Genomic DNA, 121,085 nt, shown 5'->3' with positions numbered 1-121,085 from the left:
TAAGTTAGTCAATTTAGTTGTTTTTTTGTATCCTTTCTGATGTCTGTATTATTCATACAGGCAAAATCTCTGTCAGCAGCTTGTCATGCATGGCGTACATCAAGTCTAACAGCAGGTTGATCTGTTTGTTGTGTTATTTCTGCTTTGGTTAATTCAATATAATGTTTAGCTCTACTATTTCTTTCCAGGAGGTTAACTCACTAATTTTACTGCAGATGTACCATTCTTTCTAGTTACTTTATCTTCAAATTCACATGCCACAGTTAGGCCATTAAAAGATTGGGACGCCTGCAAGGGTGATGGCCAAAAGGTTTGTCCATGAAACCATCAGAGTTCTCTGGAATTTGTATGTAAACTATTCATGACATTGAGTAATATTTAAATAGCCCCTCTTGCAAAGTTATATGCAACCATAAATTTGTGTTTATAAGGTTTGTCTAAGATTACTGTGAAATGTAAATTTGTGCCCCTCTCTTCTTGAGTCATTACAATTGGTACTTGGCTGCCTGCGGATTCTTTCTGGTTTCTATGATCCATGCCATCTCCCTAATAATCCTGGTTGGCCTCTTCGTAACTTTCTTGCACTTATATATTCAAGTGAAATCTAGAGAAGGTTCGCTTTCTCTGCTATCGAGAGCAACATGGCTATGCAGATTTGGGTTTGTCCCTTATCGGTGAAGTTTTACTTTCAGTTTCACAAGGTAGATCAGCAGAAAATGGGTAATGGCTCTCTTCTAAAGAATTTTCTCTTTCTGTGTAGTTTGAATTGGCTTATATCACCTACACTCTTCGATTCGTGGATTATTTGTTTAGGCTGGAGAGACCATCAGTCTATACCTAATGCCGTGGGATGGGAACTAAACAGAGGCAAGAAGATTTCCAGGTGTATAAGGCTTGCTGAATCCATGGATCCAATGAGGTAAACAGTTTGTGTATTCACTAGTTAAAGGCTTCGTTTTTCAGTAATTGAATTAAGCAATTACAGAAAATGTTCACAGGTTGGCCATTTCTGCAGCAGATCAGAATTTAAAACTCATGAGATGGCGTGTTATTGTTATGTGACATTTTATATTTTGTTTATACATTCTTTTTTCTTTGTTTTTTGCAGCAAAAGGATTTTTGGAAAGCTGAGTTGAAGGATTTTTGTAGCAAGAATGGATATGATTTTAACAGGAATGGAGAGAGTGGCCCTTTACTTCTCGATGTTCTCGAGGGGTACTTGAAGTATGAGGTTTGGTACTAGATGTCATCCTTAATACTTGGTCTTCTACCATGGATTTAGACATTGTACATGAGAAGAAAAATAATAGTTACAATATGGTCCTGTTAAGAGTGCAAATCATTCACTTCTGATTACCTTAGCATTTTGGCTTTCTAAAACTCAAGTCAATTCAATTCTAACTATTTGAAGTTTGTCTCGTGACATTTGTCCCTCCCATTTGCTTTATAAAGAGCCATGTTTTCTGTTAAACTTTTTCTCATTGCATGAAGTGTCTCACATGATTCACTTTCAAAGTTTAACAAAAGACAGAAAAAAAAAAAAGAATTCTGGGCTTGTGGTCAGGCATCAAATGAAAAGTACTTTCAGAGTTTAATTTTTCTAATTCTGTTCCTCCCCAGAGCTTCATGCCCCTTAATTTTTCTATTTCTGCTTTCAGTCTCTCCCTCTCCATCCTCCCTGCCTGAAATAGATCATCTTCCTCCTCCAATCTATCCAGCCTAGCCATTCTGTCTAGGACCTCCTTTTTTTTCTTTTCACAACATTCCCGAAAACTTGAGAGCTCCATTTCTTTAAATCCTCCTTTAAAAATTTTAACTACTTCAGTAGTTTGAAACCTGACCGTTTCTGATAAAAAATATATATATATATATATATAGTTTGAAACCTGTCGAACCTTCCACCTGATAAAGATTCCATTTCTGCTCTATGAATTCCAGAAAATTTGGATGGCCCATCCACATGCTCTCAAATCTGAAAGGTTTAGGACCCTTCAGCCTCACAAACTCCCTCATTAGTCACAGGAGGACTGTCCACACAATTTTGAGAAAAGACAAGGAAATAAAAGAATTACAACAAGTTTATGTAGTTCAACAAGTGGGTCCGTAGTATAAGCAGAAAATCAATGTAAAAGGATTTAAAAAATGAGCTAACATTCATTTGCAGGTTGTTTTTCCCTCGAGAACTAACATTCATTTCTGATTCTGATAAACAACGGTTGTTTTTTCCTGAGCTAGCATTCATACTAGAGGGCGGAGAGAAATGAACTAACATTCATCAGTTTTGTCTGATAAAAAAATGAGCGGTAATGTGTAAGGTTTCAGAAAAAACTCCAACTAAAAGGGGAGCAAAGCGTTGTTCTTTTTCCCGACACTCAAACTGTTCTTTTGTGTTTGAAACGAATCAATAGAAACATCACATGGAGGGAGATGCCTCTTCTTCATCATATTTTGCAGTTTTTTTTCTTGATGGCTCAAATCCTAGGAGGGGGCAGATAATTTATCTGTTATATTTTTTGTGGTTTCGTTTTTTAACAAAAAAAAAGAAATATAGTTGCTTTATTTTAGAGTGATGGGAGTGCGAATGCCTAAGTAATAAGTAATCTTTAAACCTAAGTTGTTTTGAAGGGGAAAAGGTAAGTTGTCTAAAACTAAATTATATAGAGAAAATAAACTAGATTTATGCAAAATAAGATGCAATATGCTATGTATGAGAAACTAGATGCCTAAGCTCTTGAACCTAAGTTGTTTAGAATGGAAAAAATAAAGAAAAAAATGCACTAAAATTAGTTTTTTTTTACATTTTTTTGTGTTTTATATTTCATTTCTTTTTAATTTCAAATTTAAAGAAAAATAAATGTGATCAACAATAATTATTTTTATTGATGATGGGAATGTTATTCCAAATTTATAATGGACTAAAAATGAAATTGTATTCCTATTTCGTGGCAAGTCAATAGTTTAACCCATGTCAACCCTTGATGTAATAAGTAATAACTAAATAACAAAAGAATTATGTAGATATTTTGCACTAATATCAAAGGAAATAAGTACACAAAAGTGAATTTGTTTTTCTATTTGGTGGTATGTCAATAGTTCAACTTTTACAGGTCAAATGTGTCATTCCTTTATGTTGTAATTAAATAATAAACATTTAAAATGATAAAAACACGATAAATTATAAAAAATACATAATTTTTGTAAAAAATATTTGGGCACATCTCTAATATCTTGTATTAATCATGTTAAATAAAAAATGTGTGGTAAAGAAAAAATATTTCTTTATTAATGTTATAAATAAAATACAAAATTCAAATTTGACCCAAAAAATGAATGTGTTTTCTTGTTTGGTGGTGGATAAATTGTTCAACCTTTTGGATCAAATGTGATGATCCACAATGTCATAATAAAATAATGAAAATTAAAAAAGAACAAAAACACATAAAATATTAAAAATACAAAAAAAACATTTGGATACATCTCTAATACTATATATTAGTCATTTTAATAAAAAACTAAGTTGATAAATAAAAATATTTTTTATATAAGAAAAATTTTCAAAAAAATACGAAACATAATATTATTATCATTGTCATCTAAAATTACCACAAACCATGTGCACGTTTAATAGTTAACAAAAAAACCTATAGAGACTTGATTATTTGTCTTTAGTCAAAGACATCATTTAGAATCTTTTTTATCTCAATGCATGAGAGACATGATATTACTTATAATAACATTATCAATTATCAATCCCCATGTCTTGCCAATATGACATAAGCAACCATCGACCATCATTAAGCACTCAATTAGGCTTGTGAATGATACTCAAAAATCCATTCTTGACGATCTAATTATCTCAAATTTGGATAGTATATTTATGTAATTGGATTGAATTTGGATTTTACAAACTACAGAGAGAAATGAGCTAACACTCATCAGTTTTGTTTGATAAAAAAAATGAGCTAACATTATTTGTCTGTACAAATGAATTAACATTCATCAGGTTGTATGAATCTATGTGAAACAAAGAGAGAGAGAGAGAGAGAGAGAGATTAACAGAGAAACAGTGAACGGAGAGAAACTTACCGGTGGAGAGTTGCAGCGGTGGAGGCAGGGTGGGCGAGCGATGGAGAAGCTTCAGCGGGCAAGGTGCAGGGGCGGGGGAGAAGCTTTCAATGGTAATGTGTAAGGTTTCAGAAAAAGCTCCTTCTAAGAGGGGAGCAAAGCGTTGTTCCTTTTCTTGACGCTAAAACTGTTCTTTTGTGTTTGAAACAAACTAATAGAAACATCACATGGAGGGAGATGCCTCTTCTTGATCATATTTTGCAATTTTTTTTCTTGATGGCTCAAATCGTAAGAGGGGGTAGATAATTATATGTGATTTTTTGTAGTATCGTTTTTTAACAAAAAAAAAAAAAAGAAATATAGTTGGTTTATTTTATATTGATGGGAGTGCAAATGCCTAAGCAGTAATCTATAAACCTAAGTTGTTTTGAAGGGGAAAAGGTAAGTTGACTAAAATTAAAGTATATAGAGAACATAAACTAGATTTATGCAAAATAAGATGCAATATGCTATGTATGAGAAACTAGATGCCTAAACTCTTGAACTTAAGTTGTTTAGAATGGAAAAATAAAGAAAAAATGCACTAAAATTAGTTTTTTTTTACATTTTTGTGTTTTATATTTCATTATTTGTAATTTCAAATTTAAAGAAAAATAAATGTGATCGACAATAATTATTTTTATTGATAATGGGAATGTTATTCCAAATTTATAATGGACTAAAGATGAAATTGTATTCCTATTTGGTGGTAAGTTAACCCATGTCAACCCTTGATGTAATAAGTAATAACTAAATAACAAAAGTGTTACTAAAAATACAAAATATGTACATATTTTTCACTAATATCAAAGAAAATAAGTACACAAAAGTGACGATCCACGATATCATAATCAAATAAAGAAAATTGAAAAAGAACAAAAACACATAAAATATTAAAACTACAAAAAAAAAAAACTTTTGGATACATCTCTAATACCATATATTAGTCAATTTAATCAAAAACTATGTTGATAAATAAAAATATTTTTTATATAAGAAAAAAGTTTAAAAAAATACCAAACATAATATTATTATCTTCATTATCTAAAATTAACACAAACCATGTGCATGTTTAATAGTTAACAAAAAAACTTATAGAGACTTAATTATTTGTCTTTAGTCAAATATATCATTTAGAATCTTTTTTATCTCCATGCTTGAGGGACATGATATTAGTTATAACAACAATATCAATTATCAATCCTTATGGCTTGCCAATATGACATAAGTAACCATCGACCATCATTAAGCACTCAATTAGGCTTGTGAGTGATACTCAAAAATCAATTCTTGATGATCTATTTATCTCAAATTTGGATGGTATAACTACGTAATTGGATTGGATTTGGATTTTACAAATTAGCGGGTGGAGAGAAATGAGCTAACATTCACCAGTTTTGTCTGATAAAAAATTGAGCTAACATTATTTGTCTATAAAAAATGAGCTAACATTCATGAGGTTGTATGAATCTATGTGTAACAGAGACAGAGAGAAACAAAGAAACGGTGAGCGGAGATAAACTTACCGATGGAGAGTTGCAGCGGCGGAGGTAGGGTGGGCGGGCGACGGAGAAGCTTCAGCGTGCAGGGTGCAGGGGCAGGGGAGAAGCTTTCAATGGTAATGTGTAGGGTTTCAGAAAAAGCTCCTTTTAAGAGGGGAGCAAAGTGTCGTTCTTTTTCCCGATGCTAAAATTGTCTTTTGTGTTTGAAACGAACAAATAGAAACATCACATGGAGGGAGATGTCTCTTCTTGATCATATTTTGCAGTTTTTTTTTTTTTTTTGATGGCTCAAATCGTATGAGGGGCAGATAATTTATCTATGGTATTTTTTGTGGTTTCGTTTTTGAACAAAAAAATAAATAAATAAAGTTGGTTTATTTTATAGTGATGGGAGTGCGAATGCCTAAACAGTAAGCTATAAACCTAAGTTGTTTTGAAGGGGAAAAGGTAAGTTGTCTAAAACTAAATTATATAGAGAAAATAAACTAGATTTATGCAAAATAAGATGCAATATGCTATGTATGAGAAACTAGATGCCTAAGCTCTTGAACCTAAGTTGTTTAGAATGGAAAAAATAAAGAAAAAATGCACTAAAATTAGTTTTTTTTACATTTTTTGTGTTTTATATTTCATATATTTTTAATTTCAAATTTAAAGAAAAATAAATGTGATCAACAATAATTATTTTTATTGATGATGGGAATGTTATTCCAAATTTATAATGGACTAAAGATGAAATTGTATTCCTATTTGGTGGCAAGTCAATAGTTTAGCCCATGTCAACCCTTAATGTACTAAGTAATAACTAAATAACAAAAGAATTACTAAAAAATACAAAATATTTAGATATTTTGCATTAATATCAAAGAAAATAAGTATACAAAAGTGAAATTGTTTTTATATTTGGTGGTATGTCAATAGTTCAACTTTTACAGGTCAAATGTGTTATTCCTTGATGTTGTAATTAAATAATAAACATTTAAAAGGATAAAAACACGATAAATTATAAAAAATACATAATTTTTGTAGAAAACATTTGGGCACATCTCTATAATCTTGTATTAATCATGTTAAATAAAAACATGTGTGGTAAAGAAAAATTATTTCTTTATTAATGTTATAAATAAAATACAAAATTCAAATTTGACCCAAAAAATGAATATGTTTTATTGTTTGGTGGTGGATGAATTGTTCAACCTTTTGGATCAAATGTGGCGATCCACAATGTCACAATCAAATAATGAAAAGTGAAAAAGAACAAAAACACATAAAATATTAAAATTACAAAAAAAAATAAAAAACATATGGATACATCTCTAATACCATATATTAGTCATTTTAATCAAAAACTAAGTTGATAAATAAAAATATTTTTATATAAGAAAAAATTTTAAAAATATACCAAACATAATATTGTTATCATCATCATCTAAAATTACCACAAACCATGTGCACGTTTAATAGTTAACAAAAAAACTTATAGAGACTTAATTATTTGTCTTTAGTCAAGATATCATTTAAAATCTTTTTTATCTCAATGCATGAGGGATTTGATATTAGTTATAACAAAAATATCAATTATCAATCCCCATGGCTTGCCAATTTGACATAAGGAACCATCGACCATCATTAAGCACTCAATTAGGCTTGTGAATGATACTCAAAAATCCATTATTGATGATCTAATTATCTCAAATTTGGATAGTATATTTATGTAGTTGGATTGGATTTGGATTTTACAAATTACATTGGGTTAATGATTGTGTCATGTTCGAATTTGACTCCATCCCATCTAATTAAAATCCAAATTCAATTATTGTATATCTTATATTATATATGAATATATAATAGACTTAGTGTGTTATATTTATATTAATTTATTATATAAACATTAAAAAAATAATTAACCTTTTATTTGTTTATATTTTAAAATTTTGAAACATAATCAAATTAAATCTAAATCCTATCCAAGTCCATTCGGATTCAAATTCAAATGCAACATCTTCAAATCTTATTGGATTTTGGACATAAGGTTTCAATAATCAAATCAAATTCGAATCCTACAAATTTCGACTCGACTATAACCTTACACTCGAGTTTGGTGTTGTGTCACACAAGATACCACTACTCTTCATAGCTAAACAGACCATAATCAAAAGGGCAAATTGCATATTAGTATCATGTACTCTTGACCTAGTCTAATGTTGATACCCCAAATTTCAAACACATGCCAATCCAATACTTGAACTACCAAAAACGTCCCAGTTTAGTCCAAAATCGCCAACTGCCATTAAGGGGCATGTGAAAAGATGTAAATGCCATTTGGGTGTCATGCAATTTTATTTAATTTTATTTAGGGCAAATTTCTTAAACTACCCCTATTGTTTAGCTAATTGATAAACTCTACACTTACTATTTACATAGTGTCTTAAAGTACCCATATTGTTTATGACAATTGATATTGACGTTAAGCACTAATGGAAGACAACCAAATGTCAAATTTACCCTCTACTATTTCTCAAATTTTCAAAATAAAATCCATCTGATGAACAATTTGAGGAAGCTGAGGAAACGACACAAGCTCACGTGGCGACCTCTGTCTGCACCTCTACAATTGAGGTTGCAACTCAACAACTTTGCAACTTTTCGTGATATACCCATTGCAACTCTTCAAGTGAGGTCGTTATTTGAGTGTGGTTTTCATTTTTTTTAGAAGAAAATAAAACAACATTTTGATTTTTAGAATTTTAACTAGAGAAAAAAAAGGAAACATTAAACACGATTCCTTCTCCATTCTCCCGTGTTTCTGTTTGATATTAAAAACAATAAAAAAAAAATTAACCGTTTTAAGAAGAAATTTGAAAAAGAGGTTAACAACTTCCTTATTACAAAGCATTCCTTCCATCTACCACCTTCATCTCCTCCACCCATTGTCACCTAGAATGTAGGGGAGAGAATAAGTTAAAGCTGAAATTTTTTTCTCCGACCTTTTTTTTGTAAACTGGTTCAAAAGAGTTTGACACTACATCTGGTTTGAGGGGGGCATGAATATGGAGTTTTCTTCCACTAAATTTGACAACGAATGGATTGTTCAAGGAGAAAAAAGGAGCAACAATATGAGGAATTCACCTGGTTCAAATTTCTCCAATATGTCTTTAGTACTGCTTCTATGACCTTTTTTCTATTCACTGGTTTATCAGGAGAGAGAGTAGAATCTCAAACCGGATATTCCACAAAGAAGCAACGACACCAGTGAGAGATAGAGCAAATGGAAAAATGGAGAAGAGAGACGTTAGAGTGAGAGGAGTTTTACTTCGATGGTAGAAACGGGTAAGTTTTACATCAATAATTATGATGTATTTTTTACATTGATTATCGATGTAAAAGGATTTCAAAATGAAGTTTTACACCAATTTAAGGTGTAAATATACACTTTATCCAAACACTTGCAAAATCAAACCGGGATGTAAAGTTTACCCCAATTCGATTTTACACCTGAAACAAATGCAACCTAAATAAAATAACTAATCAACTAACAATTATAAATATTTTACATTTCCTGTAAAAAACAATTTAGAAGATCTTCTTCTTCTTCTTCTTCTTCTTTTTCTTCTTCTTCTTCTTCTTCTTCTTCTTCTTATTATTATTATTATTATTAAAAAAAAGATTCATTAGTAGAAGAAATGAGAAAAGTACCAAACTTGGGATATAGAATAATAAGAAAAATCTCACTTAATCTATCCAAAAGAAACTAAGAACTTGATTAGTCCTTTTTGCATTAAATGCTCTTAAAAAACTAAAAAAACTAATAGAATTTTATTTGCTTTATTGTTTTTTTTTTCTGTTTTTCTTTTTTGCCTTTTTTATTTGGCCTATAATTATTAAAGTGTTTTTATATGTTTTAAATTATAAAAATGTATATTTTGTTGCATTAAATCACTAAGTAGTCATTGATATTTGAGGCTTACGCCTTTTTACACCTCAAGCTATGCCTCAGGCCTTAAGGTGCTTGAGGCTTATGCCTCATTTTTACAAAGGCTTAAAGCCTTACATCAATGTTGTGAGGCTTAAGCCTTGAGGCAACATTTGTGCACCTCGCTTTAAGGCGTATGCCTCAAGGCTTAAGCCTTTTAAAACAATGTTTTCAATGTATTTCTTCAATACAATCTTGTGAAGTTGTCTAATCTCATTAGCCCCACCAATGTATCTACCGTCGATGAAAACCTTAGGTAAAGTTGACGACTTCTTGTGACTTAGGATCCTCTACAACTCCTCCAAGAAGCCAACATCCATGGATAGATCTTTCTCGTTGATGGAAACACAAAAGCCTCTCAGTATGGATCTTACGGCTTGGCAGTCCTCAAAGGTCTTTTAGATGACACAAAGGCATGTGAAGTAGACAATAATGCATTTATCCGCATTAATGAGATGAATGGGCAGCTCCAATGAAGGGAGTAGTAGTAGGGGGAGGAGGTTGGACAGGGAGGGAAGGGAGGCCCAAGTTCAGATGATGGAAGTATAGATATAGACATAGTGGAAAAATGGAGGCTTTTTTTTTTTTAATTTTTAGAGTGAGGATGGTCAGCTTCTTTTTTGCAAAGTTGTCAAATGTCCTTGAATGAAGAACAAGAAAAATTGGATGAGGTATGTGTATCAATCCGAGTTGTTGAATGTTCTTGTAGAGTTAGAGAAAAGGGTACTATTATCATTTTCTTAAAATATAAGTCATGTGGTGCGACATGTGAGTAGATTGTGACAAAACCCTAACGATTAAGGAATAAGTTAATTATGAGAAACAATAGGGGTACTTTAAGATAATATATAAACAATAAGGGTAGAATTTATCAATTAATTAAACTATAGGGATAGTTTAAGAAATTTGACCTTTTATTTATCAACCATCTACAATTTTGATATTTTCAAAAGTTGTAAATCGTACATATGATACAAAATAGTTGATGTGTTATTAATGAGAAGGAATAATCTAAAACGTTTTGGGAGTTTTAGGCATTAGCTTGACATGTTTTAAAATTCGGGTAAGAAAGTGAGACTAGGCCCAAAATAAAGGGTATTATTATGTAATTTACCCTGTTCAAAACCCTAGATATAAATTGTTCTGACCGATGCTCTCTACTCCCTTTGCATCCTCTAAAAACCCTAAAAGCAGTCTCGCAAGCCCCCATTTGCATTGTCGAGCTGCTATATTTCTGCAGATCTTAAGCTTCCAAGTAATCTCTCTCTCTCTCTGTTTCTCTCTCTGTATTGGCACTAACTATCCACTTTCAGTTCTATTGAGCAGAAATGAAGATTATCGCCGCGTATCTGTTGGCCGTGTTGGGAGGAAAAATCGCCCCTTCTGCCGATGACTTGAAGGACATCCTTGGATCAGGTATTCCTCTGTTTCCTATCTCTTTCCCTCGTCGCAATTAAGGATTTCTTGTGATGGAACTTAGTGCTCCTTTCTTATAGCACAGATTACACTGTTATTCGACTAATAATGTACAGGGCCTTCTAGTTTGTAGTTTGCAGTGTTCTGGATTATTATACAGTGTTTTAAGCATGGTTGTTGTTGTAAATGCTTAAACAAGATTTATGCCGTTGTAATTATTCTGTTATCTTTATGCTGATTCTTGCCACATTTCAACCCGTATTTGTTATTTGCGATGATGATTTTGGGGCTCTGGAACCTAATTGGGTATTATTTTGATTTTGTGGTTTTAGCGTTTCGGCTATTATGGTTGGTTTCAATTTGGTATTTGCTCATTTTATGATTCTTTCAATGTAAATTAAACATGTTTTGGTGGTGCCAATGTAGTGTTCACTGCTGCCTAATTTTATTTTTAGAATGTTGCTACAGTAACATTGTTATGGGACTTGAGGGTTATTTTTATTCTGCTCAATGCTAAAACTAGATTCAGAGCTCCAATCAACATGCTCTATAAGATAATCATTTACTTGGTTGTAAACTTTAAGGCCCTGTTTGGTTTGTGTGAATAGGGGTCTGGAATCGGAATTGGAATGGGCTATTCTGATTCTAAATGTTTGGTTGTGCATTTGAGGGAATGGCTATTCCCTGCCCCTCTCTTGGGAATGAAATCTCATTCCTGCTGATTTCAATTCCCATTCTCATTCCTGTCTGAACCAAACAGACTATGGGAATGGACATTCCGATTCTGAAGGATTTCAATTCCAATTCAAATTCTGATTCTGGCTGCAAACCAAGCGGACCCTAAATCTACATTCTGCATAATGCTAAAAACCTTTAGTCGTCGGATGAAGTGGCTGGAGTGAATGGCTTATTTCTTTGAGGGTATTGTCATGAACCCAACTTCAGCTTCGGCCATTAAGGAGCATACAACTTCCTCGATAACTTGTTCACTAAAGGACAAACCAATGAGTCATTCAGTTCATCTGCTTAAGCTTCTATCAAATGGCTTATTAGGTCCCCTTCCCCAGGGCCTATATGAATATCTATGCTCAGTTGATTTATGCTGATAATTGTTTGTCCAGTGGTTCTTTGATCCTCTCAACTCTCACTGTCTTTGCTGAATTGTGGCTTGGAAGCAATGAGCGAGTCATTCAGTTTAGCTGCTTAAGCTGTTATCAAATGGCATCTTAGGCCCCCTTCCCCAAGGCGTAATACGAATATCTAGGCTCAGAGTTGATTTATGTTGATATGTGTTTGTCTAGAGGTTCTTTGATCCTCTCAACATCTCATCGTCTTGGCTGAGTTGTGTCTTGGAAACAATAAAACATGAATTCTGACTTGTGAGTACTGATATGAACTTGTCATTTTGCATGTTTACGTAGAGGCCCCTTGCAGTCTTGGCTGTGGCATCTTTGGGACTAGTTTCCACTTTCCTGGACCTTTTTTTTCTCTAGTTTATTGAGTATTTCCTTCCTTTGTGAAACTTATGTGTGGAAACTGTTGTTTGATTTGCAGTTGGAGCTGAAGCCGATGATGATAGGATTGAGCTACTCCTTTCTGAAGTTAAGGGCAAGGATATTACAGAGCTTATTGCATCTGGAAGAGAAAAATTGGCTTCAGCGCCTTCTGGTGGTGGTGCTGCCATTGCTGTAGCTGCAGGTGGTGGTGTAGCTGCAGCAGCCGCATCAGCTGCAGCTGAACCAAAGAAAGAGGAGAAAGTGGAAGAGAAGGAGGAGTCTGATGATGTAAGTTTTATTATATGAAATGAATAATGGCCTTATTATTCCTAGAGATTTTGCTTTTCTTCCCAACTCACTGGCTCTTCCTCCCTCTCCAATTTATTATATTTTCCTTTTAGATTTTTTTTTTGTTTTTTCATGATCTAACAACTCTTATATTTTATTAAACTCCTTGCAGGACATGGGCTTTAGTCTTTTCGACTAAGAGACTTGGCTGCTTCTTTATTGTACCAAACTTTTTCTTCTTATTTAGAGTTTTGGTTAAATGCTAAAGTTTTTGGTCTGCAGAGTCGATGTAGTTCTTGATCTTGTCAAGACTTTGGGGGGGTGTTCTTTTGGTCTAGTTAGAAAATAGATGAGAGTGAGTGCAAAATATGGTCTGATTGATAATATTCAGTAATTTTTGAGTTAATTTACTAGAATCCAATTATGGATCCTATGACTTATAATGGTAGTTTTAATGAATGAACGCTGTGATAGTCGTGATCTGCCCAACTTTTTTGTGCTGAACTTGTCCACTTGCATACATTCGTTTTGTGACAGCTACCCCATTACAGACACGTCTCATATGAGACGGGACATCCTAAATGCAGGTGCACAAGCACAACACGTTCAGCGCAAACAGGTGCAGCAGATATGTGAGTTCAGACTAAAAGATACACATGCAATCCATGAAATGTTGAGGCTGCACATTTGCTTTTGAATCATTTGGCCAATCAATAAATTAACAGCCTTCATTTCAACTGACAAGATGCCACCAGTGCCATGTTTCTTATAGGTACTCTGTTGCTAGATCTCTACTTAACCAACTCATTTTATATATCATCGGCTCTTCTAGTCCGTTAATCAGTCGCTTCTTACAAATTGTTGTATCTGATTTTATCACTTGTCATCGTGCAAAGTTCAAAGGACTAAAGTTTTCCTGGAGCATGTATGGCTAATGCGGCACAATTAGGTTTAGGTATGATTGTTTAGTTATAATGAATACATTGAATGGTAATGGTTATAATGTAGGGGCGATCATTTTCAGTCCAGCATGGAAACTCTTTAAGGCATAGGCCTATGTTTCGTTTTCAGGCCCGGCCAGCCAGTACATATTTATATTTTGTATTATTCATCATATTTGTATTATATATAAATATTATATAATAACGCATAAAATAAAAATAATGCACATATTATATGACACAACATAAAAAATATTATATAAATTTAACAAACTATACACAATCTGTAGGCATAGAATCAGTCCTTGCCTGGCCCAGGCTATAGCCCTAAAGGCTGGTGCAGTCCTGGCGTATGACCACTCCTATCATATATAATGTTATTTCCCATGTTCAAGGCTTCAAGGCTTCAAGGAAACTTTGTATTTGCATTTAAAAGTTAGTTCTCTGCTAAAGTATTGGAAAAAAGATATTCGCAAAAGCTGATTATCAATTTAATGATTCAACCATAATCATTTTTATTTGCCCCACTCCAAACGAACACTTCGATTATTAAATTTGACAGAAGAAAAATATCAATGGACAGCTAAACAGTAAACCACTCGCTAAAGATGTTGCATAGGTACACAAAGAAAATCCTACAAGCTCAAACAACATCTTGGTGTCACCCAACATCCGTAGACCTCTTCAGCTCTTTCAAACTCCCTGCATCTTTCCAGTATGTTTCGAAATTCCCTTTGGTTAATAGCTCTGAAATTGTAAATGAAACTATAAAAGCAAAATAGAGCTCATAGAGGGAAACGAAGACCATCCATTTCTTCTTTCTTTCCTCTCCAGCTAGATCATGTTCAGCTCAATTAGGCTTGCGAGCCCCATGAGTCGAGCTTTATTGGACTCAAACTTGACTTGACTAGCAAATGAGCCCATATATTGGGCTTGAGCTCGGCTCAAAGCTCGATTTAAATTGAGTTGAGCCGAGGTCAAGTAACTCGTGAGAAGTTTGACTCGTGGCCACCTCTATTGGCAAGCCAACCTTGGTGGTCCCAACTGCCTATTCAACGAAAAACCCCTCTTTGAAGAAGATACGGGGAAAATGTTAAAAAGGGTAATTTGGGTATGTTAAAAATTAAAGCCACATACTGTATACATGATCAATTTCCATCCATTTTTTATGATGCAAGGCTGATGGAGGTATTTGTAACTTACATATTTATAAATTATTAATACAAGTTATATTGATTTTCTAAGAATTAAGATATACTCGTATACATGCATATTTTAGTATTCTATCATTTTTCAATGTTTATTGTAAAATGATAGTTCACAATTCACATAAACCATTAAGCTGTGTTTCGTTTGAAAGAAAGGTAGTCATCTCAAACTTATATTTAGTGTCATTGACACATTTTTGGAAACTTGTTTGGATTTTCCTAGGATATTCGTACATATCATAATTTTCCACCGTATCTATGCGTATACAAAATATATCAAGACATATCTGTTAAAATTGCTTTTCTGAACTCTTTGCGTTTCCAAAAGAAAAACTGAGGAACATTACAAAATTAGTTGCTGACATTTCAAACATAATGTATTTATGTAATGAAAAAAAACTTTACGCAGAACACAAAATTGACAACAAGAACATCAAATGTTTTACACTACCGCTGAAAGAAGATAGAGGGAAAAGTCAATGGGTTTCTACAATCAATTCACAATAAACTAGAAATATCAAGTCTAGATTATGAAGCATTGCGTATGCACACAGCACACTAGAACTCTCAAGCCTTGCATGCTTTAGATGGGAGAATTCTCAGATCTTACATGCAAATGAAAGACCTTCCTGTGCCAGTTGATCCAGACTTTCAATGAAGGGCTGGAGCCTTGCAATTTTGGCAATAGCCTTATTCTCATCTGGTGTCCCACTTTCTAGGAATATCCCTACTACCTTCTTGTCCTTGATCCAATATGATCCAAACTTTGGCTTGGGGGATTCTGGATCACAGTCTCCAAATAACACTCTCTCACCAACATTGTCTCCATAGAACTGCCATGACAGATCAAAGGCACGGGAATAGAAATATGGAAGGTAGTCATACTCATCAATAGTCTTTCCTTCCTCACTAGCCTTGATAGCCTGCATGGATGAGAAATCAAAGGACATTATTTCAGGTCAATCACTATGCATGAAGAAGGGTGATGGACACAAGATAGATTATATCAAGAAATTAAAGCATTGGATTGCAGAAACTTACCTTCACAGTCTGCTCTGCTGATTTCCTAGCATGATCAACATGCTCTACCCTCCTCATCTCATTGTACAACTTCATAGGGAAGGTAGCAACATCGCCTACAGCGTAAACATCAGGAACACTTGTTCTGAAGAGCCCATCAGTCTGTAAATAGGCCACATCATGAACTACATTTTTCAGAAGACCTGATAAAAACTATGCTACTCGGGCAAACGGAAGATGATCAGTTCACCCTGGCACATCAATCTCTCAATGTGGATAAGGCATATATATTTACTGTTATTATTTTCCAGGCAAGCTCGAACTTGTGCAAAGAAAATATTTCCTTTTGATTAAGTATAGAAGTTTCGAGAGCTAGAATTGAGAGGATTTAGTTCATCTATCTAGCTATCTGAGGGTGGGCCTTGGCACAATGGTTGGATTGCTCCATTGTGACCTGGGTGACCAGGGTTCAGATCTTGAAAAAAGCCATTCTGGGTATCTGCAGGGGTAAGGCTGTAACTCGTGCACTGGGCTGACTTTTATCATTATCTATCTCTTTATAGTTAGATCATAAATTGTTTACCAAAGAAGACTGAACAGAGGAAGGAAATCTTCCACATGCCAAATTGGTTTGGGGCTCAAAATGGCCCCACAAGGTTCTTACACTATCCTTTATTGATGAACCAAATTCAACCTAAGAACCAGTAAGTAGTTGACAGTTTTCCAAACTATGAGTTGGAGAACACAAAGATAAAGAGGACGAATTATATTACACAAAGGAAAATGGTAGAGAGGACTTTATGGAATACTATTTTTTCTTTGGTAGGAATTATGGCATACTGTAAATTAAAGAGGTATCTAAGAACTAGCTAACCTTAATTCCACCTTTTTCTTCTTCAACCTGGCCTTTGAATAGTGTTATAAGTGGTTTTACACCAACACCAACAACAACAATGTCAGCTTCCAACACTCTCCCATCCTTCAATTTTACTGCCTTGACCTAAACAACAAGTAAAAGTATTCATCATATAAAGCATTATATAGATTATTCAAATTTGAATAAAAATAGACAGCTGGTGCCCTTGCAAACTTACCTCTCCATTTGCATCAGAATCAAAACTAGCTGCAACCGTTCCCTTCACAATTTTGATTCCTTTTTTGGCATAATAGCCCTCATAAAAAGCAGCAAGACCAGCAGTAAAAAGTCGGGGCACTGCAATAACATGGCATTAAATAAGAAGATACAAGATCCTTGTGTGAATACAGAACATAATGGTGCAACATAAGGAGTTCAATTCATTTATATCACGTTTTAACTTTAAGAACTAAAATGCCAATTATTTATTTTATAGCATTGCTTGAAACCCAGAGAAGTGTGAAATATCTTTAATTCCTTGGCAAAGTCTAAAAGACAACTATCACTTACTACACCATGGTTCCGGATACACCATTGTCACATCAATGTTATTGTTTTTCATCACAGCACTAAGTTCAAGACCAATGTATCCTCCTCCAACAATCACAGCCTTCCCGTTTTTCTTTACTTTAATTGCTTCTACAAGCTTGTCAGCATCCTCAATTTCTCTTAAATAGAAGATGTTCTTGGAATCAGCTCCTTGAACACCAAAATCAGTCAACCTTATGACCTGCGAAGGAACAATAAGAAATTGATATGCATGAAGAAAAGAACAAAATTATGGGCACTCCTAAATAAGTCTTAATACCTAGAAAATGACAAATGATGGATAAAGCATGCCAATCAAACACTTGATACATACTGCTGAACCAGTTGCAATAATCAAATTATCATATTTAAAGGTTGCTCCAGATGCACTTGTGAGAGTCTTGGAAGCAAGATCTGCTTTCACTATTTCAGTGCTAAGAATCAACTCAATGCCTGCAACAACATGATTAGGCATTCCATATTAATAGAACCTATGTGATTTTCTAAATTACAGGTTCTTGTTTAGAAATAAAAGCGATAGGTTTGTAATATCAAAGCGCCATTGGCATCGATAAGATATACACATTTAATCTAATAAAAAAGATATAAGCATTTAATCAAAGTTCAGACAATCTATTAGACCTAACAAGTAAAATCTTGACATAAATACTAATAAATTACCTTTTTCAGTGTACCATTCAGGAGAAAGCCTCTCGCCACCACTTCCAACACAGACATGAAACCCTGGGAGTCTTGCAGCTCCTGCAATATCTGACTATTAAAAGTTGCTAAACTGAAGAGATTGGTAAACAATAAAGAAAAGGAGATGTTGCAAAATTCGGTTAAGTCTAACCTAAGATGGAAGGCATGTTTTTCTTTTCTTTTTTTTTTTATCATTCAAGATGGAAGACATATATATACATAATGAAAAATTAATTAAATATCATGTTTTATAGACCACAACTTCAAAAACCCGTAATTGGCGGTGCACAAAGAATACCACTTTAATCTGAAAACAAGAATTATGTTCAAATAACTTTACAAAATGGAATAAAAGACAACTGTAAGGCACAAAACATCCATTTTTTGATATACGAAACTTGATATCCACTTTATAAAGAGCTAATATGGCGTGTCTAATAGTTGACACATACAACTTGATCAGTTGATCCTGCATTAGACTACAAGAATGCAATCAGTTTTAAGTTTTTGAATAGCCTTGAGAACTTTGGTACTGCGCTCCGCTTATTTTATCTGTATTGAATGCATAACCTACCCTCAGGAAAAAGGTAACCCTTACTAAGTGCTGGGCGTTCATAAGGAGCCACCTGGAGTGAAAGAAAAACAAGCATATTAGCTAGAGTATGAAGAAACTGACAGCCTTGTGATGTACTACTCACAGAGTACAATCTAGGTGATAGTTATTCTGTATAACAAACTAAAATTAACAATATATCCTTCAATTAGCAGACCATGTCTCTTTGGGGAGTGCTAATGTCATTTTAACTCTGTAATCACTGTATCTAGCACAGTAGAATAAATCTTGTAAGGAGATACTCCTAGTGCAACAAGGGGACCAGACCCAATGAGCAAAGGCACAAGCATCCTCTGCTACCTTTGTTTTGAAAAGTGAATGATAAACCATTTAACATACATGAACCATAAGGATAATCATGATGAACAAGAAAACACAGTATCTTGTAAGGACATACTCCTGTAGGTGCAATTTTTTTTTTTTTTTTGTTATTGTTTTTCAAACATTTTTTGTATTCCCAGAAGTAGTATACTGAGCAGGCAAGGGGCTTCACACATTTTATTTGATACAAAATTCTCCTACTTGACAAGATCTCTTTCCCATATCCCACGTAATAACCAACATATGACCGAACTTTGATAATCCAATATTCTCACCTAAAATTGCACAAAATAAAAGATTCTCTTCTAAGAATGTCAGAAATGAAATTCCGAGAAAAATGAGAATAAACATACAACGTACCGCCTCTTTGGAGATAATTGCCAGCTCTCCAGGCTTAACACCCTGTTTACCAAACTCCCTCGCAGCATATCCCTGTAAAGGCATAATTAAGTGTTTTTAGACAAACACCGGGGAAAGAATATACCAATAACGGAACCTATTTCTTCTTTCTACACAAACACTGTAACTTAAGAGCTACCTGCAACAGATTCCTGTGATCATTAGATAGGAGAATTACAATTCTGATAGCTATGCAAGCTTCAGAAACAAGATGCATTTTACTTTTGCTCCATAAAAGCCATCTTAATTAACAGTGTCTTCTTAAATTCTGAAAAGATGCTCCTACGCGGCAACTCCAACATATTAAAGAATTCTAGAAACTTAAATTATAACGTAGGTGTTCTAGTATGGTATTCCGTATTCTATCTTCAGCAAACTATGCGAGACCAGACAGAATAACGGGATTGAATAAAGACAAAAAAAAAAGATCTACTAATACCAAAATTACAATAAAACATTCAATCTAATACCGACTTTTAGTCGAAAATCTGATTTCCATAGAAAATCGCAATCAGAAATGACAAACAAATATCAACAAACAATCACAATTCAAAAAAAAAAAAAAAACGCTCAATCAAAATGAGAAATGAAGGAGAGAAGCTGCGATCGGGACTCACAGCTGCGACACCACCACCTAAGATCAAGTACTTGGAATACTTTTCCGCCATGGATCAACTGAGAATAATCTGTAAATTGCAAAAGGCAAAAATAAACGAACGTCTTCTCTATAGTCAGTGCGCGCGTTAAGTGTCGCCCGATGAGCTCCTACTGTAATTTTTGTGGAAAGGGTCTTGTATTTATAGGGCGGGCTTTCCGTAGCTGGTTGACCGTCGATTTTTTCTAGATCAAATTGGAATTCAACGGCTATTCTACACGTAGCAGATTTCAACTGGTCAACTGTCACGACCGCTCATGATTCAGATCTCGAGATACGAAAAGTGGATTCTGTCAAGGTGCCACATGATGGAGCGATTCATACGTCGATTTAGATTAACACTCTACCCATACCCCACCTTAGTTTGTTAAGAATGAGCATTTGATACCAATCGAAGGGTTAGGCGGGTCCTTTCATGAGGGAACCTTGGTGAAGGTGACACCAGTGGATAATATTGAAAAAGGAACAAATAGTGGTGATGAAGGAAGATTTGGCCCGACCTTGTAACCACTCAAGTGGCACAACAGCACGTTTAAGGCGTGAGCTCCGAAAAGAGGAACTAGCGGTCCGAACTCCCTACAAGGAGCCCGAACTCCCCGCAAGGAGCCCGAGCTCTCCCTTAGACCCTGAGCCTTATGAAACAACTCTAACTGGCCCGCCCCATGACAATTCAGGCCACACCTTCATCCGATCTCAAGACTTCACCTCGCACACCACTCCAACACTTCGCCTCTAGGACGTCGAACTGAACAACCGTACCATACCTGACACCGAAGGAGTCCGTATCCTGAGGCGGCGCACCTGACTGACTTGGGATCTAACACTTGACAGCTGCACTTCAATAGCCACCTGCCACCACCATCTCCAGTTACAGAGACAGCTCCGACAAAGAAAGCAATGGCGGCTCTGCCCCAGCAGAGGTGATGACACCCGAACTAGTAGAAGCGCAGGGGTAATCATACCCAACCTGACAGAAGCTTAGGAGTGAGTGCGCGAAGTGGGTATAAAAGGCCCCCTTCCCCCCAAGAAGAGAGGTATGTGAACTTTGCGCCATCTGGTTTATTATCTTGCCTTTGAGGATACTAGCTTGAGATTTAGAGCACTTTCACCGGGTCCCTCCCCGGAGATACTCGCTTTCTTCCCCGTTTCATGCACCTTCTACTCTAGCCAGAGGCAAGATCGTTGATAGCTAAGACCGGCCGGATTGCGCTCCACCAATTGGCGTCATCTGTGGGAAACACTTCTAAAAGCCTCCCTCTAAAACTCTTATAACCCCCTTTTTTCCAAGAAACCCCAACACTCATGGCTTCTTCCAGCAATGCCGGACATAGCACGGAGATGAACCCCCCTGGGGAACAACTTCAAGTCCCCGGGGTGTGCATCGGACAGTTCACCATTCCCCTTCCAGTGGATGGGACCCCCAGCCTGAATGCACCACGAACAGTGGCACCAGTGAACCTTCCCACCGTGAACACCCCCCTTCCTCTCCCTGTCGAGACAACCTTACTGAACCAATTGCTGTCCCCCTAGCGACTAGCCAGAGCCAGTTTGACGACCTGATGCAGTGCATGCAGGCAATGCAAGCCCAAATGCAGCAGTTCCAACAGCATCAGCTCCAGCAGCACCAAGTACTGCACCACCTCTCTCAGTATCACTATCAGCAGTAGTTCCCCCAACTGCCTCCTCTGAACCAACCACAGCTTCCACCTCGGCACCCTACTCCAAAGCCGATTAAGCCCTCCCTTCAGGGAGGACGCCATCACCGAGGAGAAGTCTCCCAACTTTAGAACCCCCTAACAGCAAGGCCTCATCCCTAGGCTGGAGGGAAAGAAAAATCATCCCCACCTCGCAGCTCACCGGGCGGGTCGGGAACCTCGCCCACTAAGTCAGCACCTCAGCGCTCCAAGCCTGAGCTCCTGCTCACAGAGAACCGATTCAGCGTCCTAGCAGCGGACTACCAAAGTCTGGGCCCATCGAGCTCTGCAACACAGAGACCAGCAACGCCAGTACCAGGCCCACTCAACAAGGAAGACGCTGATGAAGTTACCGAACTGCCACCCATGTCCTGCCCGAGCTTAGAGGTAAAGAAGAGACAAGCTCGGATGAGGTAAAAGCTGCCCCTATTCTCTTAGTTCCTTACCTCCTCTCACCGAAACTCCTTGTAGTCCCCATGCCTAGAGACTTCAAGCTCCCCCCTTTAGACAAATATGATGGGTCCTTCGACCCCAACGACCACGTCGATGCCTTCCAGTCCCAAATGCACCTAGCTAGGGCCAGTGAATCATGCATGTGCATGACCTTCACCACCACCTTCAGGGGGTGGCCCGCACTTGGTACAGGAACCTGGCTCCTGGGTCGATAAGAAGCTGGACCCAGTTCGTGCAGGTCTTCACAGCACACTTCGTTACCAGCAAGCGGTGCCCCAGAACCGATGAAAGCATCTTCGGAGTAGTCTAGAGAAAAGGAGAGTCCATCCGGGGCTACATCAAGTGGTTCAATGACGCGTGCTTGCAGATACCGCGACTGGACCCAGCGGTGCAGCTCGCAGCGGCCAATAGAGGAGTAACACACAAGGAGTTCAAATGGCACATGGTAACTAGCCAGCCTGCGACCATAGCCGAATTCCTCAAGTTCGCGGATAAGTTCATGAGAACAGAGGAAGAGATCAACCAAAGGACAGAAAAGCGGGATCAAGAAAAGGAAGAGGGAAGACGAGCCCTCCAACCCAGTCGACAGAAAAAACCCAACCTGGGAGACGAAGTCGAGCCAGCCGTTCCGAGCTCCCTTAGCAGCTCGCACGGACTACACACCCTTAAACATGAGGCGGACCGATATCTTGATGACGATCAAAGACGCCCCATACGTAAAATGGCCACTTCGCTTAAAGGGGAACCCAAACAAGAGAAATAATCTCTGAGACGAGATAGAGGGACTCATCCGTCGCGGGTACATGAAAAATTTTGTACAACATAATAATAATAATAACAATAAGACAGGTCAGCAAGGGGAGCACGAAAGGGATGCCCCCAAATCCAGCAGCAGGCCAGCTGAACCGTCACAAAGACAGCCTCCGGAAGAGAGGCCAGTTCAGGGAACCATCCACGTGATAGTGGGAGGTTCGGTGGTAGCAGGTTGTACCTCGGCAGCGGCCCAGACGTCAGTTTGTGAAGCGGCCCGAGAAAAACAGAACCCTCCAAAGAGGCCAAAGACGGAAGAACCGATTTTCTTCACGAAAGACGATGCGTGAGGGGTCGACTACCCCCATGATGACGCGCTTGTCATAAAACTAAGGATCAGCGACTTCAAAGTCAGGCGCGTACTTGTGGATTCAGGCAGCTCGGCGGACATCCTCTTCAAGTCGGCGTTTGACCAGCTTTAGCTGCATAGAAGCGAGCTGAAGCCCATGAACACTCCTCTGGTGGGCTTCAGCGGAGAGGAAGTCAGGCCCCTCGGGAAAATAACAGTACATGTGGAAGTCAGCACATGGCCTTGTGCGGTCAGACTCAACCACGATTTCCTGGTGGTCGCGACCCCCTCCCCATACAATGCCATAATAAGGCAACCAATCACGCATGTCCTACAGGCAGTGGTCTCCACCTACTATCTGGCAATGAAGTTCCCTATAGACTTCAGGGTGAGGGTAGCGTGGGGCGACCAACTTAAGTCCCGCAAGTGTTATGTTGCCGCCCTGAAGGGAAAAAAGAAGGCGGCCGACGACCTCAAACTGGAGCGGCCTACGGAGCAAGGAGAGGAACGAGCTTCACCCACAGAGGAAACAGTCGCGATCCCAACTTCAGCCATGCACCCAACACGAACGTTACAGATCGGTGCTTCCGTCTAGGAACATCTACGAACCGAACTGGTGAGTTTCTTACTTCAAAATTTAGATATTTTTGCATGGTCCGCGGTCGATATGCTCGGTATTGACCCCAGCCTTATAACTCACAAACTTAATACTGACCCTGTAGTCAGACCCATTAGACAGAAGAAACACAACTTAGCCCCGAAACGCTGGGGGGCGGTCGACGAGGAGGTCAAAAAGCTCCTCGCAGCAGACTTCATAAGGGAAGTTCATTACCCGAGTTGGGTAGCCAACCCAGTGCTGGTGAAAAAGGCAAACGACAAGTGGCGCATGTACGTCGACTACACTGACCTGAACCGAGCTTGCCCGAAAGACTGCTTCCCCCTCCCCAGAATTGACCGCCTAGTGGACGCGACCTCGGGTCATGAGTTGCTAAGCTTCTTGGATACCTACTCAGGCTACAACCAAATCAGGATTGACCAGTCTGATGAGGAAAAAACACCTTCACAACCGAGTTCAGCCTATACTGCTACAAGGTCATGCTCTTCGGACTAAAGAATGCTGTGGCGACCTTTCAAAGACTTGTGAATAAGGTTTTTTGGCCCTTAATTGGCACAAAAATAGAATGTTATGTAGACGACATGGTCGTCAATACACAATTTTCACAAGAATTAATACAAGACTTAGATTCTGTCTTCCAAATTCTGCGTCAATTTAGCATGAAACTGAACCCAAACAAGTGTGTCTTCGGTGTCACCTCGGGTAAGTTCCTAGGGTACATTTTCAACCAGTGCGGCATTGAGGCCAACCCGAACAAAATAAAGCCCATCCTAGATATGAGACCATCCCGGAAAGTAAAAGAGGTTTAGAGGCTAAATGGTTGCATAGCCGCTCTGAGCCGCTTCATGTCCAAATCGGCAAACCGTTGTCTGCCCTTCTTTAAAGCAATCAAAGGCAAAGGGTTCGAATGGACCCGAGACTACCAGCTTGCGTTCAACGAGCTAAAAAACTACATCGCTAGTGTACCGACCTTAACCAGGCCCGAGGAGGGCGAGGTCTTAGAACTGTACCTCTCGGCAAGCGACGAGGTGGTCAGTTCGGTACTAATAAAAGAAGTAGATCGGGTCCAACGACCCATCTATTATGTTAGTAAAATTTTGCAGGGAGTAGAGACGGGATACCCACAGATAGAAAAGCTAGCATACACACTGCTAATTGCAGCTCGGAAACTCCGCACATATTTCCAAGCTCACACTACCACCGTCTTGACTAACAAACCTCTAAGGCAAGTCTTACTCAAGCCCGAGGTTTCCGGTCGGCTGATGAAGTGGGCCATCGAGCTCAGCGAGTACGACCTCCAGTATAAGCCACGAACTGCTGTTAAGGCCCAAGCCTTAGCAGATTTTATCGCTGAGTGCACGTTCAACCTCGAAGTCCCTAGGCCGATTGAGCCCGAGATCCCTAGTTCGGGTGAGCTCGGAGCTCCCAAGCCAATAGAGTCTAAACCTCGTGAAGTAGCAGCTAGTGTGGCATCTTTCCTGGTTAGGCCAAACGCGAACTGAGATGAGGAGCCCTGGATCCTTCACGTAGATGGCTCCTCGAACTAGCAGGGCAGTGGGGTTGGAATAGTGCTATGCGGCCCGGGTGGCACAAAATTGGAATGAGCACTACGCTTTGAGTTCGCGACATCCAACAACGAGGCAGAGTATAAGGCATTGATAGCCGGATTGAACCTAGTGCAAAAGGTAAGAGCAAAACACATAGTTATTTAAAGCGATTCCCAACTTGTGGTCAACCAGGTTACGGGCGAATACGAAGCACGCGAGCTAAATATGATCGCCTACCTGGCAAAAGTAAATGAGGCTCTGCTCAACTTCCAGTCACACTTCATCAGACAAATTCCAAGATCAGAGAACACTGAGACCGACGCCCTATCCCGGTTAGCCAGCATGAGTCACAATGCCATGAGAACCGTGTACATAGAGGACTTACCTCGGCCTAGCATTCTCGGTGGGGCAGAAGAGGTCGCTCCCATCCTTGAAGCAGAGCCGAGCTGGATCGATCCATTCGCGAGCTTCTTGCTAGATGGAACTCTCCCTGCGGACCGCAATGCAGCCAAGAGGCTGCAGCGCCAGGCAGCCAAATACGTCATAATAGACGAACGGCTGTACAGACAGTCCTACACGCTCCCATACCTGCGTTGCTTGCGACCTGTCGAAGCCGAGCTCGTACTCCGTGACACTCATGAAGGTCTGTGCGGCGGACACTTGGGAGGAAGGACCCTCGCCCAAAAGGCACTTTAACAAGGGTACTACTGGCCAACAATGAAGGCAGAGGCTGTCGAGCTCGTCAGAAAATGCGACATGTGTCAGAAGCATGCCAATATCCACCATCAGTCTTTCGCCGACCTCAAGTACCTCACCAGTCCATGGCCCTTTGCGCAATGGGGCATCGACCTCCTGGGGTCATTCCCGCCAGCAACAGGTGGAAGGAAGTTCCTAGTGGTGGCGGTAGATTACTTCACAAAGTGGATAGAAGTTGAACCTCTAGCAACAGTTACAGCCCGAAACGTACAAAACTTCTTTTAGAAAAACATAGTATGTCGCTTCGGGTTACCTCAGGTACTGATCTTTGATAATGGTACGCAGTTCAAGGATATCAAGTTTTGGGAATTGTGCCAAGATATGGGAATTCGGCAGAACTTCACATCGGTCGCACACCCGCAGGCAAACAGTCAGATAGAAGTAATGAACAGAGATATCCTCCGCGGACTGAAAATGCGACTAGACCGAGCTAAAGGGTTGTGGGCGGATGAGCTACCAAGTGTTCTATGGGCTCACCGAACCACGGAAAAAACCGCCACTAGAGAAACCCCCTTTAACCTCACCCACGACAATGAAGCGATAATTCCGGTGGAGATCAAAATACCTACACTATGAATTGAAGCATATGCCAATCAGACAAACGGAGACGAGTTACGTACCAACCTTGACCTACTGGACGAGGTAAGAGACCTCGCGTACATTTGGACCGCGGCTTACCAGCAAAGAGTAGCTCGGTACTACAATGCTAGAGTAAAGAAGTGAAACTTCCGCGTCAGCGACCTGGTTCTCCGTAAGATCATGGCACCCAAGCCCGGTGTGGGAAAACTTGGACCAAATTGGAAAGGGCCCTACTGAGTAAAGAGAGTGCTCGGGGGGCATACAAGCTCGAAACTTTAGAAGGCAAACAAGTACCCTGAGCGTGGAACGTCGTTAACTTGAGACGATACTATCAATAGATCACCAAGCAAAGTGGACTAAGTCCCTACCAAAGCCTTAAGGCTAGAATGCCGAGCTAACAAGGACCTCAGCATAGGCAAGCGAAGGCAAAACAGGCCGCACGAGTGCAGTAACCCGGGTAAAACAGATCGGACATATGGTCAGTTCAGAAAATACGGTCAGCCTTAGGTCTGCCATATGCTTCACCACAACTCCCATGGCCTCGGTATCTCTCTAAGACCTCGCCAGCCTGGCCTGTGCAGCACGAGAAGCCGCCTCAACAGCTTGAGAAGCTGCCTCGGAAGCACGGGAAGCCTCTTTGGCAGCTCGCGCCTGCCTCAACCTCTTTTCCACTTGGGCCGCCAAGGCATGGATAGAAGAATTCACCTACCAAAAGGAAAATTAACAAATGATCAAAAGAACGATAGCAAGAAAGATAAAAGCAAAGAGCCCAACAAAAAATCGCTGACTTACCACCATGGCATGAGTGGCAGCACGGCAAGCTACCTGGTTCAAACGAAGCTCGGTCCATGCCGCGACCTCCTCAAGGTAAATGGCCTTCCTACTCTTTTGAAGAGTGTGGTTCGGCAACAACACACTCCTGAACTCGCCTTGGGCTCCTAAGCCTGAAGGCCCAGCTCGCGTATAAGCAGACTCAAAGTAAGCAGAAACCCCCGTGTAAGTAGCCTCGGCACAGGGGGGCCCTGCCACTTCTTGTACTGGAGGGGCCATCTCGGGCTCCCTGGACGGATCCACTGACGGGTAGTCCGGTACCTCGGGCTCCACATCTCGGGGCACCTCAGCACGAGTTCATTTGGTGACTCGCTTCCTCCTCTTCATGGTGTGAAACATGTTCCCACCACGAGTCTTCTCTGAGTCCACCACACCTGCAAAAGGAGCTCGGTATCAAGAAAACGAAAGAACAGAACAAAACAAAAGGCAAGCCTCTGAGTAAGGAACCTACCTGAACTCAGACCGGCCTCGATGAGCTTGGCCTCCGTCAGATAATGGTGGCATTTTAGCCTAAGCCGTGCCCATTCCCGGAGGCCCTTCGTCGTCTCCTTATCAAGCGTAACACCGGCATCAGGGGCAGCCATCCCCCAGTCGGTTTGGAACGGTCACCCCAATGCACTTCGCACCCCGAAGTAGTCCCGTTTCCACACTGGGACCTTGTTGGGAAGATCGTGTAAAAGCTTAAACCCTGGGCGAGGAGACAGGTAATACGCCCGCCTACGCCTGGGAAGGGGACCTGCTTGCTTCTTAAGCATTACAACTGTCTGAGCTATTCAAACTAGACATCGGAAGGAGAAGGATTCCAGGAAAGTACTCACCCGGAAAAAGCAAACAGACTACGGGAACTTGAACGCGATCTAAAAACTTGGACGCGAGCTCAAGAAGCAAAACGCAGGAGTAACAAAGCGACTAGGGTCCCCCACTATTTATACCCACAGTAACCAAAAATCAATGGTTCTGATCAAAGCAAATTCAACGGCCCGCAGTCGTGCTAACTGCACGTCTCCTGAGACCGAGGCGTGACTGGCCGCACGTATTTTGAAAACTGAAAGAGAGCTAGCGCACGTCTCCCTGCATTAAAGGCGGCAACGGCACGTTTTTTCAAATTTGAAAAGACGCCCGCTATCACGTCACCCAGCGACACATTTTTTGAATTTTGAAATAAGCGCGCGTTGTCACATCTGTCAGCATTTATATACGGATTGGCGCGTTTCCTGACTTTTTGGCGCTCGAGAAACTTGGAAAAATCCTGACGAACGCGCACTTCACGCTATCAGTCAAAAACAGTTCGAAGTACGGGTCAAATCCACCTACCACCTAGCAAACTCCCCGCGCCAAGGCAAGTCCCTTTGCGCAAGGAGTGGGGAGCAATTGATGAATGAAGATTTGGCTCGACCTCGTACCACTCAACATGTGACAAAGGCAACAGCTCAACACAACAGCATGCCCAAGGCGTGAGCTCCGAAAGGAGGAACCAGCGGTCCGAACTCCCTACAAGGAGCCCGAACTCCCCGTAAGGAGCCCGAGCTCTCCCTTAGACCCCGAGCCTTACGAAACAACCCAAACTGGCCCGCCCCATGGCAGTTCGGGCCACACCTCCATCCGAACTCAAGACTTCACCTTGCACACCACTCCAACACTTCACCTCCAGGACGCCGAACTGAACAACCGTACCGTACCTGACACCAAAGGAATCCGTATCCTGAGGCGGTGCACCTGACTGACTTGGGATCTGATGTTTAACAGCCGCACTTCAACGGCCACCTACCACCGCCATCTCCAGTTACAGAGATGGATCCAACAAAGAGAGCAGTGGCGGTTCTGCCCTAATAGAGGTGATGACACCCGAACTGGCAGAAGCGCAGGGGTAATCATACCCGACCTGACAAAAGCTTAGGAGTAAGTGCGCGAAGTGGCTATAAAAGGCCCCCTTCCCCCCAAGAAGAGAGGTAAATGAACTTTGCGCCGTCTGGTTTATTATCTTGCCTTTGAGGATACTAACTTGAGCTTCGAAGCACTCTCACCGGGTCCCTCCCCGGAGATACTCGCTTTCTTCCCCGTTTTAGGCACCTTCTGCTCCAGCCAGAGACAAGATCATTGACAGGTAGGACCAACCGGATTACGCTCCATCAAGCGGGATTGTTTAGTTTATTGTGTGAGCACGGTGTCCTCAAGGGAAAAAGGGGTCCCACGCTCTCCATTATCATGCATCACTGTATCTGTACCGTATTAGCGTTTATGTATTCGAGAACTGTTCCAGAATTAGCGTTTATGTATCACTGTATCAGTACCGCATTAGCGTTTATGTATCACTGTATCGTGTATCACTGGTGCGAGAATTCACACATAGAAGGAGGTTGACGTTAGCTCCCAGCGCTGCAACTTCAGTTGTCACATGTACTGATGGAACCAACAAAAACTGATTTGTCTAAAGCGTACAATAACAAAGTCACTCCGGATCCAGTGCGTTTGGACTCGAAGGGTTTTTCTCTTCGAGGGCACTAAAATTTTGACACGTCGATTGGTGTTTAACTGGCCATCACCTGCAATTGGTTGAAGCTTTATGATTAGTAAAATATTTTTAAATAAAGTATTGAGGAATAAATAGTGCTCGTGGTCCAATATGACCTCTACTCCGATATGTGAGTGACACCACGACAACCACTGTGCCGATCAGTAAATCAATTTCGACACGTGACCTTTGGCATCATGTCATGAACGTTCACTCCCAGCCTCTCCACCTGCACCTTGAAACTCACAATTCTGACTCTCAGTCCTGAGACCGATAAAACCATCACCACTCCTGGCCGTACTCTATCATATTCACGCTTGTCTATGCTATGTCATAAGCACTTAGCATCGCTAGCGCACTACCTAAGCTGGCCGGTCATGTTTATGCATGAGGTATTGATGCATCAGCCGCTTGACTTCCCTTAGGATTTGCTCCCGAGCCGAGTACTTGAAAAACTGATTAAAGCGTACAATACCTAGGCCAGCACCTCCTGTGGACGTTAAAATCTGTTCTCGCTTATCAATTCCCTTGATTTAACCTCATCCTTATCGGTGATTCAAGTTAGAAAAATCGATGAGGAAAATGAAACAATAATAGAACAGAGCACCCCTGAAAGGTTCTTTTGATATTGAGATCTAATCTCTTTTTTAGTTATTTTTATTTCATTTTGCCATTTGGCTTGCCAAAACAAGGGTAAACTACAGTTGTTATTGATTGAGGGAGAAAGGTCTAAGTCTGAGAACAAAGAAGAGAACATGAGGGCTTTAGATTTTTTGTCTGTATAAAGAAGAACATTTGCATGGAAGAAGAAGAAGACAGCCTCGTATTTTGGGTTTATCTTACAAATCCAAAGTCACAACCGCAAGAAGACTATCTTCCCATTAATGGTTGGAGTTTTTTGAACAACGAATACAGGTTAATTCAAACAACAAATGTAAAATAGTACAAAAAAATACTCAATAGATACAAAGGAAAAAGAATTTCTAAACATTCACACAACATTACTATTTGCAGGAATTAAAAAGAAAATAAAAAAATAATTCTATCATCGACATTCAAGAAGGAAAGATGAAAAACCCTAGACATAAATATCAGCTTTCCTCTGAATATTCTTGATATTAGAAACTTTTTGCTAACATCGTTACTGCTACCGTTAAAATCCACAATCGTCGTGAAGGCTTGTTGTTGTTAATGGTGCAGTTGGCTGAAAGTCTGAGAACGTGAGGACTTTGGAAATTTCTGTCATATTAGTTTTAAAAAATTACCAATTTTTAACGCTTCGCTCGCTGGCTTTCGCGCTTAGGCTTTGAAGCTGGGTTGGAACCAGACCTATTTAAATTTATTTTTATCAGTCATAAAATTTCGGCCGATTGTAAGTAATGGTTAGTAGAACACTGAATGATGTGTCAAAACTTTAATGGGCTCGAAGAAAAAATCCTTCAAGTCCAAACGCACTGAACCCGGAGTGAGAAGAAAGCGTCACGATCATATTTATTTCGATTTTCGAGGTGTCTCAAAGCCCAATTTTCTACTAGGAACGAGCAAACTTTATATGCCACATCAGCTGTAAGTGGATCCCACGTGTACGCAAGCGGGGTCAAAATTGGACAGGAAAGTAGCACGGACATGTGAGAGGTGGGTCAATAGGTCAACGCGTTTGGCGAATGGAGACTGCCTGAGATCAAACTTCATCGTGTTATCTGGTGTGATCCTACCATCTGGGGCCCGGAGAATCTGTCCTGTGTTACTTAAACCATTTAACCAGACGGTCCAGACGTAATCACGAGCACGGAAGACTTTGGCACGCGGGTTCTTGCGAGTTGGACCTCATATGGAATTTATAAAAGCTATGTTTGAGAAAAATTCGGAAAACTAATATTGGTGTTTTGAATACAAGACATACAAGTATAAGTTGAAGCTACTCCAAGTAATTTATCAGGATTCTAGAACATGCGTGTTATGTGTTTAATTTCATTGGCGTTTATTGAAAAAATGATGCTACATTAGTGTTAGATAGGTGTTGGCGTTTATTGCATATGAAGCAAAATGAAATAATTATTTAGTTTTATTGTTTATTAAATAAATATTAATAAAAATTGAAACTCTTTAATTTTTGTGCATGAAGCATTTAGGGAAATACCAAATTCTTGTTTACTCCAATACCCCAGCGTTTCTTAAAGGGGTAATAGCATATAAGGGCAACTTTTGGGATTTAATATCAACAAAAGTAATATATTTAAAAAAATTCAAAAATGGGTTAACTTTTTAAAAATAATATCAATAAAGGGCAAAAACATTTTTCATCATCTTCTTCTTGCCATTTGTTCATCAAAGCTGCTGTCCGCCATCGCCTCCACCTCTGGCCACGTTGTCGAAGGTGGCCGAAGGCAGAGGTGACGGTGGCGGCGCTAGTGGTTTCTTTGTCCAACACCACAGCCTCCGCCTCCGGTAACATTGCCAGAGACGGGTGGAGACAGAGGTGGCAGTGGTGGCGAGCAGAGGAATGACCACCAGTGCCACCGCCGCTCCCGCTACCTTCGATAACGTTGCTAGAGGTGGCAGCGAGCGGCGATGGCAGGCGGTGGCGGATGGTGGTTCTGATGAACAAATGGCAAGAAGAAGATGATGAACAGTATTTTTGCCCTTTATTGATATTAATTTTAAAAACTTAACCCATTTTTGAGATTCTTGTAAATATATTACTTTTATTGATATTAAACCCCTAAAGTTGCCCTTATATGATATTACCCCTTTCTTAAAACCAAATGTTGATGTGTCACACTTTAATGGATACTAATTTGAGGTGGAGAACAAAAACGTTTAAAGTGAAGACCAATCAAACAATAAAAACATGCATGCTTAAAGTGAAAAAGTATAAATAAACGTTTAAAGTGAAAAAGCACAAATAAATGACAACCCATAAATATAAACGGAGCCAAACACCTTCTCAATCAACACAATTATCCTCCAAAACAAAAGTCCTCCCAAACGGACTCTATGTTCACTGTAGACTCTAGGTAAATGAGTGTGAATGTGAAAGTTGAAACCATATTGGTTGAGTCTGACTCACCCTTATGCACATGAAGATTGCCAAGACCCGATTCAATCCTCACAAAAACATGTTCTCACTTACAGTCATGCATTTAAAACATTTTCATGCTTATATTCTTTCATTCATGGAGAGATGCTCCCAATGCTGGACTGAATCCGGATTCACAATTGACAACTTCAAGCGCTATGGAATATTAAGTTTCCTATTAAGGCCTTGTTCATTTTTTAGTAAGTTACTTATCCGGGTAAATGCAATTATCTCTGGGTAAGGTTTTTCTAGGAAACACTTACCCGGGTAAGTGTATTTACCCATGTTCTTTTATTTCTCAAGTAAATAAGGTAATGACCATTTTAGTCATAAAAATCCATTCTTAAAAGGGACATTTTTGTCCCATTCAGGTGTTGGTTCACTTACTTGGGTAAGTTATACCCAAGAAAATAAACTTTTCTTGATCCTCACATTAATTTAAAAATGAACATAGAATTCTTGGTCAATGAGAACCAAAATCCCATTGGCCAACTTTCCCCTTTTCAAAATCCAAAAAAAGAACCCTCCTATATATCCAATCACCAGCTTGGAATCGCTTCCAATTCAAACAAACTATCCATGATTTCCATGTGCCAGGTGTTTTGCTAGCATTCCCATTTCTAGTGCTGCTATTCCAATAATCAATACCTCAACCTGATTTACACAATCTCCGCCAATGCATATGATCGCCACCTTCCCTCTTTTAATATTTACTAAATAGAAGCACCAGGTTATAATTTTTGTCGCTGGTGTTGGGGGCTTTCGAGTTCTGACCACGGCTACAACTTGGTCTAGTTTACCTAAAACATAACCTGAAATCTAAGGTTATGTTGGATCGGGTTGAAAAGTATGAAACCAAGTTAAGTTGGGTCAGAGTTGAACCCTTGGTTAATCTTATATAAAAATATATTTGTCAAAATTAAAATATTATATAAATATTTATCTATGCCTTACAGATATCAGTATGTATGGATCTGTATCTATGCAACTATGCATGCATAATGTATACAAGTCAACAAATTTCAGTTTAAAAACAAAATTTTTCTGAAGTATGATAACCATGCCCTTTTATATAATAATGTTAATATTTGATTGAACATGAGAAATATGAACATCTAGCAAAAGTAGAGAATTCAGGCCAACCCAATCCAATCCAAAAAACTTGAGGTTGGGGGTTCAACAGCTTAGGTTTGGTTAAAATTAAATCTTAACCTGAGGTAACCCCGGCCGATTTGCACCCCTACTTCCGCTTCCAGCCACCTAGGGAATTAAGGATGCATCTTCAGACAGTTGTATTCTGAACCTAGAACCTTAAAAATTAAAACTTTAAACTCCCCATAATTTTCTTGAACAATTAAGTTAAAAATAAAATAAAAATACACAGTTATTCAGGATAAATGGTCTAAATGAATGAAAATATGTACCGAGGATTTTGTTCGGAATCCATATCTCAAGATGATTTGAAAGCCTGGCCGATGAATAAGCCTCCAACCCTTTGTTTTTATAGACTATTGTAGTGTAAATTATGTAGTTTCAAGCTTTCAGATCATACATCCTCGAGGTAGCCATGAAACTAGTTGCTTATTTGCAAGGTTTTAAAAACTGATTTGGAAATCAAATCGTTCTAGCCACTGGTTTTTTAGTCAATGGTTCGATTATCCGAGTCAAACGGTTCGGACGGTTTGAATATTGACAGTGATATGTCATATTACCCATTAGATTGTAATATTAGGGTAAGATGCATATAAATATAAGAGAAAATAAAGATGAAAGTAGAGGTATTTGAGAAATCGGCTAAAAGAGTTTAGAAGAAGAAGAGGAGGAGGAAAAGGAGGGCTTGAAGGCTGCCGTGGCGATAGCGATGGTGAAAAACTGGAGTAGATATGAGATTTCTCATCTCTCTCTCTCTCTCTCTCTCTCTCTCTGATATGTCATATAGAGTCTACACTTCTCTCCCAGATATCTAAATGTGAGTTCTCTCTGTCTCATTTCTCTCAGTAGATCTCAGATTTGAGAGATCTTCCCTTTTCATTTTGTTGTGACAAGTTAATAAACTGCAAACCGTTCTCCGGGTTGAACGGTTCAACGATCAAACCATCCAGGTCAACGATTCATTGACTAATTCAACATTTTTTTACTAGAGGTTGGCTTTGGGGTAAAATAGAACCGATCGCCTAAACAATTTCCAATGCAAACGGTCTACCCATCCAGGTCAATGATGGTTCGAAAACATTGCTCATTTGGTCCCGAGTCCCAACTGGTATGGGACAGAGATAACATTGGGTTAATTTGGAACGGCTTAACTGCAACCTTGGATATTCCGACTAGAGAGAGACAAAACTCCCGAGTCCCACACTCCCATTGCTTAATTCTGAGTTTCAAATCTCCCATCGAAATCCTTCAAGTAGAGTGACAAACATATATTGATACGGCCGATGGGCGTGTCGACCTATATTGAAACTGATTTTTCCTTTTTTTTTTTTGTTTTTTAAACCTGGTTCAGAATGATCGATTTAAGACCTGTCTACCCCTTGAACCAGGTTAAACCCCAAAACACCCCCTGTAGAGACATATCAGGAAGCCTCGATACAACCTGATACGTATCAAAATTTCAAACCTTGATTAGTAATTACTTCCACTCATACGGTCATACCAATAAGGCGATACGATTTTCCAAGCAGCGTTCCACAGCTCTAGAATAGTTTAAACACAACTCCAAGATAGCAAGATTCATATGAGAAACTTTGCAATTTCAACGGGAAAATTCCACTTACCGTGCGATGCACCTTAGGTGTCGTTTGGTTGCACTTTTTAGAGGTCTAAATCTGAAAAATGCTACTTTTCAAACCTCACCCCTTGTTTGGCTGTACGTCTTAAACTGAGTCTGAAATTGATTTCCATATCTTAAAACCATAAACCTTGGACTGGCTCTTAGCATGCTCAGATGCGTTTCAGAGCCGACCCAATGTCCAAAATATCCTTACAATTTTTCATAAATGACACGAGTTACCCTAATACCCCCAAACCCAGAAAACCTAAACATTCGACCTCTCTCTCTCTCTCTCTCTCCCCATTGCCACCGTCGCAACAAGCAACAATGGTGGTTCAGTACTTCGGTGAATAATAATAATAATTTTATTAATTATTAATTATTTTTTATTTTTTTATTAAACATTAATTATTTTTATTAAATTTATTTATATTAATTATTAATTATTAATTATTTTTATTAACTACTAATATTTAATTATTTCATTAATTTTTAAAATTATTTTAAATTTTATTTGTGTAAATTATTAATTATTTTAATATTTTTATAATCATTAATTTTTTTATTTTAATCATTTTATATATTAATTAGTAATTGATAATTTTTTATTTTTTATTTGTATTTTTGCAATATCATTTTGAGGTTGAAAATCATTTTTTATGAGATCATGTAAATTAAATTTCATATTTCCAAATTGTATGTTTTAAGGGTAAAATAATAAAATCAATAAATTTCATATATTAAAGGGTTGATCCCACACAAACAAACTTATGAATTCAGATCCTCTAAAAGGTAGAAAAGCAACTATGTCTCTTTTTAGACTTCAGACATTTAATATCTTTTTAACTTTTCAGATCTGAATTTCCAGATTTATTAAACACCACCTTAGTCTGATTAATCAATCTGCACCACAGCTCCTGAATGCATGCAATTGAAAATGGAAAAGAAATAGGAAAGAGAATTGCAAGGATTTAGAAGTTCCAATTTACCAAAATATCACTGTTCCCGTGTTCCAAATCCCCAACGCTGCAACAATCAAAATAGAAAAGAAACACCGTCCGAGGGTGGAATACAGCATAAGGGGAATCAAAGGCATTTTGGTCAGCGTAACATTTCTGTTCCTAACCCATCTAGCCAGCTCATATTTCAAATGTGAAGGGCTTTCAACTCATTAAAGAATAATATCCAAATTAACCCTAATCCAGTCAGGCAGTGCAACATTATGCGATGGATCCCTAAATCTACAAAGAAATTGAATCTGATCCGAATGAACGAAATTTGTAGTCTCACCTGCTTTGTTTGGGGCATCCTCTCAATCCCAATGTCTGCAAGGGTCGCATCTTCCTTGAAATAAAAAAATAACTTCCGTTTGGAAACTACTAAACTAAATATGTTTTATAACAGTATTCATAAATTAAAAATTATTCTGAATTATAAGAGTTAACTTAGTAGGGTCATAAATTTAGTAGGGTCATAAATTTCATATAAATTAATATTGTTTCAAACATCAACAAGCATACAAACATCATGGCTAACATTATTTGAAAGGGTTAACTTAGTAAAAGAAACTGAAAGGGGGTAAAAAAAGTTACACTTCACTCAATTCAGAAAAGGAAAAAGAAAAAAAGAAAAAGAGAAAAAAAAAAGAAAAATTAAACGTTGTTCAACAAACACCTAAAGATAAATCCTATGTAAAAGTAAGAAACCTGGTTTTCAACCTATCCGCATACCTGCAAAGGCAAACATCCTTAGTAAATCATAACTCCAGAAAGTAATTTGCAAGAGACGAAGAAGAGAAGCATTAAAAGTAGTAGCAATGCTTTCAAATAACACGATTAAACCAGTAAAACTGAACAAAAAGAAGGGGTGGACAAAAATGCAGAAAAACAGTGCAAAAAGATGACAGAGATATGAAGATGTCCGAAGTTATATTAATTTTATTAGGCTTTACGTAGTACTCTTTCAAAAGATAAGTTGCAATATCAGAAATTTGTTGCATGAACATTTCTCGCAGTTTAAAATGTTGAGAAGCATATTTTCTGATTTCAGAAAACTTGCATTGATAACAAAAAGGGTAAACACAGCCTCCTAAATACCAAGGCAGATCACTGACCTAAGAAAAGAATAAAAAATTATGTATTTTGTACCCTCGCTTTTCATCTGGTTATCTAATGTCATATTCTATAACTCATGTAACGTATGTACTACAAAATTTATTTTCATCTTAAAAACTATCATTTTGGTAGTTGTAAAAACAAAAACTGTAATTTAAAACAAAACCAGCTTTATTTCGCCTTTCAAAATAAAATACAGTTCAAGATTTTTTTTTCAGATATGGTAATTTTAAAAACAAATGAAAATACAAAACATTAATTCTGTAGAAAAGCCTCTAAATTACCAGATCTGAAAGTAGAATAGAATTAGTACAAGCTAGACGCCAGGGATCTCTCTTCAATGAAATAGTTTTTAAGGGCAATAATAGGTCATGCATCCAATAACTATCTACAATAATGGAGTCTCCATAACCCATGAAGAATAACATTCTGACAATGAAGGTAAGAAATTCTACCACCAATAATAATCAAAGATATTACCTCATTGAATGTCCAGATTTAATGAGCAGTCAGGGAAAATGGATGAAGCATCTTGTGACAATGGATGCTAGATTTTCTTAACAAACACCCACACACTACATGATTTTAGAAATATCTAAGTTGATGACTATCCTCTGCTGTGCTGATATTGGTGCCTGGATGAATATTTATTAACATGCAATATGGATAAATTTCTGTAGTAGATTTTCCTCATTTTTTCTTAGTGACTAAACAAAATAAAGCAGTTCAGAAACTACCACTTTAGTTACAAGGCAATACAATGAGACCAATATCTGTGGTCTCATTGTAACTATGTTGGGCAACACAAAGATGCAACTATGTTACCAGGATACACCAAGGACACAGCTGGACACAGTATTGGACATATGGCGATTATAATGAAAAAAGGTATTCAACACATGACCACATGAGAGCATTTTCTTGGTAAAAACAGCGATTTGAAAATGACCTCAAATGTTATTACCTGAGATGAGTTGAAGCAGCCAACGTTTGTGCATTAACAAGGAATCAACACTTTGTATGGTAGGGCTTCAAGCTTCAAGATTTAGGAACAGTCACATTCAAGATCTTTACGTCCTGATATGGCTTGTCAGTCTTGTCTGTCTTCACCTTTTCAATAGCCTGTTGAGAATTGTGGGAGTCATTAATAAATTTTGTGTATGTGTGCATGCCCATGCATGTATTAAGGTCACCTAATTAGCCCAATTAGGATTTTCTTCCATGACCTACTTTATTTCTAGCATGGATTATATCGCTGATCTTAACTTTCCACCGAATAGGGCCCTCTAAAGTAACATATGCTAAATCCTTCAAGCCACATCAACCGTGCATCCAGCTGTCCATAGTATCAATTTTTTTTTTTTTTAACTCAGACTTGTGTAGAAGCCCGTGCGATGCACAGGTGAAAATGAATGAAAAAATAATAGTTAAAACTATAATTAAATTCATTAATGCAAATCAAATATGATAAAGAAAATACAATTTGGGATGAAAATATTGACTTGATCACAAGTTGGGAAAGACTTGGATTTAGGCTATTAGAAAGTGGTTTGATTGATATTTGACAATTTATGTATTTCTTTGCTATTACTTTGTCAGCTGTTTGTCTGTGTTATCTACCATCTTTCATGCCCTCTTTTGTATTGTCTCTAATTTGCACTTTTAACTACTTCATCATAAAATATAAAGTGGGTTGTGTCATGCCGACACAACACGATTTTGCAGGTTGTCTATGCTTTAATAGGTTGTGCCATACCAACACATGGTCCTGGGTGGGACGTGCCCTACTTGGCCTGAAACTCTTCAAAGGTTAGACCTACAGCACAAGCCCAGGTGGGCTCAGCCATAGGCCAGGGTGTAAGAGGCATGATTTTATATTAAAAATTTGAAAAGAATAATGAAAAGTTAAATAAATTAACAAAATAGACAAGAAATTGAAAAAAATCTTAAAATTTTATTCTATATGAACTTTGATGTATACAATTGTTTATATATGAAATAATAAAATTACGATAAAATTTGAATAAAATATTGATAAAAAAATAAATAAAATTTTAATAAAATAGTATAATAAAATTGAATATATAGGACTGTTTCGTGATGGGTTGCGAGGCTATACCAGCATGGTACATTTTTTTGTTCTATATCGTGCTGATGCACGAGCCTCAAAACCCAAGCCCAACACAAATCAGGTGTATGGGCTAGCCCAATTGCTACCAGTGCTGGGTATAATCCACTTTATAGTTTCACATTTATGAGAGATCAAATATTAGAATAGCAAAAAATGATAAAGGTAAAAATGAAAGGATGCAACTTTGGTTGATAGTCAATATGTTAACGGTTAGTATTCATTTTTATTGGAAAAAACTTTGTTTCATAGTGTACATCCCATTCAATGATAGGTTAGATAGACATTGGAATAACAGAAAACATAGAGGGTAAAAAGGGATCATGAATCAATCCGATCCAAAGTCTAATCCTATTTTATCAGATTTGGACATCTTCATTTTGGATTTTCGGATCGGATTGGATAATTGGATCTGATTAAAAACCAAATCGAATTCGGATCACCCCTATCCAATTCAAAAGGATCCAATATGTTATTTATATTCTATTTTTATAATTTTTTTATATTATTTATTTTTTATAAAAAACATGTATATAAGATGAAAATAGTTGAAAAATACTTTCATTTTTTGTTTTCATTATTTATACTGTTATATTTTATTTTTTAATGATTTATTATTTAACAAAACTAAATCTGATTGGATCATATTCAAATATTCGACATCCTTACCGAATTTGAATCTAAATCAATATTTGTGAGATCCGATTGGATTGAATTGGGCCTAAAATTTATCAGATTGGGTTTGGATATACCTTGATTTGAATCCGATCTGATCCATTTGCATCCCAATAAAAGGGAAAGTGTAATAAGGCTTTTTGATGAAACATTGTAACCATCCTCATTTTTATTATAGATTATAAAAATATATAATGGTTATAGAGAAATTATGGAACAATGGCTAAGGAGGGACAATAAGGCTCCTATTGTTTGCGATACAAACACCGAACCGGGGTACTTATGTACTCCGGTTTGCGTTTGTGAGTGTTTATTTGAAACGTAAAAAAAAATAACGATTATCAGAGCAAAACTGTATTTTCTAACAGTTTCGTACTCTAAGAAGAGAGCATTACTGTACCTATTTTTTGGATACAATTTTGTATTCTTTGGTAATTAACTTTTTGACCAAAGCTAATGCATTGGAGCATAAGATAGTTGGAGCATTTAATGATGGACCCACACTTTTGCACCAATTTCAAACAAACAAGATGAATGCAAAAACGGTTTAAAATGTGAACTAGGTTTGCATTCATGAACCGAAAAATGGATAAATATGTAGTGTACATATTTGCATTTGCATTGCAACCAAACACAATCTAATGAAAATATAAAATACTGTATATAATATTATAAAATACAATTGAAATAACAATGACTAAAGGGGGCAATAATAGAAATAGATATTTAATTGAAATAATAATGACTAAAGAAGGGTAATAATAAAAATAAATTATCGGATTACCCATCTACCATTCTCATTTTTATATATGATAATAAAAATAAATAAAAACATCCTATCTTTAATCTTCACTTGAATTGTTTTTGTCATAAAAATTAGGGTTTAATGATCGAGGGGCAATAGTGGAAATAGAAAATCAGGTCTTTTGACGTAAACCTAACCATTCTCATTTTTATAAATGGTACAGAAATGAGGATTTACTGTAGAAACATGGGAGGTTTTCAGCCTGATATTTGTTCCAAATCTAGAGAGTTTAAAAGAAATATGTGTGGTACCTCTGATCCCTAACCATCTGCCATGTTGACTAGCAGAAACACTTCTTGAAATAATTTCAGAGATATGAGAGATGACACACGCCAATAGCTTAAGGAAAACTCACAATGCAAGAGCAAAATTACCTGTACGACATCCATCCCCTTTACAACTCTACCAAAGACCGTGTGCTTATTGTCAAGCCATGGTGTAGCTACAGTGGTAATAAAAAACTGAGATCCATTAGTGTTAGTCCCCGCATTTGCCATTGACACTGTGAAAGGTCTGTCATGCCGCAAACTGCAGAAGCAAAGGATAGTGGTGAATATAATGTAAATAGCATGTAAACATGTCCATATGAATGCTAGAACTTGGTCAATAAATGGTAGTGGTAAGGTTGATAGTGGTACAACAGAATACAAATCACAAGTAGCACAAAGAATGCATAGCCAAACGATACAAATCATCTGAAAACGATAATATCCCTTTTGAAGATACTTGTCTCCTGATCCCTGTTAGACAGGTTACTTATCAAATGCAAGAGGAGTTAAGAACCAAAAGTCTACAAAAACTCAAAAATGCTTTTACAAGCTTCTTTATTTTCCCCCTTTTCCATAGCCTTTGGAATAAATATTATGTGAACAAAATGACCATTTCATACTTGCTAAACCATGTCCAATTGATCATACAATTTGCCAGCACAGTACAGACTAGTAAGTAGAAAGTGACACTAACCAACTTGTCTTAAGCAATAAAAGCTCTCTTTCATTGGCTTCATGAAGAAAAACTGCCTAAACCCATGTACCAGCTACACAACCTTGCAGTGACAGATTGAGAGCTCTAGTTTCTAAGGAGCGCCAAATTATTTATGTGTTTAGTCGTGACTATGCAACAAGATCTCAAAGGAAATATGAGTCAGGTCTACTTGAAGAAACCGGGTTATTGGGTCAGTGTTGCATGCTATCCTAAATGGATGACAATTGACATGTCCATGTCAAACAAGAATTGGAGTCTGACACTCCATGGATTCTTGGGGGAAACTTATATGTAAAATTTCCTTCCCATCTCCTAGCTTATTTGGCATACATGAACAGCTAATGCACAAGATAAATGCCATTTTTCATGTCAAACTTTGTTTGGTAACAAAAGCAACATTTTGTTGCAGGTATATAATTTGAATTCAAACAAACATGAACAATTTAAATAATATAACTTTTCCATTAACATCTCCATGAGGCCATGTTTTCTCATCTTGCTGAGTTAGATTCTTAGACACACATAGAATTCTGACTCCCATGTTCATGTCCATACAACATTAATTAGGAATATAAATTCCTATGGGTCCTAATACGAAGTTGAGTGTTGACCAAGGAGAGTTGTTTGAAAACCTAAGATGGTATATTAGGTTACTTGGAAAGATTATCTTACTATTACTAGATCCAATATTGCACTATTTGTAAGTGCGCTAAGTTGGTTTATGTATGGCCTTCTTCCTTATTGGGAAGCAGTTATAAGAGTGTTGTGATATTAGAAAAGAGCACCAAGAGATGGGCTGTTGTATATGGTTGGTAAGAACTTGATTAGAAGGACGTGCAGATGTAGACTGGAGTTGATCATTATCTAATAAAAGGTACACAATGGGTTATTGTACATATTGTACATACATTCTTGGTAGGTAAACTAGTTGCCTAAAAGAACAAGAAGCAAAGTGTCGTTGCTAGAACTAGTGTAGAAGCAAAATGTCAAGTTATGGCTCATACTACATGTGAGTTGATGTGATTAAAAAACAAGACCTATGGAATTATTTTATCATAATCAGACTGCTACACAGACTGAATCCAATGCAATGTTTCATGACCAAGGAGCATTTATAACTCCTGGTGGAGATAGTAGCTACATCATAGCGTCATTTCTAACTCCAAAGGTGCATTTATCCACAGCAAAGAAATGCTTGATGGATTGCTAAGCAAACTGAACTTAGAAAAAGGCCTTTGATCATGTAAGCTGGAGATTCCTAGATCATCTTCTTAAAAATCCACAGCATAGAACATTGGCAGCAAGTGGATAAGGTGGATCATCGGTATGCATCTCAAACACCTAAGTTCTTTATTCTTCTTAATGGCTCTCCAATGATGATCTTTAAAAGCTCGAAGGGGCTAAGGTAGGGAGACCCCATCTCCAGATTCTCTCCACTCTTTGTTTGTCTTATCAAGGCTTTGGCCGCTCTCCCAAATAAAACTTTGGATGGTTTAAGATTGCATCTTGAGAAGAGCTCCCTGGTTCCAGTTAGCCAGGTTCCTACAAAACCTTGCAATGGTCCTTGGATGTAAGATTTCTTAGCTGTGAAACATCTACTTGGGACTGCCACTTGGATCTAAAAGTTCATCATGATACCTTTAGGACTGGGTGATAGAAAGATGCCATAAAAAGATTTCATCTTGGAAGGTAGGTATCTTTCCAAGGGTGCAAAATTAACTCTAATTAGAATACACTTTGTCAAGCTTCCCAGCCACTTCCTCCCACTCTTCCCTATTCTATCAAAGGTTGCAACCAGTATAGAAAAACTACTAAGAGACTTATAGAAGAGCAGATTTTTGAAAACAAGTCCTCTCAAACGGATGAGATTATCTACAATGACTGCTAAGATCTTCTCATGGGCTAAAGCTATCAACATTTTTTCAGACTCTTTTTTGTAATGGTAACTAGTGTACTTTTTGAAATTTTGTGATTATCATACCATGTACAGTTACACTGTTCAGAGTTTCTCCCTCCCATTTCAGCAATACAAATATACTAAAAACTACACCCTATGTTAAGTTTGAAGACCAACTTGCAGGTTTGTTTACTAAGGTCTAAGGATAGAAAAATGGATTGCATTTACACCAAGCTGGAGCTGTATGACATATACTAATGTTAAAGTGTATAAACTCAAATAGATGTGGGGTATTTCTGTCCCCTTTTATAACTTAAGCAGGGGAACATGTAATTTTCATGTATTTAAAAGAGTATAAATACCATCTGCCTACTAGGTGGGGTTACATTCTCCACCAAACAGGTTCCACTCTAGACACAGTTATTCCTCTCCTCTTCTCTGTTGTGTTACCACTTTAACTCTCAATCATATTCACACAATCATTTGGCTTCATGGGGCTACACAACCGGCGGGGGGCAGCCCATCCCCCTCCCTTAACCCCCCAACCCTGGCAGCAGCAGGACTTGATCCCAGGTCTCTACTCCGATGAGTCAGAGATCCTACCAACTGAGCCACCATCAATTGGTTTAAATACATATTTCTTATTTACTATAATAGCAGGACAGAGTTCGGAAAGCAGAAAAGTGTGTTACTCTAGTACAAAAGCAAAAAACGAAGGCTGCATTAACATACTGCATTACATTAATTTTTTTCAAAACTCTTACCTTTTATGGAACTCATCTTCAAACTCCCTTCCCCAGATAGATTGGCCACCAGTGCCATCTCCCAAAGGATCCCCTGTCTGTATCATGAAGCCCTTGATGACTCGGTGGAAGATGAGATTATCGTAATACCCATTCCGGCAGTGGGTTGTGAAATTTTCCACAGTTTTAGGGCATTCTTCTGGGTACAGTCTCATATGGATATCACCCAATGTTGTGTGCAATATCTGACAAAATAAGGGAAAGAAAACACGAGAGAAAGAGAGAGAGGATAAATGCAGTCAGTAGATTCTGTTAAGAGGCCAGAAGTACCAAAAGAACTTACCAATGGTTGAGCATAGAAAACTCACCACATTGTCTGGAAGAGATGTCACAGATTTTCCTATATCTGAAACAGCCAAAAGTTCATCAGGAGGAGGCTTTTCATTAAATACATCCCTTCCCTTAGTTGCATCTTCAGGCTCCTCTGGTTCCCTACGACTGTTAAAAACAGAATAACAACATCAGGAATCTGAAAATTGTCTGATAATGTAGAAGAGTTTTAGTACCTGAAGAAATAAATCCTGTGCTTCTTGAAAGCACAACAAACGAGAGTAGGATCTGTCAAAGGCTCTTTGCTCTCATTAACATTGGATGCAGCCCCAGGAATTTTCCTAACTTTTTTGTTGCTTCTGTCACCTTGATATAGAGCAATTCTCAAGAACCTATCATTGTTCTCTACTTTTCCTAGAATCCGGGTAACCTTATTGGTATGTAAATTTACAATCTGTAAAAATAACACGATAAAAGATCATTTGGTTAGGTACTGGCGCTAAATGGAATAAACAAGTAGCATACGTTAAACTTACTGCTCATAAAGGCAATGGAAGTCAATTAAATAGCTTCTAGCAAATCATATTTATCAAAAAGCTGTGCATTTGAAGAATCCAGCTCGATTTTAAACTAAAATGGAAGCTCTATGAAGTGCATCTGCTTATGTGTAGAGGCCATTATAGCCCCCAGAAACACATGAAGAAAACTTCCAACCAAGATGCAAGACTACAAATTAAATTTATGGCAGCTGCATGTTGAGTTGCCCAACTTGAACTTCAACTACATCAGGCTCGGGTTAGGGCTTGGACTCATTGACAATTTTGATAAATTCCCACTCAACCCAACCCAAGTTCCATCCCTAATCAAAATCAAAACATGATAGGAAACCCACACTCCAATCTACCAACTAATTCCTACACAACAAAATTCTGAATCTTCAACCCATCAGAATGCACCTATAAACATAATTTAGCACCAGAAAGATTAAAAAAGACGACCAACTAAATGAAATGATATCCCCAGAATAAACCTACTCTTACTGATTCGAAATGCCAAGCTAGAATCAACAACCAATTATCTGGCTTCCACTTTCCCTAAAACAACACAATGTGTGGAAAGTCATTGTTGAGCTTGCCTTTATGCCAAGTAATGTTGCATATATAATGAAATTTGAGCTTTCATCAAATATTGCATTTGGTTGTGGCACATTTTCTGTTTTTTCAATTTCCTTCTCAACAGCCATTCTTCGTCCAAAATCAATTGCTTCTAGACGATAGAGAGGAGCATCACTTCTCTGTAGATCCTGGGCCACCTAATCAACAGAAGATAGAGAATTCCTGCAATGAGCTTCCAAAAGCACTACTACCCTGAAGCGATTGACATTAAAAGGAAATGAAAATTACCTCAAGAGATTCATCATAAACTCGTCTTAGTTTACCCATTCTAAACCAAAAGATACGTATTCTTCGATCAGGGGATGTAATGGCAAATTGGTTGCCATCTGGACTAACCTGAAATTAAAAATAAAATAAGGTTTAAATGCAAGTGGTAAGGTAAGGAAAAAAAGTTACAGATGGACTTTGTTTGCAACTACAAAGACCAAGAGATGGTGAAAGAAGATGCTAATCGAACATAAATTTCTTTTTAAGAAATAAAATTTTGTACCTCAATTGCAGATGCAGTTGTTTTGCATTTTATAATTTCAAAGAGATTAGTATCACTTTTCAACCGGAAGCTCACCCTGCAAGTAATAATTGGCATGTCATGGTAAGGAAGTATTTAGTCATATCAATGACTGAGCATGTCATTGAATTAGTAAATAACATTTTCCATGAAACTTGTTTATTTACTCTAGAGCTGCAACACAACACCAACATTTTCAAGGGAAATGCTAACTGATGCATCATACCTTTGCAACCAATGAGTGCACTGATGTTTTAAAAGCGCAAGGCGCAAAAAAGGCGTAAGGGCCAATTTGCACCTGAGGCGAGAGGCGCAAGGCGCGCACCTTTTTGAAGCAAGGCGCAAAAATACCAAAAAAAAAAGCTAAAAAATCAAAAACAATGTCAAAAAAATCAATAAAAATGGCAAAAAATTTTCAAAAATGCAAAAAATATATATATCAAAAATATTAAACATAATATTAATAAGAAATATAAACTTAATTTTTAAAAGTAATGGTTTTAAAAAACCTATTATCTAAAATTGAAATACATAAACATTCATAAAAAAAAATTAAAATACATAAACATAACATGTAAAGCATATTCAAATGTAAAGCCCACAATCTCTTTTTTTTTTATAATTGAAATAATTTTATTAATCAGCAATAGACAATAGTACAAAGTCCCCAAGGAAAGACACGAGATGCATCCTCTCTGGGCTAGTTAAGTACAGATTTCCAAATTAAGAACAACTTATAAAGAACCACAAAAAAGATCTTCCCTAGAAACCCCCTGTTTGGCTAAAGCATCAGCCAAAGAATTAGTAGACCTACTACCCATTTTACCTCAACTCTCATATTGCTGGTTAACCACTTTACTTTTTTTATGAGATCTTTGTAGCCCCAAATGGTGGTATCCAAGATTAGGAGCCACCTTGTTACCACTTGAGAGTCCCCTTCAACTATGAGATGCTCCACCCCAAGCTGGTTGGCGATCTGAAGTCCTTGTACTGCAGCAAGGATTTCTGCCCTTGTGGAATCCCCCACTCCCACCGGTCCTGAGAATAGGGAAATTATGTTGCTGTCCTTATTTCTCAAGATACCCCCTATACCTGAAGGCCTGGGGTTGCCTTGGCTGGTTCCATCAAAGTTCAGCTTGATGACACCTTCCAAAGGTGAAACCGATTCTGACAGAATTCTATCCTTCTTTGTTGAAGTGTTAGTTATTACCAGCCAATTCCTTCACAACTCATCAAAGGAGAAGTCATCAAAGATATCCACAATTTTCAGCCAATGGATTGCTCTTGTTAGGATACAATTCTTCATTTTATCTAACCCTTTTTCCTTCTCTAAGCAAAATTCTTGCATTCCTTTCCTCCCAAAGAGTCCACAGAGTGGCTTCCTTGACACATTTCCAAATGACCTTACCTCTTCTAGTGTGCCAAACAAAGACAGATGGGTTGAATAACAAGCTTAAATCAGAAGGCATAGACCACCTACCTCCAAATAAACAAAGTCTCCACTCCATATAGCTGATGAATCTGGGGAAGCGAGGCAGAATACCATGTATAGCCTTCCAAGGTGTAGTAAGGGTAGCTCAGCGAGATATCCCGAAATCCCAACCATTTCCTACACGACCATGAATGTTTGCCACCACCTCATGCCATAATCACTCTCTCTCTCTCTCTCTCTCTCTCTCTCTCTCTCTCTCTCTCTCTCGGGGCCATCTCCATAGCCACTTCCCTAGAAGGGCTACATTCTTCAGCACTATGTTCCCTATCCCTAAGCCCCCTTCTTCCTTTGGTTTGTTAACCATCTCCCATCTGATCAAGTGGTCCTTTTTCACCTCTCCTGGTTCCCATAGAAAGTCCCTCATTCTCTTCTCCAGTTTCTTAGCCTCCCTTGGAGGAATCCTGAACATTGAAAGGAAGTAGGTTGGAAGGTTGGCAAGTGTAGCCTTAATTAAAGTCAGCCTACCCCCTATTGAAGTGTAATTCTTTTTCCAAGCCGCCAAGCACTTATCAAATTTCTCCACAATAGGGGCCCAGAAACTAATTTCTTTAGGGTTGGCTCCTAAGGGTAGCCCTAAGTATGTCAAAGACCAAGAAGAAATATTGCAACCTAAGCATTCTACAATGGATTCAATCTCCCTATTCTCCAAGTTTACTCCAGCCACACAACTTTTATCAAAATTTACCTTCAAGTTGGAGATCATCTCAAGAATACTTATTAAAATCTTAAGGTTCTCCACTTTGCTCAACTCATTCCCTTCACAGAAAATAACAATATCATCAGCAAACTAAAGGTGAGTTACTGGAATGCCTCTTCTCCCTATTCTCCATCCCTTTATTTGGCCCTCGTCATCTTCTTTGGAGATCATCCTACTAAAGGCATCAGCAATAAGTGTAAAGAGGAAAGGGGAGAGTGGATCCCCTTGTCTTAAGCCTTTTATTGGCTGGAAAAAAGTCCTTAAACCACCCCATTCACCAACATTGAATAACGACAAGAGTTTAAGCATCCTCTTATCCAATTACACCATTTATCCCCAAATCCACGTCTTCTTGACATCTCCAGCAGGAAACTCCAATCCACTAAGTCATAGGCTTTCTCCAAGTCCAGTTTGCAAACAAATCCTTTCCTACCTGATTTCCTTATCTCGTCCATACTCTCATTTGCAATAAGGATCTGATCTATAATTTGTCTATCCTGTATAAAGGCTCCTTGTGCTTGGCTAACGAGAGAGGGGAGAACTGCTTTGATCCTCCTAGAGAGCACTTTTGCCAAAATCTTATAGATGCTTGTCACCAGGCTAATTGGCCGAAAATCTTTGGGGTGTTTGGCATCATTCTTTTTGGGAATTAAGACTATAAACGTGGCATTGATTCCAGGACTCAAAATGTTTATCCTCAAATTCTCTAAATACTCCAATTAAGTCTTCTTTGAATATGTCCCGACAGTCCTGATAAAATGCCATTGTAAATCCGTCAGGACCCGGTGCCTTAGCCCTATCCATAGAAAAAACAGCTTGTTCAATTTCCTCTTCCTCAATCATTCTTTCCAGCCATCCCTTATCTGTTTGGTTGAATGTTGGCCAATTCTCCACCCCTACTATTAACCAATTCCCTAAGGGTCTTTGAAAGATGGATTTGAAGTGATCCACAATCCTACTGGCAATCTCCTCTTGAGAGGTTATCTCCACACCATCAACCTCAAGCTTTAGTATCACATTTTTCCTCCTTCTCCCATTAGCCAAAGCATGAAAGAATTTGGTATTCCCATCCCCTTCCTTGATCCACTTATGTCTAGATTTTTGTCTCCAAGAGATCTCCCTCAACAAAGTCTCCTCTAACTCCTTTTTCAGTTTCCTCCTCATTTCTCTACCTTTCTCATCCATTATCCCTTGGGATTCTTTTGCATCTAACTCCTCAATCTGAACCATAAATCTAGCTTTTACCTCCTCCACTCTTCCAAATTGATCCTTATTCAATTATATTTTGCCTCTCAACCTTTTTAATTTTTTGTAGAATCTAACCCCATCCCATTTCACTTCTCTCATCTCTTCACTTCACCATTCCTTAACCTTAGACAAGAAGTCCAGGTGTGTCAGCCACATATTTTCAAACCTGAATGGTCTAGGTCCATTACCAAGAGGTTCTTGTCCTACTTCTATAGGGTAGTGATCAGAGGTTATCCTAGGTAGGGCCTTAGCCACCAAACCTATCCAGTGGCTCTCCCAACCCTCATTAAATAGGAATCTATCAAGCTTTGAGCAGGTTGGGTTTTCTTGAAAGTTGGACCAAGTGTAGGTAGCCTGTAGTAAAGGAAGCTCCCGTAACTCATAGGAATTTATGAAGTCAATGAACTTCCTCATACTAGTTGTAATGCCTAGGATTATTTGACTAATTTGTGAATCTCATTGCATTAAAATCACCCCCCAAACACCAAGGACCTTCCCACGAACCTTGAATTCCATGAAGCTCCTCCCATAACTCATTCCTCTCTCTATGATTATTTGGACCATACACATTTGTTAGCACCCAAATAAATCCATCTTCCATCATTCTGAATTTTAGGGATACAGTGAAGTTTCCTATTAGCTCCTCTACTGGTTCTACGAAGTTCTCCCTCCACAAAGTTACTATTCCCCCCGAGGCTCCCCACGACAGAGTTGAGCACCATCTTACCCCTCTTATTTTCCAGATCTCCTGACCCACCTTCTATCCAATTCAGCTAATTTTGTCTCCTACAACATCACAACATCAGGTCTTTCTCTCCTAAGTAGATCCTTAATCGCTCTCCTTTTTCTGGCACTACCCAAACCCCTTACATTCCAGCTTATAATCTTCATTACCTTTCAAGAATTTAGCCCACCAATATAGTGTTCCTTCATTTAGAACCCTTCTTTCTTTCCCCTCTGCCACTAAACTCGATATCCCCTTCAATGTCCATTATTAGTCTCTCTACTTCAAACTTTTTCTTCTTTTTCCTACCCTTATTTCCCATTGACTTCCTATTCTGCCCTTTATTTCCTAATTCCTGACCCAATCTATTGGTTCTTGCCTCTGATTCAGGGTTTTTTAGAGACACCTCTATCATTTCCTCCTATCTATATTCCTCCAGCAAGGCACAAATCTGCTCCCAAATCCATTCTAACTCCTCCTTTTTGCTTTCTAACAACCCAACTCCCTTCTCTGATCAGACTCCATCATTATCAATCGCCACTTCCTTGCTACCATTTGGTTAGTCTGGTTGGGCTTCCAGGACATCTGTTACAGGCAGAGAACCCAAGTTAGTATCTAAAACCAAATGGACAGGCTTACTTGGAATTAGCAAAGATGGTTGCATGTGGACCGGCTGCTGGGTATCAATTCTTGGAGTCAAGACTAAGCCCTTCCCCTTTTCCGGACTCAGCCATGGAAGCAGACTAGGTACAACCAATACTTCCTCACCCTCCACAGTCATAGAAACTTCACTTATCTTTCCCTCTATGCGAATCCTTAGGTAAGGCTCCAAGTCTGATTCTTGTCTCTCTGGCATGATGTCCTGACTAGGTTGCACATATGGAATGGACTCGTTTATTGGTCGGGATGCACTCTGCCTTACCTCTTTAATTGTTCCCAACTCCACATGTCTTTTGTATAGCATACCCAGTTTGGGAAAGATCTGTTCTCCGCTACTAAGGCTCACTCTTCTTTGCGTTTCGATATTACTAGAATCTTGCAAATCCATCTCCTCCTCTAGGAATAACAGTTCAGTGTTTAGGCTACCCTCTGCCAGTATATCTCTTGGTTTTTGGAGGTCGATACTTCCCAAGCTAATGGTTTCTTCCAAATCGGAATCGGAATCAAAAAGTTCTTCATTATCTGTCAATCTTTCTGATTCATAATCAAAAACCTCACTGCTCTTCACACTCCTAGGGTTACGGCGTTCTTGTTCCTTGCGCAGCATCTTCTTCAACGGTCTCCATTGTAATGAGCTGGAGACCTTCGCTGAACTGTTCGAACGAGAGAAAGGGCTCGAGGAAGACTATGGTATATGGATTTTACTGTCTACCTGAGGAGCCAACCTTGTCACGTGCTCCTTTAAGTTGTCACGCACCCCCCTCACTCTTGGGTCTTTTAAGCATAGCCCACTTAACTTTTCGGGCCTACTGGGCCCAGAATTACAATTTAGAGATGGGCTTGTTGGTTGGACCCCCGTGCATATTCCCGAGGCTACCAATGCCTCTGCTCGACCCAATGAATCACCTCCCTCCTCCCATATTGCACTCGGACCCCATTCCTCTCCACTGGAGTAAATTGCTTAGGTCCACAAGCAACTGCCTGAGCAAAAGAAACTTTGGTTTTCCCACCCTTGCCTTGTGTCCACAATCTCTTTTTTTCTTCAATTGCATTACTTCAAGTAGCTAATGTGACCTAAAACATATTACATTCCTAATTGTACAAGTCGCCCTATACCACGCCCCTCAAGGCAAGCCCAAACAAGTCCATGTTAGGATCTTAAATTCTTAATTATCACACAAAAATAATGATTTTATAATTTTATTTGCCTTTTAAGAAGATATTTTATTAAGATGAATGAATGAACAACATTAGCAAATAGGGTGTTCAAAAAAAAGCAAAAAAGCGTACAATTTTCAAAAGGTACATGCCTAGGCGCACCAGGTGTACGCCTTTTGAAAGTGTTGTACGTAGCACCTGGACAAGGCGCCTACCCTAAAATGTGCCTCGCATGTGTGCCTAAACATGCCTTTTAAATCACTGGAGTGCACTGACATGGATAAAATAGGCAAGTATCATGGGCTGGGCACAAGCCCATGACCAAATACATTATGTTAAAAGTATATGTAACACTTTATGTTATATGGCATATAATATATGCATAAAATGTGTAATGCTTTATATAAATATAAAATAACATACACGCATGCAGACAAATATGCATATGTATAGTGTTTTAGGGGCATTTTGCTAGCGAAGCACAAGGAAAGGTGAACGACTTCTTGAAGCTAGGCATAAAAATGCAAAAATTCTACAAAAATTAAAAAAATGCTAGACAAGAGTTCTTAGTCTCCAAGTAACCTTTGCACAAATCCCCAATTTTCCCTACCACTTTGGTCAAGGGTTTGGGGGTTCCACCTTGGCCCAGTTGCATGGCATACCAAGACAGAAAAAATGTGCAAATGTCAAGTTTATGATCCATTACAGCAACTTTCCATTCCAAAGAGCTGACTATAGATGCAACAGAGTCAACTCAATCATGGATTCAAACCTTCTCTTCTTCGGGGCAATTACCCAAATCATCAAGTTGGCATTGACTTCTTTCACAGTAGGGTTCACCGTGTTTTCCCAAGATATCTCTAGATATGTCTCTAGTACCCTTGGATTTTTTTTATCATTTCTAATACCCTTGGATTTTGCTCTGACACTTCTTGATTTGACTTTGATACTTGCAAATGTGGCTTTGATACCAAAGCGATTTAGGACAAGGAAGGGGTCCTACTAGTTTAAGACCTACAGGTGGGCTTTTTGTAGGGGAGAAAGAAAGGCTACTTTTTTTATTAGTGAAAGAAAGGATATTTTTTTATCAATAACTCAAGCATTTTATTAAATAAAGTAAGAAGAAAATGAACAGCACATAAAAATACAGACTAAGACCATGAGAGATAAAACCTCTTATCTCTCCCCCAACAAATCCAATTCCCTTACAATTGTACCCAGAACAGAGATTCTCCCCCAACCCCCTGATTGACTAAAGCATATGCGACGGAATTAGAACTTCTCTTAACCCACCCAACATTTATATCCATTTCTCCGGTTAGCCACCAGAGAAGGTGATCTAGGAAGAAGAATAAGGGTAGAAATGCAAGTAGATAACTCGCTTTCCACCAAAGGATTTTTTAATGGGAAAAGGCTGACTAATCAAATCAGCACAAAGGATGGGTAAGAAAATTTAGGTGAGAGTGGAAAAAGTCCTAGCAACAGCTAGAATTTGCCAAATCAAACTTTATTTCATCAAATCTACTCATTTTAAACTCCATATAAATGACACTATTAATAGACTCATGATCTCAGATGTTCCCTTACAGACTCCAGTTTTAACTAGGAAATCGACCCAAAACAAGCTATAAAATTCTAATTGCTATAAAACTAAGACAATCCATAGGTAACCCATAGGGCACTAAAATAAGGACTCTAACTCTTAACATTTAACTCCAGTAGCACTTTCCTAGTCCAACTAAATAAATAGTAAGCCTTTACCATAAATATTAATTTTAAGATAGCAATAAAATTCTAAAAAACAAGACCCTATTCTTAAGACACCTACAACTAAAAAATAAATAAATAATCTGAAACAATACTATATCCTAAGACAGGAAGACCATTACCCAATGTTGGTCCAAGCTAACTGGCCTCACAAAGGGCAGACTAAATATGGTCTTAATCTTTTTTTTTTCTTTTTTTTTTTATTTTTTATTTTTACACATTGTCCACTCTTAGACTCGAACCTCCCTTCTCTCTTGACAGCCTGAGATTTTACCATTACACCAAGTAATGGACCCTAAACAATACCAATATCCTATCACCTAAAAATTTTGAAATTAGTGTAGGAATTGGAAAATTGAAGTAATAGTTTAATACTCCATAGATTCATTCCTAGTTTTTGTATTTGTATCACACCCTCACCTTGCAAAGAGAAAAGGGAAGTAAAGTGAAGGATGCTAGACCACTATCGCAAACCATAGATGAGAAAATTAACAAGTTTCCAAATATTTCTTATGAAGCAATTTTCTTCCAGAGGTACCAACATGAAAATTATCTTTAATCTTTCTCATAGTCCCCAAAGCTCCAAATGGAATCAAATGATTCAACTCCATGAATAAGAACACCAATATAAGACATTCCGCACATAATCAGCAAACTGTTTGGCAGGTGGCAGGTTCCTAGCACCCAGGAAAATAGGTGTTTCAGCATCGAAGTCAATGACCTTGCATCTGAAGTAAGCCTCCATAGACCTCAAGAACATCTCTCACCCCAAGGGAGAGGTTCCTTCCAAGAGAAATACTTAAAAGCAGAATAATGAATGTAAACCTGTATATACTGTATTAATTAGTGAATAAGGTTTTTGTTATTGATAAAAAAAAAACAAAGAGTAGAATAATGAAATATAAGAGTGGGAGATTCAATCAGAGAGCTGCCCTATTGATTCCTGAAATGGTCCTGCTCAATTCCTTCAACTGCTTGAGTATCCCAGTCATCAAATAATAGACTTTCAATTATTCCTAGCACTCCCATGGTGGATCCCTTTTTTTTTTATCGGTGAATTGTAAGATTTATTAATTCAAAACCAAAGAAGGTACAATTTATGGAGAGGCATGAGATGCTACCTCCACTTTAAGGAGGGGAGATGGATGAAACCATCGACCCTTTGGTTACTAAACATAACAAAGGACATGAAAATTACAGAGAGGCCCAATATAAGGAGCCCCGAGTAGCCCCTTGTTTGGCAAGACAATCAGCCAAGGCATTAACCGATCTCCCCAACCACTGAAATCTGACTATCATGTACCTTAATAGCCATTTGACCTTTTTTAAAATATCCTTAAACTGCCAAGTGACAGTACCCGGGTCAGCCAACCATCCTACTACCACCTTGGAATCTCCTTCAATTATTAAGTTCCGCACTCCAAGTTGATAAGCAATCTGTATCCCTTGTGCTGCAGCTAAGAGTCCAGCCCTCACAGAGTCTCCTATTTCCACCGGTCCCGAGAAAAAGGCAATGATATTGCTGTTCTCATTTCTAAGTACACCACCAATCCCAGACAGACCTGGGTTACCCTGACTACTTCCGTCAAAATTCAGCTTAACAAAACCCTCCATCGGTGGAGTCTAAGTTACTTGAACTCTAGGTTTCCTAGAAGAGGTGAAGGCAACTGCAGACCAATTCCTCATTAAATCATCAAAGGAGTAATTGTCAAAGAGCTTTAAGGATTTCAACCACAAAATAGTCCTTGTAAGAATATAGTCCTTGACCTCAAGAATGCTTCTTTCCTTCTCCTGAAAAATTCTGGAATTTCAATCTTCCCAAATAGTCCAAAGGAGAGCTGCTCTTATACACTCCAACATAATTCTCCCTCTTTTTGTGGTCCACACAAAGGTAGAAGGGGAGAACAACAAATTTACCTCAGTTGGAAAGTTCCACCTGCACTCAAACAAGTCAAAAACCTAGTTCCAAATGGCTGCAGCAAAAGGACAAGAAATCAATAAGTGGTAACAGTCCTCAAACTGTGCTGTGCACAAAGTACACCAATTAGGGGATAAACATAAGAAGGGTCTTTTCTTCTGCAAGTTATTCATCGTATTGATTTTACTGTAGAAAACTTCCCAACAAAACGCAGCTATATTTGGGGGAATAGGCCTAGACCAAACTTCCTTAACTGGGAAAGCACAAGGAGAGGAGCTAGAGCAAAGGGAGTTAAAGAAAGATGCACAAGTAAACGACCCTTTCGGAGTCAAAGTCCAAATCCTCCTATCAGAACTGAGTGGGTCCAAACAAACGGAATCAAGTAACAATAAGAGCTCAGAAGCTGATAAGGACTCCTCATCCCTCAACCCTCTACGGAAGCCAAGGTCCCAATTTGTAGACAAAGGGGTATACGGGGACAAGTAAAAAAGGAAGCAAATTCCATAGTATTTTCTCTTTACACCGAGCAGAATAATGAAATATAAGAGAGGAGCTTCAATCAGAGAGCCCCTATTACATTAAGAAGAATAAAAAAACTATGCTGTCCCATTGACTCCTGAAATGGTCCTGCTCAATTCCTTCAACTGTTTGAGTATCCCAGCCCATCAAATAATAGACTTCTCAATTTTTCCAAGAACTCCTACAGTGGATACCTTGATTCAAATATTGTGTGAATCCTTTCTTTCCAGACGAACCATATGCAAATTCCACAGTATTTTTCTCTTTACACTGAAAGCACCCACTCTCCACAAAGAAGTGCAGATTGCCCAGGAGCACCCAGTGACTATTTAGAGTAATTTTAATAATGGTCCTCTCAAAGCCCAAAGATAATGACAATATATTAACTTTGGAGGAAAGAAAGAAGCTTACCCTTGAGGGTTTCAAACCTCAGAGGCTTTGCATGGGAAAATAAGACAGCATTTCTGCTGTGCACAAACACCAGCAATCCTAGATGGACCAGGATTAACAGATGATTTAGGCATCCATATTCAAGGGGAGGGGGTTGCATAGGCAAGCAATCGCTAGTCTATCAGGATGGGAATAGACAACAACAATTATAGCTATAAAACAGGTCTAACTTGAGAATCCCATGATGCTACCGAATATGTGTATGGGTGTGGATGGCAACCCCATGAAAATACCTGTCTTCTGGAAACTGTAGTGTAGCAGGACACCAGTACTCTATTATTCCTTTGCCGTCTGCAGATATAACAGTGTCAAAGACATGATTGTATTTCATGACTTTTACAGGACCCATGTGTATCTGCATGGAAGGCACAAAACAAAGAAAGCATAGATCAAAATAAGAACAAACATGTGGGATTTAGAAAGCTTCATGTCATGCCCCAAAATATCAAAAGAAAAAAAAATCTGGCAAACCTCTTTGGAGATAATGGGTTCATTTGAACCAGCTCGTGCATCAAAAATATGCACGTTTGGGGAGTTCCGATCGCTAATGGCAAGCTTAGCTTTAACATCACCTTGTTTGTAGACCCATTCAACTGATCCAGGAACAAATGGTAAACGTATCATGACCATCATGTCATAGTTGACAACATCATATATCTTCACAGAACGATCACTTGAAATTGTACAGCAAAGCAAGCCATCAACACTAACCTGCATTACTGAACCACATCATGGTTGATGATTGCTTGTATGGAAAAAACAGTTTGCCAATAAGAGAATTACATGCAGAATTAGCTCAAAAGTTGGAAAAGAAGATACTAGATGAAACAGACAGACTAATGACAAAGGTAAAACTTTTCTCTGTAAAAGATGAAATAACTGTTTTTTTATCAATAACTGAAACTCTTAATAAATATTAATCAGAAACAGAAACAAGAAAGCAAGGGGCGAGTTAAACTCTCTTAACCCTCCCCGGATAGAAGTTCAAATTACAACAAAGCCCAAAATAAACTATCCCTTCCCACCCCTTGTTTTGCAAGTGTATCAGCAAAAGAATTAGCACTTTTCTTTACCCACTGCAGTTCTATCTACATGTCCTGGGCAAGCCACTTAAAACTTCTTTTTTTTATTAGCAAATTTCCAAATTCCAATGATAGTGTGGAGGAGTTGAGAAGAGATGGAAAAAAGGGTCTGGTTTGCATGTTGGATCTAGAAAAGACTTGTGATATTGTTGACTGGTCTTTATTGCTGGAAGTGTTGTAAAAATTTGGTTTTGATGAGAGATGGTGTGCATGTTGGTGCAGGCCTGCATTAGGATTTGCCACTACTCTATTTTGGTGAACAGAACTGTGGTGGATCATTTTCCAGCCACTACAGGAATTAGACAAGGGCCAGCCACTTAAAACTTCTTTTTTTTTTATTAGCAAATTTCCATATTCCAATGATAGTGTGGAGGAGTTGAGAAGAGATGGAAAAAAGGGTCTGGTTTGCATGTTGGATCTAGAAAAGACTTGTGATATTGTTGACTGGTCTTTATTGCTGGAAATGTTGTAAAATTTTGGTTTTGATGAGAGATAGTGTGTATGTTGGTGCAGGCCTGCATTAGGATTTGTCACTACTCTATTTTGGTGAACAGAACTGTGGTGGATCATTTTCCAGCCACTACAGGAATTAGACAAGGGGACCCACTCTCTCCTTTCCTCTTCAAATTAATTGCTGAAGTTCTGGTAGACTAATTACTAGTGAAAATTCTAGAAACCTGGTGAGGGGTGGAGAGTTGGAAGGAAAAGGGCTCCAATCACTCATTTCAGTTTGCAAATGACACTATCTTGTTTTGTGAAGAAGAAGATGTCAAGTGGGTCAGGAATTTGAAGTTGATGGTTCAATTATTTGAGCAAATCAAATCTGAAAGTAAATTTTGATAAGAGCTATGTAATTGGGGTTAATATAGATGAGAGGGAAGTTGTAGATAGGGCAGATATTTTGGGATATGCAGTCTCTCATTGGCCACTGAATTATGAGGGCGTACCTCCGAGAAATAGCAGTTTTTGGAACCCAGAGGTTGATAGATTCACAAAGAGACTAGCAACATGGAAGAAAAACTATCTTTCTTAGGGTGGTATGATTACATTGACAAAGTCCACTTTGGCCAATTTACCTTTCTATTTCCTATCAATTTTCAACTTTGAAGATACAAAAAGGGTGAGTAGAAGTTTGAAAAAGTTCATGGACTTTCTATGGGAACCAGGGGAGGAGAAAAGAGACCACACATTCAATTGAGAGGTGGTTACTAGAAGTAAGAGTGTTGGTGGATTAGGTATAGGAAATATTCGGAAAAAAAAATGAGGCTCTATTGGGGAAAGGGTTATGGAGACAGACAACAGATAGGGATAAGTTGTGGGCCAAGGTGATTCTAAGCATTCGTGCCTTCATGGGCAAACGGTTGATGGATGGGATGCAAGAGCATTGACTAGGGCTACAAGAGCCTCTCCTTGGAAATCTATTCATGCCAGTCTATCATCTTTCTTGCCTTTTATAAGGTATGACTTGTGCTCTGGAAACCTTGTAAAATTTTGGGAGAATAATTGGGTGGGGGACACATCATTGAAAGAACAATATCCTTCCTTGTATTCCCTGTCAAGGATAAAAAATGAGCATGTATCCACGTTTCTTGTTCCTTCTGACTCAAGTTATGCGTTTGAGTGGGATTTTGGCTTCAGAAGGGATCTCAAAGACACTGAATTTAACATTATTTCAGCCTTCATTCAAATACAGGAAAGGGTGGTGTTAGATCCTTCAAGTGAGGATAACCGGATTTGGACTTTATCTTCCTCTGGTGCCTTTTCTTGTGCCTCGTTCTTTAAAGCTCTAGTGCAACCTTTTGATGGCCTTGGGCAACCTTTCCCAGTCAAGGAAGTTTGGAGTAAACCAATTCCTCCCAGGATTGGAGCCTTATGTTTTAGTTTCAAAGCAATTAGGAGTTGATTTACATCAGTTTCCTAGTCTAAATGGGTGTCCATAAAGGGATATTCAATTTCAAATGTTCAGCATCACAATTCCACATTGGGAGGATCTATTTGATAAAACAAAGTTTGGTTTAATGAATTCCGTTTATTGCTAGGTTTGTTTCTCTTTTTACCCTATCTCTTTCTTACCTATTTCTTCTTCCAAGTGATTTATCTCTTTCTGATGTCTTGCTCATTCTATGGTGGATACTGGATAGTAGGCTGTGTACTTGCCTTTCCATCCCTATTCTTCATCCCTAATCACCCAAAGCCTAAAACCCAATAATAATAATAATGATAACGATAATGATAATAATAATAATAATAATCACCCAAAGCCCCTTCTTCACCTCACAAAGACCACCACCAGATCTGAATTCTGGAATTTGTGAAACCACCTACCTTGTCCTACATATGTACAGCACAATATAAAGCATTTTGTTGGGCTAGCCACGGCTACACCCAATTTGTCTCATTTATATCTGTACATCATTGTGATAAGTTCTTCAAAAACAGTTGTACCCTATTCACTATTCGTTTTGTTGTTCTTTGTGTCCATATGAAGTGACAGACAGCTCTGTTGACAAATGTTTGATCTCCCTCATTACAAGCCAGTACGCCAAGAAGCCTAATTATTATTCCTTGGCCAGCACACTAAAGCCTTGGGGGTCAACATACATAATCTCTTATTGCATGATATATTCAAGGTTGCAATAGAACATACCAACAAAAAACATAATAAATCCAACCAACATCATATAAGGAAATACAATCTTCAAACATGGTACTATCAAAAAAAGAGGAAATCTTTATAGAACAACAGCAGTAATGAGTAATCTTAAATATGCTAGCGGGACAAACTCACAGCCAGCCCTTCAATGGGACCAAGATGAGATCTGAAATGCTTAGCAAACTCAACTCCAATTGCCTTTTTCTTCCAAAATTTCAAATGACCTAAAATTCAAGAATCAGGGCAAAACAATCAGTGCACCAACAAGAAATCTCAGTTTCAACTATATTCCATAAACTTGAGACCTGATGCAAAATAACCTCGGCATAATTAATTATTATCCAATGAAATCGTTGTACCATTGTTATCAATCACTGGAAGTAACCCACTAAATTAGTGTCTTAACAACTGAAAGGATTATAAAACCAATGGTTGGCCTGATATATGGTAATAGGCACCCTCAAGTTCAAAAGGTCATAAAATTAAAAGTGGGGAAGGAGAGCATCAGTTTTTTATTACTCAAATTTGCCAACAAGAAAATGTAACCATAAAGAGACATAGAAACTTCTAAATACAAAAGAAATTAAACCTTAATTGTGGGGAACAAGATAAAAATAGAACACTAACAAAATATGTCGCATCATAAGGAATATCACATGTTTTGAATTATACTAGCCGAGACCTATACGATGCACGGGCATTACTATGTGAAATTGAAAAGGAAGGAACATGTGACATTCCCAATTGAGCTAAGCCAGTCCAAGTCCAACTCAACTCAAGCAATAAGAAAGTTGTATGTCCTTTGCTTTTTCGTCCTAAAATAATAAAACTTCCCAACTATTGTATTTTATTAAAATTTTTATCTTTTAATGGAATTTAAATGAATTATAAAATTAAATTTTGAGGACTCGTATAGGAAATGGTTTACCCTCACCCATTTAATGAAATGCATGGTACCATGCACCATAAGCACATAGGGGGCTTATCCCTCATAGAGATACAGGTCGGGTGGGCTGGACCATGTTTAAGGTCAACCCAGGGCCTCAGGCCCAAACCCTAAATATTGGACCTAAGGCATGAGCCCCAATTGGGCCTGAGGTCAAGCCCAGTGCTTCCAAACCAAGCCTAGCCTGAACTGAAAATCGACATACTCAGGTTGGACCGAAGCCCAAGTCAAGCTTGGGTTGGTCAGTTGGGCTCAAGTGAACCTATTAGGCTCAATAAAGTTGCATGAACCTATTAGGCTCAATAAAGTTGCATGAACCTATTTATTATCACTAATTTAAAGCTCTAATTAGGAATTTTGTACATCTTGCATATAAGCACGCATGTGTATATATATATATATATATATATATATATATATATATATATATATATATATGCATGTTTTTAAAGTCACTAAAAAGTTGTTTGTCTAGTTGGGCCGGGCTTGGGTTAGGCCAAGGTCAAGCTGGGCTAAAGCTACCAAGAGGCTAGCTCTCCAAGCCCACCAGGAAAAAAAAGAAAGCCTGGAATCAAACCTGACTTGTGGAGAATAAGATAGAAAAGGAGCACTAACAAAATATGTTGCATCATAAGGATCATGACAGGTTTTAGGCATATGTATTAAATTTCACGTGCATGATTACTGTAAGGGTAATTATCCACTGGGTTAATAGCACATATTATCAGAGGTTTCTTGAGAATTATATTATCAGGGAGAAGTAATACCAGTAAAAGATCAGTCCCTCCTCCCCTTACCACATCCCCACCCCACCAAGCACATGTATGCACAGCTGAGATAGTCCATCATTCTCCTCTTGCAGAGGATGACATCAAATAGAACTTTGATGGGTGTTAATGGGTAATACAGGTCCTTCAGATACCAATGGAGTGTTCAACAATGGAAATAATCAATCTCTCCTATGAAGCTAAGCCTATGCCACATCCTCAAAGTCACCACTAGTTTACCGCCATTTTATATTCAGAGAGTTGAAATTGAAACAAACTCATCGAGTGCAGACTTGTTTAGAAGTAATTTATCAGGCGAAAAAGGTATGTTCTTTGGAACTTTGTAGTCATGCTCAATAGTCAAAACCTTGTTAAGAATTTGAGATGGGTTCCAATATCCACCAAATCAACTGCCTATAGTCTATCTAGATGGGTAATTACAATAAATGACTTGTTTAAAGCTATTCTCTACCAAGTTATTTGTGTTTTTTGCTGATCATGTACAGACCCATTTCCATGCTCTTGGGCATATGTTTTCATATTATTCCCAAGGGAATATGCTTAATTATACTTTATTCACTTTAATACAATTACTCATTTTCTTGTTTGTATAAGATACATACATACATATAGAAAGATTTACTTGGTACCCAGGAGTTGACAGCATTGTTTTGTTTGAGTAATTGCCAACAAAGCATCATTATTATTCCATTCTTTTAAAGTTCAGCCTAATCACTTTCTTTGCGCCCCACCTATGATACCTGGATGCCTGTACATGGGTGCCATATTGTGTTGGATACTTCAATTTTTAGTATAAATTACACACCCAATACAGTATCCAGAAGTGTCTTTGTCATATCCGGGTAACATGTGTTCCACTTTTTTCTGTTCGTAACTGATAACTGATAAGAAGATTTTACTAAATCAAGAAAATAATGAGATAGAAAAAACAAAAAACAGAGCTTCATCTTCGTCACAAAGTAAAACCAAGATCTACCCTCAATATGCTACTCCCCCTCTACAAGATAGAAACCAACCTTAGATTCTTAGTGCCCAGAATCATGGTGGATTGAGAACATAAGTTGATATCAATCCACTGGAGAACCAAGTTTAAAAAGCAAAAGTTTTGTCTGATGATGACCCATGTGGAGAATACATGTAACCATATGTGTATATATTGTTCAATTTAAAATAAACTGATTCGTTAATCAAACTAAGTTTCATTCCATAAGTGAATATGACTTTTAAAGCGGGTTTAGATGGCTCAGGGCAACAAGGGAGGGTGACACAAAAGAGAGAATAGGTAAGTAGGGCTAACGTGCATGGAGTGGCTGTAGGCATTTCTCTAATGGGCTCATTCCAAAGGAACTACCGACTTTGAGTGGTTCTGTGCACAATAACCAAGTTAGCAACAGAACAAAACCCTTAACCAGGGGTATAAAAGCCTCAGAGAAATTATTCTCTATCAGTTTGTTCAGATATTCACCCTATGAAAGTAAAAGAAGCTGTTCATACCAGCCATAGACCCCATCTCCTGGATGGAAGTATGAACAACTTATTCATGCATCCACCCCTATAATTACTAGTGAATTACCTTGCACTTCTAGGTTGATATAACACAGAGAGCCCCACCCCCCCAAAAGAAAATGAAGCCCCTGTAACAGAGATAGAAGTTTATCCTGAATGCAATCTCTAATACCCATCAGTTTTTAGATTGTGCTCCACACACACTATCATTGAACAAAATTTTTATGATATTCAACAGTAAGAGAGAAAAACATAAACACCCCCTAAAGCATTACGTCGCAATATGTCGTGGAATGGTCAACAATTCTAGCATATGCACCATTATATATTTGGTTGGGATAATTGTCCATGTTAAAAAATTGAAGAGATTAAAAGAGAGGATCAAAGCTTGGTACAGAAAAATATTTGGAAGACTGGAGGAATTTAAGGAAAAGAGTGCAAAAAGGATAGAGAAGTTGGATCTTAAAGAGGCTAGGAGAGAGAGTCGTGGAAAGGATATAATAGAAAGGAGCTTGAAAGTGGAGCTAGAAGAGATTCTATGCAAGGAGGAAATCTCTCGGAGACAAAAGTCGAGATGCAAGTGGCTTCTAGAAGTAGATGGAAATACAAAATGCTTTTCATTCTTTGACAAATGGGAGAACGAAAAACTTGATCTCAAGCATTAAGTTGAATGGGCGAGGATGTTATTAAGGCTTTTGTAGACCATTTCAAAGTAATCTTTGCCAATTCAGGAGAAAGGAGTTTAGACTTACAGGAGCTTAAGTGGGACAGAATACCCGTGGCCCAATCAGTTTTTGTAGAGAAAAGTTTCAGTGTGGAAGAGGTCAAAAAAGCAGTATTCTCACTGGAGAGATCTAAAGCCCCTAACCTTGATGGTTTTTATATGGATTTTTATTAGGAATATTGGGAAATAATAAAAGGGGATTTGATGGAAGTCTTTGTGGAATTTCACCAAAAAGAGGAAATTTCTCCTGGAGCTAATGCAACCTTCTTAGACCTAGTGCCAAAAAAGAAAATGACCAAAACCCCTAAGGATTTTGACCGATAAGTCTTCTGGATAGCCTTTACAAAATCAATGCAATATTCCTGGCTGGAAGGTTAAAGATGATTCTGTCTTCAGTAATTTGACAATTTAAAGGTGCTTTTGTGGGAGGCAAATTGTGGACCAAATCCTAATTGTAAATGAATGCATAGCAGAAGAAGCAGAAGAAGAAGAAGAAGAAGAAGAAGAAGAAGAAGAAGAAGAGAGGGAAGGATCTATTTGCAAATTGGACCTAGAAAATAGGGGCTGTCTGTCCTTTGATATGGTTGATTAGTCTTTCCTTCTTAACATACTGAAGAAAAGTAGGACTAGAAGACTGTTGGAGAAAATGGATCAAGGGTTGTATTAGTTTAGTGAATTATTCAGTTTTGATTGCTAGAAATTTCTTCCCAGCAAAAAGAGGCTTGAGATAGGGAAAACCTATTACCCCTTCCTCTGGCCAATCTGATTAGGGGTTGGAGGGTAGGTAGAAATGAGATGATTGTAACTCATTAATACTTTAAGATGATATAATCATTTCCTGTGAGGGAAGTCATGAAAGTGATATGAAGAATTTGAAAGATGAATTGGGGGTAACTTGAGTTGCAGGAAGCAACTTGAGAGAGAAAGAAATTCAATCATTGGCAGGACTCCTAGGCTGTGAGGTCAAAGATTAGCCTTTAGAATACCTTGGGGATTGGGCTTCCATTGAGAGGCAACTCAAGAGGAGAAGGCTTCTGGAAACCTATTTTAGAGAGAGTTGCTAAAAAATTGGCTCTTTGGAAAAGGAATTACATCTCAATGGGAGGGAGAATTGCCCTAAATAAATCTACACTAGCCAATTTGCCCATTTATTACTTGTCCACAATTCGCATTCCAGTTAAAGTGGCTAGGCGATTAGAAAAGTATATGAGGGATTCCTTATGAGAACTGGGTGATGAAAGGAAGGACCACTTGGTGAAGTGGGAACAGGTGTGTAAATCTAAGGAACAGGGAGGGCTAGATATTGGGAACCTTATTCAGAGAAATTCTATTAGGAAAGTGATTGTGGAGAATCCGGAGGTTTCCCCTAGAAGATGATAGCCTTCGCACAGGATCATTTTAAGCATTCATGGTATCTTGGAAAATGACCAAGATGCAAAGGTGGCTTCTCTCTCTCTCCTTCAAACTCCTTGGGAAGAAATACAAGATGTACTCCCAACTTTTCTCATCTTCACTCGCTTTGATGTGGGTTATGGGAACATAGTTTTGTTTTGGGGGGATCTGTGGATTGGTGACATGCCCCTCAAACTACAATTCCCTTTGCTCAACTCTCTTTCCATTTACGAATTTGAACCTATTTCAAAATTTGGTGCAACCTCTCCTTCTGAGATAAACTGATATTTTGGCTTCAAGAGGGGCTTAAGGGATAATGAATGTGAATCTCTTGCTCTCTTGTTGGCCAAGTTGGATACAGTCTTAGATCAAAATTTGAATGATGGTAGAATCTAGTCTCCCTGACCTGATGGAGTGATGGACTCTTTTCTTGTGCTTCTTTTTTCAACCTACTTGTCCTATATGAGTCCTCGGGGGTGAACTTCCCGATAAAATAGATTTGGTGCAAGCATATCCCTCCTAAAATTCTAGCCTTCTGTTAGGAAGTGTTTCTTGGAAAGATTAATACCTACGACATGTTGTAGAAAAGGAGGCCCAACTTGTGCCTCTCTCCTCATGTGTGTATACTTTGCAAAGCTTGTGGTAAGACCATTCCTCATCTATCAATCTTATCCTCTTGTGTCATGTATTTGGGACTATTTCTGTTCCCTCTTTGGTTGCAGATGGGTTACCCCTCAAGATGCAATAAACCAATTCAACCCCAATTCCTGATGCAGACAAAAAGGAGAGGGAGAATTATGTGGAGGGAAGTAAGAGCAGTTGTGGTGTGGTCTATTTGGAAAGAAAGAAACTAAAGAATCTTTAATGATAACAGCAGGTCTAAGGAAGAGCTTAATTAGGCCATATAAAAGTCAGAGCTGCGCATTGAATAAAAACATTAGACCTTTTTAGAGTAATCTCAACTAATGAAATAGTAAGAACTTTATAAAAAGTGGCACAAACAGATAAAAGGAAAGACAGTGAGAGTGGAGTGGAAACCCCCAGCTGAAAATAAGTTGAAGCTGAACTTTGTTGGGCAATCCAGGGAGGGCAGGCATAGGGGGTGTTTTTAGGTATCACTTAAGCATGGTATTGGATATGTATTCTGGACCAATTGGTTTTGGTGATCAGGTTGGATCTGAAATAATAGCATTGTTGCAAGGACCGAAATTAGCACAAAATCTTGCTTTCCGAGAACTGGAAGTCGAAGATTCAAAATTGGTGATATCTTGCACAAGGCAAATTCAGCACCTTGGAGCAAATAAGCACACCTTCAAGGAGATAGATCACCTAACAAGGGAACTCAATGTCACATTTAGCTGGATTAGAAAAGCTACAAATGAGTTGGTAGGTATGGTAGCAAAACAAGGGGTTGATAGAAACCATTTGTTTTGGGCAAAAATGTAAACTTTTACATTTGGAGATTGGTTGAAATGAACCAACTGCTGTACTAAACTTTTACTTCAAGTTTAATTAATGAATATCCTTTGCTGATCAAAAAATAATAATAATTGCCCATGTTAACCTTGTTATATAAAATCCTTCAAGAACCATAGAGACAATCAAGCTCTATTAGGGTGGAGATGGCCTTTGGAAAGAGAGAGATTGTGGCATGAGGTGGTGGGAAGCATTCATGGGAGGTCAGAGAACGGATGGGATGCTGGTGTATCGAGGCAAGCTAACCTAGCAGCACCGTGGAAGGTTATTCACAACACCCTTCCTCAATTCCTCAATTTTATCAGGTATGAAGTTTGTTCTGGCAACTCTGTTCTTTTTTGGGAGGATATTTGGGTAGGAAACTCATCGTTAAAGGACTTGTTCCCTTCGCTTTTTTCTGTTTCTTTGTACAAAAAAGAGGTGGTCTCAAAATTTGTTTCACCTTTGGGAACACCCTTAGATCCTACTTGGGATTTTGGGTTTCGTAGAGGACTTAGGGATGCTGAAATTGAGTCTCTTTCTATTTTGCTTGGTTGTCTTAATTAGGTTTGTTTGGATCCCTCCAAGCCAGATAAGAGAGTTTGGACTCCTAGACCCATTGAAACCTTCTCTTGTGCTTCTTTCTTCAAGTCCATCTCTCAACTTTCTTCTCACCAACCCTTTCCATCTAAAGAAATTTGGTGCAGGCCAGTCCCCCCAAAAATTATGGCTTTTTGTTGGAAAGTGTTCCATGGGAAAGTAAACACTTTAGACAACCTACAAAAGAGAAGACCTTTTCTCTGTATTTCTCCTAATTGGTGTATCTTCTGTAGAGCTCACGGTGAGGATTGTTACCATCTATTAGTATCTTTTCCCTTTTCTGCAGACCTTTGGGCTTGGCTACTTTCGTTATTTGGGGGTAATTGGAGTCTACCAGCAGAAGTTCACATGCTCTTCAACCATTCTACCTTTTATTGGCCTACAAAAATAGGGAGAATTATGTGGAGATGTGCTCGTGCTGCTTAGACTTGGACTCTTTGGGAAGAAAGGAATCTCAAAATTTTTCAAGACAAGGAAAGGAACAGCCAAGATTTGAAAGATTGTGTGTTAAACAGGGCAATACATTGGCTGAAGACCTTGGAAATCTTCCATCAATTTAATGACCTTTGGAGAAATTGGTCAGCAGTAGCAAGGTGCTCATCTTTAAAGGACAAATCAATTACAAGTTGGTCTCCTCCACCCGAAGGCTCAATAAAGTTGAACTTTGATGGAAACAGCATGGGTAATCCAGGATTATCCGGAGTGGGGGTGCTTTGAGAAATGAGAAGGGAGAGATTTTGTTGCTCTACTCAGGTCCCTTGGGAATTGGGAACTCCATCAGAGCAGAACTCTTAGCTGTTGTACAAGGGGTGCAATTTACAAACCAGCTGAGGGTACAACACCTAATAATCGAGGGGGATTCCAAAGTGGTGGTGGGTTGGTTAAAAAATTCTGAAGAGGCTATGTGGCGATACAAGAATGAAATGAAGAAATTTAGTTGGTTGACAAGGAATATGTTGGTCACTGTACAGTGGGTGGGGAGATCAGCAAATACTTTGTCAAATGTGTTAGCTAAGCAAGGGATAAATAGGGAAGAATTATTTTGGGCTCAGTTGTGATTATTATTTTTCTTTCCTAGTTTACTTGTAAGACTCAAGGAGGGGCTGCAACTCGTGCCTCTCGTTGGGATGATGTATGAACTCACTCTAAAGCTGCTTCTAAATCAATAAACTTATTATTATTCATCAAAAAAATATACCACCACCAGGTCATACCTCTAATTTGTTTTCTTGTGGATGTCTTCGGGTGGGGAGATCAGCAAATACTTTGTCAAATGTGTTAGCTAAGCAAGGGATAAATAGGGAAGAATTATTTTGGGCTCAGTTGTGATTATTGTTTTTCTTTCCTAGTTTACTTGTAAGACTCAAGGAGGGGCTGCAACTCGTGCCTCTCGTTGGGATGATGTATGAACTCACTCTAAAGTTGCTTCTGAATCAATAAACTTATTATTATTCATCAAAAAAATATACCACCACCAGGTCATACCTCTAATTTGTTTTCTTGTGGATGTCTTCCTTGGTCCCTCTAAGGACCAAGGAAGATCTAAAGGCCTGTTCATTTCCTCTTAATTCTTATCTCTAAGAGGAATCCTTTAACTTTAAGAGAAAAATGGTTGTTTGTTTCCTCTTATCTCTTATCTCTTATCTCTTAAAGTGCAATCATACAATTTTTTGTTTTCCAATGATACCCCCAAAAAGACAAACAAAAACTCTCGTATATGGGGTCAAAATGGATATTTGATCATTTTCAGAATTCAAAATTCAGAACAACATTCTCTACATTCAGAGTTCAAAGGAAGAAAAGTTCACCAATACCAATATACCTCTTAGTGTAATTATTGCACTTTCAGATGTCAGAGTCCAGAGCAAATGAACAGGCCCTAAGAGTTTAACCCTTAAACAAGATGTTTTACTTGTTCATCCTTCTCCAAAGGTCTTAAACCCCATTGAAGCAAACTTTCCTCCACCACCAACTAAAACAATTTGGTTTGGAGTCCAAACCAAATTAAAACCTTCAATTGGGAGCTTGTGCACCAAAAAATGAACTTCCATGAGATGCTTTAAGACAATAAGGAAAACATGGCCACTAGCTCCACAGATATACTCCTTCGTAAAGCAAGTAATGAAGAAGCCTACCATTTATTATCACCTATTATAATGCTCCCCAGATATGGAGCCACTTCTTGTCTCTCTTTAGAGCCCCAAAGCATACCGCCACAATTCCATCTTATGGTCAATGCTAACTTTCCTCCCCTTCTAGTAGAAATGCTTAAGATCATGTGGCAATGCAAGAGAGAAGTCATTTTATGAAGTTTGTTTGAGGAGATAAATGTCGATGGTATTCGCTCACAAGAGTTTGGAGATAGAGATTTTGATTTATCTTGTTACTATCAGATACTTGGAGTGGCATTGGATGCTAGTCAAAAAGACTGAAAGAGTTTCTTGGAATTAAAAGTTGTTCACTACTTTCTTGTGGAGATGTAAGAGAGCAATCATTCTATGCATTCATTTTTCCAAGACATCATCAAAAGGCATTCCCTACTTTCTTGTGGAGATGTAATTAAGGGGGACAATCCGTATGATTCCCTGAATGGGCCCTTACCCAAAATAATAAAAACTCAAGCACTTCATTGAGTGAATTATGTTGCATGAGAATTTATTAAAATTTTCAAACCAACAATATGTGAAAAGTTTGTCAAGGCAGGACTCAAATACTTTTTTAGTTGGATCACTCCTGTAGTAAACTTCCATTTTTCTGACAGGTTTTCATTGGAAACCCAAGACTAGGGGTGATCATGGGCCTAAAATGTAAAGTTGAGCCCAGGTAGAGCTATGGCCCTATACCTGGGCTGAGAGGATCACCATAATTCCTCCTTTCATACTAGCCGCCAGCTCTATACTTGGGATGAGAGGAACACCTCCTTGTCCGCTCTCCCCCCTCTTTGGAACTTTGTCCCACCTGAACCCCTAAATTCTTGAACTGGAGGAGATGAAGAGGCGAACAGAGGAGTCAGAGAGCTCGAAACCTTCAGGACTTCTTGCCTCTGAAGGCTGCTTATGGACAAACTCTTTGTGTTTGCTGAAGCAAAGCTACCTTTGTCCTGAGAGAGAAGATCTATCGAATCGGACTCTTCGGAAGAGGAGACTGACACTACCAACTCCTTCCCTTTCCCTTGCCCTTGACAAGAAGGCACTTTCCTAATCGTTGAACTAGAGGGGCTTTTAACACGGCCTGGACCAGGCCCACTAAACCGTTGGTTCACCTGGCACAGTTTGCCCAGAGATAATGGATCCGGATCCCGTCCCCCCGCCTTGATCCAATCCAAAATCGCACCTACCAGAAGGTCCAAAAAAGGCCTTCTTTCTCATCCAAACTATTTAAAATTTGACAGGATACTGACCTCATCCTCGAACTAGACCAACCTGTCTTTTATCCTAGTCATCGATTATGAGGTCCACCCTTCCTACAACTCTGAAACTTCTTCCTTTTCCTTCCCCTAACCAGCTGCTACCCGCCTTCTTCCTCAGCTTCGGCGTCGACCTGTGCACCGAGCACTTCTAGAATGGTTGGAAACTCCTCCGACAACTGACCGTCAACTCTGGATCTTTCCCAACCGCCTTTGAGACCGTCCTCAATGGAACTGGCCAAAGCCTTTTGTACTGTTCTTGGCTTGACCTGCACCACTTCAGCAAAATCTGCTAGAACAAACATCTTTTTCGGCTTTATCTCTGGCCAGATGGTGACAACATACATTGCACTCCTAACCACTACATTCATCGTCGATAGGGCTGTTCATAAAAATGCCCAACCCGACCAAACCGACCAACCCGGACCGACCCAACCCGAGTCGGTCGGGTTTTCATCTGTACTGGTCGGTTTCGGGTTGGGCACATACAAAAACCGACCCGACCTAAACCGAACTAGTCTTTCTTCTACTAGTTTGGTAGTTCCTACTTCCTAGTTTGTGTAGTTTCCTAATTCCTACTAGTCTTCTAGACTTCTACTAGAAATAGAAGGCCCATTAGGCAATTACAATTAGAATTCAATTAATTAGGTGTCCTTTTTTAGTTTTTTACCTAGATTAGGCAATTACAATTAGAATTCCTAGTTTCCTACTAGTCTTCTAATTCCACTTTTGTCTTCTCTTAAAATCTTCTATTCTCTAACTTAACTCGGTTGGTCCGCCCCCCTCAACTCAAGTCCTCAACCAATTCAGAGTTTATTCGACTTTGTACAGGAGCAAAACCGAAACCGACCCAAACTGACCCAACCCGACTCAAACCGACCATGACGGTTTGGCCTATCAGTGGGTCGGTTTCGGTTCCCACCTCTGGTAACCCGACTAGGTCGGGTCGGTTGAGAAAATCCCATGAAACCGACCCATGAACACCCCTAATCATTGGGGGGAACACTTGATCAACGTGCCTTGATATGAAAGAACTCAACACTACCTTTGCTAGCCTCTACGCTATCTTCTTCCAGAAAACCTCCGCAGAGGTCCCCCATTCCTCTAGCAAAATTATTGCTCTAGAGGTGTAAAGGTAGCCCATATACTCTTACCCACACATAACCATGTAAGTCCTTAGGGGATTGCAAGGTTCCAATCAAATCTATCCACGGTTCTAGGCACAGTAGAGCTCCTTTGAAACACCTGGACCTGGAGTTCACCACTCTTCTGGTGTCTTCCTGAGAAGGGAGAAGAAAGAGCTAAAAGTCGTCTTCAAGCCTTCTCACCTCCACTCCTTTTGAACATCCCCAAACTTTAAAAGCCCACCAATGCACATCCTCCGCCCTTATATCTTTCCGGTCAAAAGACTCAAAACATCTGACTAGGCACGCCTAAAGAAAATTCTTCTGCATTTCTACACCTCTGGCTTCAACCTCCAGGAAAAGGTGTTGCTGGTTATTAGCTTTGATACACACCTTTCCTTCTGATGGACAAGTCAAAAGGGAGCTTTTCCGTCAACGAGAAAAAGGTTCCTCTTCGTGGTGACCGGCCTTTCCCCCTCTCCTCTTGCAGGAACTTTTTGGTCTCTGTTCGTAGAACCTAGACCTCGTCATTTGCCACCAGCGGGGGCCATTGCTTTCAGGCCAATGCTGCAACCCAGACTGACCTCCTCCAAACATCAATGCAGTCCAACGGGCATCATCACAGTCCGGTCATGTATAGTTCAGAAACTATGTTTTGAATTGGTTATTGTATATATTTCTTTGTCTATAATCAATAAAATCATCACTTACATGATTACATAGGAAAGAAAAAGGAATAAGAAATAGTACCTAAGCATCACAACATCTCTACTTATCGCACGCACACACACACCCACCCACCCCAAAAACAACATTGCCAATTCAATAATATCGAGAGAAGGATAAAGGAAATAGTATCTAACCATCAATACTTCCAGTTATGATAAACTCTGCTGCTGACACAGCAACATGTGTGACCACATCACGATGCATATAACTTTTCTCATACCTACAAAATAATACAATTCAAACAGCACAATTTGATTAAAATTTAAACACAGACAATTAAATAATTTATCTACAACTTTCCTACATTCTATTACACATTTTCCCCCACAAAATGAATAAAATAGCACTGTCAAACCTGTAGCAATAATGAGAACTTATCACCAGGTCAAAACCATGTAGTCGGTTCATTATTGTGTCCATCCATTAATTTTAACCAACTACAGATATAATATATATATATATATACACAAATTCAAGTGGTAGGAACCAGTTGTAGTTGATGAGAAAAGAGAAAAAAAATAATTAAACAAGGTCATAAGGAACTGATGTGCATGGAAACAAAATAGCAACAGATCTATAGGGTTTTTGATAAATTACAGATCTATAGGATTATTACAAGGCTTATATGGACTTTCAGTTTAAGAACAAATGTGTTAGCAATATGCCATTCTCATGTTTTATATCAAAGCATAGATAGCATTGTTATTAAGGTAGAAAGGTGAGACTCAACAACAGCATTCTCAGAAAGCATTTAGGTAGGCACCTAAGACCCACCTATGCAGTGGTTAGGCGATGGTGTTTTTGCTAAACTCTTATCAATTACTGTTTCCACTCCTAAAGATTTGTATACAAAAATTCTTGCATTCCTTTCGTTCCACAAACCCCAAAGCACTGCTGCACACATATACCATACCTATGCAGAAATCTCAAATATTTGTCATCATTGTGCACATTAGCTGTTTATTAACAAGGAGTAAAGGAAAAATGCACATAGAATAGAAGTGTCCTTCAAGAATCTATGAAGTATTACAATCCAACACATGTCTGACAAAGACACTTCATCCATTTAGGAGAGTCAATGCAACACTAAATGACACTCCACAGAAAATGCCTTATCACTTCAAAATCTATAAGAGATAGAAAGTATAGAAGGAAAATGTTAATAACCAATTCTAACTATTTGCAATGTCATCTATGAGGTTGAAGCCACAAAAGTAAATGGTGAAACCACTACACAAAATTAGAAGAACCACATTAACTAGAAACTGGATTAAAATCTATTATAAAGATAAACAAACAACTAGATTCCAACATTCACACTTACATTATTCCAGGCACTGTTTCAAGAATGCCTGACAAATACAATAAGAATGAATATGTTTGCTCATATTATCTGGAATTATTACAATTCAGATAGTCTTTTAGGCTGAATTTGGGAAGAGTGCAAATAGAGTGTAAATCCATATATTCAGAGTGCATTCTGGTCCATACAAATGCAAAGTTGGTTTAGTTTTGAATTGATAAATTTACTTTCTTTCCAAACAATTTTTAGTTCTAATGGATGCAAACACGAATCTCAAGATTGAAAATTACTTTTTTAAAATTGATCACTTTGAGTGCAAATGTTTACATCCTTTTTTTCAATGTAAAATTTCCTTTCATTTTGGGTGCAAACATGCCTTGGAAACTGTGTTTTCTGTCATTGTCGATACACAAATGCACTCTTTCCAAAAACTAGCAAAACTGAACCACAATGCATATTTGCAGTGAACCAGCATTTGCATTCTTCCCGAACACAGCCTTAGGTAATCAAAGTATAAATGATACTTAATTTTGAGTTTGAAGTTTAATAAAACCTTGTTACTATAGATTTACAAAATATACTACAGTTGAAAATGTCCCCCAACCTGTTACCCAGATATGGCAAGGACACAACCAAATACAGTATCAGATATGAGATTGAACTATCTGATACAACACAGCACCCTTGTACAGGTATCAGAGTATCATAGCTTCCAGATCTTTTTTTATTATAAATAATTGCTCATGCTTTATTAATGGTATCAGAAACCTACAGAATATTCAGAGCTGCTCAATTTCAATCATTCTTTTAACAAGTTGAACTCCCAACTCCCAAACATCAGGCATGTTTCCCAGTAAAAGAATATGGGTTCCCTCAGTCCTGTTGAAAGTGGCATTCCTAGCATGGACGGCAGCGTTATTGCATTGGAAAAATGTTACAAGGCTTATGACCTTATTGAGAGAAGTACGGATCTGGAAAATAGCACGTGTGCTGTGCACTGCACAGAGGCTCAGAATCATCTAATCACATCTTCATTCACTGCAAGTCCTCCTAAAGTGATGGGCCTCAGTCCTCTCAGGCTCTGAGTTTAAAGGCTATTCCTCCAAATCAGTTTAATCATTATTCCATGAGTGGTATTTGAATGGACTGCGCAAAAGGAGCAAGCTTGTTTGGGGAATAATTCCAGCCATCACATTGTAGTCTATATGGAGAAAAAGAAACACAATTTTTTTAAAACAAATCCCAGAAGATGAAGTGCTTAGGAGGAAAAAGGGCATTTTATACACATGGCTGGTGATCCACAGACCATCTCAAGGGGTTCCTTACAGTTTTTTTATCCCAATACTCTTACTGTAAACATTATGTTTTACATTTTTTTCAAGAAAAATGGTACCAAAGAGGTTGCACTGTGTATTTTACAATATCCTCCAGATCTTCCCTGTATCATTCAGTGTAGCCAGTGGCTTGATGCATTGCCTAGGCATTTTGGAGGTTCATTGCCTAATCAACCAACTAGGTGAGTGGTACAGATATATAAACATCCTAGTAGATGCAAATAAGTAGTTATACCCCATTTTATATGTTGATATGAGTGCACACAACCCAATTTGGCTCATTATAAGTGTCTGTAGAAACAAAAATCAAGGCTCTTAACCCCAATGTGTGGTCGTGTGGATCTTTGCTTTAAGACTTTATGCCGAACCAAGTAGAGTTTCCAAAATCTTGTCATTTCTTTCCAAAGTCAAATGTAAGTTGTCATTAAATCATTTACTGGTTTACTTTGTAGTTTGGTAGTTTTACTATTGACATGCAATTACAAAATATTTGTGTATAATTATATACGTAGTAAAATGTATATGTTCATTCTTTGTACCCGCCCAACCAAAATGTCTGCTTTAACACTGGTGTTATTTCTCTTTTCAAAATTCCTTTTTTTTTTCGATCAACTCTTGTAATTTTCTTCTATACCAACTCATAAGACATTTGCATTTTAACTACATGAATCACAACAGCATAAGAGAGTTAGCATTTGCGGTGTTCCTTTACAAGTCGTACAATATCAGGCCTATTAAGGACTGCGAGAAACAGAGTTCTCCAGAAGCTCTAGCTGATACTTACGCTCTACAACGAATAATTCTCAAAATAATCACTCTATCAACTTCAATACTAAATTGATGAGTAAGTTTATTCTCCTATTTTTCAAAATAGCCATATAACTGGAGAAAATGAGGTCAAGGAAAACTAAAACCCTAACTCCCTTTGCTGAAAAAACTAAAAACCCTAAATCCCAAAACCATTGACTAAGAAAAATGTCAAACTATAACGCCAAAGAACTCACATGTTAGCAGACGGAAGCGCATCCAAGTACGCCTGCTCGAACTGCAGAGGACGCTTGGGACGAGTCTTAGCGGCGGGACCGGGGCCAATAAGTGCCTCTTCCTCGCTCGCTTCCATTGTCGAACCTTTCTTGCCGTTCTGAGGTTCCTCCATTGTAGGGTTTTGCATGCACAGAACCGAAGACTATCAGAATGACTCGGGGCCCTAAGAAGCAGCTCACCGGGCTATTGTCTCTGCGAACCGAACCATGGCCCTTTTTTTAAACCGAACCGGTGGTATCGGTTTTTCATTTCGCCAAATCGAAATCGAATCGGTACCATCGATTAATCGGTCTGCTGGTTTTGGTTTTTGATCAGTTCGATTCTTTGATTTTTTTTGTTTTTTTATTTATAATATATGGTATATAATATTATATTATAAATAATAAATGATACATAATATATTATAAATATTTTTAAAATATATAATATATATAATATATTTATAAATAGAACATTATAAATATAATATAAGTATATACTTATATATAATAAATGTATATTTATATAATACATAGAAAATATGTGACATATATTAAAATATATATAATATACTTATAAATATATACTGGTCGGTTCAGTTAACAATCAGTTTTTTTGTAAGTTAACCAAAAACTGAATCGTTCTTTTGGTTTTTCAAAAATTCCAAACTAAAACATAATTGATCGGTTCAATTTGATTTTTCAGTTTTTCATGGACACCCTAAAGGTAACATTTAACAAAATGTTTTCGTGACAACTGCGTAGAAAGAATCCGTATTGGCAACACACAGGCGCGTCCCTATCATGTATTGGGAGATGCTCCCAATGACAAGTACAGTAGGAATTCACATTTGCACCCCACAGTATATTTCAGCAGTGTATTGGGAAGATATAACACTAACAACTTAGGGAGATGTTCTTCATGTACGCTGAGATGTGCATGTGGGGCATATGTAGAGCACTATTGGTCGAGTGCAGATGTGATCTCGTACTATAAATGTTCCCAATGCACGCTAATATGAGATTTGATCTATTCCTCACAAAATGCACCTCACACCGACCTCAAAGGCACATCTCACCATGTATCAGTAACATTTCTCATACTTATATGTTATTATTCATGGGAGATGTTTTCAATATATGGTGGGATGTACCTATGAGGTTGGTGTGAGGTACGTTAAGTGAGGAGCAAATCCCAATTCTGCTGAGATGTGCAGCTGGGGAGCCTAGGGACGCTTAGCAATGGCAACGGGAAATTGGGATATGCTCATCAAAGAGCGGACTTCACATCCCATAGGTGCTCATCCCCACCCCAAACCCCATCGGGGCTGCAAACCCTAAACCCATCTCTATTCCCGTGAGGAACAGGGATCCTTGAATTTTCTCCACCCCACCCCAATTATTTCTATTTGTATACTTACAAATTTCTTATATTATGTCATATAATATAGTCGGGGCGGGTTTTGAATCAGGGTTAGGGAGGTGGACAAATACCATCCCCGCCTCATTCCCGATCCCTAGAGCTTTTAGGTTTACCTGAAACCTGCCCCAACCGAGGTGGGGCCTTACAAGGGCAGGTCAAATTGCCATTTCTATGTACACTTTGTGGGACGCCAATGTTAACTCGCATAGAAATGCTCATTGACTAAAAGAGAATTCCTAGGGGTCCTCCACAACACATCCCAACAATGCATTTGGGGCGCCCATCGTGGGGGACCAATATGAATTCGTATGCTTTGTGTGAAGCCAATGTTAACTCGTATAGAAATGCTCATTTACTCGAAGGGAATTCGTATGGGTCCCTCACAATATATCCCAACCATGCATTTGGGGCGCGAGTGGGGCATGTTTTGTAGGGAGTCAATACGAATTTGTAATGCAAAATTATTCACTAGAAGGAGTTTAAATCAAGTTAAAATCTACTACCAATATAAGAGTTTGATCTGAGACCGCACATCTCATCATGAAGCTAGGACCCGCCATGTATGAAATGTGCAGTATCAAATCATATTGTGAGGGTGTTGGAACATATTTTGTTGACATGTGATCCGAACTCTCGATAGAACATCCCCAACATGTCCCACAACAAGCCACTATAGTTGCACATTAGAAACATCTCCCTGTAAATGACAAAGGAGATATTCCTAATGTATTATCGGGACAGTGTTAAGAGTGTTTTGTTAGTAGCAAATTATTGCTCCCATTGTGTTGATTTCATATGGGCTCCCCATATAGCATGCCCCATGCACATTAAACTACTAATCATTCAAATGTATATAGGCTCCCTACAAAGCGTGCCACACAGTAAGTTTATATTTGCTACCAACAAGTGCACCCAATACTTCCCAACAAACTATTATAATCACGCAGAGGGGAGATGTTCCAAATGTGTTGTTGCATTGTCTTGGTATCAAATTCATACCCCCACAGCACATCCTCTTGGGAATATATAGGGGCGTTCATGTTTGATGGAAAACTGATCAAACCAACCAAACTAGCCCGACCCAACCAATATGGTCAGTTTTTCAATACCGCCGATGGGTTTCAGTTTATGTAGGTAAATAAACCAACAATCTGGTTCAGTTCGGTTTCAGTTTTCATGTGTAGAAACCGAAATCGAATCGAACATGTAAGTGTTTAAGTAATTAGCCCCTAGGTAGTCTTTCCCTATTCCGGTAATCCCTATCTTAGTTGGTTTCTAGTTAACTACTTAGCTTTAACATAAAAAATAAAAATAAATGTGGTTTTGTCTTTGGGATTGTTTTTCTTTTTTGAGTTGAAAACTTTGCACCAAATAGGAAAAATTAGATATGGGAGAAAAGACACAATTTGAGTCAATTTCAAAAACATTTTTGAGATTAGCAAGCATTGCAGGCAAGATCCCTACACTTTTAGACTTGCTAAACTTAAAATTGCTCTTCTCAATGGAATCTTGGGAGACACATTGGAGATTTGGAGTCTTGCATCTTTGGAAGAATCAAAGAGAGGTTCCATGCTTTACACCAAATAGGAATCTTGGAGTTTTGAAGGCTTGAATCTTGATTTCTCTTTGGCTCTTCCAATATTTATCTTCATCCTTTAAATACCTGGTCTGCCTCAAGCTACAAGTTTGCAACTCTTAAGGCTTCTTTCATCTACCATTACAACTACAGGTGCTGTCATTTTCCTCCCCTCTTTTCAACTCTCATTCTCTCAACTTCTCAAGACTCAAGCATCAAATTCACATGTTAGTATTTTATTTTTTCTTTTAAATTTTTAAATTTTAATGCATGTTAAATGTTGATATATTTTATTTATATTTTGTTTGAGATTTGAAAATAATCTAGTTATTTATGATAAAAACTAAAAAAGCAAAACAAATACAAATATAATACAATGGTAGAATACTTAATTCAGTTTTGTATATATTTATATTTGCACAACAAATTAGTTTTGTATAAAAAAAAACTAATCTATTTAAATATATACATATTTTGGTTTTAATTTAAATATGTATTTTATATTTAAAACTGTTAAATGTAGATATTTCAGTTTTGCATAAAATATGAAAAGAAATAAACTTAAATATAATTATATATATATATATATATTTCAGTTTTAAATCGATAAACTGTCCCTTCATGTTTGGGTCAGTTTTGCTTTATGGTTGGCCGGTTTCGGTTTGATGATTTAGTAACCCGACCAAGTTGGGTTGGTTGAAGAAAATGTCTTAAACCAACCCAACCCAACCTGTGAACTATCCTAGGAATATATCTTCATGACAAGTATGAGAGATGTTTTCATTGCATGGGAGTAATTTGCTATGGGTCCCTCCTCATGGAATCCAAATTTGCTCCTCATAAAGCATGCCTACTCCAATCTTACACCAATCTTACAGTGTTTTATCAATTGTGCATCGATAACACTTCTCATACTTGATTTGTTCTATCGTTCCCAATGCAGGGATGTGATGTGTTGTGAAGTTGGTGTGAGCTGCGCTCTATGGGGAGCAAATCGGATTTTCTCTTTGTGGGAACCCATTTGAACTTCTTGCGACCAATCCAACTACACTGTTGACTCTAAAAATAAGTGTGATAGATGAGAATTACAATTGATAGCCGAAACTAGTGATGGCAGTAGATAAGGTATCATGAAAGTTGCCCTTTATATTCCCAAACTTGCATAAGCATCCTTGATCCCAATCCCATTTAATTTTTCCTCCCAATTTCTGAAACCTGTTAAATCGGTTCCATCCCAAAGTATCATCATTGCATGTAAGTACAATGTGATGTCCCTATTAAGTAAAAATGGTGTGGTGAAGATGCCTATAATGAGACACAAGGGGAATTTGAATCCTCTCTTAACCCTTTTACCAAATTATTTCTTATAAAACATATAAGATGTATTTATTATGATAATATAAGAACTTGTAATCCATCAACTAGCATAGAAAAGTGGCAAAAGTTGTAGTCTTCGTAGTTCATCCATCATGATTTAATTTTGCATGGGAAGAGAAGTTGTGGAAGTTAAGAAGTGAAAATACAAATTGAAGGAGAATAAACTGATTAATAAAGGAGAGTTTTGGTTCTCCCTCTCTAATAGTTCATCCTTGTATTGTAAATAAGGAAAAAAAATAGAGAACACCATCATCTCACACCAATATCCATTCTAACTGCAAACAAATATAGAAGAAACACAATTAAACCTCAAGACCTCGAGAAAGCATAGAAATAAAAAGGACAAAGAAAAATACAGAAGCACAATAGAGCAGGCACAGTGAAAACAACCCCAAAAATACCTAAATTGCAAACAAAGGGAGTCAAATCTTGTAAAAAAGTAAACAAAGATAAAGGAGAAATAGATCATGTCAAGTTGAAAAAAAACAAAGTAATTTGGAAAAGAAAATGAGCGGAGAAAAAACCACCCATCCTAATCGACAACCTTAAATCACACAAACAAATGAACTTGCATAGAAATGTAGAAACAAGAGGAACCCTACAAAGCACCAAGAGAAACACATGCATTGAATCAACCTAAACATAAATGCATAACGAAGATAAACAAAGGAAGTACCCCAAAAAACACATTCACAAAATCGAGCAAACAGAAGGAAGAAGCTTACTGGTTTTCTATGCCCATTGCTAATCAGTTCCCACCCTTGAACTACATTTGTACCCACAAACATAGAACAAAGAAAGTGCCCACGTGCTCTGCTCTATGGTCACAGGAGCTAACCTTGAACTTCATTTGTACCAACAAATGAAAGGAAATCTTGCAAACATAGAACTAACAAAAGGGAAACTTGTAAAATACACAAAGAAATATGTGACCAACAAAAGACAAAACAAATGGAAAAGGAGATCAAAGTTAGATGATTAAAAGAAAAATATATAAAATGAAAAACAGTTGAAATCCTAAACCCAAATCAAACCACCATTTAACCCAAACCTGAACTTCAAAGAACACTCTTAAAGGAATGAAAACCTGAAAAAAAAAATGAAAATGAAAACATTAGTGTCATTCCAATCAAAAGAAAATCGAACAAACTACATAACCAGAACATTGCAAATAAGGAAAAAAAAGCCTAAGGATTCTTCTAAACCAAAAGAGATGAGAAAAACGGTGCTTGATAAATGAGGGATATCATCCACTCCTGAAGAAACAGAGATTGCGTGGAAAAAGTGGGAGAGAGACGGCAGAATACTCTTGGACAGTTGTATAAAATATTAAAAAATAGCATTGTCACTAATTAGTGGGAACACATGTATCTTGCACGCTTGGACAGTGTTAAGCGTGTAATTATACTTACCTGACCCCGCATGCACACATTAAGCTACACCCATGTTGATACCATTTATTAAACGGTCAAGATATCCATGAATCATCATTTTCTATTAATGTGCATGTGTGTTAGATAGATAGATACATATATACATACATATATAATACATGGGAGTGGGTACTTGTATTAAATGTAATTGGATTTGGGCATCCGTACCTTAGGCTGAATTTGGAAGGAGTACAAGTGCAAATACGTAGAGTGCAAAACCTTATATTTTGTATTATTTTGTATATATTTATGTTGTACATATTTGCATTTGTACTCTTTCCAAACTGAGCCTTAAGGACAAAATCCAAACCCATCCCAAGCCTTATAGGGTATATACCTAAAATCCCAAACTTGTCTCAAACCCTATAAGGTTTTCATAAATGGGTCCTATTAGTGTCGGTATAGATTGGGTATCTAAAATTACAACAAAATTGTCATCTCTAGTTGGTATCAACATTGAGTAATGGCCTTTGTTTACTATGGTAATAATCTCATTAATATTATCATCACCATATAAAAAAAATTAATAATTGCAAAAACAACCTTATCATTACAAGATCACAAAATATTACTTGTTTTTTACAATTTACAAAAAAAAAAAGGAAAAACTTTACAAATTAAAAATTGTTAAAATGAATTTATACATCACGTACAATTTCAGAACAGTCCTTACTACATTAGACTACACACACTTGCAATATATTTTCATACCTATGCTTTACTTATAAATGTTCAATTCCAACTGTTTGAAATGGCTTAAGAATAAACTATTGACCCCTCAAAACGCCCTTAAGCCTTTTACCTATATAGCCTAAATGTTTTGGAAATTAAGGATCTATTTGGTCTATAATCTGAATCCGAATGGTGTATTCTTCCTACTTGTTTGGTACAGATAGGAATTGAAATTGGCTGGAATGGATTCTCAGTCCCCAGGTAGGGGGAGGGAATGCTATTCCATTAAAAATAGAAACTAGATTTAGAATGGACTTCTTGTTCCAATTTCAGGCCCCTATTCTCGTGAATCAAATACACCCTAAATGATTTGAAGAAATAAACCTTAGAATCTCATTTTTTTACAAGTCGCCTATGAGCAATTAGAATGTATGTGTAACACCATTTGCACATGTTCTAGCTGCAAGATCTTCACTTGACTAGGTGATTTGGCAATTCAAGCTTGCCCTAAAACTTTCATTTCTTTGCAATATTGATAATTTCATTTTTACTTAACACCGCTTTATGCGAAAGAAATTAGAGGCTGGAGGATTTATTTTTTGCATTTAACTTTTTTTTCTAATGTCCGGGAGGAATAAGGTAGAAAACAAGACGATACGATATTAAAGTTTGCTCTGCCATTCAATGTAAATGAGACAAAAAGGTGCAAATTTTACATTACCAAGTGGTTTGGATTTGGATAAACACTTGGCATCTGTTTCTCTCTCTCTCTAAAATCCAGAGTGGGATCAAATTCTGAGTAACTATAGGCTCTCCATGGTAAGGTCAGTAGAACCCACATGCATCTCCTTATTTGCTCCACGCCTCCACCCTCCATGAGTCCCTGTAATGTATGTTATGCATACAATACAGTACAAAAAAAAAAATGCAAACGAACGAATGCAAAAGTAAATTGGGTGCAAATTTTGTATATAGTAGATTTGCACTACAAACAAACGTTCATGTTGTCTACTTTTTCACTCTCTAACCCCTATTAATCTGACACTATTAGCTTGATGATCCTTACTAGGTGGAAGACTGGGAGAGCTCGCCCCATTGTTAAACTACAGGGTGGTGATCCAATGAGCACCCTCGTCATGCGGGTAAACCGTAAGTACTCTACCATTTGTGGTTCTCTCATGTGTTTTTCTCAAAAAAACATTTTTTTTTTTATTTTCTAGGGGTGCAAATGGATCGAATTATGATCCAATCTAATATAAGTCCGATCATTGTTGGATTTGGATATTCCTGTTTTGGAATTTTTGGATCAGACCAGGTAATTGGATTCGTTTAAAAAGTTAAATTCGCCCTATCTGATCTGAAAGGATCCAATCCGGTATATGCGATTTATTAATTTATGTATAATATATATATATATATATATATATGTTATTTATTTATTTATATTGCATTTGTTGTAAATTTTATATTATTTATTTATTTATAAAAACATGTATATATTGATAAAAATAGTTGAAAAATACTTGTATTTTTTGTTTTTCTTTATTTAAATAATTATATTTTATTTTTTTAATAATTTATTATTATTTAAAAAATTATATCGGATCAAATCAGATTCAAATTCAAATATCTAACATCTTGATTAGATTCGAATTCAAATCGCTATATATAAGATCCAATTGAATTTACATTGTTTTGGATTGAATTTAAATATATCCTGATTCGAAACCGATATGATCCATTTGCATCCCTACTATCTTCAATCGAACAAAAGATTATACATTAGGGAATACCTGACTAGAGCATGATTATTGGATCAATACACTGTAAACGAAGAAACTGACATTGTTCCAAGTAGGATTTTGCTGAAATAGTTTCAAAAAGTTCAGAGCCGAACCCAACAAAGGTTCATGTTTCTCTGGTCCACCTGTTGCCAATTTCAGCCCAACAACTTGAGCAAATTGGGAACATATACTCTCTCTTTAGGTGCTTTTTAAGCTAAAAAAATTGAATTATAGAACTTTAACCCGCTGGCTGGTGTGCATCAATGATTTTCCAATATTAAAGGGTCCCACCCTGGATTCTAAATCTAAGTGGTGAAACTGTACTGGGAATCTCTTACTTTCTTATTCTTGCATTTGTTTAGTATACATGATTGGGTTCGATTGGTTTAATCCTTTTCAAGGCTGGATATGCCGGAATTGTGTCAGTGAACATTTTTTTTTTCTAGTAATTTATGAAAGAGAAAACTTGGTTTTGGGCCCACAGAAGCATAGGATGCTCTCATCCACCTTCATAGGAGTGGGCCCGTAACCTGATTAGATCAATTTTAAACACCCAATTTGTATTTATTTGCTCCCTAAGGTATATATACACTTTTATTTCTGTGGTACAAATGATGAATGAAATAACCAATGTGCATGGTTATGTTCTGCAAATTTTCCCTTTCCTTTCGTAAGGTGGGGCCCTGTTATACTTTTGGGCCCCAATCTTCTAAACATTATGTGTCATAGCTGAAGGCTAGATGAATTTAGGACGGACATTTATGAGTCTTAGTGGTCGTTCACTCCTTTGGAACGGCTTATTGGATAAAAGTGTTTATTCTAATAAGCATTTATGACTTATGAGTGTTGCTAAAAAAGTGCTTTTATTAAAAGGGGATATTATAGGTATTTTGAAAATTATTTGGTGAGTCAAGATTAGACCTGTTCATGGGTCGGATGGCCCGACGGGCCCACCCAGCCCGGCCCGACCCTCGGACGGGCTTGAACAGGCTTTTTGGCCCGCGGGTTTAACCTCGGGCCAAAAAGCCTGGCCTGCATAAAATTCGAGCCGGGCTCGAGCTTTGCCAAAATAGCCTGGCCCGGCCCGACCTATAGTTAAATCTAAGTAAACTTAGCCCGATCTATAGTTAAACCTAAATAAAAACCCTATGTGATGTCCATTTGAATAAATTTTTTGATTTGAGAAGGTTGCTGATTCACTTGTAGGCCCATTGTTCATTTAAATAAGGGAAAAAACATCTGAATTAAAATAGATAATGTCTATTTGAATAGGGAAAAATTCGAAATTCTTTTATTAGGTTGGGCTTCGGGCTCAGGCTCGGGCCTCGGGCTTTTTATTAGGGCTGGGCTCGGGCCCAAATTGTAGGCTTGTTGGTCGGGCCGGGCTCGGACTTGGGCCTAACATTTTTCTGTTAATAAAGAGTCAAAGCCCGGCCCGAGCCTAGCCCGACCCGGCCCAGCCCATGAACAGGTCTAGTCAAGATGTATTAGAAGTGGAGTAAATGTTCATTCAAAAAGTGCTTAAAAAATTTTTGAGTTTATTCAAAACGGGCTTATTTACCAAACACATATAAGTGCACGTGGGATGATTGTTATGTGATTCCTTTGGAGAGAAGCTGCCTGTTAATCTTAACTAGACCTTTGATGGCATTAATGCCCACTTGGACTATGTCTCAACTCTCAAGGGTTTTTGGTACTAACCAGAACACTACTGTTCAAATCCAGCTTGGCTCTGATCTTCATACGATTCAGCGGTGGACTAAACTCCCATATGGTGTTCACAATGGTGCTTTCATCTCTGCTAGAACTCTCCTCCGATGCTCATCTCCTGCAGAAACAAAAGTGTTGGCAATAGGGTCTAACCGTTTGAGGTGTGCAAAGGTGATGGGTATTGATGCCCTCATAATAGAAAGCGGTGCCAAAGCTAATTGATGGAGGATGATTTGGCCCGACCTATGAAATGATGACACGTGGACCTGACTCAGTACGAACAACAACTCAGCATCATACCCTGGTAACGGCTAAGTAATAAACCTATAAAGCAGCTCGTTGAAGAAGGAGCTCGCTACAACACGAGCTCCGGGTTCCCCGAGCCACTTCGAAAGGGGATATTCCAAGGCTACCTTAGCTCGTGAGCTAGGGAAACCAACTCGCTCAAGCCCCTAAGTAGACAAGTCATTCCATAGACCAATTCTAATAAGGGTAACCCTGAAGTATTCCTAAGCTCGCTACAAAATAGCTCGCAAGTGAGCAGTGCGAGCGTTTCTTAGGAAGCTTCTATTTGGCAGACCGTACCAATCAGACTGCGCCACGCCCCTTGACTGATGGTGCAGTCCCTGTCCTTTCGACAGTCTGCACCCACATCTCTCAGCAAGCGGAGGCGTGCTTGCCCTTTGGAGACGTGTCACCCATCCGAGCAAGGGGTACGTCGCAACGGCTACCTGCGCAGCCCTAGCAGGTAACGGTTGTGGCAGGGGCCCAGTGGAGGTTATGCCCGATCTGACAAGAACGCCCCTATAAAAGCCCTTGAGGCAGAAGGGAGAAGGCTCTCGAAGGCCTTTGAATATTTCCGCACCCTCTTACATGAAGGCGGAATCTATATTTGATCGCAAGCTAATCTCTCGAGCGCAGTGAAAAAGCGCGATCTACACTCTTAGCTTTCGCACTCTTCTTTTTCCTTCCCCAGCGTTTTGACTTAAGCATCGAAGTATTCCCACCGGGTATATCCCCGGGAATCCTTCTTTTCCATCTTCTCAAGTTCCGCCCTCGCCAACAAGAAGCCAGTCAGCAGCCAGTTAGGAGTTCCTGGATTGCGCACCATCACTAATAGATACTCTTTCTCCATATGCAGACCATCTTTCGAGGTCACATTCAAACATTCCACCATCCTTGAGTGCACACATCTTGCATCTTGCATTTCTACTTCCATGTTTATCTATACATCTCGCTCGAGTAATCGCTTAGCTCATAGGCTAGCAAGCTATGCTTTTTTAAACATAGATGTGCTATGACCTGGTCGACCTCTCCAAAGTTCGTCAGGTATATAGTTCTAGATAAAATGTAATTCTTGGATTAACTGATCTGCTTTCTGCCTTAAAAAAAGTGTGGTTCTAGCTTAAAATAGGCATTTTTTTTCCAATAAGTGCTTAAAAAAAATTGTAAATTAATTTCTAATCATATGCCAAGTCTTCAAAAATTTTATTAATGTGCCTTTAATTAGATGGTATCAAAAGGAATCATCCAGCTTCCTTTCCCTCTAACTCTCAAGTCTCAACAAAGTTCAATAAAATAAAGGGATTTTTGGACTGCAATCCCCTTCAGAAATCTAATTTGCATCCCCCTCCTAAACTCCTAGTCTAATAGTAGCCCCCCTTATAAACCACATCCTGCTTGTGAATTTGGCATCAATCCACGGGCAGGATTCAGTCCACCCCTAGTCTATTAGTAGCTCCACCTAAGGGTGGATTGAACGGTAAAAACCCCAAAATAAATGGGTCTATGCGACATGATTAGCCTTCAGGATTTCAATTATAGGCCCCATTTGCTTTTTGATAAATTATTTATCTGAGTAAATGCACTTACTCGGGTAAGTGTTTCCTAGGAAAGGCTTATCCGGGTAAATGCATTTACCCATGTTCTTTTATTTCCCTTGTAAACAAGACAACGACTATTTTAGCCATAAAAATCTATTATTACAAGGGGCATTTTTGTCCTATTCAAGTGTTGACAATTTTCTTCCAAGGTGGGAAAGTTATTTATCCACCTAAGATGATACCTAGGAAAATAAACTTTCCCAATTCCTACATAAATCTGAAAAAAAAAATGTAAAATTCTTGATTAATGAGAATCAAAATTCCATTGACCAACTTTTCCCCATTCAAAATCCATAAAAAAGTGCCCCCATATTATTTCCTTTGTAAGTCAAGAAGAGAGACATGAAATTTGCTTAAATTCTGGTGAGAGATGAACCTGAAAATAAATAGTGTTGGTCCCCACTTGTCTACCAACTTGATTGAGGTAGGATTATATAAAAACACTTGATTGAAGTAGGATGGGAAAAAAAGATCAAATCATCTGGCCGGCGATTGCTGTTCTCTCTTTTAACACATAGGAAGAACACCACATGTGCCGAAAACAAAGTTGTCAAAAAACTTGTTATGGCCTCTGCAGCTAGAAAACAAAGTTAAACAATAGGAATTAGGAAGAACACCAACCTTTTCTTTACACGTGGTATTCTTCCTATGTGCGACAATTAACAGAATACAGAAATTATTTCTTTCATTATTTATCAAACTTTTTAAACCCATTTTTTAAAACTTCACGTTCCCCCCTCTTTCTTAACCTTTCTTTCTTCCCCAAACCCTAATCTACAAGTTTTATTGCAATACTTTTGAGAGCTTATATGCATTTCCTTGTTCTCCTTTACCCTTGGTCTGATTTCTGCCATAGATGCAATCTGATTGGAAAAGTAGGAAAGTATAAATCAGCCCCTTTGAAAAAATTTAAATAGTGTTAAGACCATACGATATTTCTGATATATGGTCAGTTTGTCCTCCACGCTTTTCATACTAATTACAGATTCGACGGCTTTCATACTAAGAGCAAATTCGATAGTCTTTTTATGTATCTCCGATGAGATTGAAAATACGTTCAAATATTGGGGAAGAAGGACTCGACAGTCTTGATCTCCTTATGACTATCATCTTCTTATCTTTCACTCCGATCACTATTTTTAATCACAGGCCCAATATCATGAATATACAAAGTCACTATTTTTAATCACAGGCCTGACATCTTGAATATACAAAATCATGCTAACCAGTCGCCTTTGGAGACGAAAAGGGTTTGGGGAGGAAGGAGAGGCCAAGAGGGTAAAAAAAGAAAAACAGTGGAATGGGCGTGCAAGAAATTAAGAAAAAGGACAAATTTTTTAAATTATTCTCACTGTTTAGTTAATTGATTAATTGTATCTTTATTGTTTAATTATTATTTTATACCACTTTTACTGTTTTCTGACAATTGACTATCTCCAGCCTGCTGTTAGCACCCCTTAATGTTCCATCAAAATCCATAAACTGTCCCTCTTCCCGGCGACAGCTACGATGAACCACTCGTATACGGCAGTCAGTAGTCGAGTCGAAGAACTGTTGTAAATTCTTTTTTAATTAATTCTCTGTTTTCTTTTTTGCGACAGCAATCAATCGGAGTTTTGCGAGTCGAAGGTTGGGATTTAGCGTATAGATATCATACTTACAAACATGTGTCTCTTTCTTCTTCGTTAGGCAGTTGTCTCTGTAAATAAATCATGCATCATCATGCTACAGTGAGAAAGGTTTATCTCAATCTTAAAACAAAAAGGAAAAAATAGTTTTGCAAGTCCCTTGTGTTTTTTTAATCGAGAAGAGGTACAGACCAGTTGCCGTAGCAGGCTGGGACCATTAGGGCATGGGACTCTCGATTGAAGGTGTAGAATTGGGTGGAGATGTGGGGTTCGGGGTTAATGTATGCCGGGGGGTGCTGATGCATGTTAGCAGGAACAATGCCGGTGGTAGTGGTGTCAGCAGTAGTAAAACGGTGGTGAGCGTTGTTGGCATCTGAAGAGCTAGGGCACGAGTCTACTGCCATATCCTCGACTTCATCTTCATCATTTTCATCTCGGAAAACCATAATTCCAGGAACCAAATGAGAGAGAAGGATTGTTCTGAGTGTATCTGTGGCGGACCTAGCAGTGGTGGTGGTGGTTGTAATTCTTCCGGCTGCTCCATCATTTGACGGTGGAGGTGGTGTTTGTTATTGTATAGGAAGCCCTCAGTTTCGTTATTGATGATGGTGAATGATTTCAGAATCTACACGCTTCAACTCTCTGATGTCTGGGCGAGCGTGCACTCTCTCTTCCAGACATTGAATGTTGAGGGTTTTATTCCTTTGTTTCTTTTCTTTTGTTGTTTTTTTGTTTTTTCTTCTTTTATTTTGTTTACAGAAAATTTGGATTGGGTTTGATTCCCCTTTGATTTGGACTTTGGAATTCCATAAACTGAAGGGAGAGAGAGAAGGATAGTTTTGGGTGCGTTAGTGGCGGACCTTGTGGTGGTGGTGGTTGTAATTCTTCCCGATGCTCCATCATTTGACAGTAGAGGTGGTATTTGTGACTGTGTAGGAAATCCCCAGTTTCAAATGGGTTCACTCAGATTCATGCCACTCTAAATCTCAGACTTAGATTCATCTATGCGAGAAGAGTCGACCTTGGCCTAGTTCAATATTAAATGTTTCAAAACGGGGGAGGATAGTAAGAGAGAGAGAGGACAAGAAACATAAAGAAGAGGTCAGGGAATGATTTTTTCTGTTAACTTGAGGGCAAAAAGGATATTTCATCATTTTCCATTATGATTTATCGATGATAACAATTATAAGAAACAAAAGAAGTGGTTTAAGATAATAGTTAAATAATAAGAGTAGACTTAGCCAATTAATTAATAGTAGGGATAATTTAATAAATTTATCCTTAAAAAAATAAATATTTACTCGAATATTAACAATGTATTTTATTAACTTGTCACACATGGAAAGAAAGTCATCTGTGTAAAGAACAAGTGTCATTTAGTCTAGACTAGAGCCCACTGCTTTGAGATTATAGCAGATTCGGATTCAATAGGATGGGTAATGTCAATATGCGGGCTCATCACATAAACTTGATTATAATGCTAGAAAGACATATACAAGAAAGTTTTATTATCTATCAACGGCATAAAAAGGGTGGTTATCAATCGTGTGGATTTTAATCAAAGTCTATTGGCATTATGTCTTTTCGGCATTATAGATATTCCCAACAAACACTAATAAAGATTTTTGACGAATATCAAGATACTATTTGATGGATGATCGGAGTATTTTAGATATCATGTGTTTACGGTATTCAAGTCAGACTCTAAGATTGCAGTATTAGAGTTCAAATCAGCCCCCAATAATACTCCCCCACCCCCACCGCATATTTTTACCGTGTATTGGAAGTATCTCCGATAGAATTCCTGATATTATCATGAGAGGTGTTCTTAATACATAACGGGATGTAGTGTGAGACTTGTAGGGGGCTGATTCGGTGTTCTCATCTCGTATTAAGGTTTTGGTATTAAAATTTTTTCCCTTCAATCCAGATGGTAATCTCTAAAGCACTGGACATATGATATTATTGTAAAATTAAACAAATAATAATAATAATAATTGATGTTATTCTTGACGAGGTGAACGAACAATAGATAAATGTTCTGATAAGCTAGAAGAGCTGAACATGATAGGACGATTTGTGCAATGAGAAGGTTAGAAGTCCCGTGGTAAATCCTCGGAAAAGAACACTTTGACACTCAAGAGTGTTAGAAAATAGGAGAGTTAGAATGCAAGAGTGCACAAAGAGGTGTGAGCTGCACGCCATGCAACGAGGAGTTCAGGAAGCATTAGTGTTGAACTTGGTGGAGGCTGTATTTCATTGGTATTCATTATTCACCATGTGTCCTTATCTCATCGGAGACCTATTGTGTTTGATGATGGGCAAAACCAATACACAGATCATCTAACGCTACTTGTCACCTCGAAAGCCTCGATACTTGTAGAAACGACAAAATCATTTGCCATCCATTGGAATGTCTCAGGCACTAGATTGGTACTTCAGCCACATAAATCCAACCTGCCACATCAGTACGAGGAATGCGCTTCTAGGCACTCAATGCCTCCGAGATCATGGGAGGCATGTCAAACACCTCGCAGTAATGACAAGAGTCTCTCCACTTCTTAGGGAAATGACGAGTGGTTAATCTAAAGAACGCTCCAAAGGGCCCGTAAGAATCACCCCTTGTCTCTATAAAAGGGGGAGACATTTGCCCTCACAATGACACTTTCATACAAGAAAAACTAGTTTACTTTGCTCTCTCTACTCGGAATTCTCTTTCAAATCATCTAGCTCAACACTAACTTGACCTTCGAAGTTTCCTTGCCTAGGCTACAATTCAAGCTCCCTGACATCTTTTCTCTTACCGGCCTCAAAACAAGGTTCGCGCCACTCTTTACTCTCACACAAGCACTCAAGCAGATCGAGCAACATCAGTGTTCATTGACCCTAGCCCATAGGTTAGATGGGAATATGCCATGTCAATTCAACATCATTTGCTTGGCTTGAGTTACTTAGGCTGTTAGGGGACAGCCTACGCTGTCGAGAGTGTTTTTATGGTGGATACGTTCATCAATTTACGCACATGTCTATGTTTATGGTTAAAAAGAAATAAGGACCTATTACTATTTTACCCCACTCTATGGTATTGTGGCATTCTCAAAAATGTTCTCAATAGCAGAGGATATTGGCCCCCAATAACCAAATGCATGTTAGTTCTCGGCTTGACCATGCATGTCCTTTCAATTGGTCCACATGGTAGTCAACCAGGCCTGATTTCTACCTTATAAAATAATAATTACTTAACAAAAACTTGTGGAGGTGGATGATTCCCTTTGAAAATTCTGAAAATTCCATGTTGATGAGGGGTGATTTGGCCCTGCAATAACATTGCGACACATGGCACCTCGAAACTAACACATAACACTTCAACGCCACGTAGGTAACAACTTCGGATTGACACACCTCACATGTCTTGATTGTCCCAACTCCACCCCAACAGGGCTGACCTGCGAACACCTCTATAGGGCTACTAGACCTGTTCATGGGCCGGGTGGCCCGACGGGCCAGCTCGGCCCGGCCCGTCCCGGCCTGGCCTGGCTTCCGGATGGGCTTGAATAGGATTTTTGGCCCGCGGGCTTAACCTCGGGTAAAAAAGCCCGGCCCGCATAAAATTCGAGCCGGGCTCAGGCTTTACCAAAATAGCTCGACCCGAGCCCGACCCGACCCAACCTAGTATTAAACTTAAAATGAGTTATGTGATTATATCCATTTGAATAAATTTTTTGATTTAATAATGTAAATTTGTGTTTTAAAATATAAAAGAAAGGGGAAAAATACCATCTTGTAGGCCCATTGTTCATTTAAATAGAAAAAAAATACTATCTGAATTTTTAATTCTAATTTGAATAGGATTTTTTTTTCAATTAGGTCGGACTTCGGGCTCGGGCTTGGGCTCGGGCTCGAACTTCAGACTTTTTATCAAGACTGGGCTCGGGCCCAAGTTATAAGCCCGTTGGTTGGGTTGAGCTCGAGCTTGCACTCGGGCCTAGTATATTTTCATTAATGACAAGTGAAAGCCTGACCCGAGCCCCGCCCGACCCATGAACAGGTCTAAGGGCTACTAACTAAGGCCTGGTGGGCGACCTGCATGACGTGGTGGCCAACCTTCATTATGTGTGTGCTATTGTGTCTGAATCTTACGGGGTAATGTTTCCTCATCGATAGAGTGGACTTCCACTCTACCCGCTTCGGGATAAATTCTATCACTTTACTCAAAAGCCTTCTCTAAGCATGAAATCACCTCCAAACGAGACATATTGGTGATTTACATCCTATCATAGATCTTGAACGCACTAAATGAAATCCACGACGACAACCTTCGCCTCTATAAAAGTGATGAAGGAAGATTTGGCCCGACCTCACTATTACGCGACACATGGCAGAAACAACAGCTCGGCAAAAGGGGCTAAGCCTAAGGCGTGAACAAGGGGACACCAGTGGACCGAACTCTCTACGGGGGGCCCAAACTCACCCTTGGCCCAAAACGAGTAATCCGAACTGGCCAACTTTGTAACAGCTTAGGATACACCTCGCCGAACTGACCAACCTTGTAACAGCTCAAGATATACCTCGCCGAACTGGCCACCTTGTAACAGTTCGGGATACACCTCGCCGAACTGGCCAACTTTGTAACAGCTCGGGATACACCTCGTTGAACTGACCAACCTTGTAACAGCTCAGGATATACCTCGCCGAACTGGCCACCTTGTAACAGTTCGAGATACACCTCGCCGAACTGGCCACCTTGTAACAGTTCGAGATACACCTCGCCGAACTGGCCAACTTTGTAACAGCTCGGGATACACCTCACCGAACTGGCCAACCTTGTAACAGCTCGGGATACACCTCGCCGAACTGGCCAACCTTGTAACAGTTCGGGATACACCTCGCCGAACTGACCTGCCCTATAGATACCTCCGAGCTCAAGACTTCGCCTCGCTCACAACTCCGCATCACCTTCTGGGCACCAAAACCAAACAAGTCGTACCATGCCTGACACTGAGGAAGTCCGTGCTCGAGGGCCGCACCTGACTGACTTGGGATCTGATGTTTGGCAGCCACACTCTAAACGGCCACCTGCCACCGCCACTGACACCGCCATCTCCAGTTAGAGAGACGGTTAGGCAGTGACGGTTCTGTCCCAGCAGAAAGGACGACGGCCGAATTGACAAGCACAAGGGTAATCATACCCGACCTGACAAGGTCCTCGGAGCGAATGCGCGAAGTGACTATAAGAGCCCCCTGCCCCCAACAAACAAGGTATGCAAACTTTGCGCTATCTGGTATTATCTTGCTTTTGAAGGATTCTAACTTGAGCTTCGAAGCCGCTACACCGGGTTCCCCCAGAGCTTCCTCATCTCCTCCGTTTCAGGTTCCCTGCTACCCCGTTCAGAAGCAAGGTCGTAAACAGCTAAGACCGATCAGATCGCGCTCCATCAAAAAACATTTCATTGATCAGAAAAGATAGACACGATTTTGCTCTCAAACCCTCTAAATTCTCCCGCTTTCAAGCACTCACAGTCGCAAATCAGTCAGCCGATCTCACAACTTCGACATCTAAAACCAAATCCCACACCATCATGATTATGTTAAAAAAAAATACAGAGATGAACAAACTTAACAAGTGTGGCACGCTTGGTGCAAGCAAACACAAAATTGCAACATATTAAGCACTTACACTTGCATAGTTGCACTTAGCAATTGGTAAACCAGTAACGACCCCCCACCCCGGTCCCGCCAAGTGACGCTATACGTGCCAACAGCATTCTTTAGTTTTTTAAATGTACATGTCTGCCGGTAGTCCAGCATCGACAATCGACAAAATAATTGACTTACAAGTTACAACAATATCCTTGCATTGGGAAAATACTATTTTGGGTGGCAAAAAAGCCACCATCGTGCCGTATTTGAACCAGGGCCCAGGGCCCAGCCCAACCCAAAGCATGCCTATGGCCCACAGCTTGTTTTGTGGTTGATAGACTGGGCGGCCACGACAATATCTACCTGATTTGGTGCCGGTGTGAATTCAAGTATGTCTCCACGTAACATTGCAAATGTCTTCGTTCTAGTAGTATTCCACCGGGGTGTCAGGGCAACTGTCGTCCGAGATATCCGGCCGGCTGATAAACGGTGGCGGGATGTGCGGTGGTGTTGTGCACCTCAAAAGTGCCCAATTCACACCTTGGAAGAACGGGTGGTGCTTGATCGCCGTCGCGCCCATCATCGACCCTAGTCGCCTCGCCGGATCCTTAACTACCAGTTGCGTGATCAAATCCTTCGCCGACGCCGAGATAGCCGGTTCCTTCGGGAACTCAAGTGCCCGAGCTACGATGTTGGCTAGGGTTAGCTCATTGTCCATGCCCTTAAAGGGCGTCACCCCGTATAATAATTCGTATATGAATATACCGAGTGTCCACCAATCCACTGCGCTTCCATGGCCTTCACCCGATACAATTTCCGGTGCCAGGTACTCGTGGGTGCCAACGAAAGACATCGATCTGAGGTCGACCGGTTCAGCGACCACTTCAGGGCCGCCTCGGTGCCCGGGTTTCTTCTTGCGCTTGCGTTTCGGTTGGAAGCACGACACTGCCGGAACGATGCAGCTGGGAAGGATGCATGAAGCAGAGATAAATGGAGGTTGGTCAGCCGGGTAGTCACCAGACGGGGCTGGGGCCGGTGGGTTCTGATCGGAGACGATCTGAGCCGTTGATGTCGAATTATCGCAATTTAACGAGAGGTCAAAATCGGTCAGCATGATATGTCCGTCTGATTTCACAAGCACATTTTCGGGCTTGAGATCTCTGTAGACGATACCCATCATGTGAACGTACTCCAGAGCGACTACCACCTCGGATGCGTAGAACCTAGAAGCAACGGAGACAACAAGCTTCCACATCAATAATCTAAGCAATTAATTAAAATTAATTGATAGAGAACTCATTTAACTCAATCGGGTCCCACACGGATTCCAATCGGATGGCCTGCTAGAGAGTTTATGGATGCAGAGACAAGTGATGAGGACCCGTTTTCTAGAGAATTGCGACAATGCCATCAATGGGAGAAATAATAGCCTTCACCCTTCCGAATTCCGACATGCAACTCTTGAAAAGACGAAAGAGAACGAGGAAACGGCAAAAGAGGAAACAAAGCCACGCAAATCCGGCCAATTCTATTAGATATAGAATAGAGATTAAGATACGCGAGCAAAAGTACTAAAATGTCCCTGTTAATGGTACGAGAGAACCGATTCTCTCAAGTACCTCACTAGGCACCATTCCATGGATCCCGGGACGTATACGCTTGAAGAAATTCTGAAGCGTTTTGGTGATGGTAAACTCACGTGGGGGCATAGCTTTTTAACCGTCGGATTTTTGTCAGAAAGATTGACGACAATACTGACGACGAGTCAGAGGGAACGATGTGGATAATCCAAACCCTTCAGCCAAACTGCCAAACATGATTCCTGAGTGGCCACGTGTACAGTCCCGTCATCGTCAGTAAATACGCTATAGCATTATTAGTGCAAACTTCGAAGTATAGTGGATGTGGCATTACAGTAATATTTTCGCAAAACAGACCCCAAAAGTTACGAAAAGAAAGTATCAACAAATTGTCAAATGGGACGTCCTAACTCTTGTCGAAGTTCAAAATCCCACAAGGCCACAACTATCTGTTCTGAATTTCTGAATCGAAAACTTAACGACACGTCCAAAATACTGAGATTACCAGGTGTATTATGGAGACAGCTGAAACAATGTCCGATCAAGTTCGTCGACCGGCAAAACAGTGGACACCGGGCCCACTACCGACAGCCTATGCGTCGACCAGGTGATGGACCCCACACTGCATCCATCATTGCATCCCAAGTAAAAAGGATGGTTTCTATGATACCCAAAGTGAGGATTGTGTGTTGGTGTGTATCATAGAGAAACTAACCGGAAAACAAGAGAGAGAGAGAGAGAGAGAGGAGGAGGGGGGAGCTTGGTTACGCACCTGACGGCCTGTTCGTCGAACCGCTTCCCAGGCTGTCGTTGCCGGAGAACGTGTAAGTCACCGCCGGGACAGAAGTTGGTCAACAAACACGACCACTTCGCGGAGTCCAAACTCGCGTAAAGCGTGGGTAGAAACGGATGATCCAGCATTTCCAATATTTCCATCTCAGTCCGCGCTCTACCTTCTTTGTCCCGAGCCGCGAGTTCCTTCTTATCCATCACTTTGGCAGCAAAGGTACACCCCGGGGCGCCTTTTAGTTCCACAAGGTAGACACTCCCGATATCACCGCTACCGAGTCTCTGGACGAATCTCAAGTCATGGAGTCCGAGTCTACAATTAGGGGATTCCGATCTAACGCGCTGAATCCCATCCCAGCAGGGGTCTCCAGAGGAGGCGTGTGGTTTAGTGGAGATGGATCCGAAACTGGACGCAGTCCAGGTTGTCTCGGAGCCGGAGCTGGTACTGCAGTTGATATCTGCCGCGGTAGTAGTGGAGTTGAAGCTCATGCTCAGGAGATCGTCGGCGAGGTCGTCGACCCATGGTTGCATGTTTTCGGCTGCAGGGGTCGGTCCCTCTCGACGAGAAGGTTCCGAGTAACTTACGAATTCTCTCAGAAAGACATTTTGGAGAGAGAGAGAGAGAGAGAGAGAGAGAGAGAGCATGCGGAGAGGTGATGACTTATGAAGTGCGGGGGGTGGGCCGGTGGGGTGGGGAAGTCAGGAGATGGGCCGAAAAGATGGGCTTGGGCCACGTGGGAGAGGTATGAAAGCTTTGGCTTCTTAGGAAATTGGGAGGTGTGGTCCATTGGCCATAGCCAATATATAGCATTGTTTTCTTTCTCAGCTGGGTGATCCGGATAAATGGGCGGGTAAGGAGGTGGGCTTGCGGAAATGAAGGGGACAGGGGGGAGAGGCAGAGGGCTCAGAGCCACGCGAGTGAGACTAGTATTTATTTATATCCAAATCTTGAATTTGAAAGGATCATTATAATTTATGGTAAATTAATGATGTCGGGGTTTTAGCTTTCCGACGTTGAATGTATGACCGAATCTGCTCCCCACAACTTCTCACAGTGAGAATATCTCCCGATGACATCATTATTCGAGATATTATTATCGGGAAGTGTTTTCAATACAAGGAGAGGATACGTTGTGGGGCAGATTTGAGCTCGATTCATACACGGGAACGTGTCTGCTGGACTGCAACGAATTTAAAATTATCCAAGATATTTTTACCCAGACAGGTCCATCCTCGTTTAGTAAGTTTCACGCTTTCAGCCTAACAATTTCAAAAAAAAAAAAAAACTTTTAGGGCTGTTTCGTAAACTTCTTAAACTACTTTTATAATTTAGCCAATTGACTAAGTAGATTCCTACTCTTTGATTTTTGTCTAACGCTACCCTTACTGCTTACTGTTCGTAAAATTAGCATTGTCGTTAAATATCAAAAGGGTTGAAATGTTAGTTTTTACCTTTCTGTTAAATCTCGTCTATCTTTCCTTAGCACTCTCCCACCCAACCCACCCCTCCTCCTGCTCCTTCTCCTCTCTCTCTCTCTCTCTCACCCTCTTACCCTCTTCTTTTTTTGCTTTGTCGCCGCTTCTCTGGAAGAACAGGGTTTCCATAGTAGAAGGAGCGGGAACTTTCTTGTCGTTTGGATTGGTTAGGATAACTCCATCCCCAGCCCACTGAAGAAACCCTAAACGAGCCCCACCAAGACTCTGTCCTCATTGTGATGCCCAAGCTTTTCAACACTGTTTTAGCTCTCAAATTAGCTTACATTTAGTTTCAAGAAGCTCACATTCCATATGATCCTGAGAGAATCAGAGTAATCTATTTTAGTTTGTTTGGCAATTTGAATTGTTTTTTGTTTGTTCCATGTCTATTTGTCAATTTAACAGGAAATTTCTGCTCAAACAAAAAGCCAGGTGCGGTGAAATGAATTGAAGGGCAAGGCAAGTTTATAGTATGCGAGTCTATCATTAAGGACAAAGTGCTGAGGAAGGTCATGAAGACTAGTGTCTCGGTGCTTGTTGAGCTTGCATGCTAAAAAATCTTACTAGTTCGGCATTAGCTGGCCAAGATCCCACAAAGAACGTGGAGAGTTCTCACTGTTGGATTTTAATCTTATTAAAGATTAAAGCCAATGAGGTTTGATTGATCAATTACATGAAAAAAGCACTTACACACATGTCTTGGAAAATAGTTTTTCTCTTACTAAAACCAGATTTCAACTTGTCCCACATTGGAAAATTACAAAACTTGTCCTTAGAAATAAAGAAGAGAGTATGGAGACTTGCTACCGCGCAACGCGTGCACACGTGCAATGAGGCATTTTAGAGGCGCACTTATCAGGTCTACAACCGACATCTAGTTTTCTATTATTTCTTGTTCTAAGATATTCACATCTAGGCCTATGAGATCCCACCTCAGTAGATTGACTCCACCTTGGATCTATGGGGCTCACCTCGGGTGCCCATAGACCACCTCACCCAACATAGTTGGCTAGTGAAGAGTCAAACTCATCCTAGGTGACTTGACAACTGCTCTAGCTTAATTGATGGCACACTAAGTAATAGCTCGACATATGACCTGAGCTCCATGCATAAAGAAACACAATCCTTCGAGGCGAGTTACACCAGAAGAAGCACACTCGAGCTCCACCATGTGTGCATAGACTGGTCATCTGGTAGCCATGACTGACATTGTCATCATCACACATGACTATCTCATCAATCAGTGGGTCCCAGGCTTCTTCCATGCATCAACAACATGGTGCGTGAGTCACTTGTACGTGTTCCACTTCAACTCTAGGGGTCATGCCCTGAGTTCCAGGTGTCTTGACCGGACTCTAAGTGTCTCACAGAGCCTCTAGGTGTTCTACACCTCTCCGACACGTATTCTTCTGGTGTGAGCACCCGAAACCTATATAAAGGTCAGTTTTGCATTCATTTCATAATTTTGGTTTCATTAGTTACCTACCTAACCACCTCGGACAGATCGGCCTTATTGACTTGCTTGTCAAAGACCTAAGCCTGGGATCTCACCCCGGGCCCACTGACTTTGTCTTCTTTTGCAGGTATGCTCCAAGTTGCCCCGAGACCCTTCACAACTTTTGATCTTTATCAAAACATATAAAAAATGCACAAACCATCAATCATCCTTTAAACACATTATTAAATTTAACATATAATACATAATATGCATTGTCTAAGATGTGTATTATGGTCTTATGGGTTGGGACAGGCTAGGGAGGGTTAGGTTTAGCCTAATAAAATACCTAACAGCCTGTACCTGTATGGGTTTTCAAATCCCAAAACTCATCTTCACCCTTGATCATGCGTGATTTGGATGCTCCTAGATGTAAGGCAGTTCGAATGTCGATTGCCAAGTGGATCGCTCAAATTGCAAGAGAAAAGGATCAAAGAACCCGGGGTGGCCAACCTGGCGAGGTTGCTCCAATGTTTAAGTTAGTACTCGATAGATAGATGCGAGCTGGAAATCAATAAGGTAGAGAGCTAGAATGCACTAAAATGCGCATACCTTAATCTTGGGGGCTGATGCCTTTATATAGCAAGGCTGCTGTGGGCCTCATAAAGCCTTTCCGAGATCAATGGGCTGAATATGTAGGAGTCCATTCTGCATCGATAGGTGGATAATGTGCTAACTGATAGTGCTTATCGTGTCCATCTGATATGAGTGGGATACGAATAAGGCCTATAGTTTCACGATTTGACCCCAGAAGACTTGGAGGCAGCAGGCGAGCTTCTAGAATCTGTTACATGTCACCTCAAAGTACATGGGTACTGAGGTGCCTGGGCTCCAGTGTTCCCCAAAGTAGCAAGACACCCGAGGTCCCCTGATCTGCTAACATGGCAACCAATGCTGAGTCATCGTTTGGTCGGCAAGTCGCATCCACGTGTTCTCTGTTCATTAGGTTGGGCTAAATCACCCCTCATCAATTGCCCCCCACTCGTGCATGGGTCACGACCCGATGTGAGGAGTTCATGTCGAGCTGGGGTGGATTTGGCTTTGGTCGATCTAGCGGTTTGATCTCAGTGACCATCCGGTTCAACCAGGAAACTAGATAGCGTACTAGGAACGCGCGGACGTGACGCGGATTGTCAACCTTGCGGACGTCAAAACGTGCGCTCAACTAATTTCGGCCTTGAGAGGAGTGTAGCCAGTTTTCATGGGAGCCATCGGATTACGTTGATCTTGCTTGTCCAAAATCAACTACAATGGCTATAAATAGGGGCCATGGAGTCCCCATCTTCTATGTCGCGATTTGTGCCTTCATATTCTGAGCTCGCATTTCCACTTCCAGGTCGGTGTCACCTGTTCTTGTTCTTTGAAGTCATCTCTCTTCTCTTTGGCTTAGGAAATCCTCCTTCATTCCTACTTGTTTTCTTTGATTACGATGTTGAGTGTCAGCACTGGTTGTCTGTTGGATGCCAGTAACGAGTCAAGTGGGACTAATGTGTACTCTGCGAGCGAAGAAGTAGAGTTTGGTCCTACCGAGGTGGTCACCTCGGCACAAGGTTCCGAGCCTAGCCCGCCCGAGGTGCATTCCCAAACAAAAGAACGGGAAGACTCTGAGAAGGAAGCGTTGAGCTCCCGTAGTTCTTTGAGGCTGGGGCCGAATTGCTTTGGTTCTTCCGTGATGACTGCAAAGAGGATACAAACACTGGCTGAGCACTATAAGTTCCATGAGGACCACGTCTGGTGTATCCCTTTGGAGGGATATCCTTAGGACCATGATCCCGATGAGGTCATGGTGTTCGAGGAGCAACTGACAGTCGGGTTGTGCTTCTTGCTCCACCTGTTCATCGTGAAGATTCTCTGATTTTTAACATAACCATAGGTCAGCTTCACGCGAACTCAGTTCGCTCTACAGTAGGTACCATCTCCCTATTTCACCACTTCGGCAAACCTTTGACCATGGACACCTTTAGCTTGATCTATTCTATTAAGAAGAACTCTGCCAGTCTTCCTTCTTCTGAACATCGTAGTTACAACCTGACCCCCTGACCTGGGTACAAGATCCTGTATGGTGTCCCCAATAAAGTCCCAAACTAGAAGAGGCACTATTTTATCATCACTATGGCAGGAGTTGGCCGTTTCCAACGTACTAGAGAACGACCATCGACAGATGTTAGTGCGGTCTTCCTAAACCAACTTCCCTAGAAGATAAAAGACCCGGGTGCTCCTCTCATAAGCTATGCCATCTCTGGAATCACCTTCAATCGGGCCCTATTGGATCTTGGGGCCAGTGTAAACCTGCTTTCGTCCATCATTTATGAAAGGTTCAGGATCGGCGAGTTAAAACCCTCCCCGGTAATTTTGCAACTCTCTTATTGGTCGGTCAAGACTCCTGGAGGTCATTATTAGGATAGAGGATTGTTATTTCCCCGTAGACTTTGCTGTCCTAGACATGACCCCAACCAAGGAACTAAATCATAAGTCGATAATTCCAGGACGTCCGTTTTTAGCAACGACCAATGCAAACATCAATTGTAAATCAGGAGAAATGGACATTTCATTGGGGGAGCAGAAAGTCTAGTTAAATGTTTTTAGTGCCTCTAAGTATCTAAATCTAGGGGAAGATGAGTGCAAGATAGATGTAGTTGATGATCTTTTAGATGCCCTAATTGCCCCTTGGTTAGCCCAGTCTGAGCCCAAATTGTATGAAGAAGAAAAAGTGAGTCTGAGAGTTTAGATGAAGGTGGTGAATGAATGTGTCTGGCTGAAGATGTTAAACTTAGCACTGGTTGGGAGGTACGTTTCCAGTTGTCTTTAGGATTAGATTGTTTGGTTTTTGATTCAAGACCAGTTGGCAGACCTTGAACCCCTCGGGAAAACCCTTCGATTGTTCCCTTTGGCCCAAGTCCCTTTGCAACATCCTAGTTATGCCATTGGGGACAATGGCTTTAAGTTGGGGTGAAGAAAGAGAGAGAGAAAAAAAATGATTGAGAAGTTAAGCCTTTAAATATGTAGAATTAAAATTTCACTAAAAAATTAAAAAAAATTTCCATTAAAAGAGATTCTCAAATAGAAAAAGTTGAGGAAACTGATAGAAGAGTATTGACTTTTGTAGATATTGGTAACATGTGATAGGAGTCAAAATTGGTCTTATTTGAATATTGTTGAAACCGTAGAAATTGGAAAATACTCCCAAGTTTGTCCTTGCCAAGATAAGAAGAGAAAGTTTGAGAAATTAAACACAAATTCTTTAAATTATTAGAGATAGTGGACAACCCTGAACAGTGTTTCAAAAAAAAAAAACAAAACAAAAAGAGAATAAAAGGTCAATGAACACCCTAAACCTACTAACTGGGTCTCTTGACCTAAGTTAAGTGTAGAGATTCGCATCAAACGGAAAAGGGAATGTTAAAGACAATCACCTAACAATTAGTAATTGGGTCTCTTCATCTAAGGCAAGTGTCGAGATTCGCGTCAAACGATGGAAGGTAGCAATCCACCGTATATCAATTTCAGGGTTATTGTGCATTCTCTTTCTTCTCTCTCTTTTTTTTGAACATGCTCCAAACCTTTTTTTTACATTAATACAATGTAATTTGTTCTCTCTTTTGAATCTACTTTGAACCCTTCTTTTGTGCAATTTTTTGTGGATTTCCCTAAAGTGCTGAGTTGACGAGCTAGGCATTAGTAAGATTAAGCTGATCTCGATGTATGCCAAAGTAAACAGACACTTTGGGTATGTGCCCGACCTGCCTGTGTACGGGCTACTTTTATGTTTACCCTAGTAGAAGCGACTAGGTCTTAGGTTGCGTATGCCGAGCGACTATGTATTAGATTGTCCATGCTGAAGAGGCGATTGGAACTTATCTGCCCATGCCGAAGAGGTGACTGAGACTTGTATTGTGCCAAAATCTTTTGTCAACTCGACATCATGGCCCTTAGGCCCTTAGGCTCAGTGTCCTTTTGACGAGCTCAGTGGTCTTGTGGATTTAGTGAAATTTTGGGAATGTTGGAGTCACGAGTTCATGGATAGTACCCCCTCAAATTGTCAACATTCCAAGCTTGATATACCTGCCTCTTTTCCATAGTGTCGAGCTCATATTTGCCTTCTCTGAACACCCGTCTCACCCTATACAGACCCTCCCAATTCATCTCACCCTTAGTTGGAGCTACTAATAGACTAGGGGTGGACTGAATCCTGCCGTTGATTGATGCCAAATTCACAAGCAGGATGTGGTTGACAAGGGGGGCTACTAGTAGACTAGGAGTTTGGGAGGGGGATGCAAATTAGATTTCTGAAGGGGATTGTAGTCGAAAAACCCTTTATTTTATTGAACTTCGTTGAGACTTGAGAGCTAGAGGGAAAGGAAGCTGGATGATTCCTTTTGATACCATATAATTAAAGGCACATTAATAAAATTTTTGATACCATCTAATTCACAAGCAGGATGTCCATGTGTCATCGTTTCACAGGTCGGGCCAAATCATCATCCATCAATTACGCGATCATGGAGAGCTCGTGTGCTTCATACTCGCCCGTAACTTGGTTGACTACGAGCTGGAATCATTGCAGATGACCAAGTGCTTTGCCTTTACCTTTCGCGCTAAGTTCAGCCCGGCTATCAATGCTTCGTACTCTGCCTCGTTGTTGGATGCCGCAAATTCAAAGCGTAGTGCGAATTCTAATTTTGTGTCACCCGGGCCGCATAAGACTATTCCAACCCCGCTCCCTTGCTGGTTCGAGGAACCATCCACGTGAATGATTCAGGGCTCCTCATCCCAGTTCGCGTTTTGCCTGACCAGGAGAGATGCCACACTAGCTGCTACTTCACGGGGTTCAGACTCTATTGGCTCGGGAGCTCTGGGTTCGTCCGAACAGGGGACCTCGGGCTCGACCTGTAGGGCTTCGTTGCTGAAAGTGCACTCAACGATAAAATCTGCTAGAGCTTGGGCCTTAATTGCGGTCCGGGGTTTGTACTGGAGATCGTACTTGCTGAGTTCAATGGCCCATTTCGTCAGCGTAGCAGAGACCTCGGGCTTCAGCAAAACTTGTCTTAAGGGTTTTTCGGTTATGATGATGACGGTGTGAGCTTGGAAGTACGGGCGGAGTTTCCGAGCTGACATCACTAGTGCGTAGGCAATTTTTTCTATTTGCGGGTACCTTGTTTCTGCTCCCTGCAGAATTTTACTAACACAATAGACGGGCCGCTAGACCCGATCTACTTGCTTTACTGATACCGTATTGATCACTTCGTCGCTCGCCGAGAGGTACAGTTCTAGGACTTCGCCCTCCTCGGGTCTGGCTAAGGTTGGTACGGTGGCGAGGTATGTCTTTAGCTCGTCGAACGCGAGCTAGAAATCTCGGGTCCATTTGAACCCTTTGCCTTCGATTGCCTTGAAGAAAGGCAGGCAGCGGTTTGCCGACTTGGACATGAAGCGGCTCAGAGCGGCTATGTGGCCGTTTATCCTTTGAACTTCTTTTACTTTTCGAGGTGGCCTCATATTAAGGATGGCCTTTATTTTGTCCGGGTTGGCCTCAATGCCGCTCCGGTTGACAATGTACCCTAGGAACTTACCCGAGGTGACACCGAATACACACTTGTTTGGGTTTAGTCTCATGTTATACTGACGCAGAATTTGGAAGACAGAATCCAAGTCTCTTATTAATTATCGCGAAACTTGTGTTTTGATGACCATGTCATCTACATAACATTCGATTTTCGTGCCAATTAAAGGCCAAAAAAGTTTATTTACAAGTCTTTGAAAAGTCGCACCAGCATTCTTTAGCCCGAAGGGCATGTCCTTGTAACAGTACAGGCCGAACTCGGTAATGAAGCTGGTTTTTTCTTGGTCAGACTGGTCCATCTTAATCTGGTTGTAACTTGAGTAGGCGTCTAGGAAGCTTAGCAGCTCGTGTCCCGAGGTCGCATCCATGAGGCGGTCAATTCGGGGTAGAGGAAGCAGTCTTTTGGGCAAACTCGGTTTAGATCGGTGTAGTCGACGCACATGCGCCACTTGCCGTTGGCTTTTTTCACCAGCACTGCGTTAGCTACCCAGCTCGGGTAGTGAAATTCCCTTATGAAGTCCGCTAAAGTCCGCTGCGAGGAGCTTTTTGACTTCGTTGTCGACCGCCCTCCAGCGCTCCGGGGCTAAGTTGCGTTTCTTCTGTCTAATGGGTCTGACTACAGGGTCAGTGTTAAGCTTGTGAGTTATGAGGCCAGGGTCAATACCGGGCATATCTGCCGTAGACCATGCAAAAATATCAAAATTTTGGAGTAAGAAACTCATCAGTTCAGTTCGCAAAAGGCTCCTTGACGGAGGCGCCGATCTGTAGAGTTCGCGTCGAATCTGTAGCCGAGGTCGAGAATGCGACTGTTTCCTCAGTGGGCGAAGCTCGTTCCTCGCCCTGCTCCGCAGGTCGCTCTAGTTCGAGGTCGTCGGCTGCCTTGTTTTTTCCCTTTAGGGCGGCAACATAGCATTTGCGGGACTCGAGTTGGTCGCCCTGTGCTACCCCCACACTAAAGTCCGTGGGGAACTTCATTGCCAGATAATAGGTGGAGATCCGGAACACGTACCCCGACCTCGATGTTAGTGCCATATCCACTTTGCATATAACTCAGGAGATGGCCAATGCTGCCGATGGCGAGCCAGACTCTAAAGGAGAGGCAGGGCCTTCGGGTTTTGTTGAAGTGCCTTCTGATGGCGAAGAAGTAGCTCCGGGCATGTAAAGATAATCCTTTTTTTTTTTGAAGTGCCTTCTGATGGCCAATGTACTCCTGTTTCTTGCAACGGAATAGATAATTTTTTGCCCAAGTGTTCCTTATCCTGAATTGCTTCTTTGTCGAACTAATAATACGCCACTTTCTTGTCCGGGTTATTGTACTTCCGCGACCTGTTTTGCCACCAAGGCTTTTGCAGCGAACTGATTTTTTGTCGAGCTGATAATATGCTCGGTTTTTCTTTGCTTGTTTACGCTGAGGTTCCTCTTGGCTCTGAATCATGGCCCATAGGACCTTACAGCGATTTCATCCACTTCGCTTGGCGGTTTATAGGTAGTATTGCCTTAAGTTCACGATGTTCCACACTCGAGGTACTTGTTTGCCTTCTAAGGTTTCAAGCTCGTATGCCCCCCCGAGTGCTCTCTTTACTTTATAGGGCCCTTCCCAACTTGGTCCAAGTTTGCCCACGCCGGGTTCGGGCACCTTAATCTTACGAAGGACCAGGTCACCGACTTGGAAGCTTCGTTGCTTTACTCTGGCATTGTAGTAGCGAGCTACCTGCTGCTGGTAGGCCGTTGTCCAGATGTGCGCGAGGTCCCTTACCTCGTCTAGTAGGTCAAGGTTGGTACATAACTCATCTCCGTTTGTCCGGTCGTCGTATGTTTCTAATCGCAATGTTGGTACTTCGATTTCCGCCGGGATCACTGCTTCAGTGCCGTAGATGAGGTTGAAGGGGGTTTCTCCCGTGGCGGTTTTTTCTGTAGTTCGGTGAGCCCATAAGACACTTGGTAGCTCTTCGGCCCACAATCCCTTAGCTCGATCTAGACGTGCTTTCAGTCCGCACAGGATGGCTCTAGTCATTACTTTCGTCTGACCATTTGCCTGCGGGTGCGCGACTGATGTGAAGTTTTGCCGAATCCCCATGTTCTGGCACCACTCTGGGAAGTTGATATCCTCGAACTGCTTGCCGTTGTTGGAAATTAGTACCCGGGTAACCCGAAATGACATACTATGTTTTTTCAAAAGAAGTTCGGTATGTTTCGGGCCGTAATAGTTGCAAGAGGTTCGACTTCTATCCACTTCGTGAAATAATCTACTGCAACAACGAGGAATTTTCTACCACCTGTTGCTGGCGGGAATGGCCCCAGGAGGTCGATGCCCCATTGTGCAAAGGGCCACGGGCTGGAGAGGTATTTGAGGTCGGAAGTAGGCTATGGTGGATATTGGCGTGCTTCTGACACTTGTCTCATTTTCTGATAAGCTCGACAGCTTCTGCCTTCATTGTTGGCCAGTAGTATCCTTGTCGAAGAGCTTTTTGGGCGAGTGCTCTGCCCCCAAGTGTCCGCCGCACAGGCCTTCATTGTGTCGCGGAGTACGAACTCGGCTTCGGCAGGTCGCAGGCAACGCAAGTAGGGGAGCGTGTAGGACCGTCGGTATAACCGTTCGTCTATTATGACATATTTGGCTGCCTGGCGCTACACCCTCTTGGCTGCATTGCGTTCTGCAGAGAGGGTTTCGTCTATCAAGAAGCTCGCGAGTGGGTCGATCCAGCTCGGCTCTGCTTCGAGGACGGGAGCGACCTCCTCTGCCCCCCCGAGAATACTAGGCCGAGGTAAATCCTCTATGTACACGGTTCTCATGTTCTTGTGACTTGTGCTAGCTAACCGGGACAGAGCGTCGGCCTCAGTGTTCTCTAACCTCGGGATTTGCTTGATGAAGTGTGACTGGAAGTTGAGCAGGGCCTCTTTTACTTTCGCCAAATATGCGATCATGGAGAGCTCGCGTGCTTCATACTCGCCCGTAACTTGGTTGACTACAAGCTGGGAATCGTTGCAGATGACTAAGTGCTTTGCCTTTACCTTTCGCGCTAGGTTCAACCCGACTATCAGTGCTTCGTGCTCTGCCTCGTTGTTGGATGCCGTGAACTCAAAGCGTAGTGCGTATTCTAATTTTGTGCCGCCCGGGCCGCATAAGACTATTCCAGCCCCGCTACCTTGTTGGTTCGAGGAACCATCCACGTGAAGGATCCAGGGCTCCTCATCCCAGTTCGTGTTTCGCCTGTCTAGGAGAGATGCCACACTGGTTGCTACTTCACGGGGTTCAAACTCTTTTGGCTCGGGAGCTCCGGGTTCGCCCGAACTGGGGACCTCGGGCTCAACCTATAGGGCTTCGTGGCTGAAAGTGCACTCGGCAATAAAATATGCCAAAGCTTGGGTTTTAATTACGGTCCGTGGTTTGTACTGGAGATCGTACTCGCTGAGTTCGATGGCCCATTTCGTCAACCTACCGGAGACCTCGGGCTTTAGCAAGACTTGTCTTAGGGGTTTGTCGGTCAAGACGACAACGGTGTGAGCTTGGAAGTACGGGCGGAGTTTCCGAGCTAATATCACTAGTGCGTAGGCAATTTTGTTCTATCTGCGGGTACCTTGTTTCTACTCCCTGCAGAATTTTATTAATATAATAGACGGGCCGCTGGACCCGATCTACTTGTTTTACTAATACCGAACTGACCACTTCGTCGCTTGCCGAGAGGTACAGTTCTAAGACCTCGCCCTCCTCGGGTTCGGCTAAGGTTGGTACAGTAGCGAGGTAAGTCTTTAGCTTGTCGAACGCGAGCTAGCAATCTCGGGTCCATTCGAACCCTTTGCCTTTGATTGCCTTGAAGAAAGGCAGGCAGCGGTCTGCCGACTTGGACATGAAGCGGCTCAGAGCGGCTATGCGGCTGTTTAGCCTTTGAACTTCTTTCACTTTCCGAGGTGGTCTCATATTAAGGATAGCCTTTATTTTGTCCGGGTTGGCTTCAATACCGCGCCGGTTGATAATGTACCCTAGAAACTTACCCGAGGTGACACCGTAGACACACTTGTTTGGGTTTAGTCTCATGTTATATTGACGCAGAATTTGGAAGACAGAATCCAAGTCTTTTATTAATTCTCGCGAAAACTGTGTTTTGATGACCAAGTCGTCTACATAACATTCGATTTTCGTGCCAATTAAAGGCCGAAAAAGTTTATTTACAAGTCTTTGAAAGGTCACACTAGCATTCTTTAGCCCGAAGGGCATGACCTTGTAACAGTACAGGCCAAACTCGGTAATGAAGCTGGTTTTTCTTGGTCGGACTGGTCCATCTTAATCTGGTTGTAGCTTGAGTAGGCGTCTAGGAAGCTTAGCAGCTCGTGTCCCGAGGTCGCGTCCACCAGGCGGTCAATTCGGGGCAGGGGGAAGCAGTCTTTTAGGCAAGCTCGGTTCAGGTCAGTGTAGTCGACGCACATGCACCACTTGTCGTTGGCTTTTTTCACCAGCACTGGGTTGGCTACCCAGCTTGGGTAATGAACTTCCCTTATGAAGTCCGCTGCGATGAGCTTTTCGACTTCTTCGTCGACCTCCCTCCAGCGCTCTGGGGCTAATTGCGTTTCTTCTGTCTAATGGGTCTGACTACAGGGTCATTGTTAAGCTTGTGAGTTATAAGGTCGAGGTCAATACCGGGCATATCTGCCGCGGACCATGCAAAAATGTCTAAATTTTGGAGTAAGAAACTCACCAGTTCAGTTCGCAAAGGCTCGTTGATGGAGGCACCGATCTGTAGTGTTCACACCGGATCTGTATCCGAGGCCGGGACTGCGACTGTTTCTTCAGTGGGCGAATCTCGTTCCTCGCCCTGCTTCGCAGGTCGCTCTAGTTCGAGATCGTCGGCTGCCTTGGTTTTTCCCTTCAGGGCGGCAACATAGCATTTGTGGGACTCAAGTTGGTCGCCCTACGCTACCTCCACACCGAAGTCCGTGGGGAACTTCATTGCCAGATAATAGGTGGAGACCATTGCACGTTGAATATGCGTAATTGGTCGCACTATTATGGCGTTGTATGGAGAGGGGGTCGCGACCACCAGGAAATCGTGGTTGAGTATTACTGCGCACGGCCATGTGCCGACTTCCACAGGTACTGTTATCTTTCCCAAGGGCCTGACTTCCTCTCCGCTGAAGCCTACTAGAGGAGTGTGAGCGGGTTTCAAATCGCTTTTCTACAACTGCAATTGCTCGAACGCCGATGATGAACCTACAATTTATCTATATTTTATGAGGTTTTTGCATGAAATTTTATGATGGTTTAATTAAATTTTGCCCTATTTTAGCTTGATTGCAAGAAACATTTCAGGGGAGCCAAATCAACAAAAAGAAGGCAAAAGCAAGAAAAGAAAACACAAAAATTTATCAAGATCAGCCCGGCCCAGCCAAGAGAGCAAGAGAATTTCATTCGGCCCAAGAAGTGCAAGTGAAAATCTTTGGAAAATCCAAGGGAAGAAGCCTAGCAAGAAGGAATTTTCGGCCCAGCCCATTTTTAGCCCAAATAACAGCCTAGAGTGTAGCCCACATGAGATCAAAAGCAAGATAAGTTGTAGCCCAAATAATAGCCCAAAGGGAGCTAGGGGCGGAAACTTGTAGGAGTTTCTTGAAGAGAAGGAGGGAGCACTTTAGAAGGTTCATGAGGGGTGTAATACACCCCATTCTAGAGGCTTCAAGAAGGGGCAAGAGCCCCCTTGAAAAACTATATAAGGAGGCCTCTAGGAGGGGAGAAAGTTGTTCAATTACTTGAGAGGAAGGCTCTCCCACTCTTAGAGGTTCGGCCACCTTGAGAGAAGAGAAGAGAAGAAGGATAGGCGCAAGGAAGAAGAAGAAGAAGGGCTGAAGGAAGTTCAAGACAAGCAAGCTAGAAGAAGAAGGTGAGTTCGAATTGAGGGTTTGTGATTCAAAGATCTTTTGTAATAAATCATTTGTAGTTTCATTCTCTTTTGATTTGAATTCAGTTTCTTAGTTATATGTTCTTTCTTCTTTCTCCTTGTTTCCATTCTTCCTTGATGTATTTCAGCTTGTAAAATTTCAGTTCAGCAATCTAATTCTTTTTTTTTTATTCATTCAAATGGTCATGCATTGTACTTGAAGTTTCTTGAATAAGGGTGTGATTGTAGAGTAATTCGGCCAACTAACCTTCAAAACTCATATCTGAATTCTCAGATCTGAGATTGCAAGATCTCAATTGCTTGAAAGAGAATTCAGATCTGCAATTTTCAGATTGGGAGAATTAATCTACAGCTTGGAATTCCTAGAGTGCTTGAGAGAGACTCTAGGAATTCAGATCTACTATTCAAAAACTGAATTGAGTGCAAGGTTAGAGATAACTTGCACAATTCAGTTGGTGATCAATTCAGATTTGAATTGATGCCTTAGAAGTGTTTGAAGAAATGAATGCATGGGGATTAGATTCTTGATAGAGATAGAAGAACCGTCCCTCATGCATAGGATGAACATGTGCTTGAGAGAGGCTGTTCATGACCTTGGGGTTTCACCAAACCAAGGCTCAATCATGATTTATTCGAATGATCCAAATTGATAGATTGCTGAATTCTGAGATTGACATTTACTGCTTACTCTTCTAACCTGAATTGAAGGCAATTGGGCCAATGATTTAGATAGATTTTAATTTAGGATTTCTTAGCTTTCATTAGAGTTTTGATTTAATTGTTTCCTAAATCCTGGTGGGAACGATACTTCACTCACTACTTTATTACTTGAACGGCTAGTGCACTTGCTAGTGTCACAATGAGCCACACATCAAATTTTTGGTGCCACTGCCGGGGATTTAGAGAAACAATATTAGGAAACATTGAACATTCTTAATCTGATCTCATTCAGCATTGCATTCATAGTTGGGTTAATTTGCTAACTTTTTCATTTCAGCTTGGACTGCAACTGCTGTACTACTGTAGTTATGTTTCTTCTTTCTTAAGTAGATTACTTTCTTTTTCTGGTTTCAGTTTCATTTTAATAAAGGCATATTTGATTTCTATTCAATCTTGATGTTGTTCCCTTCAAAAAGAAAAAAAAAAGAAAAAATTCACATAAACATGAGTGTTGCAGATCTGAGTTGCATTCGGCACTCAGATCAGCAGATTTCAGATCTACAGCACTCAGCCAAAAAGAATTGCTTGTGTTTCAGATTTTATTATTCTTTTCTTTCATTACAAAAGGAAAAAAAAACAAATGAAAAAAAAAGGGGAGATCTTTTGAACAACCAGAGGAGCAAATGAGAATTCGGATCAGAACTCAGATCTGAGTTCAGATCTGAATTCTGCTATTGCAGATCTGCAACAGTTCAGATCTGAGTTCCTCTGAACTCAGACCTGAACTGATGAAATTTTGAGGGGAATTGGGTGTCATCACCACCCCAGTTCACCCTAGGGCACTTCTGCTATTCCCCCCAAACAATTTGGTAGCAATGACTGAAGGTAAGGCAATTGAGAATTCAGATCCAAACTCAGACTTGAGTTCAGATCTGAATTCTGCTGTTACAGATCAGCTCAGTTCAAATCTGAATTCCTCTGAACTCAGATCTGAACCGATGCAAGTTTGAGGTGAATTGGGTGCCATCACTACCCCAATCCACCCTATGATACATCCAACCTGCCTCAAGGGTGAATGGATAGCAAGGAATGAGAGAAATTCAAATCTGAAATGCAGTTGATATGATGTGAGGACTGAACTGATACAGAGCATATTATGAATTCTGGGTGGACTGAATTCTTGGCTTTACCCACTTGTAACTAAGCTACATTAGCTAAGGAGGTTTATGTTTGGATTGAATAATTGTTATGCCTCAGATATTTAAGAAAAATTAGCACTTTCCAAGTATTTCTTTTAGCATTCAGATCTGTAGCAGGGCTGCTATAGTGCAACAGTTAGCAGACCTGATTTCAGATTTCTACAAAAGTTGTATGGGCCAAATAGCTTGCAATACCAAACATTGCAGTCCCAATTTTCAGGTCTTAGCAAGTGTTTGATATGCATCAGCTATACAGGTTTGAGCTTCAATTGTAGAGTTTAAAATCTTTAACCCAAGCCTAACTCAGGACTGGTTTTAGTTTATTTCAGATCCTTTTAAATTATTTTTTTTTTCAGATCAGATCTGATTTCAGCCCTAAAGCATCACAGAATTGATTCCAACCTTAATGGATGTATATTGTAGTGTATACCAATGAGTGTGTATGAGATATCTAGCTCAGATCTGAATTATTATTTATTAATTTCTCTAGACTAACAATACCAAAGACTTGTAGATCTGAACTCAGATCTAAATTGGGTCTGAATTCAGATGTTGCAATCGATGGATGTAGATAAAGGAACCTTGAATAAGATGATTGGTTTAAATCTGCTTTTAGTATAATCGGCTTCATTTATTCATGATAGGATGTAGGTTTTGTATTCCAATAATTCACTTTACATTTTCAGTGTGATAGGATTAGTTATTTATTTTCTTTTGTGAATATTGGCATTTTTATTGCTTTAACTTTAACAGTTTATGACAAACAGACCTGAACTGGAAGAGATCCTTTACGACCCGGAGATTGAACGGACTCTCCGTGTCCGTTTGAGAGCTGCTAAGCAAGTCAGACAAGAAGCACAAGAAATGGCTGAACAAAGAACTATGATGGATTATGCCAAGCCCACCCTCACCGGGACTGTCTCCAGCATTATCAGGCCAACTATTGCTGCCAATAACTTCGAAATTAAACCGGCCATAATCCTAATGATACAAAATACGGTTCAGTTTTGTGGTATGGCCCATGAGGATCCGAATGCCCATATTGCTAACTTCTTGGAAATCTGTGACACCTTCAAACACAATGGGGTAAGTGATGATGCCATCCGGCTGAGGTTATTCCCATTTTCTTTGAAGGATAAAGCCAAAGCTTGGTTGAACTCATTACCGGCAGGATCTATAGCCACATGGGACGAAATGGCCAGCCGTTTTCTCTCTAAATATTTTCCCCCTTCTAAAACTGCTAAAATGAGGAATGACATCACTACTTTTTTCCAGCAAGAGGGGGAATCTTTATATGAGTCATGGGAACGATACAAGGAGCTGTTAAGGAGAGTTCCTCACCATGGCCTCCCCATTTGGCTGCAAGTGTAGACTTTCTATAATGGTCTTACTGACTCAAATAAGACCATATTAGATGCTGCAGCCGGAGGATCCATAAATAATAAAACTCCTGAGGTTGCCCATGCACTTATTGAGGAAATGGCAGCCAACAATTATCAATGGCATTCGGAAAGAACTCAAACTAGGAAGCAGCAAGGCTTGCATAATGTTGACACTTATACAGCACTATCTGCACAAATAGGAGCACTCAGTAAAAAAATAGATGAAATGCAGATAGCTGCCATGCATGTGCAGCCTCTTAATTGTGAATTGTGTGGGGGAGGCCACATCAGTACAGACTGCCAAGTTGGCAATCAGTTCAGACCATCTACTGAACAAGTTGACTATGTTAGCAATTCGTCAAGACAGCAGGGTTACCAGAGTCACCATACTTTTCATCCAGGATGGAGGGGACATTCAAACCAGTCCTAGCCAAATCAGCATATTTCCAAGCCGTTCCACCAGACTTATCATCAGCCTGAACTGAAATCCAATTTGGAGGAACTGATGACAAAATTTATAGCAGGTGCAGAAACTAGGTTCCAGAACCAGGAAGCCTCAATCAAAAACTTGGAAAACCAAGTGGGGCAATTGGCACAATTAATATCTTCCAGACTGCCGGGAACTCTTCCAAGCAACACTGAAGTGAATCCACGAGAGCAGGTGCAAGCTATTACCTTAAGAAGTGGAAAAGAGTTGCCTGAGGTAGAAAATAAGAATTGGGCTGAACCCAAGGCAGAAACAAGCCTTGGAACCAGACAACAGAAGACGGAACAACCAGAAGCACAACAAGGGATGCACCAACAACCGCAAGTTCCATTCCCTAACAAGCTGAAGCAACAAAAATTGGAGAAGGAATTTGGTAAGTTTCTTGAAATATTTAAAAGTTTACATATTAATATTCCTTTTGCTGATGCTTTAGCCCAGATGCCACACTATGCAAGGTTTTTGAAGGAATTATTGGCAAACAAAAGGAAACTGGGAGATGTGGCTACAGTTGCATTAAATGAGGAATGTTCTGCTATCCTTTTGAACAAGCTACCTCAGAAACTCAAAGATCCAGGGAGTTTCACTATTCTTTGTACCATTGGCAGTTTAAAAATTGAAAAAGCTTTATGTGACCTGGGAGCTAGCATCAATTTAATGCCAGATTCTATCTTCAAGAAATTGGGGTTGAATGAACCCCAACCCACTAGAGTGGCATTACAATTGGCTGATAGATCCATTAGACATCCTAGGGGGATCATAGAAGATGTGTTAGTTAAAGTTGACAAATTCATTTTTCCAGTTGATTTCATTGTGTTAGACATGCAAGAAGATGTGGAGGTCCTGCTTATCCTAGGGAGACCTTTCCTGGCTATCGGGAAAGCAATGATTGATGTTCAACAAGGACAACTCAGCCTTAGGATACAAGATGAGGAGATAATTTTTAAAATGTCTGATGCTATGAAACATGCACCCTCTAGTGATGATTCTTGTTTTATGATTGATGCCATTGAATTGACAATTGATGAATGCTTCCAGGTAAGTAGAATAACTGATCCTCTTGAACTCTGCCTCCAGCAGGGAGAACTTGAAGAAGCAGAAAATGAAAAAATAAACCTCATGATAGCATACCTGAATGATAAGCCTCAATTCAAGGGAAAGGGGTTTCTTAAATTAGAGAACTTAGGCAAATTGCCCGGACCATCAGGTAAGCCATCATCCCAAGAACCCCCCACCCTTGAACTGAAGCAATTACCATCCCATTTAGAGTATGCTTTCCTTGAGGAACCATCAGATCTCCCCGTGATAATTTCCGCAGCGCTGAATCCCTTACAAAGAGAAAAATTATTAAGAGTGCTGCGGGAATACAAAAATGCTATAGCTTGGAAGGTAGAAGATATCAAAGGCATTAATCCATCAATCTGCACTCACAGAATTTTGATGGAAGAGGACAGCAAGCCTTCCGTTCAGCCCCAAAGGCGCCTGAACCCCAACATGAAAGAAGTGGTAAAGGCTGAAATAATTAAGTTGTTAGATGCTGGGATCATTTATCCTATTTCTGATAGTTCTTGGGTAAGCCATGTGCAAGTTGTGCCCAAAAAAGGGGGTACGACTGTTGTTCCAAATGAGAAAAATGAACTCATCCCTACTAGAACCGTTACCAGATGGCGTGTGTGTATTGACTATAGAAAATTAAATGAAGCCACCCGAAATGACCATTTCCCTCTCCCATTTATGGATCAAATGTTGGAGAGGCTAGCCGGGCATGAGTATTATTGTTTCTTGGATGGATATTCAGGGTATAACCAGATACCAATTGCACCAGAAGATCAAGAAAAGACCACTTTTACTTGCCCATATGGAACCTTTGCATACCGAAGGATGCCCTTTGGGTTATGCAATGCCCCAGCAACCTTTTAGCGATGTATGATGTCTATATTTTCTGATATGGTTGAAAATTTTATTGAGATCTTCATGGATGATTTTTCAGTTTTTGGCTCTTCGTTTGATGCATGTTTGAATAATCTGGAACAGGTGCTTACTAGATGTAAAGAAACACATCTTGTGTTGAATTGGGAGAAATATCATTTTATGGTGCAAGAAGGCATAGTGCTTGGACACAAGATCTCTCAAAGAGGTATAGAAGTCGACAAGGCCAAGGTGGAGGCAATTGAAAAATTGCCAACCCCAACATCTGTTCGTTCTTTGAGAAGTTTCTTAGGACATGTCGGATTCTATAGAAGGTTTATTAAAGATTTCTCAAAAATTTCCAAGCCATTATCTACCTTGCTTCAGAAAGAAGTGCCTTTTGAATTTTCAACTGAATGCCTTCATGCTTTCAACATCTTGAAAGACAAATTGATCCATGCACTTATCATGGTAGCACCAGATTGGACCCTCCCATTTGAATTGATGTGTGATGCGAGTGATTTTGCTATAGGAGCTGTTTTAGGACAAAGAATGAACAAACATTTTCAGCCAATTTACTATGCTAGCAGAACCTTGACTGGACCCCAACTCAATTACACCACCACAGAAAAGGAGCTGCTAGCAGTAATATTTGCACTTGATAAGTTTCATTCATATCTGATATTATCCAAGGTTGTTGTCCACACAGATCACTCGGCATTAAGGCACTTGCTTACCAAGCAAAACTCAAAACCAAGACTGATCAGGTGGATCCTTTTATTGCAAGAGTTTGACATTGAGATTAGAGACCTGAAGGGTGCTGCAAACCTGGCTGCTGACCATCTCTCCCGGTTGGACACGGTAAGCTCAAAAGAGGAGATAACCAGCAACATTCGAGAAGAATTTCCGGATGAGCAGTTGTACTCAATACAGAAATACTCATATCCTTGGTATGCTGATTTTGCTAATTATCTAGCTGCACAAGTCCTTCCTCCTAACCTTTCATATCAATAGAAAAAAGAAATTCTTTTCTGATGTAAAATACTATCTGTGGGAGGAACCCTTTTTGTATAAATTGTGTGCAGATCAGATCATAAGGAGATGTGTCCCCGAGGAGGAGATGGAGTCGGTACTCCAATTTTGCCATGATAAAGAAGCAGGAGGTCATTTTGGAGCTAGTCGCACTGCAGCCAAGGTTTTGCAATCAGGTTTTTATTGGCCCACACTCTTCAAAGATGCCCATCGGTATGTGTCCACATGTGACAAATGCCAAAGATCGGGAAACATTTCCCGACGGAATGAAATGCCCCTTTCCAATATTTTAATTTGTGAAATCTTTGATGTTTGGGGTATAGATTTCATGGGACCTTTCCCAAATTCTTTTGGGAATAAGTACATCCTCGTTGCAGTTGACTATGTATCCAAATGGGTAGAAGCCATGGCTTTACCCACAAATGACTCAAGAAG

At 39.7% G+C, this 121,085-nt stretch overlaps 4 protein-coding genes and 1 non-coding gene across 7 annotated transcripts; 1 reads left to right on the top strand and 4 right to left on the bottom strand.

Annotated features, from left to right (window-relative positions):
- Positions 1-10,741: 10,741 nt before the first annotated feature.
- On the top strand, positions 10,742-13,268 carry LOC148847347 (large ribosomal subunit protein P2-like). Its single transcript, XM_088949613.1, has 4 exons — positions 10,742-10,834; positions 10,893-10,995; positions 12,550-12,779; positions 12,952-13,268. Exons 2-4 carry the CDS (start codon positions 10,908-10,910, stop codon positions 12,976-12,978), a joined length of 345 nt encoding a protein of 114 aa, XP_088805739.1. The 5' UTR covers positions 10,742-10,834; positions 10,893-10,907; the 3' UTR covers positions 12,979-13,268.
- A 1,978-nt stretch (positions 13,269-15,246) lies between these two features.
- On the bottom strand, positions 15,247-20,199 carry LOC148847346 (monodehydroascorbate reductase-like). Of its 2 annotated transcripts, none has more exons than XM_088949612.1 (10): positions 20,045-20,199; positions 19,389-19,460; positions 18,669-18,720; positions 18,074-18,154; positions 17,727-17,845; positions 17,375-17,594; positions 17,043-17,161; positions 16,823-16,948; positions 15,970-16,110; positions 15,247-15,851 (listed from the first exon to the last, which is right to left on the bottom strand). In XM_088949612.1, exons 1-10 carry the CDS (start codon positions 20,093-20,095, stop codon positions 15,528-15,530), a joined length of 1,305 nt encoding a protein of 434 aa, XP_088805738.1. In that variant the 5' UTR covers positions 20,096-20,199; the 3' UTR covers positions 15,247-15,527. The 2 variants fall into 2 exon arrangements, with proteins under 2 accessions (XP_088805738.1, XP_088805737.1); XM_088949611.1 differs by lacking the exon at positions 20,045-20,199 and adding an exon at positions 19,567-19,761.
- Positions 20,200-37,479: 17,280 nt separating this feature from the next.
- CYP71 (cyclophilin71) lies at positions 37,480-78,287 on the bottom strand. 2 transcript variants are annotated; one of them, XM_088949955.1, is made up of 14 exons: positions 78,057-78,287; positions 74,550-74,635; positions 61,881-61,969; positions 58,482-58,721; positions 58,244-58,365; positions 47,360-47,435; positions 47,098-47,205; positions 46,830-47,006; positions 45,931-46,148; positions 45,733-45,862; positions 45,386-45,609; positions 42,115-42,268; positions 39,097-39,254; positions 37,480-37,748 (listed from the first exon to the last, which is right to left on the bottom strand). In XM_088949955.1, exons 1-13 carry the CDS (start codon positions 78,221-78,223, stop codon positions 39,171-39,173), a joined length of 1,875 nt encoding a protein of 624 aa, XP_088806081.1. In that variant the 5' UTR covers positions 78,224-78,287; the 3' UTR covers positions 37,480-37,748; positions 39,097-39,170. The 2 variants fall into 2 exon arrangements, with proteins under 2 accessions (XP_088806081.1, XP_088806082.1); XM_088949956.1 differs by having other exon boundaries at positions 58,482-58,729; positions 78,057-78,235.
- An 18,824-nt stretch (positions 78,288-97,111) lies between these two features.
- LOC148847344 (serine/threonine-protein kinase D6PK-like) lies at positions 97,112-100,205 on the bottom strand. The gene is made up of 2 exons (XM_088948858.1): positions 99,553-100,205; positions 97,112-98,423 (listed from the first exon to the last, which is right to left on the bottom strand). The coding sequence occupies exons 1-2, from the start codon at positions 100,098-100,100 to the stop codon at positions 97,625-97,627; spliced, it is 1,347 nt and encodes a 448-aa protein (XP_088804984.1). The 5' UTR covers positions 100,101-100,205; the 3' UTR covers positions 97,112-97,624.
- A 16,881-nt stretch (positions 100,206-117,086) lies between these two features.
- Positions 117,087-117,193, bottom strand: LOC148847343 (small nucleolar RNA R71). Its single transcript, XR_016101518.1, has one exon. It is a non-coding gene; the product is annotated as a small nucleolar RNA R71 (small nucleolar RNA).
- Between the last annotated feature and the right edge of the window lie 3,892 nt (positions 117,194-121,085).

Source organism: Nelumbo lutea, chromosome 6 (genome assembly GCF_056320005.1).
Source record: "Nelumbo lutea isolate HS-2025 chromosome 6, American lotus-T2T, whole genome shotgun sequence".
NCBI classification, from domain to species: Eukaryota; Viridiplantae; Streptophyta; class Magnoliopsida; order Proteales; family Nelumbonaceae; genus Nelumbo; species Nelumbo lutea.
This window is presented reverse-complemented; position numbering and strand designations above follow the sequence as displayed.

Excerpts from the sequence above, each read along its gene's own strand:
- LOC148847346 (XM_088949611.1), bottom strand. The coding sequence starts at position 19,644 with ATGCATCTTGTTTCTGAAGCTTGCATAGCTATCAGAATTGTAATTCTC. Across the intron at positions 17,595-17,726 it reads TTATTGCAACTGGTTCAGCA|GTCATAAGGTTGACTGATTT; the intron begins GTATGTATCAAG and ends GTTCCTTCGCAG. Across the intron at positions 16,949-17,042 it reads ATTCTGATGCAAATGGAGAG|GTCAAGGCAGTAAAATTGAA; the intron begins GTAAGTTTGCAA and ends CTTGTTGTTTAG.
- CYP71 (XM_088949955.1), bottom strand. The coding sequence starts at position 78,223 with ATGCAAAACCCTACAATGGAGGAACCTCAGAACGGCAAGAAAGGTTCG. Across the intron at positions 45,863-45,930 it reads CACAGGATTTATTTCTTCAG|TCGTAGGGAACCAGAGGAGC; the intron begins GTACTAAAACTC and ends TGTTTTTAACAG. Across the intron at positions 42,269-45,385 it reads GAAGATGAGTTCCATAAAAG|TTTGCGGCATGACAGACCTT; the intron begins GTAAGAGTTTTG and ends TTGCTTCTGCAG.
- LOC148847344 (XM_088948858.1), bottom strand. The coding sequence starts at position 100,100 with ATGCAACCATGGGTCGACGACCTCGCCGACGATCTCCTGAGCATGAGC. Across the intron at positions 98,424-99,552 it reads TTCGACGAACAGGCCGTCAG|GTTCTACGCATCCGAGGTGG; the intron begins GTGCGTAACCAA and ends CGTTGCTTCTAG.
- LOC148847347 (XM_088949613.1), top strand. The coding sequence starts at position 10,908 with ATGAAGATTATCGCCGCGTATCTGTTGGCCGTGTTGGGAGGAAAAATC. Across the intron at positions 10,996-12,549 it reads GAAGGACATCCTTGGATCAG|TTGGAGCTGAAGCCGATGAT; the intron begins GTATTCCTCTGT and ends TTTGATTTGCAG. Across the intron at positions 12,780-12,951 it reads AGAAGGAGGAGTCTGATGAT|GACATGGGCTTTAGTCTTTT; the intron begins GTAAGTTTTATT and ends AACTCCTTGCAG.